At 32.4% G+C, this 144,179-nt stretch overlaps 6 protein-coding genes across 9 annotated transcripts in view; 3 read left to right on the top strand and 3 right to left on the bottom strand.

Moving 5' to 3' along the window:
- LOC124538942 overlaps positions 1-5,481 on the bottom strand; it is a 7,968-nt gene extending 2,487 nt beyond the window's left edge. Inside the window, exons 1-5 of the mRNA XM_047116215.1 lie at positions 5,207-5,481; positions 2,306-2,428; positions 1,823-1,936; positions 1,015-1,134; positions 323-486 (exon numbers count right to left, since the gene is read on the bottom strand). Of these exons, the coding sequence (XP_046972171.1) occupies positions 323-486; positions 1,015-1,134; positions 1,823-1,936; positions 2,306-2,421 (514 nt within the window). The 5' untranslated portion in view covers positions 2,422-2,428; positions 5,207-5,481. The remainder of the gene's footprint in view (positions 1-322; positions 487-1,014; positions 1,135-1,822; positions 1,937-2,305; positions 2,429-5,206) is intronic.
- A 111-nt stretch (positions 5,482-5,592) lies between these two features.
- On the bottom strand, positions 5,593-32,170 carry LOC124538810 (WAS/WASL-interacting protein family member 3). Of its 2 annotated transcripts, XM_047116017.1 has the most exons (4): positions 32,084-32,101; positions 8,512-8,554; positions 7,558-7,732; positions 5,593-7,115 (listed from the first exon to the last, which is right to left on the bottom strand). In XM_047116017.1, exons 2-4 carry the CDS (start codon positions 8,512-8,514, stop codon positions 6,826-6,828), a joined length of 468 nt encoding a protein of 155 aa, XP_046971973.1. In that variant the 5' UTR covers positions 8,515-8,554; positions 32,084-32,101; the 3' UTR covers positions 5,593-6,825. The 2 variants fall into 2 exon arrangements, with proteins under 2 accessions (XP_046971973.1, XP_046971972.1); XM_047116016.1 differs by lacking the exon at positions 8,512-8,554 and having other exon boundaries at positions 32,084-32,170.
- A 945-nt stretch (positions 32,171-33,115) lies between these two features.
- LOC124538852 (gamma-taxilin-like) lies at positions 33,116-39,536 on the top strand. The gene is made up of 7 exons (XM_047116083.1): positions 33,116-33,318; positions 33,883-34,224; positions 34,572-34,769; positions 36,390-36,674; positions 36,831-37,004; positions 38,141-38,263; positions 38,696-39,536. Exons 1-7 carry the CDS (start codon positions 33,250-33,252, stop codon positions 39,323-39,325), a joined length of 1,821 nt encoding a protein of 606 aa, XP_046972039.1. The 5' UTR covers positions 33,116-33,249; the 3' UTR covers positions 39,326-39,536.
- Positions 39,537-50,781: 11,245 nt separating this feature from the next.
- On the top strand, positions 50,782-58,277 carry LOC124539046 (tol-Pal system protein TolA-like). Its single transcript, XM_047116369.1, has 5 exons — positions 50,782-50,914; positions 50,995-51,041; positions 53,944-54,446; positions 56,471-56,674; positions 57,507-58,277. Exons 1-5 carry the CDS (start codon positions 50,811-50,813, stop codon positions 57,675-57,677), a joined length of 1,029 nt encoding a protein of 342 aa, XP_046972325.1. The 5' UTR covers positions 50,782-50,810; the 3' UTR covers positions 57,678-58,277.
- Positions 58,278-61,325: 3,048 nt separating this feature from the next.
- On the top strand, positions 61,326-65,596 carry LOC124538922 (ribosome biogenesis protein NOP53). The gene is made up of 8 exons (XM_047116184.1): positions 61,326-61,545; positions 61,676-61,853; positions 62,329-62,542; positions 63,035-63,216; positions 63,716-63,835; positions 64,111-64,337; positions 64,706-64,902; positions 65,386-65,596. The coding sequence occupies exons 1-8, from the start codon at positions 61,424-61,426 to the stop codon at positions 65,553-65,555; spliced, it is 1,410 nt and encodes a 469-aa protein (XP_046972140.1). The 5' UTR covers positions 61,326-61,423; the 3' UTR covers positions 65,556-65,596.
- Positions 65,597-66,308: 712 nt separating this feature from the next.
- Positions 66,309-130,473, bottom strand: LOC124538952 (mucin-3A). 3 transcript variants are annotated; one of them, XM_047116233.1, is made up of 7 exons: positions 130,355-130,473; positions 129,639-129,721; positions 80,814-80,896; positions 71,523-71,572; positions 70,817-70,982; positions 70,351-70,466; positions 66,309-70,185 (listed from the first exon to the last, which is right to left on the bottom strand). In XM_047116233.1, exons 3-7 carry the CDS (start codon positions 80,887-80,889, stop codon positions 66,595-66,597), a joined length of 3,999 nt encoding a protein of 1,332 aa, XP_046972189.1. In that variant the 5' UTR covers positions 80,890-80,896; positions 129,639-129,721; positions 130,355-130,473; the 3' UTR covers positions 66,309-66,594. The 3 variants fall into 3 exon arrangements, with proteins under 3 accessions (XP_046972189.1, XP_046972191.1, XP_046972190.1); XM_047116235.1 differs by having other exon boundaries at positions 129,639-129,785; positions 130,355-130,424; XM_047116234.1 differs by having other exon boundaries at positions 129,639-129,775; positions 130,355-130,401.
- Positions 130,474-144,179: the final 13,706 nt, after the last annotated feature.

Genomic DNA, 144,179 nt, shown 5'->3' with positions numbered 1-144,179 from the left:
CGGCTTGAATCCGAAAAAACCCCAGGGTTTGGCACTCAAATTATAATACCTACATATAAAGAGCGGACAGCATGTATATTGTATAAAGAGCATTTGAAATATTTTTGATTAGGCCAAATTCACCACTTCCATAGACAGAGAGTTTCCACTCTTCTTCTGAGCTATTAAGATTGGCCACTGTACCGAAATCGGTAAGAACGGTATAATAATTAACTTAACTTTATACTGTATTAAACAGAACCAACGTTATAAACACTTATCAACTTAACATAGTTTATAAAAACATCAATATAATAACAAAAAAATAACACACTGTCTTTACCAGCCTCCCTCAGCTTTGCGAGATGAGCGATCATCTGCGCGCGCTGAGAACGCAACGCTCGTCGCTGCAAGCGCGTCCGCGACGCGGAGTCTCGTGCGTTGCGCACTTCGCGAGCGAGCGCGACCACCTCGCGAGCTTCACACTCTAAACGACGCTCGAGCTCGCTAAGGAAACCAACAGTAATTACAACACTACATTACTAGGGTTAACAGTACCTAATACACTTCCCACACTTAAAAAAAATGAAATAACTTGTTGCTTGTTTCGGTTCTTCTTTTAAATAACCTAGTGGTGTTTCCTACTAAAATGGCTATTAAGGAGGTAGAATTACCTTTATTTGAAATTCGTATATAATAATAATAACAGCCTGCAAATTTCCCACTGCAGGACGAAGGCTTCGTCTCCCTTTGAGAAGAAGGTTAGGAGCATATTCTACCACGCTGCTCCAATGCGGGTTTTCAGTGATTCACGAGTGGCAGAATTTCGTTGAAATTAGACCCATGCAGGTTTACAATCACAATATTTTCCTTCGCCGTTGAGCTCAAATTCAGTGGCGCTTGCTTGAATGCGGGTTTGAACCCGCATTCATCGGTTAAGATGTACGTTTTAACTTCTAACCACTGGGCTGTCTTGGTTTTTTATCTCTCGGAAAGTTGTTTATTAGGTGTATTATAAAAAAAAGTACTACCAACCTTGGATACTCGTCGGTGACTTTAGCATAAGATTGTATATTTCTAATAACTTCAACTAAATGGTGAAGCTGGTTGCAAAATTCGGGCAACTGTTCTGGAGTCAAATACTGGCCGCCATACCTTGAAGTATTATTCGTATTAAATATATGTATGTATGATACAATTATATCGTTTTTTATAAGTTATTTTTATCAATCAATTGATTTTTTTTCCGAAACTTATTTGTAAATTCACAAGTGTGTCAAAGTAAAAAGGTAACATATATAAATTAAACCTAAGCTATCTTTATCCTATCTAGGTATATTTATCCACTATTGTGGCGATTGCACACATTCTGTCGAAGCAACTGTACTCAGTGGCGTAGAATGGGGGGGGGGAGGTGCGGTCCGCACCTGGCGCCACTTTCTATGCATGGGTGATACAAGCGCAAGGTTTCTCAATAACTTAAAAAAAAAACAGTTAAAAAGCAAATTATTTAGGATTATTTTAATCTTTCAGGTCAGTTGAGGAGTTGAGCTTAGAATGATACTCGTGCGCAAAAGACCGATCGTGAAGTAGGCGATTTCTCAATTATTCTATTACATTTTCTCTGTAATTTTTCTAAGTGGTATTCTACCTTCCATTCTATGTCACAAAATGTTAATTTCACTTTTTAATTCAATAAATCATTCAATAAAACTGATAAAAGTACTCTTTTTACCATCCTAAATTTTTTTTATAATGGGTTTCAAAAATAACAGGATGTGACCTATGCCACGCCACTAACTGTACTATTATTATGGAGGTTACAGGTAATAAATTAACAAACCTGAGGTCAATATTAGCAGCAAACTGTGCATCGTCAATGGTACCGCTGGATACGTCGGCTTGCTGTGCAGTATCATGATCTTCGTTGCTCCCACAACCTATACTTTCACTCATTCTATAAAATCGAAAAATAATATTTTAAATAGTCATTACAAGTATCGATTAACAATAACAATTATTTAATAGATCTTTATTAATATTACAAATGTAAAAGTAACTCTGCCTGTCTGTTGCTCTTTCACGACCAAACCGCGAAACCGACTTTGATAAAATCTGGTATGAAGCAAACATGAACTCCAATGGCCAAGGACATAGGCTACTTTTTTGCCTAAACTGCCTAAGCCGCGGACGATTACTAGTTTCTCATAATATAAAAGCAATTTCTCATGAAATCCAGCATTTATTGTGAATATGATGATTTAATAATTAATCCTAATTATTAAATAGATGATTAATGAGATCCACAAATATTCATATGAATTACCCAGTTGATGTAAATGAAAAGTTCTTATCGAGAGTCGAGTATCGATGCTCGCCGCGCAGTTTACCGAGCAACCTTCCCAACAGCCGCGATTGCCGGCCGGAACTTCCGCTTTCCATACTTGGGCTAATCGAAGGATCCATAATTTATCACAATATTACATTGACAATAATTATAGCATGATTTGACCAAGTCGTTTAGCATCAGAGAGCTGAGATGGCCCAGTGCCCGGAACGCGTGCATCTTAACCGATGAATGCGTGTTCATACCCAGGCAAGCACTACCATATATATGTGCTTAATTTATGTTCATAATTCATCTCGTGCTGAAGGATAACATCGTGAGGAAATCTGCATGTGTCTAATTTCATCGAAATTCTGCCACACGGTTGGTGGAATTCATACATTCCACCAACCCGCATTGGAACAGCTTGGTGGAGTATGTTCCAAACCTTCTTCTTAATGGGAGAGGAGCCCAGCCGTGGGAAATTTACAGACTGTTACTTTTTAACATTACCTTTAATAAGTCTGAATAGGGCACACTTATCATATATTCCATCGCTAAGGAGTAGGTAATACTTAGTATTGCTATGTTCTGTTTTGGTCGGAATTATAGTTCCCAAGGTTTTTGGCTCATTGTTAATATAAGGAATAGTTAATATTTTTTAAAGAGGAAATATGCCCACGCACCATTAGATACATAGCATCATGTAAACTTTATTCTAAAGTAGTACATGATTAAACAGAAACAAATATTTAAATAAGTATTTTAAATAAATGGTACACTAACCAGCACCGAGTATACAACATTTTAAAATAATTAATTTATTAAATACCCTGTCCCGGCTTCACACAGGTACAATACATCTACATACAACTTTTATATTAAAAAAACAACGAATACGAAGAAAATTCGATATTCTCTACAATAGTGATTGTATTATCCATATATACACTTATTTTATTGATAAAAGCCACATTAATATCCGTTGGGTAGTTTAAGATCCAAACGCAAAGACCGCGAAAAGCGACTTTACTTACTGTGTAAACATGATAACTGTGTCTTCCTCGATAATATACAATCCATTTTATTACTATAGATTACTCATTTTAGAAGTTTATAAAATTAGACGAACAAGAAATTAGTCTAAGCGTCTTACGAACTTTAACACGTTCAGTGCCAGCGACACGCCTAGCGTGTTCATGCGAATTTCTATAGCCACGCCGCGAACACGCTAGGCGTGTTCTAAGAATTTCAGTGATATCTTAAAAACTAGGCTAAATTATTCATTCAAACTAATTGTGTGCAATCTTCAAGCGATAAGCTACTGAGTTTTTAAGTGGGCCGTTAAAAATAATATTTTTTTTTTATTTAACAAAAAAATGTCTTTCGTAATGCCGGCGACACGCTAGGCTTGTTCACTTATTAAGGATAATCATAGATTGTCAAACTGTTTTTTCAACAAACCACATTTTATTTATGGCTTATTACCAATTTGTTGAAAATTGAACTAATTTTGTTATTGTTTTCTCAAATTTGCGGAACTTTGTTACATTTTTTTTTTGTACAAATATCTATTATTATAAAAATTTATACACCTTTGTAGTATAAATAAAAATTTTAACAAAAAGAAAAACCGACTTCAAACAAAACACTATTTTAAAACAAATTAATATGCACGAAAAAGTAATAAAAATAATTGCGTATTCAACATATTTTTTAGAGTCTTCCTAAGTTAAATGAAATGAAAAATATTAGACTACTTAAAAGTCGATTTACGATTATATAATGTAGTTATAGTTATTGAATCGAATTGATAACCTCCTCCTTTTGGAAGTCGGTTGAAAACTATATAAGCCGTAATTCTGCCATTCCTATTTAATGACAAAGTTTATACTAAATTGTCTTACTTTGTGTTATGTTGATACTGATTATGTATTACAAGTACCTATATGTTAGTTCGATTAATCATTAACTACCACATACATACACCAAATATATAAAATTAAACACTAAATAAGGCTGATTTACCTTAAAAATGTAAACTCATGTCAACTTCAAATTCGTGTTACAAGAATTGAAGTAATGAAACAATAAAACGAGTTTAGCTTACAAGAAGCTTGATTATTTTTTAATTATTTGTTTATTAATTATTACTTATTTAATTGTTCTTTATTATTATATCAAGACATGTGCACCGAATCGATATCCTATGACCTTTGAACATTTCTAGCAACTAATAAGAAAGTGAACGAAACAAGTGAGATAAAAATTGATTTTAGAAATTAATAAGTATGTATTTGAGAAAACAAAAAAAGAAGGTGGATTTTTATGGACACTTTATGAAGCGAAATTTAAACTCTGTTTTAATTTGTATTGAAAGTTCTATTTTATTTTATTTGATTATACCTTGCTACTTTCAAACTGACCCGCGTCCTTTGCAGGGATACAACAGTAGATAACAGGTAACAGTATATATCATGAACAATTTTTTTATTGAAATACGAACTAAATCATAACGCGATAAAAAGTATATATCAAATTCGACACCAATATAAATATGATATGTGGGAATTTATTAAAAAGTTTTACAACCACTGATTACATTATGATGTTTACTTACCATAAAAGCGGTTTTTTGTCATAATTCCAGGATAAAACACTGACAACATTATTCTAAACACCTTAATTATTGCATAACACAAGAAATATTAACTAACAAAGACCGTTTTAACAAAAAAATTATCATTTTTTTGTTCCTGTGCCAGTGGACACGCTACGCTTGTCCATACAATTTATCTAGCGATGCCGGGGACACGCCTAGCGTGTTCGCGGCTTTATGTATGGCGGCATCGCTATGAGCATAGGAAAAATTTAGGTGGCAGTGAACGTGTTAATACTCACCTACTTTTATAATGAAGACGACTTCAAGGTTTGATAGTTAGATTTGCTATATTACCATTTATTTTAAATTTTATGAATTGATGATATTAAGAACCATTTTATTGATATTTTTAATTATTTTGTATGTGCATTGTTGGTTATGGTGGTTTAGACATAAACGTAATAATTCCATTGTCTATGGCTTCAGCTGTCATATTTTTAGTGACTAATATCTATGGATGTTAGATATGACTAAAGAGTATACCATACATATGAAATAAAAATACAATATATAACTAAACTTTTTTGACCATACCACACCATAAATTTTAAGCAGATTTTTATTAACTTCTATCAACAGAACTACTACTTTCTCTCCATGTTAAGTATGTAAATAAAACAAAACATACATTTTTATTGCATTTTAATTCATATAAAAATACAATTATCATTATTAATATACATAATCGCATTTGCCAGCGAGGCATACAAAACCTATGTTTAATAATAAAAAACGCTACGGCGACATTGCTACTAATCATTTTTAAGTACAACTTGAGGCACATGTCAGTCTGAGTCCAACACAGTATAAAAATGCCACATAACTTAATTTTTAAGCCGAATAAAGACATATTCCTTTTAGTAACATAAACATATTCGATCAAATCGTTTTAGTGCAAACATAATAAGGCTACTCTTTCACAAAAGAGTATTCAATAGCACAATACAATCACATCAATACAGCAACCACTCATATTTCCTGTGTCAAGGCAGCCAGCCTCCGTGGCTGAAGGCAAGCCAAGCTCCCCGACATCGTCACTACTAAAAGGAACATATCAAATGTCATGTATATTATGCCAAAATTTTAACCAAACAAATGACACGATCAAATCTCCAAAGCCTATCTAGTGAAATTCTAAAATCTACCAATTTGTGACCATAGATTCTAAGTCTATATATATTTGGCTAGCAAGAGTTGCCACTTTGACACAAAAGCTAAACCGTGAGAGAGTACCAGATATGTTAAAAAATATAATTCTCCATTTAAAAAAAAATGCGTAAATAATCCGATATACTGAAGAAATACATTGAGTAAATAAAATACCTTTGCGAGGGATTAAAACAAGTACCATCTTTGGCTGGATCGAGCAAACCCAGCTAAGATTCTAAGCAAGGGACCAGTTTGCGACAAACATCTACATTAATATGTGTACAGATAAATACATCTATACCAATATTTTACAGACTATTTTTAGTTCAAAGATATGAATGATTTTTTATATTACAAAATAAGACTAATGCTTAAATAATTTAATATCTGCCTCATATTCTGATTCGGATCTAAACTAAATCAATTCCATAGACTAGATTATCTGTAAAAAATATTAATCACTCATTTGTTTGCACAGGTTGACATATAAATCGGACTCATTACAAATACACAGTTTAAAAACATAAATAATTAAATCACTGAACAAGATAATAATTTAATAAGTTTTTAATATATATAGAATGTCAGGCAAAAGTATTCAAGAGATATGCCCATTTTTCTGTATACACATTAATGCATAGCCAATAATCAACCAACCCTAAATAAAATCCTGGTCCCAAAGATTCTTAACAATAGGCAGGAGCTGGTTTTACCATAGTCCGGATGAAAATCCACCGGGAGGCACACGGACGCGCTTAGGCGCCTCGTTCCTGGGTTCCGTGGGCGTGACCGCTTTGGGGCTCATGGATTTGGGCTCAGGGGGTGTTGTGGGTGTTGGGGCCGCATTAGGTGTTGATGCAGCTTGGGGTATGGGGGCTTCTTGTGCGGGCTCTGGGACTGGGGCGGGAGGCGCTGGGGCTTCGTGGGGTTCGCTCGCTTGACCGTTCTGGCTAGGGGTTACTGCGCCGTTTGTAGGCTTCGCTGGCTCGTCGCCATAACCTGAAATTCACGAAAAGAAAGTGTTTCAAAAATGAATACTGAATTCTCTACTGACTTCTGTAGTCAAAACAAGAAAGATTGCGATACTGTGTTTTTTTTTTTCTTGACCATTTTTAGAGCTAACAACATTTACAATTTCAATGCGGTAATTCGTGATTCGATTTCATTTCGTACAAAAGATTTAGTATTAGCTTACTTTAAGAGAGTTTTATAGTTCACGATAACTTGCAGTTAATGACGATTTTCTCTCTCATGGCTCTTAAGACCTTTTAGTAATTGACGCACTAGAGTAGTATAATTACAAATATTTTTGCGGAAAACATACAATTAGACACGCACATGTGCACGTAATGTTTTATTTACATTTTTAATACTTTTAGTTATTGTACAATGTGCAGAGTATTTTAGAAAAAAAAAAAAATTGTGTAATGTAATATATTACCTTGGATTAGACTAGCTGCGGTGGCAGGGGCGGGACGGCGGCCTCGGGTGGGTTCGGGCTCCCCACCAAAGATGTCTGTGTGACCGCCACCAGGGGGGCGAAGCACTCGGCTCGACGAACGGGATCCATCTCCGAGGCCAACGTTAAAAGATGTAGAAGTCATTTTAGATGTATTCTGAAATAGAAAACTACTTTTAATATCATAATTTAATGGTCCCTTAAACATATTAAAGCAAAGGTTATGTTTGTTCTATATATGTCGTGATAAACACAGCATATGTTCCTTTACCTAACTTAACCGCAAGGATTAAATTATAAACACATAAAACCTCAAACAGTGATGTTTTCTCGGATGTGAAACCGCCACTTTAGAAAATCTACGATTTACCCACTGGTACAAACAGGCTCTTCAAAATAAACGACCTATTGTTTTTTTTTTATTCACAACTTTCATAATAATTTAGTGAAAGCAAGTATGCCTAAAATACCAACTGCCTACACTCAATCCTAAATGGTTTTATGACCATTCTTTTTTGGTAAAGTTATACAGAGATCTAGTTGTAAAATATGAGGCACATTAAACGTTGCGAAATTTAAGTAAACATTAGAAATCTTTCCAAATATGAACACGTTTTCATCACATCTTAATTTAGCATCAATGAATAATTAGATAATCTTTTGACGTCTACGAATGTCACTTTAAAATAGAAAAAATATATACATATAAACAGTGGCAACCTCATTTAAGTAAAATGTAGATAAAAGAATATATTGTATACCCAATTTCAGCACATTTTGATAACTGTAACAACTAGTTAAGAGCATTTTTATTGAAAAATGTAGTAACATCATTTGTGATTAGTCTATTTCGACCATAAGAGGACAAAACATAGATAGATTTTAAATTAACATGGTTATTTTTATTATTAAAGTTATTAATTTCGGGATATTTACCATGTTTTTTATTTTTGTTCGATGGAGCTCCACCGGAAATATCCTGAAATGAATAACTTTAATAATAAAACATAAATAAGTCGAGAGCTTAAATAATCTACGATATTCTTTATGGACTAGCGAAAAAAAGTTACGTTCGAACTTTGAAAAACTATACATATGACATAGTATTGAAGAACGTTTTGTAGCGTCAAATTGACGAATATATTAGGTCATATGATATTACAAGTTATTACATTTATGCAAAGATCATTCGCATGAGAAATAAATATTGATAATTTGGGATAGCGTACTTAATTCGGATGTGATCGGTTTTACGAATTTTGCCGATGCGACATCTAAGTTGTGTCGTACTATAGTTTAGTAGTGTAGCTGAGCTAATATGAAATGGCATGGAATACGTTAATCTAAGGTTTACTTATCTTTGATTGGAATAGACTATAGCTATTTATATTATTTGACGGTAGAAGGCTATTCGCTATTATTATTATACAGTAGGATCTATATCTGATTCCTCAATCGAGAATGTCTTAAGACATAAACAAGAAGAAGTGATAATAATAGAATTAGCTGCAGATAATATTATACTGCATATGTCTGACTGTGGATTTGCGCTTTTTATTCCGACGCTCTTATACTGGAAAGGCAATCTGATAAATGACTATTTCTTTCCGTTGCACCGGGATGTAACACCGGGCTACTACTGAAAATTTAATTGCACAATATTAACCTAAATCTATTGGCCCGGAAGCTGCATCTGCAGCTATAAGCCACTTGACCCAAGAGCATTTCAATTACTTTATAGCAGTTCACTAATGTAAAATTAATTAATAAAATCTGCTGAAATTTGTAGACAAAACATTGTAAAATCAAGGGAAGTAATATACTTTCACCTCAATTTACGTTTCGTCTATTTTATGTTCGTATAACTTAGAAATCGATTATAATTTGGGCTTACCAAGGCTGCGGTTTAAACGAGTAACGACCTCAGGAATCAGTAATCCAGCGGGCATTAATCATATTATTCTGTTACCACAATAGTTCAGCGGTATCATTATTTATACCACACGATAGGCTATTTAGGTTATGTCGAAGATTTATTCGTTGTCAATCATACATACAAATTTTGAATACGTTTAAATAATATTCATAGAATTCAATTGAATTTTTTTTTACTTTTATAATTATTATCTCCGTAACAGTTTCTAATTTAGTTACTGTCGACGTATAATAAATAGATGGCGCAAGTTGTATATCGAATAAAACAAAAAATATTTACGATACATCGTTATTACTAGTCAGTAATATGTATTTAGTTACTTTAATATGTTTTCTAAGCTTTCCTGAGTTCAAATCTAAATGCGAAAAATACTATTTTGTATTTTTCCTTCAAGCGTCAGATCTTATAAGCGTCAGATTACTATCTTACCCGTGCCAAGACGACACGGCTTTTTTCTTCTTTTACCAAACAAAACCAGCAAATAAGCTGTTGGTTAGTATTCACACCTGCCCGTAAACATTGTAAGAAATAGTACCTACACCTTACATCGCCAATGCGCCGCTGACCTTGGAAAAGATAGGTCCCTAGTGCCTGTGACACTGTCTCACTCAATCCCTAAAACCGGTACCTCGACATCACTACTTAGTCGGACTCATACGCATTAGCAATATATATCAAAAAAAAATAAGTAAAACAATACCATTTATTATATAATTAATAATAATAATCAAGTTACCGGATGTTTTTCCATAACAGTGGTATTGTTTGAACTTAACAATTGTTTAAGTTTCTTAATTATAATAAACATTGATCGCGTTATCTCACTCTCGTTTATCAATACTTAAATTGCTTATAAATGTCAGATCGGATAAGAATATCAGCTTAATTGAAAATATATATACCTACATGTCGGAGGAGCAGGATGCCTAACAGGTGGGTTTGGTGGCTGATCCGACATTTGGTAAACTATGAGAGAAAAATTTCCAAGTCACCTCGCAATCGAGACGCTTGTCCAATAACAACGGCTCGCGCTGCCATGACACTTACAATCCAATCTACGTCCTCGTTTTTTCAAAAACAGCCATCAAATATTATTGGCAATTACTCTAATCATTAATTATGACATACACAACCAAAAAAGCGGCAGCCGTTATACAGTACAGTACAATAACAGTAACAGCCTGTAAATTTCCCACTGCTGAGATAAGGCCTCCTCTTCCATTAAGGAGAAGGTTTGGAACATATTTCACCACGCTGTTCCAATGCGGGTTGGTGGAAGTTATAGATATATTTATAATTATACTAATTCGACGCTCAATATACACAAATACTCCATAGCAATGCAAAATTATTAAATTATAGTTAGAAAATATACGGTACTTAAAATTTAATCGATATGAACGAACCCTTACAACGTAATTGCTTTTTTTTTAACAGCTACACGTTTGGCTTGTAAATGATACGTATGACGAACAAAGGATTCATATTGATCCATTTTTAATTAGCTCGTTCCGGAGGGTCGCACCTGCTTCCTAGTATCGGTGCATCGCGACAGGTGCACGCAAACCACAAAACCCTACAGGACTGATTAGTGTTATTTGCAACGCTTCGATTACTAAGGGTTGACAAAGTACCAATATGGTACGCTATCGGAACTTTATTATACGTACGTACCTAATATTATCGTGAATATTTTAGTGATGTCGTCGAATACAGTATTTAAATTAATCTATGGGAATTATCTAGTATAATTTTTAGTGCCATTAAAATCGAAATATACTTTGAATGAACATTCTATGGATCTATATTAAATGTAAAGAAGGTTCTGAATGCAGATGATACCGAGAAATAAAGACAGTAGTTCGGTTATCTTATCAAACATTCTTGATACAAAATTATGTCAGTTAAATAGAATTATTTATATTTGCTGCCTGAAAGCTGCCTTACTGTCGACACGTATTAGTGCCACGGTTTTTTATATAATATTGTGTTGAATAATATGCCTTATTTATTAATGCTTTCTTTTAAATATTATAATATCAATTATCAGTATCGTTAGTGCTGAAATTGTAAATGAAAGTATACATGCCGATTCGTAGTATCTGATGATACAAATATTAACATCGGTGTTTATCCCACGCTTATAAATTACATTACAGTGTGAAACTTAGCATAAAATTTTGTGAGTAATTTAGTTACATTAATGTTAGAAATATAAATAAAGTATTTAGGCCCATGTTTATGCGAATTCAAGTTTGTCAATGTTTTATCAAAGTCTTTAATAAATTTATCAGTTAATTCAGACACTTACTAATACCTAAAATATTATTCCAAATTTCGCATGAATATGGAACGCGGACGGTACCACACTCTCATCAGTAGACAATCAAACGCATGGCGAAAGTGACAACCTACACGGACATACGTCACAACAATTATCATAACAATAGTTCATTCAACGTTCTAATTAAGACGTGCTCATTATTATTATCGCTACAATAAAACGCGCATTTCCTTTACAATAACGATAGCGATATATATTGTTCAATATGAATTAATTTTAAGTTGCAACGAATCTTAATGTAAGATAACATATTCTATATTCTAATAAAATAACAAGATACGATAATTCGTAATTCACTTTAATATTCCAAAAATATCAAGATCAAAAACCTTTTATAGAGATTGCTATCGGACTTTTTCCCGTGCAAAAGACGAGACGAGTAGCTATTATAAAAGTATTACGCGATGATTACTACTAGCTTACACTGAAATATAGACATTTACAATAAAATTGTCGAAGCGACTTTGATCTTCGTTGTCGCCCAAAATAATACGACTGTGTCTAGACTCGTAGAACGCTATACTTTATCGACTTATACTATAAATAGTCATAATTACCCATCGAGTTATAAAATAGTTAGGAAATAGAAGAGGGCTGTAAAGAGCATACTTTATTACTGTTACGAGTACATCCTTAATAGAATCAAGTACTAATAAATATAAGTCCCAAGATACAACACTCGTGCCACATAGAGATCTAATAAAATATACCAATTGATATTCAACATTTCTAATACAAACGACTCCGACTTATTGGCTCCACTGATGTCAGATGGTTTTCAATTAGACCAGAAAATCGGTATTTCGATTCAAAGAGAAAATGCTGTTAGCATTCTTACAATTATACGAGGTTATATCCTGGTACGATAGCTATTTTATTTTATTAAGTAAAATAAGAGAAATGTTCTCTTAACGATCCACATGACAAAGGCTTCACTTTTGAGGAGAGCATTTATACAGGTTGATGAAAACGCGTGGCTTTTTTTTTAAATTCTCATCCAAGTGCAGGTTTCCTCACAATGTTTTCCTTTTCAGCACAAGATGCATTATAAACGGGTATGAACTTAGAATCATCTGTTAAGATCTTGTAACCTTTGGGCCAAAACGACTGATTTTTTATCACTACAATACTTTTTTTATCAATGAGTTCCCAAGTAAAATCAATAGATATTATAAATACTAGTCATAAAGGCTAATATTACTAATATTACTGTTCTCCCTCCCACAACGTGTTGGGTTTTTGCAAGGAACGGGTACGATAACCCCAAGGAGGCACCATTGAGAAATAGAGGTTTGAAGATACGCCTACGCGATTAGTGCAATAGTTCCTTCATGTTTAATGCATTTCATATTGCAAAAATCGATACAAAATATATTTTTTATTGTGTAATTAAAAAAGTAGTAAATAATTACAGATCTATTTATAATAATTAGCCGATTTTTTTCTATAGCAACACTGTAATATCACTATAGTAAAAAGTACCAAGTTTCTTAGTGGTTCATCAAAGACAAAAACTATAATACAAAATAGTAGAAGCTTTACTAAAATATTACGCTTCGATTTAACAATGTGTGTAAATTCCTGCTTTAGTGAATATATATTAGTTTTTGAATCATAATCAATATTATTCCTACTATTGTTTATTTGACTTTGGCCAATGTTAAAAACAAAACAAATATCAATTTCGATGTATTGAAAACAAATATCGATTACACAAAATCATCGAACCATTCGAGCATTATTAACTAAACTTAAAAATAAGATACGTACATAATATCGAAACAAAAAATTCAAACACACATCGCCAATTTCATTTCTTACAAGAAACGTAATTTTTAAACATATATGACTATCATGGCATTTAACATAACGTGATATAATAAAGGCATATGATGTGACTGTAAAGTTATAGTTGAATTTTTACTTTACTACATACCAATGCTTCGTGACGACAATTTTTATGGTCGCCGTTCCTGTCAGAGATTCGTCATTGGTTTTCCTGCTCATAAATTAGTACTAAACCATAACCGATACCTTGTTTACTGTATATGCAAATGTAACGCATTTTTATACACACACTAGCGGACGGTCCCGGGGCTTCGCTTCGTACATAAGCATTTTTTTAATATGTTTACCTTTTGTTTATTTCAACTTATTTATACAAAACCTGAATCAATTATACACCAAAACTTTCCGTATGAATGGCTATTAGTGAAAACCGAATAAAAAAACCGTTCAGTAATTTAGCAGTTTATCGCAATCATACAGACAGACACAGCCGGGGTAATTTGTTTTATAATATGTACTTACATATACCTAAACAATTAAATCTTGCCTTGCAATTACAATATCACTAGTGAAATAATATCATCACTTTTAACATTACACATAGGAAAACACTAAACGTAACCTTAAATTCTAACTTTTAAAATCAGTGTTGAAATAACCCGTTCACGAACGTAAGTGCAATTATATTTTGTTTATAAACGTAAAAAAAAAAACAAAATAAATTGTAACACCATACGTATAATTGAAATGGAATGTTTAGAGAACATATTATATATCAGACAAAAACACAACAGTTGTGAAGCATTAGGTGTATGTAAGCAGATGTTTTTTATCTATCGGACAGTCGGAGGCGATAACCTCACAGTGAAAACAGTTTCGCTCTTAGAAATTAATTAGCCGCATTGATGGTCACATCCGGCTGTGTAGACATTCTTTATGAATACTTTAATAAGACAATTTCAATTTACACATGCAAGTATCCTCACGATGTTTTCTTTCATCGGCGAGAACGTGATGAGTTAGAATGTTATCTAACAGCAATTCTGTTTATCTCTTAACATATCCTATAACCGATCGTATTAAAATTGACCTATAGCCTTGAACTCGTATAAGAACGAAGTCATATTATCTGGAATTTACAGAGGTTCTTAGAAATGTCTCACGAAAATTAATTGCGTCACGATTGGAATCCTTAATAGCAAGCTAATTATGATACAAATTGCTATGCGATTTTCTCTTCCAATTGTTTTATCAACTGAGTCATTACTATCCTGTCATAAAGATAATCTATGCACGAATACATTTTAGCATAGAGTATGATTCATGTCGTCTTTATTTATTTTCGGGAAACATTCAGTACAATAGAACAGTAATATGAAAAAATCAATAAAATAATACATAGATCAATCAAGTTTCCATTGATATCTATTACAAATTAGAACCTGGAAGTAATATAGAGTAGAACAGTTATTTGAAGAATTAAAACAAAATAATAATTACCATATTTTAATTAAATTTAGTGATTAAATATGAACATTAAAAATTAATAATCTAGATAAATATCTAAGATAAATTCTTATTCAGGGAGGAGAATCAGGAGATTTGGCGCACCTCGGGAGAGGCCTACGTCCAGTTGTGACAGATGACTCATATCTCTTGAAAGTAACTGAATCATTATCTTGGTTCAAACGTCACGGATCATCAGCTTCCGGTTGTTCCGTAACATGAATCAGTGTCTATTTGCTTCTTTGTTTGGTGAAACGTCATTTTTCTCGGACGCGTTCGGTCGGTTCGAGGAAGTAATGCGATATTAATGATTATGATCGCTGGAAACAGAGCCGTGCTTACATATAGTTTACGAAGTAATTTATTTCGCGAAAAATTACACGCAACAAATTCCTTGCTTTTATCTTCGATTGTATCTAGTTTCCAAAATGGCTGTAACTTTAAATATAAATTAATCCTCTAACATTATTCAAAAGACCCTATTTTTTCTACTGTAATCTGTCTCATCTGTCTGTCTATCTATATGATGCTCTTTCACGGCCAGACGACTGAACTGAATTTTGAAACTGAATTTGATGAATTTTGCTTGAAATAAAGCTTTAACTCGAAGAAAAGACGCTTTCTTTTGATAGGTAACAACTGTCGATCAATCTCTAAAAAAACGAGCTAATTCGCGGGCGACAACAATTTAATAAATACTTACAACTTTCGATGAACTAAAATATCACAAGGGGAAACCAAAGAAAAATCCAACGAACAAGAAATCTAATAAAAACCATATAAATTCAGTCTGTTCATTACGTGCGTTAAGTTGAAAAGAGTAACTTATCAAAGTGCCAAATTATGTTATCGCGAAAGTCGACGAGAATACAAATAAAGGCTGAGCAATAAAAAATAAATAAAAGTGAATCACGTCTGACCAATCACGTTCTTGTAAATCCATCTGTATTTAATGTTCGTCGATTAATTTCGTAGAAATCGAAATTTAATCTACAAAACCACCGTTATACGTGTACGGTAATCTTATATTGAGCTGTGCCGACTCTAACTTTGTTCACATTGAAGAATAACACGATTTACAAGCTTCCAACATCACCAGCAGAGATTTGTGAGAACACTTAAAACTCATCATAGAATATGATCGTCAAATGGCTGACCAGTATAACATTAAAATGATACACGTATCAAATTAGGGTATCACTGTAATCACTTTTAATATTTATTTTTATTTGGCCTTAGAAAGAAAGGAAAGAAGGGGCACTAGTGCCCAAAAGTGCCCATTCCTTACAACAACCTTGTGAACTAAGATGTCCTCGAACTGGATTACAACAACACCAAGTATGAGATAATTGGCGGAAGAGAATATCATGAGTTGATTGACTACCCTATTTGACGAATGAGATATGAAGCGAGTTCTTACAGAATAGCACGGCGGTTAGTATTTGTGGGTCAAATCTTGCAACTTAATTTTAAACCACTCCCACTCATCTGATTCACTCAGCTGAAATTTTGCACAACTTTTCGTTGACAAAACATTATAGAATACAAAATATTACTTTCGATCTGATGATTGATCATTGGTTGTCCATAGCGACAACGACTGTCACGGACCAATGATCGTTTAGATTACGCTTAATTAATTAGTTAAATTGATTTGTGATTGGTGTTGATGCCATGAGCCTAATTTTTTAAATTATATCTAGACTATTAGCCTTTAATTTAGTTTTCATATCTATGTAATAGAAAAAAAAGTTAAAAGAAAGGCATTAAAGGGTAGTTAGTTCCCATAGTAGATAATTTTATATATTAACACGTTCAGTGCCAGCGACAAGCCTAGCGTGTTCATGCGAATTTCTATAACCACGCCGCGAACACGCTAGGCTTGTTCTAAAAATTTCAGTGATATCTTAAAAACTAGGTTAAATTATTCATTCAAACTAATTGTGTGCAATCTTCAAGCGATAAGCTACTGAGTTTTTAAGTGGCCCGTTAAAAATAATATTTTTTTTTTTTTTATTTTAGAAAAAAATGTCTTTTGTAATGCCGGCGACACGCTAGGCTTGTTCACTTATTAAGGATAATCATTGATTGTCAAACTGTTTTTTCAACAAACGACATTTTATTAATGGCTTATTACCAATTTGTTGACAATTGAACTAATTTTGTTATTGTTTTCTCAAATTTGAGGAACTTTGTTACATTTTTTTTTTTTTTGTACAAATATCTATTATTATAAAAATTTATACACCTTTGTAGTAAAACTATATAAGCCGTAATTCTGCCATTCCTATTTAATGACAAAGTTTATACTAAATTGTTTTACTTTGTGTTATGTTGATACTGATACTGATAATGTATTACAAGTACCTATATGTTAGTTCGATTAATCATTAACTACCACATACATACACCAAATATATAAAATCAAACACTAAATAAGGCTGATTTACCTTAAAAATGTAAACACATGTCAACTTCAAATTCGTGTTACAAGAATTGAAGTAATGAAAGTTTTTTCGCTTGCGTTAGTGTTGGTTAACACACGTGTTAAGAGATTTTGAGTGTTTACGTTTAGTTTTGTAGTGTATTTTACTGTTAATAGTACTATTAGTTGATATTTGGGTTAGTGGTGTTACTAACATTTATACATATTGTGAGTATTTGCTGTATTTTAATATTCTGTAGTTTTTAAGTTTTATAATGGAGGTTGATACTCCTCCCGAACCCCCTGATCCAGGTGGCTCAGTAGATTTAGTTCCCGACAATTGTTCTTCTCCTTCTATACCTTCTCGTAAACGACAAAGTACTAATGATTCGATTAATTCCGACTCCAACACAAAGAAAACGGTAATTCATCCCACAACCGCAACTCCCTCCATCCAAACGATTTATACCCATCCTTCCTACTCTGAAGGCCCTAAAAGTTATTTAGACAGTGACAAAGGCCCTTTCATTGTTCATGTGTCCCGGGAAGTCTCTGATCCTGCTTCAGGAACTACTATACGGGCTATCAAATTTGGGCAATTTCTACATACTCACAAAATTAGTGGTATTATTAACGATGGTCTTAAAAATGTAGGACGCAATAAAATATCTGTTGAGTTTTCAACAAGCAAGGCAGCAAACTCCTTTCTAGCAAACCCTGTTATTGAAATGTGTAAATACAAAGCTATTGTACCGACTTTCAATATTACTAGAATGGGTTTGATTAAGGGTATTCCCGTGGACTGGACAATGGATGAATTAGCATCATCACTCGAACTTCCCTCTGGATGTGGTGAAGTTTTAAAAATCAGACGCCTTAACAGGAAAACTTTTACTGATGGTGTTATCACATGGGTCCCAACCCAATCTGTGGTTATCACATTTAGGGGGCAAATGCTTCCCAATAAAGTGTTTTCCTATCATACTTCCCTACCTGTAGAAATGTATAAACTTCCTACGATCCAATGCCTGAACTGCTGCCGTTATGGACACATAAAAACTCAGTGCCGATCACAACCTAGATGTTTTAAGTGCTCCAAATCCCACACAGGTGAGTCTTGTGATGTAAGTAAGGATAACGCCACTTGCTTACATTGCTCAGGTGTTCATTTTACTACGGATAAGGACTGTCCTGAATTTTCACGCCAACAATCCATAAAAATTGTTATGTCCCAAGACAATGTGTCATATATAGAAGCATCCTCACGGTTCCCTCCTGTTCGTAGATCCTATGCAGAGATTGCAAAAGAGATGTTCACCCCTCCTATATATTCTCCAACTATCCCAAACAAATCTATCCCTTCACCTATCAGATCCTATCGTAAGACTGTTTTAAGTACTCCTCGCCCAAGATCACCGCTTGGAAAAGGATACGATAAACAGGCTCACCAATCCATTGTTAGCAATTGTCCCTCTACTACTCCCAATGGTTGTGCTCTCAACCAAAATACTTCTCTCCCCGTAAATAACAATCCCAACTTCTTGGAAATGTTAACGAAGATTCTTCTAAGCATTATTTCAACCTGTAATGATATCCCCTTACCGTCCAACGTTGCTCAAGACTTAGGTCAACTATTCTCAATCCTTAAAAATGGCCCCAATCAGCTTCCTTCAATGGAACTGCAAGAGCGTCCGGCCTAAAAAACATGAACTCCTCTCTCTAATTAATCTCCATAAACCTGTCATTATTGCCATCTCTGAAACTTGGTTGATCCCTGGATCCCGATTTCGGGTACCGGGCTTCTCCTGTTTGAGAGATGACAGGAGTGATGGTTATGCCGGGAGTGCCATTTTTATCCGGCACTCCCTTCCCTTTTCCCAAATCCCTCTATCCCTGTCCAGCCAGCATATTAATGCTGTTGCTGTCAGAGCCCTCAACATCTCTTTTCTCTCCCTGTATATCCCTCACCCTAATCCCGCTTTAATTCCCGATTTATCCGCCATCTTCTCTAGTCTCCCTCATCCTATCCTTGTCATGGGTGATTTTAATGCCCACCATACCTCCTGGGGTTCACATTTTTCTGATTCGTTTGCTCTCTTGTTGATGGACATATTTGATGATGCAAACCTCTGCATCCTCAATAATGGCTCACCAACACGTAGAGTATACCCCAACCAAAACCCTAAATCCGTTGTTGACCTATCCCTAACCTCTCCTGCCCTTGCTTCTCAATTATCCTGGAATGTCCTATCATCCTCTTTTGGTAGTGACCACTTCCCTATCCTCCTTTCTTTAAATAACCGATCCATCCCATACTCCAACCCAAATCCTTTATTAAAATATAAATTAAAACATGTTAATTGGTCTGCATATGCTGAATCTGTTGACGACATGATTGACTCCCTCTTTGCGTCGCAAGACTATCGAAATGTAATCCTTTGCTACGACCTTTTCGTTAATGGTATTTTAACTGCAGCTGATCTCCATTTTCCCAAAAAACACATCTCAAAAAATCATTTGCTTTCCACCCCCTGGTGGGATGAGGAATGCAAACGATTAACTGAACAGAGACTAGAGGCTGAAGAAACATACACTATGTGTATGTCTATGGATAATTTTTACAAGTATCAGAGAATCGACGCCAAATTAAAACGACTGATTTCTAAAAAGAAAAAAGTCAGTTGGATTCAATTTTGTGAATCCCTGAGCCCTCGTTCCTCTTCCTCTGCAGTCTGGTCCCAACTTAAAAAATTCCGCCGTTGCCTTAACTCTGACAACCCTACCTCAAATACTCCTTCTGAGTGGCTTAACAATTTTGCTGATAAGCTTGCCCCCCCTTTTGTCCCATATGAGGACAGTTTTCTAATTTCTACGCCAGCATCTACTTTGGATGAAATGGATGCCCCCTTCTCTTTTTCCGAACTTCAATGTGCATTAAATGGTTTATCCGATTCGACACCTGGGGAAGATGGCGTTCCTTACTCTTTTATTTCCAAATTGAATGATAAAGCTAAACATTGTTTTTTAAATATTATAAACTCGGTTTTTATCAAAGGAATCATCCCGCAATCTTGGAAGTCACAAATTGTTATTCCCATTCTTAAACCGGGTAAGAACCCTTCCGATTTCAATTCTTATAGACCTATAGCTTTATCATCTACTTTGGCAAAGATCACTGAACATCTCTTGAAGAATCGCCTGGAATGGTTAATGGAAAGCAGAAACATACTTGCTCCCTCTCAATTTGGCTTTCGGAAGGGGTCGAGCACTATTGATAGTCTAAGCATACTTACAACAGACATTCGAATTGCCTTCGCTAAAGGAGAGTACCTTGTGGGAATCTTTCTTGATATATCTTCTGCATATGATAATGTCCTTCTTCCGTTACTCAGGCAGAAAATGCAACAGCTGAGTATTCCTCCGAGGATAGTTCATTTCATATGTAATCTGTTAACTTGCAGATCAATAACGGTAAGACACCAACATCTCTCACTTCCCCCCAGATTCGTCTGGAAAGGTCTTCCTCAAGGCTCTGTACTCAGTCCTCTGCTTTATAGCATATACACTCATGACCTCGATTTGTCTGTTAACAACTTTTGTAACATCCTCCAGTATGCTGATGACATAGTTTTATATCATAGATCAAGTTCCGTTGAAAATTTATCATTTCGATTAAACTCTGCTTTGCATTACCTATCCCAATGGCTCTGTGACCATGGCTTGTCGCTGTCGATAGCCAAAAGTCAAGCAGTGATTTTTACGAAAAAAAGACGTATTCCTGCCTTTGATCTGTTTTATGAGGGTCAATGCATTAACTTTGTAGACAAAACAAAATTTCTTGGTATAATTCTCGATTACAAACTGAACGGAATTTCTCACTCCGATTACATAGCCAAGAAATGTGAAAAATCTATTAATGCCCTTAGAGCAGTGTCTGGAGTCTGGTGGGGAGCTCACCCTTATACATTAAAATTGATCTATAACGCAATAGTTCGTAGTCATTTGGACTATGGACTGTTCGTTCTAGATCCTTTTAATAAATCAGCTTCAGAAAAATTAAATAAAATACAATATAAATGTCTCCGTATTATATTGGGTGCGATGAAATCCACCCCTACTAATGCTCTGCAGGTTGAGTGTGTTGACCCTCCTCTACAGATAAGGAGGCAATATCTTTGTGACCGCTTTATCATCAGATTGTTACAGCTACCCTCCCATCCTCTACTGATTAGATTAAACAAACTATCCCACCTTTGTAACCCAGATAATCCGGCATCCCCATTCCTATTAAACAGTTTCCTCAAGTATACCAAACTCCCCCATCCACTTACCACTTTTCCCTCTAATCCTCTTTTTTCCACCTCCTTTAAAGCACTTATTTATAATCCTCCGGTAATAACAAATCTTGGACTCGTAAAAGGTTCCCCTGATGCTAATATCCAATTTCAAACAATTTTTCATCAAAATTGACCTAATCATCTCCCTATATATACTGATGCCTCTAAGCTCTCGCCGACCGGCTGCGTTGGTGCAGCTTGTTGGATTCCTAAATTTAAAATAGCACTATTATTTAAATGTCCCCCCGAAACCTCTGTATTCTCCGGTGAGGCCATCGCTTTACTGGAAGCCGTAAAGTATGCCCTGTCACACAATATTCAGCAAACAATTATTTTATGTGACTCACTAAGCTGTCTGTTAGCCATTAAAGAGAATCCTTTTCGTAGCAGATCAAGACTTTCAATCGTTTTTAAGATCAGAGAGGCCCTGTTGTCCTGTCATCAACAAGGGCTACAAGTCCTGCTGGTCTGGATTCCTAGCCATTCAGCTATATCTGGTAATGAGATGGCAGACTCATATGCTAAGATTGCTATCCAATCTGGTACATCTGAGCATTTTGCCAACACATCTCAGGATTTGCTTTCTCTTGCCAAAGCTGAAATGATTAAATCCTGGAATTCTTTTTGGGTTTCATCAAAATTGGTCAAGGGTAAATATTATTCGGCGTTACAACCTGAAATTCCGAGGCGACCTTGGTTTTCATCTCACAGGCACGCTGACCGTTGGGTCACCTCCACCATCTGTCGGTTACGCCTCGGCCATTCATGCACACCTACTCATCTAGCAAAAATCAGAGTTCGTGATCACTCGCTGTGTGAATGTGGCCTAGACGAAGGCTCTGCAACCCATATCCTGTTCCTTTGCCCTAAACTTCTTCGTCCCATTTATGACATCCTCCCTCCTAAAGTCCCTCGCCCTATAAATGTTGAATGTTTGTTGACGTTTGTGTTTAGTCCATTTTGTTCAATCTTATGTAAATATATCAAATTAAATAAAATTAAGTTGTGAATAGTCCAATTTTTCATATTTTATTACATATATAGTTTAGAATACTAACAACTATTTTTTTTTTTAATTATCTTATTATTAACTCTTAATGTTTGTGTTGTTCTAGGTTAAGGATTAACAAGGAAATTAATACTACTATTCTTGACTTTAAAATTCAATTGAGTTTAGTGTCTCAACCGTACCGATCAATCTCATTCGTGTCTTCTCCATCCTACGTGACATTGGCGAAATAATCTGTGCCCTGCCGGCACAACTACAAGCCATTAAACTAAGAATTGAATTGAATTGAAGTAATGAAACAATAAAACGAGTTTAGCTTACAAGAAGCTTGATTATTTTTTAATTATTTGTTTATTAATTATTACTTATTTAATTTTTCTTTATTATTATATCAAGACATGTGCACCGAATCGATATCCTATGACCTTTGAACATTTCTAGCAACTAAAAAGAAAGTGAACGAAACAAGTGAGATAAAAATTGATTTTAGAAATTAATAAGTATGTATTTGAGAAAAAAAAGAAGGTGGATTTTTATGGACACTTTATGAAGCGAAATTTAAACTCTGTTTTAATTTGTACATATTGAAAGTTCTATTTTATTTTATTTGATTATACCTTACTAATTTCAAACTGACCCGCGTCCTTTGCAGGGATACAACAGTAGATAACAGATAACAGTATATATCATGAACAATTTTTTTATTGAAATACGAACTAAATCATAACGCGATAAAAAGTATATATCAAATTCGACACCAATGTAAATATGATATGAGGGAATTTATTAAAAAGTTTTACAACCACTGATTCATTATGATGTTTAGTTACCATAAAAGCGGTTTTTTGTCATAGTTCCGGGATAAAACACTGACAACATCATTCTAAACACCTTAATTATTGCATAACACAAGAAATATTAACTAAAAAAGACCGTTTTAACAAAAAAATAATATTTTTTTTGTTCCTGTGCCAGTGGACACGCTACGCTTGTCCATACAATTTATCTTGCGATGCCGGGGACACGCTTAGCGTGTTCGCGGCATTATGTATGCCGGCATCGCTATAAGCATAGGAAAAATTTAGGTGGCAGTGAACGTGTTAATAGGGACGAAAAATAGCAGCACGTAGAAGATCTGTTATGATCTTATTTTGAAGAGCCCCAACCGTAGATGAGCAGAAAATTAAAGAGGATTCTTAATTGCAATTTACTAAATTGTAACGATTTAACAAATAATTAAGTATGGAGAGCGTAAAAAAGTTACTGGCCTCGTAGAGAGCGGCGCTGTAGCTGTATGAAAAAATATAAATGTAAAACGTGCGAACAGATATCGTCAGCGAACAATTAAATTAAACCAAAACAAAACTTATCATTAGTTTCGAAATTTCTAAAATTCTGCTAAACAAACGCAAGTTTTGAGTTTTGAGTGAGCCAGTGTAACTACAGGCACAAGGGACATAACATCTTAGTTCCCAAGGTTGGTGGCGCATTGACGATGTAAGGAATAGTTAATATTTCTCACAGCGTCATTGTCTATGGGCAATGGTGACCAGAAAAAAGTTTCGTAGCGAACATCTAGTATTAGTAAAAGTCCGTTTGATAACATCCTTGTAACTGATATACGAGTATTATGACAAGCGTTAGGGTGCAATTTGAAATACAACTGCGCCGCCCCAAATAAAAACTGATAACTAGATAAAAGGTGATAACAGAACCCTATGTCCTTTATACATCATTGATTATAATGATAAAAGCACGACTAATCAACAGTCACCACTCACCATAAGCATTCGCAATGGAAATATTAATTTACTATTGACAATGAACGTTTATCTTTGAAATCTAAGTTGTAACGTTTGCAATTACCGACTCGCCGATCACATTGACCCTTCGTACCGGAAAACATCAATATCAAGCGTTGCTGTTTGGAGCTAGAATAGCTAGCTAACAAACGGTATCTAGTTTTAAGCGTATCGAGAGACGTGTCTGGGCTAGACTTTCGTAGAATATTTTAGATGCATTTTTGCAGTATCATTATTTATTTCTGTACAATATTTTGACATTTAATTTAATATTTTGTCTAAGTTTCTTTTTGTTTGTTGTTTTTAGATTCAATTAATAACATAAACACATATATGTAGCATTACAACTACCTGCCTATTATATGGATAGGATTAACTTTGAAGCTGGTCGAAACACAACCTATTGGGTCTAATCGAAGCCAAACAGAGACCCACACCAACACACAAATAAAAATCACCAAAATAGTACGTTTGGAGGAAGTTCAGTGACACATCACACAAACACTTGCAATATTTATAATAGCCATAATTTAAGACTTCTGACCTATGTACCTAAGTTTTGTTTTTTTTTTTAATAATGGTAGACAACGATCTATATAGAAAGTAGATATTCCATCACGAAAGACGAGAATAATAGAAATTCAATTGTAAATTTGTCCGTTGACCGCAACGGGCATTCACTTGTTGCAAAATTGAACACTCCTACGTTACAAGTAGGTTAAATATTGCATACAAAGTGCATTACTTGGTACCTTGTATAGTGATGATTTCACTGAATTTCTAAATATAAAAAAAAAGTTTTATTTCTACTACAAAAACCTTTAAATGCGAAATGACGTTGATTTTAAATGGAGTCATGATGAATTGTTATTATTTATCAATTTAAATTTTAATATACCTCGTGTATGTAAATAGTTCATGTAATTACGTACGTATGTACTATAGGTAGTGTTTAGTTCTGACTAATGACATATTATGATTCTACTGCGTACTAAAAAGAAACTAACCACACATTCATCCATAAATTCAGACATTTCAATATTTTATTAAATATTGTTAATTTTTTACTGAATATTCTGTAATTAGGTAGCCATTTAACTGAACAATTTAAGATCAATTTTGATTAAATAGATATACATATTGCTCAATTTTCGTTCTCCTTTATTTGAAGTCGATTTGAAAAACATTTAATTTTTATCGTACACCATTAAAATAATTACATCCATAGTTATTACCGTCACGATGATAGCTAAACTAAACAAACAAAATATATGATAAAAATATCGATAAAATCAAATAACTCATCAGACAATTAAAACTTTTCCAATCACGATAATCGATACACGATTACATCCCTACAACAGTAATCGATTCGTCTGTCGAGCGAAGCGGAAACATCTCTTATACGGACATCGTAGCAATGTTAAAATAATCAGAATAACGTTTATGGCGTATTATTATTCAACAAGGTCGGCCAGTTAAGAGACCGTATAGAGAAACAGCAAGTTGATTTACTTTGTATTTCAATTAGAAAAGTGTATCTGCTGAGATTCTTTGCGATTCTCAGAGTTCTCTTAGAATCTACATTGCTAACCGGTAATTTTACGTTTAGTAAAACTGTACAAACAAACTATTCAAAACAGATTGTTTAGTCTAATTGAAAGAGATAAAGAATATTTTAATTTATATTAATACTAGTAGTAGACCGCAGCTTCGTTCCCTTTTTAGGGTGTTTGTTGTCATGTGTTAGGCAAAAAAGTAACCTTGCTTGCTAACCTTAAGTTTACTTAATACCAAATTTCATCAAAATTAATACAGCGGTTTGGTCGTGAAAGAGCGACAAACAGACAGACAGAGTGACTTTTACATTTATAATATTAATATAGAAATATACATAAATTTATTCTCTATACTGCTTGGTTCAACATTGAATCTTATACGTTGAGATCAGGAAGAAGCAAAAGGCTTATCGCCAAGTCAACGACGCTATCCGTGCAACCTCACGATATATAAACAAACGATAAAGGTGTTAGTTTATGGCATATGCATTATCTTAATAGGTGGTAAGGCTTTTTGCAGATCCGCCTGGATAGTTACCACAACCTCATCAGATATTCTACCGCCACACAGTACATTAAAAATTACACTCCTACCTGCTACTACAATGAAAATGACATTTTATTTACAACATTCATTGGCACGCCTTGAGGGTATAGGATATAGATAGTAGTAATTATAAAAATATTCAAAAATATGTTTTATTTTGTGTTCCAATTTTAAGGGTGATTGAACCAGTGCAACTATAGGCAGTAGGGACGTAACATCTTAGTTTCCAAGGTTGGTGGCGCATTGCTGAGGTAAGAACGGTTACTTTATTTTAATGTCTATGAGCGAGAGTAAGCACTTACCAACAGGCGGTACGTCCGCCTACTTCTACTATAAAAAAAACTGTACGGTTATAAATTAAACCTTTTTTTTTAACGATTAACTGTAGAAAATACTTAACCAATTCACATAAAACTTACAACATACAGGAACCGGGTTTCTGCGGAGACCGCAGGTTTAGTATATAATCTTATAATGTAAGTAGATGCGTTATAAAGTTTCTTCCGCTTTATAGATATTTGGACAATAGTTATATGATTAACATTTTATAGTATTTATTCGGTAAATTACATAAATTTAAATGTTCACAAAATATTTGTGAATAAAATATGTATAGTATGTAAATACAAGTAAAGCAAAAAAGAGAGAAACATATTGTTATAGATGAATGCGTCGTTATGCCTCTTTAAATCCGACACGACTCTCACGCCACTTATTATACGTTAGTGGTACCACGCCAGAAATCTTTACAAGTGCAAACAAGAACTGTAGTTTCAACTCGATCGGATGCATAATGCACGAACGCATAAGCCACGATCAATTCAGAGTCGAAAGATTTCAATAGATTTTTATACATAAGAACATCAAAATATATTGAAAAATTTCAGAACGTTTGTGTAATCAGAAATGGAATCTCTAACACTTCTATGACTTATTTTAGGAAAACCAATTAATTGTTTAATTAAATAGAAGAAGTCCTCTCAATTTTCAACATGTTCAGAACTATTTATCTCAGACGCAACTGTAATATAATAATATCTCTGAAATGCTTATAAGATATTTAATTATATCAAAATATTTTGTGAAAGTAACTATGCATGTATATTACTTCATGTCTAAAGCACTGAAGCGATCGTAATGATATTTAACAAACGAGATACTAATTACAAGATCTATGAACTACTTATCAATTGAATATTTCTTTGAAAATTAAGAATTTGATCGCATATTTACAAACTTGCCTTATAAGTGAATCAGAACGTGATTAAAATGATATCAATATCTAAGTCTGAACAAGTATTAATTTTAAGCACTTTTGGACTAACAGGATTAGGTATATACAATATTCCACTATACAGTCTTTTTTAATCTGTATTATAACTATTGTCATGTCAAAATAAAACATTCATAAATAAGGCATATTACTCAATACAAGATTATAATTATTTATAAAAAATGTGGACTTATTTTTTGTTGAATTCTAAGCGGGATATTTTAAATTTAATTACACTATATTTATGCACTCAGTAATTGGAATGATGAAATAGAGTAACTTCTGAGTTTCCTGTCTCTTCTCAGTGTAATCTACTATCCGAACCGGTGTTAGGCTTAAATTCAATATTGTATGGCTCAAAAATTCTTGTAGGGGCCATTTTTATTATTAAAATAAATAAATAATATTTCGATTTTTTTTACCAAACCAACTAATACGGAAGGGATCAACAACCGAGAACCGACAACCAACGTACGTTAATTAAATAAAATTATATATCCTGCCTGAATATATACAAACATATAACGTATACATATAGAATAATCTGTGTTTACAGTACAGTAACCCGATACTGATTAGCGTAATCGTGTAATAGATATATCGCGTTTCTGCTAAGGCGACCGCGAGGAAATGTGGTAGAGTCGGCGAATATGGTGCAACCAAGGGTAATCCGCGAACACTGTATTCCGTATACGTATTACACCACTTAAAGGCACAATGTTTAACGTAACGTAAATTATGGGTACTGTGAAGTAGGTGAGTGGGTGGTAGTCATTTATTTTGGCTTTTTTATGAGCAGATTCTCATTAAATGGACACCAATTATGTTTACGAGAATAAATTATCTTCTATGTTATATATTCATGTATTAAAAAAAAATAATGTAAACCTTTTGGGCAAAACATTCATGAAAATATTTTATACAAAAATACTGCAGTATTTTTTATCAGTCATTTTGACATTATGTTTGCGATTTTGAGACTATAATCTAACTGTACACATAACAAAATAATTATATATGCTTCATTAGTCTAAGAAAACAAAACATAATTTTCATCTACTTTTTGTAAACAATCATACTTTCTAAATATATTAATAAAGTTATTTTCAAATCGTTCAATCATTTCGAAATTTAAACCAATATAAAATTAATCGAAATCGAAAAAAAAAACGAATAATTACCTGTTAGTAATATAAAAATAAAAGTATCCATCCTTAGATCAAATTACCTAATTCGTGTATGGCAATAATTGTTATTGTCTCAATACTCAAGACATTTGTTGTTTATAGAGCCAATAAATAAAACACTATTAAAACCCTATATGCTTTGTCTTCAAAACATTACTCTAATTTATTATGTCTGAGTTAACTCTAAGAATTCTTTGTTTTAGGGACTTTACAAAACCACCTGGGGAACTACCAACCACTTGTCTAAGTATAATTCTTGTCAATACTTATATTATTATTGTACATCACAATGTGATGTGATGTACATAATCAGTCCGTTTTTGTCCACTGCTGGACATAGGCCTCTCCAAGTGGACACCACTGTGGTCTATATTGGTAGGTGTTATGTTTGCAACATAAGGGGATGGTAAATATTTGTCACGGTTACATTGCCCTAGGGTGATGGTAATCCCTCACCAACATGATATATTTTAGACTATCTGACTAAATATAAATAAAAAAAAATTATTCCTTCAATGAACATAAAATCCTATGATAAAAATAAATAACAGATTAAGCATATTACTCAATATCAGATTATTTATATATAGGTATTAAAAAAGGATTTAATTGTAATTGTCAATTTCCGAGCAGTATAAATACATTCAATTACTTAGGTATGATATTAACCTATATATATTATTTTAATCTCTTGCTAACATCTTATCCACATTCCGAATAGTGGGTAACTTTATAATATTCAATTTAATATTATAAAATGACAATTCAAAAGTGCTTGTATAAGTCTACTTGAAATAGGTATATTTTGATTTAGTATTTGTAGATTTTTACAATAATAATGTTGTCAAACAACATATCATATTATTTTTACTGTATTCAAATTAACTTTTATTTTAAATGTAAACAAAACAAATACAAAAATACCTTTTCTATTTCTGGTTAAAAAAAATAAAGTACATTTAAAATGGAATTCCATCGAGCTATTAAATAGACTATATTACAAATTAGCTACACTATACACTTGATAATCTAGTAATCAACATATCTTAAATTGTATTTATTTTATTGATTGATCCATACGGAATTGAACATATTTTCCTATACTTATAGAATAGTTTGTATTGACTATCAACACACGCTCAAAACTAGAAAAATATTAACACAAGTTTATTCTGTGACATACATAAGTATCTTATAAGATTTTTCTGAAAATGGGGAACATGCGAGGGATAGCTTAGTATGAATATCACCCATAAATGAGACAAGAATCTGTATCTGAATTTGCAGTCAAGCCACGACACAAACTTTATGATATCAACCTATTGCTAAGGTAAACATCAAATCTTATACAGTGCGATTTAAGTAGATTTAAAATTAAATAATCTAGATTAGATTTACTAACAACTATGTTTCTTAGTTAAAAGTAATGCTCATTGCCGAGGTTGATGGTGCATTGGTGTATGGAATGGTAAAAATTTTATAGAACGAAAATGTCTATGGGTGGTAGTGACCACTAACCATTAGGTGACCAATTTGTCTGCCCACTTACCTATTGTAAAAAAAATACTAGCCACCAATCATAAAAAAAGCAGAAAAAATTAAAAGTTTTAACATCCTAATCACAGCACCACCTAAGAGGTCCAATTAAACAATCCACGAAAACACTCAAATAAACAAAAGTTTCATCAAAATCTGCCATACCATGTATGTGCAAAATGGTGGTAGTATTTAAATATCAACAATTCAAAAAAGCTTTTGTGAAGTTTACTTAAATAAAATTAATTGATTGATTTGATTTGTTATGAGTTCAATTGAATAAAAATAACAGAAGATTTAATACAATGATAAACACATATTAGCAAATTTTCATTAATATACCATTATTGGTAACAAACTTAATTTGAATGATTGAAGCGCAAATATTGCACACCTTTTGATGCCTGTGATAAAATTAACATAGTAATTTGATGTTGTTTTTTTAGTATCTTTTTATTTATGCTAGTATAAGCTGTTTATTTGGATCATATTATAAGATAAATTCTTGATAATTTATAGAAATAATCATCAATGTAAAACTTTAAATAAATAATATTAATTTTAATTAGTCATTTTCCTATAACATACCAATCATAGATAAGATATAAAAATGACATTATTTCCCTTTTAGTGGTAAATAAAACAAACTTTATCTTGATTTACTTATCTATCATTAGGCAATTCATTTTTAAAATCATATTAATTGTCATTTTTTTTTAGGATCAAAATCTAAGATCAATTTATCAAATTATTTTATTCATACTTCAATAAAAAAAGTACACAATATTGTTGACACAAATCCCAATAATCCAATATAAATAAAGATGAATATATTTCGATCTTGGTCAATAAGCAGAAAAAGCATAACAAAGAGCGGTTGAAAGCCTGCAATTATGATATGACTAACTGTACTTTCAGAACGTCGAGCAACGGTCGAATCGGCGTGTGACAGACGGCACATCTAACGGCTTAAATATTGAAAGCGATCAAGAATCCGCATATTAGCTGTTTATACGCAAATATGTAAAAAATCTGCCCATCCCAAGACTCAGACATACAGAGCACATTGACCTTATAATCTTGAAAAATAACGGCTCACTGAACTAAGCGCAGCCGGCGAAAATTAGAAACAACGATACAATATTAAGAGATCTTAACTAAAGTTAAACTCAAGACCAAAATAACGTCAATTTTTTTATTTATGTTTTTTCAAAGAGTAATATTTTAAATATATTTATTAAAGTAAAAAGATTACTCACCTCCAATCGGTTTCCTCCTTTTTGATAGAATGAAGTTAAATTCATGTGGGACAGAGACAGTGATATATTTGACATTCCTGTGTTGCAAATTTATTCATACAGATTGTACCAAAATAAAAAGCCAAACAACATGGTTGCTTTTTGAAATTATTGTGTCGGTATTTATTATTATTATATCCACTATCTACACTGAAATTACTATATATTTAAATTACTTAACTTTATATTGAAATAGTAAATAAATAAGATTAAAGTTTTCGATATACACATAAGTATTAAAAAAATTAAGAACATAAAACAAACGCTAAATGAATAACATAGATAGAAATAAAAACTTTAAGTACATGGTAAAATATTGAATAAAATTTCCTCAACAGTAGGACATAATGTTATTAGGCAACATTAAAAATTATTTCCACATAAAACTAGTTTTCAGCAGTTTATAAGATTTACATATTATGTCTAGATAAAATGAAACTCTTAGTTATTCATTTTTATTTTCAAGTTTTTTGTTAAAATCAATGAAAATGAATATACAGAATAATAGATTTTATAAACTTTAAGAAAAATTGTAAAATATTATTTAACGCTATTTATATTTAAAAAAAGTAGTGATGTGTATTGTAGCATTGACGTAATCGATCATTTTAAAGTGTGAGTAATACAGTTATAGTTAAAATAAAATTCAAATAAATAAACAATATTTAGCAAAGAGTTTATGCTATTTCATTTTGAAATTTCCAAATAAAATCCTTTTTTGTGTATATTGTTAATTACGCTAAAATTTATCACAAAGATAATTGTATTTGTTATAGGTTCATTAAAATTGCAAGAAATATTATATTGAGTAATAAGTGAAATTACAAAAAAAATCTGAAATTATATAATAACATATGGCACAATGACTAAAATAATTCTAATAGCAATGTTATTTTTTACGTAAATACGATATCGATATTTGACAATATTTATTTTTAAGCCAAAACGGCCTTATTTTATGACAATTGACACTAGTGCTATGTTACCATAGAGTTTAAGTTTATGAACGACAGCTTACAGCCCGCACTAGTGATTATTAGTGCTACTAATATTTTAGATTGGCATTTGGCATTCGCCTATTTTAGTTTTGTTTAGCTAGCTAAAATTCATAAGAATAATTTTTGATAATGGAAGCCACACAAAACGAAGTACTAAAGGAAAGTTCAGATAATGTTTCACCGGAAAGTAATAAAGAAGTAAGTATTAAGTTATATTTACCTTGTTTTATAAATAGAAATAAAACAATATCAGGTGACGGTGGATTTTTAAAAAATCTACTGTGAAATTAGTATTTATCTCTCCTTATACTGTTTATGCGGTTTAATATGTGTATAGGATCCGTCGCTAGGGCGCTTCGTACGTGTTAACTTCTTATATTTGAATTATTTTACCAATAGGCAACCTGTAAGGTATTGGCGTTATGCCAAATTTAAAATGTTTACGATATTTTCGTTCTGAAGCACGTTTTATTCTTTTATGGTTAAAGAGAACCTGATGCCGCATATTATTTAATACTTTTTGTGATAGTAATAACACATTTTGATACTAATTGTTGCTATGGTTGTTGTAAGCAACTATATAATTTAAATATCCGATATATAGTTTTACTTTTCAATAATCAATTGAGATTACTTAACAAATATGAGATTAATACTTTACATTTCTTTTGGTAAAATGTTATTTGTTTTTAAATACTCTATATAAAAAATATCTTAAAAAAAAATCAGTAAAATTCAATATTCTTTTTAATAACCTTACAGGAAAAACCACCCACACAAAAACCAGCCATTCAAGATCCACCAAAGAAATCAAAAAAAGATGATCGGTCCAAAAAAGACGACAAAAATGTAGAACAATTTATGAAATCACTGAACTCAGTACCAACTGTTGACGAAAAACTATCTTTGGTGTGTAAGAAATATGTACAAGCCACTGAAGACAATAAAAAATTACAATTCTACATTAAACAGTCAGATAAACGTTATGCATTGCTATCCAAAGAGAAGGAGCAATTACAACTTGAATACAATAAAACTATATTAGTTAAATCTAAGTTGGAGAATCTCTGTCGAGAGTTGCAGAAACAGAATAAGGCTATTAAGGTATATTTTTAAATTTAATAGAAATATTAATTCTTTATACAACTATAATAATTTCAGGACAAGTGTGTACATCCTTACTGGACGTGGGCAATGAGATACTAATAATTTTTTTTTGTATTTTTCATTGACCTAAATTAAAAACTTTTGAAACAATATAGGTGAAATTTACGTGATGTGAATACATTTTACGTCCTTGCATAATATAAAATATTGAAATGACTATTTCGAGTTATGCCGATTGCTTGAAAGATTTTACATACATTTTGAAAATTTTATTGAATGTTGTGTACCTTAAAATTAACAAAATTACAAAATAAGAGAATTTAATAAATAATAAACCATTGCAGGAAGAATCTCTTCTCAAAATTCGAGAGGAAGAAGAGAGACGTAAGGAAACACAAACCAAGTTCCAGAACACCCTGTCTGAAATAACAACACTATTGCAACAAAACAATGAGAAAAATGCTAAATTGAGAGATGACAATATTAGTATGACGGAAAAGTTTAAAAGTGTTGTACAACAGTATCAGCTGAGGGAGCAACAGGTAATCTTAGTTTTTTTCATTTCATGACTCTAATAAAATATGACAGACGGTAATGTAGCACATCAACTTTTAGGTGACATGCATATTATTAACCCAGCTAATTGTATATTTATTCATTATTTATAATATCAAATATGAAAGTGTAGAGTCCAATAAGACAAAGAGTAAGCTTTAGGTGAACTTTGTGACTTATCCGAGGCTTTTATTCCAGCTCTTTGAAATTTTATGAACTATATATATCAAAGAATCCAGCAAGTTTTCATTAATGGAATAAAGTCTTCTAGATCTATGTTAAAAATGGGTATTCCACAAGGTTCAATTTTGGGTCCCTTTCTATTTCTAGTATATATTAATGATCTTCCTTTCTATGTTAAAAGTATTTGTGATGTAGTATTGTTTGCTCATGATACTTTACAGATTTTTAATGTCGGCAGGAAAAAAACTGACTATGATGATGTGAATGGTGCATTATCACAGATACACAATTGGTTTAACGTAAATAATTTGGTTTTGAATGCTCAAAAAACAAAGTGTGTAGTATTTACCCTACCCAATGTTAGGTAGCAAAATTATAATATATCTTTGAGCGGTTGCCGGCTTGGTGTAGTCGATATTACTACGGTGTTCTTGGACATAGAATTCCATTCTAGACTTCAGTGAAGTCCCTATTTATCATCCATAACAGGAAGAGTCAGCTCTGCAGAATATGCGGTTAGAAAAGTTAGACAACTAACTGATATTTATACTGCTCATTTAGTTTATTTTGATTATTTTCACAGTATGTCATATGGCATATTACTTTGGGGTAACGCTGCAGATATTGAATCTGTCTTTATTTTACAAAAGAGAGAAATCCGGTTTATTTATAATCTTGGAGCTGAAGACTCTCTTTGGGATGTTTATTAACAAAGTAGGAATACTCACTATTGTGTCGCAATATATTTACAACAATATTATGTATATTCACAGTAACATTGATAACTTTGATAAAATCAGTGATAATCATTGTATATGCACTAGAAGTAAGGATAAGCTTAAAACGCTAAGTTGTAGATTCCAGTGAGAAGAACCAGCAAGAAACTCAGTAGTTATTATTTTCTACTATTTTATTTACAGAGTATGTCAATAAATACTAAGTCCAAGCCTTTAGCCTTTTATCTCTTCCTCATGTCTTGCGGAACTGAGTCTCCCTGTAAAGTATAATAAATGTTGAGGCTTTTGAGTCTTAAGTAATTCCTAAAAATAATGTTTTGTTTAAAGGTACATAACAGTATGCACCATCAGCAAACAATAAATGATCACAATCTTTAAATATCGAAAGGGAGATCATTTATATATAACAAAAATTAAAAAAGACCCAGAATTGACCTTTGTGGAACGCCTAAAACAATTTTTATTACAAATTTTATCATTAATAGTCTTCTGTTGAAAAATGAATTCTTATTTGTCTTTGTCACGCCATATTACTTGCGAATGACTTTACCGATTTCGATTTCAGTTCAGTAAAAGCACATGTACAATTATGTGAACCATCGAAGCGATTCCCTAAAACTTGTAAAAATAGAAATATATATATCGTATGTAATGATAGTGTCTTCATCATTGTAATTGTTATTTTAGGTGGACAAAATGGCTAAACAAATGACTTTAGAAACTCAATTATCTGATGCGAAATTACAAAAAGCGTCACTAGAGCATCAAGCAGAGAGAGAACGTATTCTAGCCGAGATGGAACAGATGAAGGTGACCCTAGCACAGTACAGGGCGAAGATCATCGAACTACAGGGTACGGAGACATCTCTGAAGGGCCAGCTCTCAATTTACATGGAGAAGTATGATGAGTTCCAGAACGCTTTGGTGAAGAGTAATCAAGTGTTTGGTGGTTTTAAAGAACAAATGGAAAAGGTAAGAAGTTTTGGTATTTTTAGGAAATTGGAGTAAATTTTATTAAGTGAATTTGTCAGATGAATGACAAATTGTACACTTTAGATCATGTTATAAATTCGATTTTATTACATAAGCTTTTAGATAGGACTACAAAATACTGTGTTACAATTTCAGATGTCAAAAAAAATTCAAAAGCTTGAAAAGGAATCGCTTTCATGGAAGAAACGTTGGGAGACCTCACAGACTGCTCTCTTGGATATGTGTGGAGAGAGGCAGGCTAGCGAGGAGCGAGCAGCTGCCTCAGCAAAACATCTCTTGCAGATGCAGAGTTTGTGTCGAACTCTTCAGGTAAGATGCAACAACAGAATTTTTCTATTTTTATTTCGCCTCGGCTTCGCATGGTTGCGTGCGCTGGGTTGCTGATACTAAATGTGGGATTTGGAGTTGAAAGAAACCACGAAATATCAACAACTTCTATTATTAGTTTCCAATTTACAAATTAGTATGTTACACTTATATATATATTTGTTTATATAATACATGAGACAAAAAAAAACGCGCTGATTTTCTTTTACCGGTTCTTCTCAGGTCAGGGTGTTTTCTTTACCGAACCGGTGGTAGTGTTTCAATTGACCGTCAGTAAGAAAGTGTAATATATATATATTGAATAAAGCAATTTGAGTTTGAGTTTGATACGTCGTGCCGCCATCGTGCCTCTTTCCCCTTCGTCTCGCTTACACCTCCATAGATCTCTCTCGTGCTGTCCTTGTCATCACTACACTGTCATAACCTCACTCTTACATTCTCGCTCGCTCGCTCCCTCGCTCGTTCATTCACTTGCAATCACACCTAACATTCCCACATAAATATACTATAGAATGTCTTACAATGTTCACAGCTTTCCAGTATTATACATATGTATAAAAAAAGTATGTATGTATTACAGATATAACCCTCTTAAATTAATCTATCTATTAAAAATGTGTTTCAAAATTCATTTTAAAGATCTAAGCAAGCATAGGGACAGACAGTGGACATTCCAATATAATGTCATCAAATTAAGCCCAAAAATTGAAATTAAGTTGAAATCAAGTTATAAGTCCTTAATGTTTATTCAAATGAAAGACTTAAAATAGTGTAATAAACAACAGCCTGTAAATTCCCACTGCTGGGCTAAAGGCCTCCTCTCCGTTTGAGGAGAAGGTTTGGAACATATTCCACCACGCTGTTCCAATGCGGGTTGGTGGAATGCACATGTGGCTGAATTTCTATTAAATTTGTCACATGCAGGTTTCCTCACGATGTTTTCCTTCACCGCTGAGCACGAGATGAATTATAAAGATAAATTAAGCACATGAATCAGCGGTGCCTGCCTGGGTTTGAACCCGCAACCATTTCGGTTAAGATGCACGCGTTCTAACCACTGGGCCATCTCGACTCAAATAGTGTAATGTAATGTGAATATTTAAATGTGGTGTCGGCAGGCGGAGCGCACGGTGCTGCTGGGCACGCTGAAGGAGCACAACATCGAGCGCCCCGCGCTGCCCGCGCCGCCGCCCGCGCCGCCCGCGCCGCCCGCGCCGCCCGCGCCCGCCAGCGACGCCAAGGTCGGCCGCACTGACATCAAAGATTGATGTTTGATGTTTCAAATCAGCTGCTACATCACCCTACCCTTGTAAAGGCCTGACAACTTTTGATAATGGCTTCACGGCGATATCTTTACATTTAGTTAACACTATATGTTAGTGTTAACTACGTTATAACGTAGCACTTATATAGGTTTTATGAAAATCTTTCAATAAATGATATTTTGATTTCGTGACTTATCTAAAGCTTTCGATTGTGTACAATACGTTGATCAGAATTATATTTCGTTACGGCGTTTAATATACCGCTCTTAGTCTTCTGATTTCTGATTTTATAATAACCAAAATAAAAATCAGATAATCATAATAATCAAATAAACATAACCTAACCTAACCTAAAAAAAATTAGGAACATAAATCATTATCAAATAATTGTATTTATTGTTTTACCAGGTTGATGCAATGGCAGCAAACTGTGCACAACTAAGGCAGAGTCTTGCACATCTACAAACTCAACTAAACGTCCTAACTAATAAAAATAATACTAAAGAAGAATCTCCAAAACCAGAGAAACCGAAAAAGTCAAAATCTAAAAAGAATAAATCTGAAAAACAAGCCCAAAAAGCAAGTCAAGAAAGTAGTAAAACGAAAGAAGCGGAGAGTGAATCAATAGTTAAAGATGTGCCCAAGGAAATTACACCTAATGTTGAAGAAAATAAAGTTAAAAATGAACAAGAAACAGACGAGAAAATAGATAGTAAAACAATGGAAAGTCTCATACAAGCAATTAACATGGCTAATATAAATATTTGCGATCTAGAAGTTGTTAGTGATGATATTGATAAACCAAATGGTGAAGTTAATGAAGAAAAGGCAGTATTAATAGAAGAAATAGTCGAACCACAGAACAATGAACCAAGTAATAAAGTTGTTTCAAATGAAAATGAAACAAGTAACGAAAACGAAGTTGGTACAACTGACGTTGCACCAAAAGAAGTCGTAGTTACGAATGCTGAACCAATTAAAGAGCCTGTTGATGTCGAAAAGGAAAAAATTGCTGAAGAAACACCAGTCAGTACATAAGCCGAGGATTTAAGTGAATCCTATGTAAATAGACTTTTGTGACATATTTTTAATTAGTGTCAGATTAAATCGTAATGCGATATTGTTATAAATGACTAGGAATTTATTGTTCTTTATAAACATGGGTTTTTCAACAGTATTAGGATGAACGAACATATTTGTTATGTTTTGTTACATTATGAAACGATTCAAATAAAGTGCATCAACCTGATTATGTTTACTTAATTATTATTAGCTTGAAATCTTATGGATGGTACAATTTTATTTTTTAGAATTAGTAAAGTATTTTTCTAGTGAATAACTTGTCGTAAAACTATTCTTAGATATTCATAAATCAAGTAATTTATTTCGGTTAGACTATTTTATTTATCTATGTCATTCTACTATTCAATCACTAAATTGAGTGATTGATTTAAAAAAATGCATATTGAGACAATAGGGAATCCATTTTCACTAAAAAAAATTTTATGTTAGTTCTAGGTGGAGTGGCATATCTGATGGGAAGTGGTCACCACCACCTATAAACACTGGCGCTGTAAGAAATATGATCCATTCGTTACATCGTCAATGGACTGCCAAATTTTTGAATGAGAGTGTATGAGTCAGATTAACTACAAGTCAACCAATGTCTTGTAGTTAATCTGACTCATTCACTCTTTAAATCGCAGTATAACTATACTAAGTATTGCTGTTTATCGTAAGAGTTATTTATGATAAGTGGGTGGTACCTTAGTGAGTTGTAACTGTCAAGTTTAATGATAAAAATCTCTGTTGCGATTAAAATCAAAGGCTCGAAATATGATACCAAATTGTATGGTTTAATAATTATGATTTGTGAGATTTAATTAGTACTACAATTTGTTGACTGCTGCCAAGTACCAAAATGGTGCAGTTATACAACTATAATGTCTAATCCTGAGAGGAATTCGGTAGTTAAACTGCCCAAATGAGGTAGGCAAGTCTGCCTGTCACAATTCTCGCACATCAATCGATAAATAACAAGAGAAACCGCAATACTTAGGTATGATCAGTAAAGATTAAATTAGTTGTAAAATCTCATGATAATAGCTGTATGGTGCTAAATATTGATTCTATAAATCTCGCGTTACGATTTAAAGGATCGCAAACCAACTTTTCAGCGTTGTTTTATAGATTAAAATAATCGTTGAAAAGTTGAAAGTAATGTTTTATATGTGCTATTTTATTATGATAACGACTGGTTGCTTTTTGTGTGATTATTTTTGTTTTTCATTCAGCGTGTCTAGTCAAAAATGACATTTAGTGTATAACGTGCTTCGTTCGTTCAGGAATGGTTTTATTGAAACAGGTTGTGTTAAATACTCTGTTTAAAATGCCTCAATTGATGGTAACAACTAACAAGCGTACCATAATATGTCAACGATATCGTAGCTTCTGATCTGATTTTTTTTTTAATAAAATAAATCTGTTTTATTTTTTTTTATTGTTAGTACGTGTGGATCAAACTTTATAGTAAATTTTAAAACCAGTTCCACACAAGTGGAAAGTCCTCACATGGAGGATTGTGATCACAGCAAATACAATCTGCCTTGACTGCTGGCGATTGCTCAATAAAAGTTAAATTGTTACAATGCAAATGAGTGCTTCTACTCAAAAGGGGAGGCATTAGCGGTTAGAGTGCTGCCGGTAAGGGGTAAACCTTACACATACTTTTGGTGCTGCTGACAGTACTAAATTAATATTTCAGTGATTTTAATTTGTGTGTTAACCATCATTACCATAAATGACAGCTATTTTTTTAAACAGATTTGTTCGACTCTTTTTCTAAGAAAATACTTTGTTTATGATTTTTACACATCTACTGTTTTTCGATTATGTACGCTTTTGCATTTATCAAACGGAAAAGTTATTGAAGATTGAAATGATTTTTACGTAACGTTCAAGTTGTCTGATTAAAATTTTTTTTTAAATATTTTTCTGTTTTTATTACACAAATACCTAGTATTCTATGTCCTTTCTTGGAATTCAAGTTTGCTTGATACCAAATTTCATCAAATTCGGTTTTGCGGTCTGGTCGTGAAAGAGCGACAGACAGACGGACACTGACTGACTGACTGGACACACGACACAACAATACGACTGAGTGACTCTTGATTAAATTAAAAATACATGGTTTTAAAAACTGAAGAAATCAGAACAAATTGTGTGTTTGTTTGTAATGCTTCCAGTTCTAACTAATCAAACGATCGTGGTAAAGTTTTGCATACAAGTCAGTAAACGTCCAGCACTTAACGTACCCCCCCCCCCCCTCCTACGTGCGTGTGAAGCCGGATCGGATCGGAAACTATTACGTATTACAACTAAGTGATTTTTAATTAAAAAAAAACTTATTAAGAATCCAATGATTATTGTGTTATGTTAATAAAAAAAAGTTTTTATTGCAACTACAAAAAGTACAATCTTTAAATATTGACGTTCGAATTGCCTATTTAAACACCGAAATAGACGGTCATTAATCAAAAAAATGCGCTGAAAAATGTCCAGTGCACCAGCGAAGTAAATCCAACCACTAAGCACTTATGTAACTCGATTCTAAGCCGATCAGGGATTACAGAATGATTATCCAATATCGGTAAATAATTGAAGGGGCAAAGAGACAAGTTTTGCGCAGCCGCCAGACCGGAGAAAATTAATCACTATTGTGTTCTGTCTGGTTACGTCTAGGTGTCATCGATCCTTTTTCTCTAATTTTTTTCAGGCGTTGATAACTGCTATTCTGTAAGAGCTGGGCGATTCTACTAATAAATTATCTTTTTCGCAATCGAATCGAAGCGCTATCGTTGTACATAGGTAATTGTATTTAACTAACATGACTTTATATTTTTAAATGTTAAAAATGAGTAACTACTGAGTTCCTTACCGGTTCTTTTCGTAGAATCTACATTCTCTCCTTTACAGCCTACTCCTTTTTGAAAGGCCGGCAACGCACCTGCAAGTCCCCTGGTGTTGCAGGTGTCCGTGGGCGGTGGTAGTCACTTTCCATCAGGTGAGCCTCCTGCTCGTTTGCCTCCTATGCCATAAAAAAAAAAAAAAAAAAATTCTGAACTTGTGGTAGCTTCACTGAATACAGTTGTTAAATGACGATTTAAAAGGATTTATAAAAGCCTACTTGAATAAAGTATATTTTACTTTGATTTGATTTGTAGATCCATTTGCTCACTTCCATAGAAGTTGGAATAAGTATAATTTAAATATAATTAACATGGTGGCAGGGCTTTGCTGTATCATCCACTTATCAACAGTAATACTCGTTGTGTTTTGGTTTAAAGGGTGAGGAAGCCAGTGTAATTACAGACACAAGGGGCATAACATCTTAGCTCCCAAGATTGGTGGCGCATTGCTGCAACGTGGACTGGTATTATATCTTACAGCGTCAATGTCTATGGGGGTAGTTACCCCCTAAAAACAGAATTTACCATCAGACAGCCCATTGGCCCGTCCAGCTAACTATGACATAAAAAAAAAGAAATAGCATTGAAGTTAAAACGGAATAGGACCGTTAAATCGTAACTGTTATGTTTTACTAGAATTAATTCCCTTGTCTTAGTAGTTATAGAGAACGACTTAAGGCTACTTTAAAGCGTGTAATTTTTAATGCGCCATATATCAATTTAGGTCATATTAAATGTTTGTCCTAATATTTGGACTTACTCGTCTTTTAAGTTAGAACACAATTATACGAATCATTGCTGCTTGGTGAATTTGACAAAAGTTTATATATTACTAAATATTAAATATTATATCATTGTTCGATCCAATTGGCAGACCAGTCTAAAATTATAATCGCTTATTCAATAAATTAACTGGAGAAAAAGAACATCGAAACTCTTGTTTTTATTTTGTTTCAATAATTTATTGCAAAACAAATCGTATCTATTTTTGACCAAACATAATTGTGTAGATATAATAGAATAAAAGAATTTTACTTGGAGGTTTTCACCATTCAGGCAACATTTAATAAGGATCTAATTTTACTTGGTGGTAGGGCTTTGCGCAAGCCCGCCTGGGTAGGTACCACCTACTCATCAGATATTCTACCGCTAAACAATAGAACGCAGTATTGTTGTGTTCCGGTCTGAAGGGTGAGTGAGCCAGTGTAACTACAGGCACAGGAGACATAACATCTTAGTTCCTAAGGTTGGTGGCGCACTGACGATGTAAGGAATAGTTAATATTTCTTACAGCGTCATTGTCTATGAGTGTTGGTGGCCACTTACCATCAGGTGGCCGATATGCCTGTCCGTCAAGCTATTCCATAAAAAAATGTTTATAAATGAAGTAAGTCATATGGTCTGAGATTCCTTCCTTAAAGGCCAGCAATACACCTGTAAGTACCCCGATGTTGGAGGCTCATCTGATGGAAAGTGATTTTGATTACCATCACCAATGGACATCTGCAACACTTAAATCCAAATGTTAAATTTATTTTTAAATATTGGTGTGCAATAAAGAATAAATGAGTAAATGTGTTAAAGTTTGTTTACGTGTCGAAACTGTGATGTTTTTTATTACATTAGAAATCTATTTTATATATTATAAGCCTCACTGTAGTCACGAGACTTCTGAATCCCAAAATCTTGGTCAGATGAAGCTCTAAGCCCCTTACTTAAGAGAATCAATAAGAAATAATTGCTATTCTACTAAAAGTTCCGTCTGATTCCGTTCTATTGTTAACCTCATCTCATTTTCTCAGTGTATCTATTGTTTACGAACTTGAATCATTTCATTGTGTCGCTAATATTTTGCAAATCTTTAAGGACTGTACTCGCAATGTAACTTACGGAACATCCAGTTACTTAAACAGCGGCGATCAATTGCCTAATAAGACTTTGCACGTGATACAATTGCAAACGGTTTCCTCGGCCGTGACGATTTATCTGTCATCGAATTATATTTAACAATTTTATTGATCGCTAGTTGTAAGAGCCCGCAAATATACTACTGTTGGGCTAAGGCCTCATATCTTTTTTTAAGAAATGGCTTAGAGTTTACCAACGATGCTTCTATCGTAGACACACATGGCTGATTTCAACGCGACTGCAGGTTTCCTCACGATGTTTGCCATCACCGCTGAGCACGAATTGAAATTACAGTGGTTCTTAAGCGGTTTTGCACGCAGAACCACTGAACCATCGCGGCTTATATTAAACTTTATATATCAATAATTTATTTCCGCTTCTAATTTCATGTTGATGTATGTTATAAGCAAATTCCTCAATGAAGTAAGTAATGCGATTTTATGGCGAGATTGTGACTGTTCCTATAATTTTATAATAATGGATGATAAGGTCATGGCATTCAATCTCAAGGGAGACCAGCGACCTACGCAGGACATATTATAGGGCAGAAGTGCGTCCGCAGACGGTCAGATGTCAGGTGCACTCGGCGTGCTCTCACAGTCAAATCCTATGGGGCAGCAAATCCGAATGCAACAAAAATACAAAAAAAAAACATTTAGTATTAAAATCAATATATATAAAGCTTCTAAAGGTACCGGTACGTACTTTAAATTAAAGATTTATTAGGTCTATGTCTATATCTATACCTTTGAATTTTTTATAAAATTGTTTGCAAATATTACATATACCTTCAAAATATCAATATGGTCTTTCGTTTTCATTATTAGGATGTTTTTAAGTTTTTTGTGGTTACCAACCGGAGTTGACAGGTTTGGAAAAGCGGCTTTTAATTTGTGAGCTTTCCGACTACTGACTAAGGCTTAGACTTGAGTAAAAATAGAAGGTTAATTTAAGCTTTATATTTGAAATATGTCTGCGCCTATATTTAGTTTTCCGAATGAATGATTAAGTTGTATCAATGACTTCAATTTCTTGACTATATTTTTTAAGCCTATATTTATTTATCTCAAATATTTTGGCCTCTAATCCAAGGTTTCTACTAAGTGTGCTACTTTCCTCAATTGCTAGTTTTGTATATTTAACGGCCAAGCAATACACATACAATAAAATACAATTCAATAAAAACAGTTATTTTGTTAAAACGACAAAAGTTTACTACCCCGTAAGAAATCATTCATAGCCTATCAGTAAAAAGTAGTCAGCTCAGTCCAATAACTTTAATTAAATATTAGTCTTAGTCATTATTTGCTTATGATAGTCAAAAATTTTAATATCGTTTCGGAAATAAGCACCGCGCGCCTGAGAAGAACTAGCAAAAGAAACAGAGTGGGTGTGAGTTTAATGTCATATTTTACAATTATTGTTTATTTATGATCATATCATTTCCACTAATGAGTTCTTGATTTGAATATTTTTGTACGTTTTGATAAAAGTTTAAGTAAAAGTCTATGTCTAGATCTTTGTCTTAATTAGATATGTTCGAGAAGGGTCTTTGTTGGGTAGAAATAATCCGTATGTTAAGAAAAAATAACTGAACAAGATCAAGAACACAATAATAGTCCTAAACTTCTTTCTGTGAAAAACAACAATTCAGTCGTTTCATCAGTTTTATTTGTTAAAGATTTTATTATTGATCATATTGGTAGTTAGACTGGCAAATGGGCCACTTTAAGGTCATCGTCATCACTGACAGACATGGACATGGTATTGCTATTTTCCGGTAACGCACCTGCACCTTACATCTGCAAGCTTTTCGTGTTGCAGATCTTCATGGGCGGCTACCCAAATTCCATATACAAATAGAAAAAAATCTCATGTACCCTGAGTGCTACTAATATTGGGAGCTAAGATGTTATGTCCCTTGTATCTGTATTTACAATAACTCACTCTTCAACTGCAACTAGTACACATCGTGAAAGTTCAATATCTATTTTTAAATATTAATGGAATAGAAAGGTGAAGTTTCAGGTTTTATTTATAACAATTTTACGACAAATACAATGCTGTCTATGGTCAAAAACGTTGTTTCCATAGCGCACGATCAACCTTTTCGATTCATTTTCACAGTCATGATAGTTTTCACAACACGACATCATTCAATAATACTTTCAAATCGTTTGATAACAATTTTAAAATATTTGTCGTAATATTGAATTTACGCAGAACATAAAATGTAATGACTTCTTGCTTTTAGCGGTGTAAGATTACTTATTTATTATTAAATGGTTATTGTTCACAAACTAAATTGGAACTTAAAAATTATTCTGATAAAAAGTACGTTGTAAAAATATAACAATATATGTAGAGTTGAGACTTGAGAGAGTTGAGATAATCATAGTGAATTTGTAATTTTTTTTTATGATATAGATTGGCGCACGAGCATATGGGCCACCTGATGGTAAATGGTCACCATCACCCATAGACAATGACGCTGTAAGAAATATTAACTATTCCTTACATCGTCAATGTGCCACCAAACTTGGGAACTAAGATGTTACGTCTCTTGTGCTTGTAGTTACACTGGCTCACTCACCCTTCAAACCGGAACACAACAATACTGAGTACTGTTATTTGGCGGTAGAATAACTGATGAGTGGGTGGTACCTACCCAGACGGGCTTGCACAAAGCCCTACCACCAAGTGAATTAACAAATACACAATATCGACAGTTTTGTCTCATCGTAGTCCAGCATCCAGCACTATATCAAATATCAATAACTCAACACAATAACGTTTCCACCAAAACAAGATACTCTTCTTTGGATAGCTGCCAAATTTAACACACACTGTGGAAAGTGTTTCCAATGTAATAAAATTCAGACTCTCTATCACCATTTATAGAATTTCCCTGTACTAGGATAAGAGCTTGTAGAAAAACGTAATTTGCTCGCACAAGTTAACGTTTACGTTACGCTTAGTTACGCTTTTCATGTGAGTGAATAATAGCGGACTTCTTAATAGCCATCCATTAGCAAATGTTAAGGAAATAGGCTCATGGTATGGCCAATATACCAAGATTAAAATTTAATGCCACTATAATGCCGTTTACGTAGCATTTGTACTGCATGTGGTCCTTTGATGGGATGGCTGTCTTTAGTGTGATGTCGGTCTTTAGTGTCTTCTTTAGTTATACTTAGTAACGCTGTATGCCTTGGTATTTTTGAGCCTAAAAGTGAAATAAGTAACATAGAAAAACGTCCAAAGCCTGTATATGTCTTACTACTAGCGTAATCCGCGTGAGGAGAAGTTTTAGAGTTAATTTCACTATAGGCACACCGGCACACATATGTGACAATATCATTCAAATTAGATACGTGCATGTTTCCTCCCGATTTTTTCCTTCGCCACCGAGCGCAAGATTAATTACAGCACGTAGATACTCACCACTGGGCTATGAATGAATTCGATGTCAATACTAGGAAAAAAAATTATTATTTAAGGTTTTGAAGTTGACATATTTTCAATTGTTTAATTAACATTACCGATTAAAATAAACGATAAAACGCATTCGTTATGTTTATTGCAACACACACAAATAATTTCAATAGCTTATAATACGTCGGCGATATTTAACTGATTGTAATTAATGAATTATTCTTATGACACAAAAGATCGTTTAAATTAACTTTCATGAGTTTATTTCATAGTTCAATTAAACTAATATCTAATAGGCATATTGATAAGAAGTTCAATTTGCGAAACAAATTAATTTATTTTATTCTTTTATGTTTTTGTTTTTTCTATTCACATTTACTGTATTATTAATAATTATGTACATTACATAATAATTGTATCAGATTTCCAAATAATTGGTGATTTTATAGTTATTTAATATTAGTTTGACAAATAAATGGATTTATAGTGTATTCCTTTCGCAAGATAAGTAGAACAAATTAAAAAAAATTAAAAAGATTTGAAAATTCGAAATTAGAAAAAAATTATAATACTCTTGAATGTTTAATTTGTGGATATAAAATATGTACTTACGTGGAATAGTTTTGTATACACAGCAAAGATATAAGCAAAAAGCACACATATAAATAATATGTAAACTTAAGGTTCTTTTAACTCTAAATATACCATAGAGTTATTTATTATAATGTGGGGACATACCGTGCGGTGAAATCTACTAGAGTTGCTAGTTAATTCATAGATATATGTATGTATGTGTACTTTATTTCAACAGTAACACGAAAAAAGTCAAATAAACACTGTTTGACACAAACAGTTGATTAATCTATGATATTCACTATGGATTTGCGAAAATGGTGTTTGAACGTCGATGAACTGTAATCGGTAATTTGGAAGTAAAATTAAAGTGGAAATAATTAAAGGATTAATTAGTCTATGTTAATATATTGGAAGAGTAGCAAAAGGAATGTATATGTTTGCGATTACAGCGCTAAGCAAATCATTTGGCACAGAGTTGTATTAATAATAATTGTGCCACAAGCTTTTTTCTCATTTAAATTCGAAGTACGTATAAGTAAGCCAGTGTAGTAATAACGAAAAGAAAAGTCCTTGAATTGAGACCAAGATACGGAATAAGTTTTTACAGCTCTTATATATCTAGGTAAAGCATTAAAGTTGATGGAGTTAGATAAGATTTCACAATTCGCGTAAAAAATGTTAAATGATTTCACGAATGTTAATTTTTACGATTGTAATTTAAAACAACTTCCGATTTTCCGTAATGTTTCAGATAAATTATTAACAAGGAAAACGGTTTTCCCACGACATTGTTCGATTATGTATTCTGCGTTATGTTGTTTTCCAATACATATACATAAAAGAAAACATGCTATGATACCTTCAGACCTTGAAAGCTTTTTTGTTTATTTCTGTAACACCATTAACAAATAGACAGCTATAGTATGATACAACTTATATGTGGCATCGGCAAAATTCGTAAAACCGAACACATCCGAATGAAGTACGCTATCCTAAATTATCAATATTCTCATTTGAATATGATCTTTACACAAACGTAATAACTTGTAATATCATATGACCTAATATATTCGTCAATTTGACACGTCGATTTGCATGCACTTGCTTTCACTGGTTGAGCTGACGCGAGAATCTATAGCGACGAATAGCGTTGAATGGCGCGATATGGAGCTATTTCTATTGGTTGTATAAATCTTCAGTAATCAGATTTATTGAATTTGCCGATGCTACATTTATGTTGTGTCGTATTGAATATTATAATATTTAATCTAACAGGGTTGAATATGGCATCTGTATCTAAAATAGATGAATAAATATCTGTATTTTAGACATCTGCGCCCTTCTTCAGAATCCACACAGTTATAGTTCACAAGATTTCTTGCAATCCAGTGTTTAAATAGTGCTTCTTTAGTTAAAGAAGACATTGACCAAAGACAAATTATAAGTATATCAAACGTCGGCCCTTGCCTTTTACTCCGTTCTGTATATGAAAGAAAAAACAATAATAAAAATGGCTGCAAGGCTTATAAAAACATTTATAGCGATGCAATTTTCGTGTGTATTTCTAATTACAATCGACTAGTGATATAAGTTTTTACATTACAATACACCCTTCATAAAATCCAAGATCTGGATCATGTCGAGCTGCTATTACCACCGCAGAATGGTTTACCTTAACCTAAAATAGTTACCCTTGGAACATTACTACTCATATGATATCAAATATATCACTATGACTGCTCTAAAGATTAAAACTGTTATCAGTTACATATCTAAAATAACTAATCGAGATAGCTCAGTAGGACACAAAAATCATAGCCGATGATTACGGGTTCAAGTCCGGGTCAGAATCACTGAATTTTCGTGTGCTTAATTTGTATTTGTACCTACTGTGTATGTGTTTTTTATTTCGTGTTCAGCGGTGAAGAACGCAATCTTAAATATGTTCGATGAAACTCTTCCAATTTTGCAAATACCAATCCACTTACGAGTAGCTAGGTAGAATAAGGACCGAAACTTCTCCTTAAAAAAAGAAATGGAGGTCCAAAATTTACAGGCTAGTTCTAATACTTATTACGTACTAAAAGATTACAGCTCTTTAATAAATAAATACATATTTAATTAATATTTATTGCAATTTGATCGATAATCGATATAATACGAGTATATATCATTAATAATATTCTTAGAAAATATACATTCGTAATTGACATATGTATATGTATCACGTTCTGAGAGAATATGAACGGTACTTAGCCGAGAGACAATACGTTTTACCGAGATTCTCCTCTATCAGAGAGAGCCAGGGTGATTTATAGAATATTTAAATAATCTACAACAATTCGATGCACTTGTAATCTAGTCTAATTATATAATTAAAGCATAATATTACGGGAGTGACATAGACACTGAGTGACAAAACTCCGTCTAATAAAATAGAATAAAAAAAAAACATTCGTAATTAAAAAAGTAATTGCAGTTTTATCAATTTAGTATAATTCTATTGTAAAGTTTTCAGCGAAAGGATTGAAGTCTTAAGAAAAAAATAAACGTGACGCAAAGAACAAAAGCAGCTCTATAGAATTATCTAACACTTTCAGCGTCCGCGGTCAATACAACACTCTCTATAAATACTAATGCTCAGGTTCCGTCTGTACATTGCTCCACAAGTCGAGCTAGGGGCACTTTCGACCCCGCTCCTAAAACCAAACATATTAAACTTCTGTGAAAGTACTGGAAGGTAGATTGTGATTCGTGATCTCTATTTATTTAGTTTAATTTATTTTTCCTTAAAATAATAGTGTCACTTTGTGTTTTCAGTACGACTGGAAATATGAGGGCTTTCAGCGTTGTCTTATTATGCATTGGTAAGTATTATAATAAATAAAGTAACTTAAATATAAAACGTTAACTCGCGAAGTCGTTATACGGTCTCTAAAGCTCCAACTTAAAAAATATTGTAACAATTTTAATGAAAAGACTAAGAGAATCAATATCAAACTAAACCTTATCTAAATTTGTGTTTTCCTTAAACTCTTAAAGGTAAACGAATTTAATATTAACAAATTCAAAAATAACGAAAACCCTTTTGATATAATGTGTATTTAAATCTTCGTTATTTGATGTGACTAATAAGTTGATTTTAATTGAATCATTCACTCTCTCGAGTCCTAATCGGGACCGAAGGTGAAAAGCTCTTTAAAGCTTTCATGATATGCTAGTAGACAACTTCTAACTTGCCCTGGATTTAGGCAATTCAATTAATCTCTGCTCGTAAGTACGATAGCGCTCATACGTTTATAGGCAATGGGCCAAGCATAGGGTCCCGAGAAAAATATGTAAAAGTAACTTCAATTTGATGTTTTTTGTTTTTTCTATGGTTTCAATTTTACATAAAATACTTTATTGTCGAAGTATTGTTATTATTATAAATGAAGTGTGATATTTATTCTTTAATCGAGCTCTCCTTCTTTATCTAGCGTTCCTCGTACATAAGTAGAGACACAAATTTGCATTTCAATTAATTTGTGACAAATTTAAACACAAAATATGTGAAATCACACATTTTTTACAATAATAACAAGCATATTAAAAAAAATCATGATAAATAGGTTTACTAATAATACAGTGCATTTCCTTCACGAGTATTATTTAATATTAATATTAACAGTAGTTTCTTCCAAAAGTTTTTTATTGCGATTTTCTTCAAAAAGATAATTTATTGTAGGTATATTTAAAAGAAATAACGAAAGAATCTGATATAATCTGTAGTTGTATCAACTTTATCGTAAAATAAGTAATTTTTAATTAAATAAAAACATAAAATATATTAAGACAATATCCATGAAAGATAAAAAAAAATTATAGCTGAATACATATACAAAAAAAAAAAACACGGTATCCAAACGAATTTCCAATGGCATTGTTGTCAACTATATGTATAATATACCTAAGGTATTTTGGTTCGGTATTATTTCACTTTCCCTTTGAAACCCGAGTTCAAGTTTATGGGTGCATAAAAACCACAACTTGAGGTTAGGTTTACATTAAGGGCAAATGCACTTAGCCATTTCTTTTAGGATAGATAGTAAATTTTGTTGGTATAACCTTATTTTCACCAAGAGATCTTAGAAATGCTTGCTTACCAATACCAATCAAAATCATAATAAACTTTATTCGAGTAGGCTTTATGTATAAATAAATGACGATTCAAAAGTGCTTGTACACTTTTGAATCGTCATTTATTAATTAAGTGAAGCTACCACATGGAACAATACCAATATAATATAAAATCAAAACTAATTAAAATATATTTTTGGAAACGAAAACACTTGCAAAAGTTTGACACAGATTTAAAATTATACATGTTATATTTTCCTTATTCTGATTATGAGCTCATTTAACCTATTTAAAAAGAGTCAAATCGTCAAGTCAATAATAATCCAGGCTAAATAATATTGTCGAAGGAAATTAATTTAAGGTATTGCACCCTTCGAAGCGAAGTGGTAACGAAGCGAAATTATTCCTCCAATATCGCTTGAGAAAAAAAAATTGATCAGTTTATTTTTGCTTCCATTGATTGACTGATTGAATACCACCGACGCAGACGGGATCATTTTTGCAAAATTGTACAAAACATACAATTTGATAGAAATATATAAAATAAAAAATCATCACGTAAAAAAAAATCTTTACTGATACTTTAAAATCCTGTTAGTAAAAAAACAAATATATTTATTTTTTTCTCAACTGCAATTATTTAAACTGAAATATGTCGATAGATGATACAGATATTGATTTCAATAGAAAGTAGAATGATATGACGAAAAATAGAATAAAAGTGCTTTTATAAACTTCCTGTTATAAGTTTAAGCTGATTTTTTTATTCTTATTTAGTATTATCTCGAAATATAATTATGTATAGCAAGTTTTTTGTTACGTTATTGTTCATGCAGATATAACTTAAGTAGTCAATTTACCTTTACTTTACTTTTACTTTCATCTCAATATATTAAAATCTAACATTATGAATCAAATAGTAATCAAATACTTAATAAACACTTTCGGAATCTATATGTAACAATAATTAACACGTAATAATAACACGCGATCTTACACACGTTAAACAAATGGAGCAAAACAAATTGTAAATGTTACCTAAGATTCAGTCAGGAAATCCTTCCTTCCGAATCTAACGTGATTCAAACCATTGTAATGCTCGGCCGATTCGGATAATCATCCGTGTAATTGTATTTATGTAAATGTATCATAACATTAATTTACTTAGGCCTTAATTATATACGAATGTGAATTAAAATAGGTGTGTACGAATTGCGACCGCGTAGACTGCTGGTAAGGATGGTCATATTTTCCTGTTGTGTCTGTATTCTGATATTCTGGGCGAGAAATATACCAGCCTTTGTCAATAATGAAGGCCATAAAATAGAAATTTAAACTGAATTCTATTGTGGTACAGATTTCAGGATTTAGTTTAGGCAAGACAAAATAATCGAGTTTTTTTTCTAATTTGGAAATCGGAGTAAAAATTTTCAAAACTTACAAAAACATATAGTAATTTCAATAATATTAATATAATTATAAATTTCACCATAGTTATAATTTATGGTCGTCTCACAGAATGAGTATCAAAGTACTCAAAGAGTATGTTCTAAAACTTTTCCGTCATATATGTATATTGTAGCTTAAATTAAGTTCATGCCTAAATTGCCTTGAAGAACGATAGCAATTGAAAATTGTCTTTTTTCACAGGGTCGCTCTCCCTTGCATCTTCAGCGCCTGTCAACCAAAAGAATTCACAACAAAGAGTCGAATACGATTACGAATATGATAACTCAAAGCCCAGTCAGGCGAGGGACCCAGCGGAGGCCGCAAGCCATTACGATGCTTACATCCAGGACGTCCAGTCTGCTGCATCTGGTGGCGGTAACAATGCAAAGAAAGGTTTCAGTCAGGGCAGTGGCTTGAGGACGATAGCTGTCGGTTCGGCTAATCAAGCGAAGACAGCGCTTGGCAATCAACAAGCTGCAGCATATCAAGCGGCGTACGTGGCTAAGAATACGTTGGCGCAATCCGCGGCTCAGTCTAGTGCGACTGCGCAGGCGGCGCTAGCAGGAAAGCAAGTGATCCTCTCGGGATTGGAGCAGCAAGTGCGTGATGCGAAGGTGTCGCTGCAGGGCGAGGAAATGCAGCTGCAACAGGCTAAGAGAGCAGCCCAGTCGGCGGCACAATCTGCACAACAAGCTATGCATCAGGTATGATACAAAAAGCCATTACATGGAAAATTAAATAGAGGTCATTCATAGGTTTTATCGTTTTATAAAAAGTAACCAAATATTTAATTCAATGCCATTAATTTGACGTTTGTGCTTTTCATTTCGATTACAAAATCGTTTAAATCTTAAAGTTTTACCAAAATACAATTTAAAAACTGAAAACGGTTACGTTAAGCACAAAGTTGCGTAAAGATATACAAAAAAACGAACAAAAAGACTAAACGTAAAGATATCGAAAAGTAACGTTTAATTTACTGTCGTTCCAATTTCGTTATCGAATTTACTTTAAAAATAAAATAGCAAAACTAGATATTTCGTGACGTAAACATTAGGTCGGTACTCAAATTGTTACATACAACACTTTTGTTTGATTTGATGGAATTTTAAAGAGGTCTATTGTTAAATGTATTTGTAATACGATTGATTATGAAATTTTATAAAGCTTAATTAAATAGACGACGATGATGGCAAGACTATTTGCGATGAAAAAATAAATACTTAGCTTAAGATCAAATCAAATCAAGACACCATTAAGGTAACTTTATAAATTTATTGTTGCAAATATAAACAAGCTCTTCTTCAATAAATAATTAGAATGATTGTACAAAATATACTAAATTAAATGATAAGAAAATAACCTAACCTAACCCAATAAAGATTAGTCTTGCTTTTTTGTTCTTAAGCCCAATTGTATCTGTAGTTTAAATTTCAATAATCTCTGAATCCATTGTTTTTCAAATTAACGAAACAAATTAATTTTATTTCAAAACCGAATCGTAAACAACTTATTTGAAAATAAAAACTTTATAATGACTTTTAAAGAAATAATTGTAGCAACGGATCGTTTCTTACAGCCGATTGCATATCGTTGCTACAAAGATGCAAAAAGTTTTGATTTATTTTGCGAAATTATTGATTACAAGCCCGTTGTTAAACTGTGGTGAAATAAAATCAACAACAAATTGATTTACGTGCATGCTAATGATATTGAAAAAACCGCTTGTCCCATTTAACAATTGCCAATCTTTAAATCACTGTCATTGTCAGCAATGACCACAGCTTATTAATTAATAGTTTGTATTTACATAAAGCTTTATAAATTGACAAAAAAGGCAATTATTATTTGACGACCTTACTTCTTCTTTTTACATCTGACGTAAATGCAAGATCACGGCTACCAGCCGTATACTTAATGTACATACATTTATAGATTTTTTTTCTTGGTACATAACCTATATAAGTCATCCTATGTTTTTGTTGCAAATCAACACATTCTTTCGTCATGTAGGCTTTTAAATGCACTTTTGAATAGTAATGTTACCGTATTGGTTGGTCATGTAGCCTACATAGCCTATGTCATACACCGTTAAAGCTATAATGGACCAATTTCTTTGATCGTGACGTAATCTCGTCAAGAAATTGACACGCTCCAATAATCAACCATGACACAGAAATGTATCTAGATAGCTTTTTTAATTATATTCTTGAATTGTTTTTTTATATTTTTTGAATGCTTTTTTATAATAGGATCTTAACTTATGAAATATGCTTAAGGTTGCGCTATATTTTCATTAAGTTTTATCTACTATAATGCCGATACTTGGTCTTATATTATAGTAATATTATGGTTTATCCGCTTCCATATATATTATGACTATGGCTATCGTGTAAGCTTCACTTTAAAGGTGGATGCTGATAGACCGGATATCGTGGTGATCTTTCCGGCTGAGATAATGATGACGATGATAAATATTATAATATCACTATATATATACATATTTAAAAACATTAAAACAAATCAATAACTTGCGTACAATATATATTTTTTAATATTTTTGATTAAAATTAAATTATATTTCATAAATGACACCACTATTGGAACAGCCAAAAAACCTAATCCTCACAGGAAGGGGAGGCCAGCAGTGGGATATTTATAGGCTGTTGTTGTTGTTATTCACAATTGAAGTGTACAAATAGAATATAAAAATGTATTTAAAAAATAGGTGAACGTGATCCAAGCTGCTCTAAACGCCGCGCAAGCGACATCGGAGAACGCGAATGAGGCGGCTTCGCAAGCGGCCGGTGAGTTGGGAGCTCAGACTGCCATGGTGGGCGCGGCGCGACAGAGGTTGCAAACCCTGCAGGAACAACTCAAGGGCGTCAGGATTGACTTCGAGGCCACGCAGTCGGCGGCGAGAAAGGCTCAGGTGAGGTCCAAGACTAAACACAGATTTCCCTACCATCGGGAACCACGCACCAGAGCATTAGAATACAACAAATTAGATAAGCTACAATAACTTAAGTTTAGTTAAGCGAATATGTCAATGCCATATTAACAATACACAATAAATCATTATTAAAATGATCTCATATAATGTAATGCATATAATTGAATATGATGAAACATCAACAATCAAGATAAAATTAGATTTACTGGATAAAACCTAAACTTCTTTTTTAATTTAAGTATATTTTTTTTCACAAATAAAGCCGAGTATTGATATAAGCTGAATTTGAAGATCCAATTTTTTGAAGCTTTAAATTAGTAGTATAATTAATCGGTATATATAAATTCGTAAAGCTCGAATATTAATTCTTGTCGTTTCGTAACAGGAAACGCGCAACGCCAAGATCTACTTTATAGAGGACATAACTATATCGGTGTTCTTCTAAACGATTCGACTGATAAAAAATATTTATTTTATTTAATTTTAATAAATCTGTTACTTATTATTTCATCTTTATTTTCTTTACAAACATTATTTTTCTTTATTAATTTTATAGTCTGTTGTTTAAAATTAAAATTACCACTGTTAAATTAAAAAACATTCTTATCATTAGATACGATAGTTTTATGGTCTTGTTGTTAAATACCATAAGAGTAATAATAATTTTACAAACAAAAATTCATATAAGGAAAGTATAATAATTATTTTAGCAGATGCTTCACTGTTCCAGTTTTAAAGAGTATCCGGTTGAAACCGGTTCTCAGGATGTCTAACTACAGTTTAACCATTTTGTTTTCTTTTTTAATTTCAGGCGGCGGCCCAGCAGGCTCAAGCTAATGCAGCGGAGGCAGCAGCGAAGGCCGCAGCCGCCGGACTCGGCCAGCATCGGGATAACTCTCACGAAGGTACGAGCTACGAGGAGTACCAAGCGGCCCCGGAACAGAGCCAGGAATATTACCAGTCGGACTTCCAAAACCAGTAACGTTAAGGGTCTAGGTGCTGATATTCCAAATCCTCGGGTCGGTTCAAGGACAATGTGATTTTCATAGGTCCAATTCAACCAGTCCAATAACATAAAATTATTTAAAATCATTATTAAATGTTAATAATTTTGATTCGACTATATGAGGCTTTTTGGAATAATCGGTAATTTTTGTATTTATTGGAATATGGTAAAAAAAATGTTCGGATTATTTATATAAATTTCCGTCTTACACGTTTCCGTATAACTTTTACTGTTTTATTTAATTTTTATTTTCATTATCAATCGTTTATTCTACACAAAAATTAAGTCGATTTCATATTCCAATAATCACAAAATTTTAATGTAAATATATCCCTCGATAAGATAGGTAGGGCTAGGTTAATATGTGATAGAATTTTTTATGTACTTTTTTTACATCGATTTTAAGCAATATTTATGATGTCATACTTTCATTTTTGTATTCATAATGACATTTATGTATTCTACAAAAATTGAAAGTACTCATTTGTAACAATACTAACTCCGAAGATAAGTGCGATGTCCAAGAAAGTGAAAATGGATCAACAATTTATTTAATAAATAATCTGTTTTCTTAAATAGTATTTCAATATTTAAATGACTCTACTTGACAAGTGACTCGACTCATGACTGACATCTCACTTATACTTACTGACTATTGACTAACCCTTGCCTTGATTAATATTAATTTAACATGAGTAGCGGCTACGAAAGTGCCGACAATGTTGACCAGCTAACAGTCAATAAAACCACTTACAACTGGCAATAACAATAACTCTAAGGCACACCTAACTTTCCTAACCGACGACCTAACCCGGGCAACCTAACCAGTAACCCAAATCCCGTCCTCGGACGAATCTAGCAGATTCGTTAACCGAGCGCTTTCCCTTTCAGAGCCCGGTCCAATCCAGATTCCAGCCAACAAACCATTTCACACAAACCAGAAACAAGGAAATGCAAAAATCATAACATATAACAACGCTCCAGTACAAAAACAACTAGCTTTTAATCTGTCATACCATCCTGAGAACCGGTTTCAACCGGATAATACCCATCCGGTCCAGTATAAATCGCTTTCAACCACGAACCAGAATGAGCCTTTTAATATTTCCACCGAAACAAAAACCATTCCATTGCTTGATTCGGAATCTTATGAAAAATTTCCAACTTTTTCGGATAGTGGTTACGTTTTCAATTCCGATCATGGAAATTTCGGTGCAAAATGGTAGATCAGCGACTGAATCGGTGAAGTAAAAGGTAGGTAAGTTAAAATTCATAGTTTAACTTAAATTATCATTTTAGTTTAGTATTATAGCACCTTAAAGACTAACCTCTCTAAGTATAGAAATTTGTATTATTGTCAATAATAACACTAGCATTAGAAATTGCAGTTTTAACCGTTTAATTGTCATACTAAATACAAAAGGTATTCCTATAAGACAATATGACTTTTCAATTTCATGGTATTCAATAACAAAGGAAAAAAAGCAAAATTCTAACCTTAAATTTTCCAGAAAAAGCAAAAGAAGAGCTAGTGGATGGAGAGGTAGAGGAAGAAGAGGAGGAGGAAGGAGAAGAAGATTGCGAAGAGTAAATAAGCCGCCTAGCTAGTTCAATGCCATTGTCGATAGAGTTTTTGACTATTTTGAACTAAAAATACTTAAATATTTGTTAAAGTCACATATTCCAGTTTCATTTTCGGTAACATAAATTGTATATCTTAAGTTTATAGAGTTCCTAGTTAGTTGATTAATTTAACAAGAAATTGCATATTGGTAATTAACATTAATTAAGATGACAAGTCGTAGGATCGATAATTAAATGTTAAAAATAGTATTTCATCAAAGATCATTCAATGTGTCTATTTAAGATAGTAGCATTTAACGTGCATCAAGGTTACACTACAAAATCACTTCCTGTAATATTTTTCGCTCACACATCACCAATATTTATTTACGTATAAAATAAAAAAGATTTTTTACGCTAATTAATTTCCAAAAATGTAAACATCATATAATGATTCCACGCAAACTGAAATGCGAAAATAAAGTCATCTATAAGTTTTTGCACCTTCACCAAATTAAAATCGAAACCGAATAAAAAAATATAACCGTATGAATACCGAAAATAAACAAAAACATTGAACTACTACTTTAGAACGAAAATATAATTCGAAAGACAATCTGACGGATAGGGTAGTAAAAAAAATTATGTATAAAATAGTCAAAAATTGTATTTACTTCCATAGTTTTTAATTTTGTTGTTTAATTTTAAGTGTTAATAATGTGTTGAATAAACACAAGACGCAACGTGTATACCAGCGATATTATTAATAATAATGATGAAAAAAAATTGTTTGTCTTCATTTCGATTACCGTTTAATGAAAACCTTCTACTATGAAACCTCTGAAATTTGAAATTGACAAATACACGATTTGCAAAGAAAAAGAATAAAAATCAGGCCAATAAATCAAAATATAGATTTGACTCAACCGAATTGGTATGGAGCAATGATATTCTAATAAACAGATATGTTATATCCATACTAAACAACAGAAAAAAGTGTGCCGCGCCGGGGACCGTTTATTTTAGTTTTTTTTTTTACATTTCGTTAAAAGTAAAAAGGATAGATTGATAAAAACAATAAGTAAAAGGGATAACTAGATGTTTTTATTTACGCAAAACGTATTACTACGTAATTATGATGTATTATAACGTATTACTACGTAAAACAACTAAAGGCAAACGTCCCAATTAGGACGTTTTCTAGTCTTCACTTTTTGGGCGTTAATAACATATTTGTTTACTACAACATCATTGGTATGGAGTATAAAAATATCAAAGCTTAAAAGAGAAAATACATACTAAATAGTTACACTCAAATGTAATTTTTCATGCTATACTATTGTAAAACGTGTATTATTTTAATGGAAATAAATCTCATAAATAATGATTTAACGTTATCTTTACTCTGTGACAAGAGACAACATTTATTAAATATCTTTTTAAATCATTCATTGTATGTTATTTGTAGTTAATCATAAAATCTTTGTGTTCTAATGCAAAGTTATCGTTTCATCTGTTTTCCTATTCTAATGTGTTTGAGTATTATAAAGAGCCAAGTCTATATCTTAAGGATACTAATCATTTTAAATCATCTTATATTTTGTTTTTGTTTAATCTGAAAATCCTTCCTTGATATCATGTGAAGAGTTCTATAATTTAGTACTGATGAAAGTTTTCACTTTGTTGCCTCAAATTTGGTACATAATTTTCTCCATCTATTAAAGAAATGAAATAATTACTAATAGCTCTATTTTTGGATTTACTTAAAATTATTTCTAACCCAGTTATTTTCATGCAAAGATATTTTTCTTTTCCTCACCGATTCCGACCATGGCGCATATTTTAATAGAGAACAAGTCAACTGAACATTTCTATAATTTATAAAATAAAGTATATTTTATTGGCACGTAATTGTAGTATCTTTATTTTACATTTTATATCGGTTTTTCCAATTTGGTTAAAATATATATTTATTTTATGAATTCAACCAGCAATATAATCTGTGCAAACCGAAATTTTTGACAATTGCACGTGCCATGCGATGGTCTCATTTGACGTTGACAAAACAACAATTGAATCGCTCTTTTTAATCTGTGTTTGATGTTGTGTGGATGTGACTGGTGATATCCATGTGATTGTTCAGAAAAAATAATTAAAAAATGACTGTGATAAAGAAAAAGAAGCGTGTTTCGAAGAAAAATAAAGCAGCGTGGCGTAAACATTGCGATATTAATGATGTTGAAGAGTTTCTCGAAGACCAGAGATTAGAAGAGCGACTTGGGTAAGGTTATGTTTTTAATAACATTTAAAAAAATATATACTTTCACTTGAAATTAATGATTAAAAGCAATGTTAAGCTCTTAGTTTTGAGCGAAATTGTAGAAAATATAAAATATTATTTTTATTCGTAGGAAATTTGACACAAAACCAGATGAAGAACTGTTTGTGTTGGACACACATGGAAATGATGTACCAGAAGAGAAACCAGACATTAAACCTGATATAAAGCCACAGACTGCCAAGCAGAGAAAACGAGCGTTGTTGCCAGTAACACCAAAATGTTTTGAAGTGCTCTTACCCACATCTAAGGTACCACCAGATATGTTTAACAGTAAAAAGAATATAATTAGATTTTGTCACCTCTTATTAACATTGAACATGATCTTTATAATTATAATAATTTATAAAAAGTAAAGTAATAGCCCGTAAGTTTCCCACTGCTGGGTTAAGACCTCCTCTCCTACTAAGGAGAGGGTTTGGAACGTATTCCACCATGCTGTTCCAATGCGGGTGGAATGCACATGTGACACAATTTCTATGAAGTTTTCTTGCAGGTTTCCTCACAATATTTTACTTCACCGCTGAGCATGAGATGAATTATATATACAAATTAGCACTTATACATAGTGGTGCTTGCATACCTAATATTATCGGTTAAGATGCCCTCATTCTAACTAACAACTTTTTTTAAATATGAGGGATTAAAAATTATTATAAAGAAATATAATATACGGGAAACAGATATAAGACTTTATATAATAGAAAACTCTGTTATTATTTACAGGTACAAGATCCGAATGCAAAAAGAAATCATGTGAAACCAGTGGGTTCAAAACAATCTGATTTATCAAAACTTACTCAACAACGGCAACTGGTGAAAGGGGTGCTTGCAAAGAAATTAGAAACCACAAAAGCAAACAAGAGGTTAGCCGCAGAAAAAAGGAGAAAGTCAAAATCATTTAGAAAAACATATGATAAAAATATTTGGGGGGATGAGTGTAAGAACTTGTTTTTAATTTTAATATAATAGTAATGTCTATTTCTACATACAATAGAGTATAAGAAATAGAACTCTTGCATCAAACTTTAACCTATACTTATTAAAGCCACCATACTTTTTTCTTTATCCTCTTATGTTATTTTTCTCAAAAAAACAAGATTAAAGAAATAAATAAAAATCATTAGGTTATATAGGAAACATCAGACAAAAATACTATTTGATGGTTAAAAAGATATGAAGCCACAACATGAAATTTCTGTTTTTTTTTAAATTGTAATAATTTATTAGTTTAACATCATTGATGCCATATGTAAATCCTACTTATAGCTTACTGGGGGGGCTTTTATATATATATATTATAGCAAGATTTTTTAGTTTAGACTTATGTTGTTTATTGAAAACATTTTCCTTTATCATTTAAACTATATCAATTTGTTTTATTCAGTATCATAAGAGAAATTAAATTTTAATTTAACAAAATGATTTGCAGCTCTCGAAGCAAAGGGTGTACCGGAGACACTTGTAGATGATTTTATATCAACGGAAGCACAACTACACAATGTCCCAACAACAAAGAGGCTAAGAGCAAAGCCTCCACCACCAAAGACTGTGTTGAAGAGGAAGGCTGTTGATATTCCACATCCCGGAGTCAGCTACAACCCATCATTCCAGGTTAAAATTTATTTTATTCTTTCAAAGAGATATGGTCCTAACTTAGTTTGTATTGTGTCAATTAAAGTTTAAAGTATGATTAGTATGGTTTATTAATACTTATTGACTAATTACTGATCATAACCGTCTGTGATAATGGAAGCAGTAGGACTTTGTGCAGATCCACCTTTCCCGTTGAAAGACCAATACTTTGTATTCCTGTGTTTCTGTGCACCTTTTTGATAAGTGATTGAGCTAGTGTAAATACAGGCAGATCGGACCAAAATCTTAGTTCATGTTAGCTTGAATTTCTTAATGAGTTTCAGTTTGTGCACAAAGTCTCCAGTTGACCTATATCATAGTAAATTAAATTTAAAAGGATACAATTTAAATAGATACTATATCTTTTCAATATATAAGTGACTAAACAATAAATTTTTGTTGTCACTCCCTAAGAATATTTTTGATAATTTTTAGCTTAGTTTGTAGTATGCTAATTATATATTTTTTTAAATTAAAGGAACATCAAGAACTCCTGCAAGAAGTGGTGCAGCATGAACAAAAAATGATGAAACGAGAGGCTCACTTGTATAGAGTGACCACTGGGTTATTCAGTAAAGTCACACCCAAGGAGAAAGAGGTATTGTTAGCAATAATTATTAAGATGATGTTTTCCTGACCAACTTTTTTCTTGTGTTAAATATGTGTATTAGGTAAAAGATTTATATTAAAACCTAAAATGAATATAAATGTAAAACTATTTTATCTATTCTTCTTGGGGAAACTAACCCCAAGAGCAGGCAAGCATCGAGGATATGCAAAATTATTCCTTGAAATAGCCGTCTTTGGTATAGATCAGATATGGGATTGTTTCAGTATACTGCCTTGTTAATCCCGTGCTTTGTATATTTCTAGAATCAATGGCGAGAGGAGATGAGTGTCGGCTTACCTCAACCTCACGACCCAACAAATGATCCTGAACCCGAGCAGGCTAGTGACAATGAATACAAAGCAATCAATCCCCCTGTTAAGAATAAGAAGAAGGACCACAAAGCTCGACGAAAGCAGAAAGAGAGGATTTTAGAGAAGGAGAGATTGAAGAGGGAAAAGATTGATAAAAAGAAGATTACTGATATTTACAAGTATGTTGAAAATAAAATACAAAATGCAAAATTATACATAGTTCAAATTTGTATTAATCCACAAAATAAGTATATATTTACAATTAAAATACAATACAAAATGCAAAATTAAACATTTCAAATTTGTGTCCATTCACAAAATAAGTATTTGCAGTGTGGATTTAAAAAGTTTCCATTAAATTACGATACAACTGCTAGCCTCATTGATCCATATTTACACATTAATAGACCAGCTTTTCTAACCCCGTTGGAGGCAACACATTGTTTTCAATATCTATTAAGACTAGCAAATTAATTCAACTCAGATTTTATAAAATCAACTTAGCAGAGTAAACTTTTGTATAATTAGTGTCACCTTAACTTTTTAGGCTACGTAAGATCCAAGCGTCTCTGAAGAACAAGGAGAGCCGAGACGCAGAAGAGCGAACCAAGCGCCTCACTAAACGCAAGGAGTTGGAGGAGACGGCGCTCCCCGCGCTCAACGCCCGCAAGCCGCCGGCCAAGGAACCCGAGTTCATTGACCCCAAACAGCTGACTGGTGACTTGAGGAATTTGCCGATGACGGGTAAGTTAATTTGATGTTGTCATGTATAAAATGATTTGGTTAATTTTTAAGTTTATGTAATATATCAAAAATCTTCTACTACATCATGATGTAGCTACAATTTCTTCGTTTTAATAGGAATAATTAAGCATCCATTTTCATATTCACTAGTTTTATTATTTGAAATAGTTTAATACTAGTAGTCGCTTCACTCATGTTTTAGGGTGTTAGTTGTCATGCATTGAGCAAAAAAAGCCTATGTCCTATCTTGGAGTTCAAGTTTGCTTCCTACCAAATTTCACCAAATTCAGTTCAGTGGTTTAGTTGTGAAAGAGTGATAGACAGATAGAGTTACTTTCACATTTATAATATTCATTTTTTACATATATTTGTCAACCAATCGTTCCTTACAATGATAACTAACCATAGCTAACCAACTTCATTGTATTCTTAAATTACTGTAAACTATGATTGATTTAACATAAACAATCACTTTATTTCCAGCTAATCTCCTTAAAGATCGGTTTGAGTCATTCCAACGTCGAGGCGCTCTCGCTGCCACCAAGATTATGATGAAGAAGAAGAGGAAACTGAAGAGCTACTTCAAGTCTGGACACAAGGTCACTGACCAGGATATCGACAGATATATTAAACGGTCTGCAGGCAAGAAGTGATATTTGAACCTGCTATATGGAAATAAAGTTGATTATATTTATCAAAGTTTTATTATTCTGCAAATAATATTTCCTTCAAAATCATAAATTTTTCATTTCAATTCATAAATTAACTCGGTTTGTATCAAACTATCAAAAGTTATATATAAACAAGTAATAAAATAAACCACATACATTTTATATTAAATTTTATTGTATAAAATGTCTTAAATTATCTCTTAAAATAGTTCTTTACAATATTTAGATTGGCAGCTAACAAACGCCAAATAGTAATTCGTAGGTAACTCGATATTAACCTATTTCTTATTTCTAATTAAAATACTAATCGGCAAGTAATAATTAAAACATACAAAACAATAAATTAATTAGTGTATAAAACATTTTTGATTAATTTTCACAATCTCTGATCAATAATATTAAAGAGAAAATGGCCTAACTGTTCGGTGTTATCTACAAAAAATTAGATATGTATGTATAGTACGACACAACTTAGATGTCGCATCGGCAAAATTCGTTAAACCGATCACATCCGAATTGAGTACGCTATCCCAAACTATCAATATTTATTTCTCATGCGAATATGATCTTTACACAAACGTAATAACTTATAATATCATATGACCTAATATATGACGCGTCGGTTTACATGCACATGCTTTCTCTGACGCGTGAATCTATAGCGACGAATAGCGTCGAATGGCGCGATAGGGAGCTATTTCTATTGGTTGTGTAAATCGGCAGTAATCGGTTTTATTTTCATTCCATTGCATTTTCCGATGCTACATCTAATTTGTGTCGTACTATAATATTATACTTAGGGTTCGCTGGTGGAACAAAATTGAGCATCCTAGGATTGAATACCTTTAACATATTCACCTAAAAAAATTTCCACTCGTATACCTTAAATTACTTTTATGAATTATTTATATAAACTAATTAACTATCTTTACATTTTGTTCAAGAGTTGAGTCTTTATAGTTTTGTCGTACAACATAATCTAACGAACCCTAATTATAAATAAATAATGCATTGCGTCAATTTATCCCCATCGCGCCGCGATAGTGTATAAGGACCTTAATAGTTCTAACGCTCTTGTGTCTGATTGCACTTTCAAATCACCCTGTGGAGCGACTCTCGCTTCTGCGATCGGTCGATCAGTAACCGTCGTTCTGAATTGATCTGATGCTGTTGTTTTTGCAATAAATTTCCTACCGCCTCTGCGACTGGGTGCTGTCGTCCTTACTGAACTGACTGTTGTAAATTCTGTCGTTTCCTCAGTCTTCAAGCTCTCCGTTGTCGATGGATTTGATAGAGAATTTATGGCTTCAGCTTCGATATTTAATTTTTTTCCTCGTCTTAGCACTGGCATTCGGTCCATTCGGCGATGGATTTCTGTTGTTTCAACAAAATCTACATCCGAAACAGTTGACGGTGCTTCAGTCAAATCTTCTTCTTTAGCGATTTCTTCCATGTCCTTTTGAGAGACAGCCATGAGAGCTTCTAATAGAGCCCTCTTGGAGGCTTCAGCGGTCGAGTTGTGATCGTCATCGCACGTCTGTACCAATAGAAGTATTAGTCGTTTTACAGTTTTAGATTTGGTTTTCTTCATAACGTTCATCAGTTTTTGCGTAGTGGTTGCATTCATTCCTTCCATTATTTCTTTAGCCTTTTCTACGATTGTGTCTGTCACCGTTGACAAATCTAGCGCGGGTTCAGTGGACGTCGGATCTCGAAGGAATTTACCGAAACGTTCATTTTGGTCATTGCTAGGTGTTGTTACTTCTGCATTTACCGTTGATGAATAAATAGGTTCGTTTGTCGTAGATACTGCCGATGGAGTTGTAGCAGTGTTTGAAGCCCATTCAGTAGTTTGTTGGGTCTTTTCCGAGACACTCTCTTCAGGGCCTGTGGGGCTAAGGCCATCGTTTAGTGTCATAGGATCAAGAATAGTGCTTTGCCAATTTCCAAATGTAGTCTGCCATTGGAAATCATTAGTTGACTTATCACTATCAGGTGAGGTAAATATACTACTGGATAGAGGAGCCACTGTAGTCAATGCTTCTGTTTGATCTTTAAGAGTCGTTGTTGCTTGTGTTGTGATTTGAACTGTTGCAGTGGTAGTATCTATAGTAGTTTGCGTAGGTGCCTCTAAATCTTCAGAAGGCTTTTTCACCGCTTTCTTAATATCTTGTTTAAGTTGTTTTCCTTGTCGTAGATTATTATTTTGAGGTGATACAAATGATTGACTGTGAGCCCTTTGTAGTTCTTCTTCATTTTCTAATTCAATGCTATCACTTTCAGTGAAATATAGTGGTGTATTTTCAGGTACAATAGTCGTTGCTCTAAGTTTTTTACTCTCAAACATTTGATGCGAGTTTGTTATTGGAGATAATGTAGAATCAACACTGTCGACTCCCCAAGCTGTAGGAACAGTAGTCACTTCTGAGTAGTCATTAAAAGGTGTTACCTCAGTAGTGCTAAGGGTCTTTCCGAATAAAGATATAATATTGCTATTTGGTATCCCTCCTTGTCTAAATAACGTAATGCTGTCTGCAGTGGGAGTTGCTTCATTGTTGTTGTTTACCAATGAATTTACGTTTGCCGCTCCTGTGTTAGTAAATGGATACAAAGTGGAATAAACATCTCTAGGTGTTGGGGCGGTGGTATACGAAGCAGATATTCTTCCACAGCATCTGAAAGGATTTCTTTGCGTCGTAGTTGAATAAGTGGAAAACGCTTCTGTCGTCGGTTTAGCCGTGGTAGTTGTTACCTCTGTTGTAGTGGGATAATCGGTTTGACGATTGAGAGCTTTACCTCCTCGGACAGAGTTTTCGGATTCATGTAATTTATGGTCATCAGAAAATCCTAATATCTCATCGTCTTCTTCGTTGACTGTAGTTGTTGGTTCGGTATGAGAAAACTCATCACTGGTTGTTAACATATCTGTGAATGAAGGATGTGTTGGTCTTATGTCTGAAAGAACTTTTCTAAATTGTACTGGATCTTGAAGATAAGCGGAAAGAGCATGGGTAAACACTTGAGCTAGTTCTCTAATTTGTGGAGACGTAGCCAAAGGACCTTGACTCATTTGTACTGATAGATCTTCGGCTAGTTCGTTAAAAGTACCATTTGGATCAAGTTTAATTTCTTCCAAGAGTTCAGCATTACTAGAACCATGTCCAAAAAGATTGCCATATTTGGTGATTGTCTGATGACTGAATAATGCTGGTAAACTTTGTTCGATTGACTCGTATTCATCGAATGCTGGTGTAGTCGTTTCGCCTTCTTCAGAAGGAGTTGTTGTTGATAAATTGTCTAAGGCTGTAGCGTAGTAAATGGCCAATGAATGTAAAGTTTTGGGTGTCAATGAAGGCGGCACGAATAGCCCAGCTCTCGTAGGTTGATCTCCGAAATATTTGTCAGTGGGTGTAGTGACTACACCAGGTTCGGTAGTTTCAGATGTTTCAAAGTTAAGTTTTCTCATAAGCCTATCTCGGCGTTCTTTGTAAGATGCATCAGTTGTTTCTTGAGTTGTTGGATTTAGGCTTGAATATGTTTCGCTGTCCGAGGATGCCGTTTCAGTTTTATCGTTTCTTGTTGTTTGCGGAATCTTGGTTGCAGATTCAAAATTATTTTTGGTTTCAATTGTCACTTTTCTTTCAGGATAAGTTTGGCTCTCATATTTATCACTACGAGCTGTTGCTTCAACAATCTTTTCAGTTGTAGCTGATATTGACTTGTTTTTTTCCTTTTCCAAAAAATCTCTTAGTAACGATACTCCTGGCCTTGTGTATGGCTCGTTTCTTTCGTTAATGTTGCTGGCGTAACTTTTGGTATATGGAACTAACGTTTGCCGCTTTGTAGTTGCTTCCTGTAGGTACTGGGTTACATGTTTTGCTTGAATATCATAAAGAGTAGTTAAAGAAGGATTGTTCTTAGATTTTGCGGGTTTAGGTGTAATGTTTGGAGTATAAACTGGGTACGGTCTAAAGTTTTTAGTATTATATTCTTGAAGGAACTGTCTGTTTTGATTTTGGGCAAACGAAGCAGTTTCTGCTGCTTCTTGCATTTCTTTTAAGCTGTTGTGATCATAAGCGGGTATAGTACTTTTGAGAGTAGAACTATCGTAGACCGGCAACGTCGTCTTTAATGGAATCCCATCAAAATTGTTCGTAATTAATTGCACTAGATTTTTCCTTCTTTTTTCAAAAGCAGTAGCAGCTTGGGTTCTCTGAGTCGGATTTACTTCAAACAGTGTTTGGAAGCTTCTTGCGGTGGCCTTAGCGTTCGGTGCACTCGACGTTACAGTATCAGTTTGAAGTTTCTGACGATGTCTTAATAACCTTTCTGTAGTGCTAGGAACATTAAGAGGTGCTCTCCTGGATTCTGAACGAAGATGACTGTCAGCTCCAATTTGTTGCAGATCAGGATTCTTGCTGAGAGTATGGCTGACTTTCTGTGACTTCTTTTGTTCGTTAGAATAATACTCTACACTGGACTCGTAGAGGGCAGGGGCCGAGGCACAATCCACCTTGAACCACCAGTCACAGATGAGATGCGACTGGCTGAAGATGGTGCCATTTGGACATAGGAAGGATATTTTTCGGGACGTGTCACAGATATGGAACACCTGAAAGATAAAAAATATTCATTATTAAAATACATGTCAGGTATGTTAAGCCTAAATAAATTGCAATTAATAAAAATGTCAAAATATGTAAAATTTAATATTTTAGAGATCTGATAAGTTACTTTACATCCAATTAAATTGAAAATATTTCACTATTATAGGTACCTGGCAATCAGTTTCCAGATCGGCGTAATATCCGGTAGGCACGTTCTTGCAATTAAAACCAGTGATTGGGATATTGGGTAGAGCAGGAAAATCGACACCAACTTTGCCGATAACTCCTGTAGAAAACAAAATTTTCGATATGAGACAAAAACCAAACTGCAAAACAAGATAGGCCGTAATTGAATTTGAATACTAATCGTAGAAAGTCCACTATTGTATTTAAAGTAACTAAATACGGTACCAAGCTCCTTCCTTACTTTCACTAGAGGACGAAAGTATACTAGAATATATGTCTTTAGGATACAACTAGACTTATAGTACACTAAACTTGTATTGGTCTTTAATTTTTTTGGTTCACTCTATTTTACTAATCAAAGGAAGTAATTAAAAATGGCCAGTTATCAAAAGAATACATTATCTTTAAGTTAAATTTAGTTTATTAGTCTTATAAGGATATGCAATATACCCAAATGTTCAACGACGTCCAAATCAGGCTGGCTGTCAGCGGGTATCAGTCGTTTGACGAGCGCCTTTCCTTCGGTGTAATCTTCAAAGCCGGCCGCGCCCATCGCCTGGGCGATTGCCGTCAGTGATTCCGCGCTTGGAGCTGGTAGATAAAGGTCTGAAGCATCCTTGAAAAGAAATTATGATACATTACGAAACGGAATAAAAGACAAGAGATTCAATATTGTACAATTGTATGCGCAGTACAGAAACACTCTACTCCTTGACATTTATTTTAGTTTTTAATTCGTCCGACGCGGGGTCTGAATCCAGTACCTCCATATATTTTATTGAGTACAATTAGTGCTAAGGTTCCAATATGATATCCATTCATATTCGAACGCCCAGCAATGTATAAAATTTTTGAAAAAACGTTCTACTTTTTTGTAGAACCGTATCCAACACACCACAAAAGAGTTACTGACTCCATGCAGTCGAGTAACAGGAGTAAGTTTGTGTTTGTTCCTTGTACCAATACTATGAATACAACATTTTATCCTAAAATAATTATTTTTCCGAAGAAAAATAACATTACAGGGTATATATTGAGAATCAACAGTTAATATATTGATAAATATAAATTTATACAATAATTATTCTTTTTTAGATATAAATACAGCTTATAAAGAATAATTTATAATATTTATAATTTATATCATTTTACTTACTCGTCTTCGATGCGCTGTTCTTCTAGCTCCTTGACATGTTTGGAACGAATCTGAAAATTGAAGAAAAAATATTATTAATAAAATATACCTATATGTTCAAATCAACAAATTACATCCAACGTTTCGTGAATGAATAGTTTGTGGGGTATTTATTTCTTAAGAAATAACAATTACGAATTACAAGTAAGAGGAGGAAAACCTGTGTTAAATATACGACTATAATTCTTATGCGCTAAAGTAATCATTATTAAGTATTACATGCATATATCAAATTTGCTTTGCATTGTAATTAACTATTTTGTTATAGTAATTATAATAGTAAGCACACACTCAATTGAGCCAAATCGGTCAAATGAAATCAAATCAAAATATGTTAATTAAATGTTAAGCTAACACCGGTTCTATGGTAAATTCTAGTCAGAAGCATTTTCAAGGAACTCATATCTTATTCTTTTCCACAACTTTAATTACATAGTATATATGTAAAGTAAAATATATTTTTTATATATTCTCCATGATTTGTTATCAATATTTTTTTAAGTGAGCTTTAATTTGCTTAATATAAAAAAATGAAATTTTAAGATTGAGACGATTATCTCGCACCACGGAGGTTTTAGTGTATAAATATACATTGCTCATCAACAATTCATACATTTAATTGAATACAGTTGTAATAACATAAGCTTGCTCAGACACAAGTTTGTGTTTACAAATAAATTAACAAAAGTCAGTAAAACGTCACAAATTTACGTGTATACTCTAGGAAATGTTACTATATTACTTTTAGAGTATACGCGTATCGCATATCGCCGGAAGCCTTCGAATGATCAAGAATGTTACACAAGTTCACACAGGACGTATTGTAGATTCGTTAAAGCTTTCATTGCCTAACCCAATACAATATGATTTAAATCCGGCTTAAATTCTGGTTATACAAATAATAGCAACATTAAATCATCTCATTATAACACAATGCGATCAATACAAATAAATACATAAACTAAATACTAAAGTACAAAGAGTAAAGATTATACCACCATTTACAATGAATTGGATTTATACGTAGCTTTCTAATTGTCGATTCTGATATTCAGATGCGTGTACATCACCATCTCTAAGTAAGCTTTCATGTTTGTTCGTGTCAATAATTACCATATATTTCGCATACAAATGAAAACAAGAGAACATTTATAGTTATTTAAGGTTTTAAATCTGTCAATTGTTATAATTGCGCATGTATGTGATTGTGATCGGAATGTAATTTGACACGGAGATAGTTAAACATATACATATCATAAACCTGTGTGCTATCCATTGTATAGCGCAAAGGTAAAAAAGGTAAAGTAACAGCCTGTACATTTCCTACTGCTGAGATAAGGCCTCCTCTTCGATTAAGGAGAGGGTTTGGAACATATTCCATCACGCTGTTCCAATGCGGGTAGATGGAATGCACATGTGGCAGAATTTCGATAAAATTAGACACATGCAGGTTTCCTCACGATGTTTTCCTTCACCGCTGAGCACGAGATGAATTATAAACACAAATTAAGCACATATATACAGTGGTGCTTGCCTGAGTTTGAACCCGCAATCATCGGTTAAGATGCACGCGTTCTAACCACTGAACCTACTTAACTCAACCATGATTTTAAAAAAATCAACTAACTACTGATATTAAATATCCGAACACAAAAAGTTTTGTACATTTTTCATTAGTCAATCTGAGTACTTTAATAAGCCGAGTGCCGCCCAAAAGCTTGACTAGTCAATAAGTCTTGCTTTACGAGTAGGTACAACCTGAGTCATCGACGTGCACTTTCACCGCGCACTATCTCCGTGACCCGAGTTCACTTGTTATCCTTATTGTCACGTCTTCACGTGGGTGGGAATCGAAAACGAAAGTCATATTGCTTGTGGTTTTTTATGTAATTGTTTTATTGGATTTTTTGGCTTCCATAATCGTAACTTAATAGAAAAATTTCAAGCTTATTCAACAATTTATGTTATGATTGTTGTTGTTAGATATTCATTGTCAGTCTATATCAATCGAAGAAGCAATGAACACAAAAAAGCCTTAGATTTTTCATATATTGTACGCTAGTAATACTTCTTGATTAATATGTCTTTATTTATAAAACAACACTATTCGATTTAACTACTTATAATCACTATATTTTCTTTTACAACGTTTTGATATTCAATCCGGAATTTTATCAAAAAACCACAATTAAATTCATAGATAATGGATGTCAATTCCATGTCAAATATTGTTTACTTCGCTTTTATACTCCTGTGATTGTATCTTCTACAAATTACACAACAAAAAAAAATCAATGCGTTGCTTTTTTTGCTATAATACGACTTTAGATAGTATATTTATAGATGATAGACGTGTATCCGTCTGATGATAAGAGTATGCTGTCTGTGAGATTGTGTTACTATGCTTTGATACTATATATAGTTCTAAACATACAGAACGTGAGCACAAACGAACGTATACGGCAAAGTTTAATTTATCGTAAGTCATGGTTGATAGGAACTACACTAGTCTCGCAAGCATTACTTATTCTTACATAATAAATTAATGGACCCTTAAGGTTTTGTTAAGTCAATTCTAATGAACGATGAAAAGTGGTCAGTTTTTTCATAAATATTTCTAAATTATTATATTTACCAAATAACTATAGTAGCGCCACGCTATGATGGCCGTTTCGTATTTCGCAGTTTCGTATTTAATAAATAATTACATCAAAGGAGCAAATTGTTGTTCTTTATTGTCAATAGTGACGTGCAGTTAGTCATAAAATTTATCGAATGTGATTTCTAAACTACAAATATTAGGGTACCGCGAAGATAACTTTTTTTTTGCGTAAACGTGTACGTCACACTCGACCTCGTTAGTCGGTGTTATATTTGTGTTGACAGTAAATATTTAATCTATTTTATAAATTATTTATTTTATTTAAATTAATTTCGTTCGAATATATTACTTAAACTTATTTTATATATTTTTTTATTAATCCTTTTTAATCAGATACTACTTGCAACAAAAACTTGAATTAAATTACTTGCAAAAAACAAAGATTTGAATATATTATATCGATAATAAATTTACATTTCACATCACTTTCTTAATGTGTCAAAACGGCCATCGTATCTTGCCGCTAGTATAAAGTTCAATTTAAAATAGTCATTTTTAATACAAAGATTACATATGTCATATATAATACCACGATCGACTATCACAATGAAATAAATACAAAATGTACATACAATGGTCGAAAATTGGACAGAAAGTATAAATAATTATAACTTTCTTTGTATTAAAATTTCAACCCTTTTTGTTTAGTGCCAAATTAGTTAACAAAAAATAAAATTTTTTGAATAACAGAGGTAAAAACTTGTTAAAAAGGGTTGAAATGTTTATAGAAAGTTGTTAACAAGTAATTAGCTGAAGTGGGGAATTTACAGGAAATTTACAGAAGGGGGAAATTTACAGGCTGTTGATGATGATGATCGTGAAATCTATAACAAGCTTAATTATTTTATACAACAAGATTCGTTATTTGGATTATTCAAAGAGGCTTTATCTACAATGTCAATTAATTAATTCTTTGTGGGTTATTGAAAGTTTACGCATAACATTTCAAAGGCCGATCACAATTCGTTTATAATGTTTTGATATTAAAAACAAAAATGTTTCTTTATCTAATACACGCTCACATTATCAAACAATTATCTCCGTATACGATACAAATCAATAATAATAGTCTTCACAGTTTACGCTTTCATTGTCTTATGATTTAAACTTTTTGATTTCGCAAAATAACCCTTATGAATTTGTAATAAGATATACAATTATTTTAATACAATAACTCATATTTTATCATCGATTCTCTATCAATAAAACCCAAGAGATTGAAGTATTATTTATTTGGCAGCCAAGCTAATTTGACCTTTGAATAGATATAATCTTTTAAAAGATGATTTATCGATATGAAGATGATCTACCTATATATATGTATTTACATACAACCTGGTATTTACATATAAAATAATGTTAATTTTATCGTCACTTAAAAATCCTGAAAGTATCTATATGAGACTAAAAACCGTCCGGTCGTCGTAGGGATCAACTTTTCTCACCTTTTATTTTATTTATTTATTTATGTACCCACAGAGTATACAGAAAATTATGTAAATGAAAAATGTGTACAAAGGGATAACTTATCTCTAACAAGAGATCTCTTCCAGAAACCCTGAATCTAGTGGAGATTATTTGTAATACATATTTATGGTGTAGGTACAATATCATTATGTTAAGTACACCGAAGCAGTCGGGAACGAGTAATTTATAAAGAAAAAGATTCGCAGTTTAAATGACAAAACCCTGAGTTACAAAAACTGCGGGTTAGTGTGCGTAGATACCTATAGATACCTACCGCGGTAGGTACCTAAAGCAGTGAAAAGAAAGGAAAAAGTTTCATATTAAAAATATCATATCGATAAATCCATTTAATTATATTAATATGGAGCTATATTCTAAATTTCTTTATCTATATTTATGTTTTAAATAATATTTATACATATAAGATGAATATACAATGCTCAGTGACATAAATTAATTTTATTTAACGATTTCCTGATACTCACAATTAAAATAACTTTGGTATTATAGTGACAACAGAATTTTTATTACCGGATTTACATTATTCCCGCAACAGATATGTACCTACATTAATAACAGCCACTGTGAACACAATAAGTACAGTGTTTGAAGCCTTATATTCGGTCAACCTGCAACTATTTTTTATCTGATTCATCTCTGTTGTAACGATCTAATTTTCCAAATGACACACAAGCCTGACATTTCCGGAGTTCAGAGAGTGCTCTTCTATTTGACTATTGACTCATCAGAGCTGCAATCGAAGGGTATTGTACAAATTATGGGGTTATTTCGGATCGAAGATTGTGGGTTTAGAGAACTCTAAGATAAGTTGTTGTTTTTAATCTGTGGGAATTGTCAAGATGTTGCCTTTGTCACGTTATTGTTATTGTCTGATGAAATCGTAACGATTTGTGTGAAGTGATATAATAGACTGAAACAGCTCGATGATTTTCAAACTTAATGATGACGATTTGATTCCTTCTATTATATATTAATATAGTACATTTTAAACGACGCAATAATTTTACTATTTGTCGACAATGACTTATTTTTTCTTTTCAATAGAACAGATATTTTTTTACTAACTATTACATCCCTTATTTATAAAAATATAAGTGCTGTGGAGGATATGTTAAAGCTCTCATTGCCCTTCCCTACCCTAGAATTGCAAGATTGTACTTTGTAATCATATGGATTGAATTTTAATTCATAATTTGATAATTATGTAAAAAACAAATTTTAAGAGCAATTCAATAAATTATTATAAATAAGTTTGTCTTTACTTGCTATCGTACGTTATATATTTTTTATTAATACTATTTTCATATATTATATGTACTTATCAAGATCAAAAGTTTTCTTTATTGAAATATGTCAAAGTACTTTCAACAGTTTGAGCCAGCCATGACGTAATGAAATTTAAAACTATCGCCTATAAACGGTTCAGAATAAAATTCTACCAAGAAAAACCAGCATAAAACTTAGTAGATACTTTTTATCAAATAAAACATAATATAAAGATTTAATAATAAGCTCAAAGTTGAATGGCGAACAGTCTGATCGCCATTCACTATAGAAATATATCTTTGAAAAGACCCTTGCAAAATAAGTACATCATTATGGTAACCTTTATAAGATTCCCTGGTCAATTATCGACCTTATAAATAGCGGTCATAGAACGTTTCAACACTGACGGTTGCTGATTTTCTTTGTACCAATTTTCTGTTATGATCAATGGAGCGAAATCTGTTAGAACAAATAAAGCAGGCTGGACGCGTGCGACACGTCTTATAAAATTACATATTATATAGCGTGTATGTGTATATTTTGTATTTATTGTTAATATGTGAAGGTTAATAACTTTATTATGTTATATATTCTAATTATTAGTTAAATATAACTTAAAATATGAAGCAAAATCTAACTTACTTATGACATCTGTTACCTACTCACAGCGGAAAGACTAAATATAACATAATTGTTTAAGTATTTTGTCAACTGCTTAATACCCGGTGAACCAACGGTTAAATCATTATAAACTTTGTATGAAATTCACTATTTGCCTTTATTAGTACATCCTCACAACGTGTTTTTTAACTGAGAAATAGCTATTTTCACATATTAAGGTGTACTGGTATTTCAAGACGAAAAGATTGAGGCGGTAGTCACGCCTTCCGGTTAGGAAAGCCCTTTGAGACCCGTTTTAGGCCTTTTAGATTAGTCGGGAAGAAACCTTACCTACCTATATTTTCCTTTACTACAAAAAGAAATAAGGTAAGCAAAAGATAATCATCGCAATATCTTATTTATTTATTTGTTATTGAGTATTATATAAAAAAGTTGTCATAATAAACGTATGTGTGTGCGCGCCCTTAAACATAATAATATGTTGCGAGACGCTTTTGTTAGCGGAGGACGTAAATAAGCTATTACTTAACGGTTTTATAGATTCATCTTCATAATATATATGTTCATAATAAACTCTTCTATACTTTATACAATTTGCGCTACGTTACTTCGTTCTCATTTACATTTGATGGTTTTTTTATGATAGGTAGACGTAGGCGGACGAACAAATGATCTGATGGTAAGTGGTCACCGCCGCTCATATTCCTTATACTACTTATGAGCCATTAACTTAGGGAACCAAGATGCTATGTTTCTCGTGCCTCGTTATATTAAAATCAAAATATGCTTTATTCAAGCAGGCTTTTACAAGAACTTTTGAATCATTTAACAACTATATTAAGCGAAGGTACCACCGGTTCGGAAATTAGATTCTACCCAGAAGAACCGGCAAGAAAGTCAGTAGTTACTCTCTTTGGCTCACGTACCCTTTTAATTGAAACACAATACTGGGTACTACTTTTGGGGGATGATATATGTTTAAATAAAAGTATTAAAAGTAAAAAAATAACAGTCTGTAAATTTCCCACTGCTGAGATAAGGCTTCTTCCATCAAGGAGAGGGTTTGGAACATATTCGACCACTCTGTTCCAATGCAGGTTGGTGGAATGGACATGTGGCAGAATTTCAATGAAATTAGACACATGCAGGTTTCCTTACGATGTTTTCCTTCACCACCGAGTACGAAATTAATTATAAACACAAATTATGTTTCAATATTTGATCTAAATATAGTTTATAGAAAATTATTTAGCTGTATATGTTCATTAAGCGACTTCGATCAAAACAAATTATATAATTTTATATAGGTACATCAGAATATGACCATTACGAGTATATTTTATAAACATAATGATTATTCCCATAAGTATTTCGAAGTCGATTAAAGATGGACATCATTTGGAACGGAAATAATGATGGCTCAACTAACAAACATCAACATTAACAGTCTGAAAATTTCCCATTGCTGGGCTAAGGCCTCTTATAGGAGAAGATTTATGGAGCATACTCCGCTACGCTGCTCCAATACGTGTTGGATACGCATGTGGCAGAATTTCGTTGAAATTGGTCTCACGATGTTTTTCTTCAACTAGATGAATTATAAAACAGATTAAGCATATGAAAATTCAGTGGTGCCTGGATTTGAATTCGCAATCATCGGATATGCTGCGTCAGAAGTGGGACTGCGCGAGTCGAGATGGCCCAGTGGTTAGAACGCGTGCATCTTAACCGATGATTGCGGGTTCAAACCCAGGCAAGCACCGCTGATTAATGTGCTTAATTTGTCTTTATAATTCATCTCGTGCTCAGCGGTGAAGGAAAACACCGTGAGGAAACCTGCATGTGACAAATTTCATAGAAATATTATTCCACCAACCCGCATTGGAACAGCGTGGTGGAATATGTTCCAAACCTTCTCCTCAAAGGGAGAGGAGGCCTTTAGTCCAGCAGTGGGAATTTACAGGCTGTTGTTGTTGTTGTTGGATATGCTGCACGAGCTCTAACCACTGAGCCATCTCACTATTATAGTTCTGCTAAGCTAAGAGCTAATTTAAATTAAGCTAATTAGATCGCACACTGGTAATAGTAGAATGTAATCGCGTTGGAGGATAATGTAACTTAAAGTAAAAACACGATGTCCAATAGATTGTCCTGTGACATTAATGTATCTGAGTCGTTTGTTGCCTATCTAAATGTCATGCCGTCGTTGCAGCCTGCACTATATAAAGGCCGACCAGGTCATCAGAATGTGCAGAAACATGGCCGGTATGAAAACATCTCTTAAAAGTCTTGAGTTGAATTATGTATTGTATTTATTTACTTGCGGTTAATATATAATTAAACCAAATTGTATACTATAAATTCTATTTTACTTGACTATATGTTAAAAATGTAGAGTAACAGTCTTTAAAAGTCCCACTGCTGGGCTTAGGCCTTTTTCCTTTTGAGGAGGATCGAGATCAATTTTAAACAAGAATTAAGTATTTAAATAAAACGAATTATAACGGATTTGAATCGCGTATATTAATTATTTTTAAACATCCCGACGTTTCGAGCACTTTACAGCGTTCGTGGTCACGGGTATTATTATAAGAATTAAGTACATGAAAAGTCAGTGGTTTGAACTCACGACCATCGGTTGGGTTTCACGTGTTCTAACCACTGGACCACTTAGATTCAATCGTCTCATATCTGATTGTAAGTGTACCTTGTTTGATTAGTTTTCTTGAGTATTTTTTTTTTATTGATTTATTTATATATTTCTGTTTATATTGACGACGATATAACACAAATACCACTGGAGTTATCCGTAAATCTATCTTTTTTAATTATCTTACGCATGATAACGTTTTAAATAAAACTTTTTAATATATTAAGACTAAATGTTATATGTTTGTTAGTTGGGTTAGGTTAGTCTAACGATGTTAAAATGTCTATTTTTCAATTAATTCCTCTGATAATTATATTTTGAAGTAAGCATGTTTTGATTCTATACACAAGATCCAGGGAAAATGATTATTTTCAATATGAAGTGAGGATACATAAGAAAAATCGTAGATGAAAACTTATTTTATTAAAGCATATTTTATAATCAATGATATTATTAATTATTAAAAATAGTACAGTCCTTTTACCTGCCCATATAATAGGGTTATTTAATACTAGTATGAGCGTCATTCTGTCCGTATGTCGTTAGTAAATAATAAAATACTCACTAAAAGCCAGTAAAACGAGGACGATTACAGTTTTCGGAGACATTATTATATTCATGTCTTCTCGCCTCCACCGCATACTTAATCTGTAAAAGAGAAATGGTTACATTTAAAACGTGCGTATAAAGTTGTAACATACGACTAAAATGTCTAACTTGGTGGTAGGGCTTTGTGCAAGCCCGCTCGGGTAGGTACCACCCACTTATCAGATATTCTACCGCTTAACAACAGTACGCAGTATTGTTGTGTTCCAGTTTGAAGGGTGAGTGAGCCAGTGTAACTACAAGGGACATAGCATCTTAGTTCCCAAAGTTGGTGGCGCATTGACGATGTAAGGAATACCTAATATTTCTTACAGCGTCATTGTTTGTGGGTGATGGTGACCACTTACCACCGGGTGGTCCATATGCTCGTCCGCCAACCTATTCGATAAAAAAAATAACTGTTTTTGTATCATTGTCGCATATTACATTGTAACAGTAAATTTTATTAAAAAGTTGAACTGATTTTGTATCATTGTCTGGTAGTCTGGTAGTCATTTAATAGTCATTAGTGCCTTCTCCGTGTAAACATTTATCCATTTCTAACATCGCCATCAACCATGGGAACAAAGATTTTATATCCCATATATTACACTGGGTTATTTATACGTTAAAACGGAACTAAATAATACTAAGTATTTCTGTTTGGCGTTAGAATATCTGCCAAGTAGGCTGTGCCGACCCAGACGGGCTTGCCCAAAGTCCTACCATCAAAATTACTGATGTACTCACTAAGTTTCGTATTAAGTTGAATATTTTCAATAAGATGTAATTTAAAATGCGATAATACAACAAGGAAAGAAGTCGGACTTTTAAATTGCTTTTAGTTTAAACGTGAGTTTTCGGTTTACTGGAATTTAAATTATTTTATTTTGGAGACGACGACGGCACGTTGGTTCCACTAGCTTAGCGGTCGAAGAATATATGTTGCTTGGTTAGTAGGTACCCCCAGGTAGACTTATGATACCCATCAAGTAAATTTATGATCGTAGGTACCTGCCCCGAGGTAGGAACTCTCAAACTTTCGCCTCGAAATGTTACGAATTGTAATTGTAGTTGCAGTTTCAACCTTCAATTTTCTCTCGATAAAATATCAATAAGCAGTTTTAGTATAAACACGAGTTCATATAGATTCTTGAATTAAATAGTTTTACTTTGCATCTTTTGTTTCATAGTTAATTGTATATTTGCCAGTCGTTATAGATAAATTATTAGTTTATATAAGAAAATCAAGATAAATATATGTTCACACGGTGTTTGTCACGAAACGCGTGAGCTTGAATAGCGTCAACGACCTGCTTGTTATCGATATACACATATTATAACTATGTTATATATGTTGCATTGGTCTAATGGCCAGCTAGTATTAATTCCAAAATTCTCGGTTTAGTTTAGCCTTCCTTATTTACATATATATTATATGGGACAAAAAAGCAGGAGACTCATCTGATGGAAAGTGACTAGCAATGCCGTTGTACATCTGCAACATCGAGGCTTGCAGGGGCGTTCTCTTCTCAAAAGTACTCGAAGATGTCATGGTGGATTTACCACCACATGAGATTAAGATAATAAGAAAATAGTAAGTTCACATATTTGCGACCACTTTTGAATCCAAAATTGATAAGGATAATATCAATCCCAAGTCAGAATTAGATGTCGTATATATTTTTTAAGTTAATGTAATATGATAGAATGTTTTTTATTTTTGCGTATCCATATTTTTTTTCGATTCTACCTTATAATCCTGGTTTTACTAAGGCCTCTTATCAAATATATTGCTTTAAATAAAATTGCATAGCTGATTTACCGCTGAGTTCGTCGAATAGAATTAACATTCTAATACGAAACAATATCATAAATTAATAATCATCTAATACATTTTTTGCATCGAAACGTGCAGTTCTTATACACTCTATCTTTCCGCATTATATAACACGATCTGTTGCTGAAGTCGTCCATCGCTTAGATTGGAAATTGTACACAATTATAGATCGTAAGATATTTACATAACGGCGAAAGTGCCGTGAACTGTCGAAAGAGTCAAATGTCAAGAGTTGAAACCACTGGGTGAGGAGTCTTCAGGTAATAAAACCGCTACCAGATAATTACACAGTCGGGATAATGGAACGAGTTTTGAGCACCGAGCTTCAACATAGTATTAAACTAGATTTATGATTTAACTTTTACTTGAAACACGATCGTATATAATTAACTTGTTAGCTGAACATATACTTGGTCGATTCGATAAATAAAATGGTGTTATAATGTGTCATATTGAAAGATTATATATATGGCTGTTGTCGTCAAATTCGACCTTTAAATACTTAAAAACATAATAAGCGTATTGCATTAAAAAAAATCTTTTATTCTCTTAGATTTGTGGAAAGCTGAAGATCCCAGTTTCTTTAGATCCAATCCAATTCCAAACGGGAATCCGTAATGACGGAGATTCAGGCGCATGCGCATGTCTTTACTCGGCATGCCAACAGTATCAGTACCAAACATAAGAGTGCAAAATTTGCATATAACCAAAATTCCAGGCTATTACCGAGAATATATTGACAGGAATACTTAATTACTTTTGATTCTTATCCTAGATTTGACGACGGAACCTCGAGATCAGTCTTATCAAAGTTCGATAACCTTCTCATCAAAAAGGAGTATTAGTCATGTGGGATGTGAAACAGTCACAGACGAACGAGGCAGGAAATAACTTTGTGCAACTACGAGTTGAAATAAATGCTTATTAACAATTACTATTTAACTGTGGTCATTTCCAATCTTTTAATGCGAATATAATTAAACGGATTTGTTTTATAAGAATACGGTTTGCGCAAGATGCGCTGTGGAGAACAATAGCCTCTCCGATATACTGTTTACATCGGTAAATAGTTCAAGGTTACATTGAGGTCGTTAAGCAGAAAACAAGGGCGTTATAAAAAGAAAATGATCTTCGAATTTCGATGATTAGATTAAAGATAACGTGTATTATAACTAATATAGGTCCTATGTCTGAAGGTCGTAGGTTTAAGTTTGCACGTTAATTATGTTTTTCAAGTGCTGAATTTACATTTATTGGATTTTAACGAACTTATAATTCTATATAACAGTTCTTTGCTATGATTGAATGATGCGCTTTTGTTTAAACCTTTTTTTATTGCCTTTGTTATGATCGTATGTATGTTTATATTCAAACTAGTAGTCGCCCGCGGGTTCGCTTGCATTTTAGGATGTTGATTGTCATATGTTAGGCAAAAAAGCAGTCTATGTCCTTTCTTGGAGTTTAAGTTTATTTACAACAAATTTCATCAAATACGGTTCAGCGGTTTGGTCGTGAAAGAGCGACAGACAGACGGACGGACAGACTTTCACACTTATAATATTCATATAGATTTTATAAGACTATTAATGTACCTATTTTATATATATCTGTTGGCCTTACTAGATACTATTATTTAATTTGATATAGCAATAAAGTTATGTAACGGGTCAAAGTTTAAACAACTTGTCAGCGCCGTATCCGCTGTCTCAGGTGAGCCATACAATTGAGAAAGTGTGATGAATGTCCGTTGTTAATTATATGTTGATATTTGATTAATCGGTGACGGAAACATTGAGAAACAATTGAAATATTTCTTTAATGAAACGATATATACAATGAAACCTGGTTAAGTGAGACTTCAGGGGACCTGCAATGTTGTTTCACTTATTGAGGTATTCCACTAATCCCGTGTCTCAGATACTCAGGCATAAATAAATATCTGTTTCAGTTATAGAAGTGAAAATATAGAAAAATAATAAGTAAGCAAACAAACAAAACGATGTTATCTCAGTTACAGAGGTTTATGCATTTAAAAATCAATCGCTGTCTCATTTATAGAGGTAACTGTGATGATAAAACAAAATAACGAATTCCAGTTATAGAGGTTTGCTTCATCCCACTAAAAAGGTAATTCAATGTCAAAGTGATGGGACCGCAGCATGAGTCCCAGTTATGGAGGTATTTCACTTACCCAGGTCCCACTTAGTTTCACTGTATTTGTTGAAGATCTTCATTTCATTATACTTGGTAATGCTTTATCAACCGTTACGCATCATTGTTGTATTCCTGTGTGAAGGATGCTATAACTATAAATGATGGCACAAGGGGCGTAACATCTTAGTTCCCATGGTTGGTTGCGTATTGGCGATGTATAATAAATCGTTAATATTTCTTAATCCATTGCCTTATGGTGGTGACCACTTACCACCAGGTGGTCCATTTATTATAAAAAAGAAGATCTTCTTACTTTAAAAACACTAAGCTTTCCCGTTTATGGCGTCTCCGATCAATGTAGTAGCTCTATGGTAGTAGAGTTCAGAATTCAGAAACATTTCTTATATAAACACAAACAAAATCAGTAGCATTTTTTCTTTGACGTTAAGCGGAATTAAAGATAATAATAACAATAAAACATACATACAATTCCACGTCATAAAGGATCGCATCAAAAAACGATTCAAATCATACAAATTCCAATGTTTCAAGTAATTTCTCAATGAGGAATATTTATACATTAAGTACAAACTTACGAGTCTATGTTTAGTTAAGTATAAAAGTGTTCACAGTGTACGCAATAATATAAAACCGATTTTCATTGCAAAGTATAAATAGGTTTAATTCAAACTGCGAACACTTGGCCTAGACACACTCGGCGTAAATTGTCTGGAAATTACTAAAATGGTTCTATTGCCGACATCTTCATTGTTCGTTGCAGTTTCACGCGCCAAGGAAGATGCAACACGGAGACTGATTGATTGCTATATTCCTACCGTAATGCAGGCCAATTTAACAACTCTTATATTTTACATAACCTTTGGTCATTCTATAGCCTATTACATTAACATTATACTAGCTACCCGCTCCGACTTCTCACTGGTCTTTATATGTATATATTATGACCAGTTTACATGAAATCAAACTGTAGCCTATATGTTATCTGATGTATAGCCTATATTATTGTAAAATCAGTTCATCAGTTTTTTGTGCCTTTAATGATACTGGCTCATTCAGGGTTACAAAAATGGTAATTACTGTTTATTGGCGATAAAATATCTGATAAGTTGGGTGGTACCTCCCTAGAGGTGCTTGCGTAAAGCCGTACCACAAAGACAAGAGTAAAAGACTATAAGATTTAAAGATTTTTTTCAAATATTTCAAAAAAGTAGAAAAGTAACATTCATATTGAATAGCTTATAATGGACCTGGCAACACTGCTCCCACGTTCCACATATAAAGCAGTATTTCATATCATAACATATATGTATGTAATCTTTAATTACCTTTTCAAGAAATTTATCTCTGAATACTGTTGAGAGCAAATTTGAATTATTTCAATATGGCAATCACAAAAACTAACATTATACATTTATTATGTAGGTTAATATCAACTTATAAAGTACGTTCTGATGATAAATTCAATCAGTATCAAAGCTTATTGTATTTACATAAAAAATCTATTAAGATATAAATTGAATTTTCAAAATTTATTTGCAAACTCATAGAGGTCACTGACCTCATATTAAGTCAGAGATGCAACATTGTTGGCCATTAAGAATAATGATCACACTTGTTTACATATTTGGCTTAACCTTAATTACTAATGGTTCAAGGTGGGAATAATATAATAAATATTTATTCATTATTTGTTCTATTTTATAAATGTTATTGTTCTAAAATTAAAAAAACTAATTAACAAAAATCTCCGTTTGTCGTTCCATGCGCGACTCTCTTTTGCGCGGGAAAGCAGTTTATTATTTTTTATCTATTTTTTAAAGCCTTACGAATGACGTTCTAAAATCGATTGCAGTTTTATGAAATCGGATACAATAACATAATATGAGTTTGTCAAATATGTTATTATAATACAAACTCTTAACTGTTAATACAAAAAACTTTTTAAAATTCAATGATTGGGCGACAATTGGAATTCATAAAAGTAGGCAACGAATGTATGAGCTTTACAGTGAAAGGACGTACAATCATAGTGCCACTTTTGCCAATACTTATAAATACTTACATATAAGTAACTATTCAAAATTATGTAAAAAAGTGTGCTTTTTGGCAAAATCTTTAACTATAAAAAATAAAATTAAGAATGCACATGACAAGATAAAAATGACCTGGAAAATTATTAATTGTGAAACTGGTAGAGTTGGCAGTTGCAACTCCGAATTGAGCCTGAATTATAATAGTAAAGTAGTAAATAGTCAAAAGAGCAGAGATGGCCCAGTGGTTAGAACGCGTGCATCTTAACCGATGATTGCGGGTTCAAACCCAGGCAAGCACCGCTGATTCATGTGCTTAATTTGTCTTTATAATTCATCTCGTGCTCAGCGGCGAAGGAAAACATCGTGAGGAAACCTGCATGTGACAAATTTCATACAAATTCTGCCACATGTGTATTCCACCAACCCGCATTGGAACAGCGTGGTGGAATATGTTCCAAACCTTCCCCTTAAAAAAAGGGAGAGGAGGCCTTTAGCCCAGCAGTGGGAATTTACAGGCTGTTACTTTACTTTACTTTTTTAAATAGTCAAAAGGAAGTTGCTACAGTTTTTGAAAAATTTTTTGCTGACATACCAGTTTTCACGACTAAGTTACTTATTTCTTCTCCTGATGTTGCCGAGTCATTGATGAAAGAAAATGTAAGAGCTTGCAAATCTAACTTTAATTTTACCCTTGTAAACCCCAACGACATAATACGCGCCTTTAAGTCACTAGACATCAAGAAAACGGCTGATTTATGGGGTATTTCTCTAAAGGTGATAAATTCGATTATTGATGTGATTGCACCTTATCTTGCTTCAATATTTAATAGTTGTGTCCAACGTGGTATATTTCCTGACCTGATGAAACATAGTAAAGTTATTCCAATATTTAAATATGAAAGTTCTTCAGACCCCAACAACTATAGGCCAATTTCAATTCTACCTACCCTGAGCAAAATATTTGAGAAAATAATTCTAAATCAATTTTTAGAACACTTTAACAAACATAATCTGCTTCATAGTAAACAATTTGGCTTCACGAGGGGTCGCTCGACTACAGACGCTGGTATCGAGCGTATTAAGAATATCTATGAAGCCTGGGAAGAGTCACGGGATGCCTTAGGGATTTTCTGTGACTTATCCAAAACCTTTGATTGTGTTCAACATGAGACTCTGGTCAGGAAACTTTATCACTATGGAATTAGAGAAAGTGCGCTCGACCTTCTGACTTCCTATCTTAACAATAGAATTCAGAGGTCAACCCTCTGAAGGTTAAAGGAAAAAGGTCTCCTGGGGTCTCAGTTGGTATGGGGGTCCCTCAGGGATCAATTCTTGGACCTTTTCTGTTTCTCACATATATAAATGAATTGCCCTGCCTTGTTGGGAACAAACATGATATAGTATTGTTTACTGATGACACCTCCTTAGTTTTTAAAATTAATAGAAAACAGGTACAGTACGACGACGAAAACAATGCTATAGCTGATATAGTACATTGGTTTAGCGTAAATAATCTTAGACTAAATAATAATAAAACTAAAATTGTGAAATTTAGTACACCAAATGTACAAAATGTAAAGGCCGATGTACTCATCAACGGGGAATCGATGGATCCTATTGATTCTGCGGAGTTTCTTGGCCTTACTGTTGATGCCAAGTTGCAATGGGGCCCCCATATTAACGGATTGACGAGTAGACTGAGTTCTGCGGCATTCGCGGTCAAAAAAATTAGAATATGTATAGATGTTGATACGGCTCGCTTAGTATATTTCAGCTACTTTCATAGTATAATGTCATACGGTATTGTGCTGTGGGGCAATGCAGCCGCTATCCATACCATATTTGTGCTACAGAAGAGGGCTTTTCGCGCAATTTATAACCTAGGAGCTAAAGAATCGTTAAGGAATAAATTTAAAGAAATCAAGATATTGACTGTTGCTTCTCAATATATATTCTCTAATGTTATGTATGTACGAAAAAATATTAATGATTTCATGAGAAAATGTGATACTCATAACATTGGTACAAGGAACAAACACAAACTTGTTACTCCTGTTACTCGACTGCGTAGAGTCAGTAACTCCTTTGTGGGGCAATGTATACGGTTTTACAACAGGATCCCAGAAAGCGTTTAAAATGCCTCTGTTGCCAAATTAAAAAAAAAATATATATTAAGGAACGCTTGTGTGCAAAAGGTTATTATACAATTAATGAGTTTATGATCGATAGCACACCTTGGGAATGAAACGATCGCCTCCTGGCTATTTCATCTCATATTAAATTGTTTATTTATATAATACATAAGACAAACAAAAAAAAAAAACCGGTCTCAGGTCAGGGTATTTTCTTTCCGAACCGGTGGTAGTGTTTCAATTGACCATCAATAAGAAAGTGTAATGCTTCTATATTGAATAAAATTATTTGAGTTTGAGTTTTTGAGTTTGAATATAAATGTAACTCCATAAAGAAGTGTTTCTAACACTCGTTACAATGTACAAATGTCCACATGTAATACATCCACAGTCGAATTTGAAATCGTTTACATGGTTTGAAATATTTTGGATAATGCCAACTATTTTTGCAGATTGTTATCGCAGTCGTATTCTGTAAAATGAAACTAGAAACTCATCGCTGAATCGATTTCAGATCGTGAAATGTCAAAATGTGACATAGGTCTTATCGAAATGGCGTATCATCGTAAGTCTGTTGTCAACATCATATAAATATACTTGGTGGTAGGGATTGGAGTCTATTTGAGTAGGTTTCACCCACGTTTCAGATATTCTACCGCCAAACAGCAGTACACAGTATTGTCGTATTCCTGTTTGAAGGGCGATTGAGCCTTTGAGCCTTGGAAACCGAGATATGATATATATTCTGCTTGTATTTACACTGGCTCATTCATCCTTCAAACTGGAACACAGCAATCATATGTACTCCTGCATGGTGGAAGAATATAATGGGTTTTACTTATCAAGACAGGATTATTCAAAACCCTACCACCAAGGAAAGAGAAAGAGTTAGGTTGACCCTGAGAACAATGCAGGCAAAGCCCCGCGTAACTACTAAAGATAAAATAGTGCTAAATTACACGTTAACCCACAGGGAAAGTCGTAAGACCTAGCGCGTGACCTCAAACTTTCCTAAGTAAAGATTTATTTGAGACACGAATAACATTTGCAATGAAAATAACTTTCGTTGTATCCTATATGATTCAATGTAATGATAAAACACAATTAACAAGTCCGATGATTAAACTATTCCGCTATTTTATCATACATACATCATATAATATTACAATATAGGCCGACTTTATTTTGTTGGAGGCCCTGGGCATATTAGGATTATTGGGCCCCTATGACTTTGTCAGAACACTATTTTGTTAGAATAGATAAAACCGATAAACAAGGTTTTTGATTTATTTTTACTAACAGTCACATATTTTTTTATACTTATTTATTTGATCTGAGGCCCCCATCTATCACGGGGCCCGAGGCACTTGTCCAAATTACCCAATGGGAAAGATAGGTCTAATTACAATTTACATTTCATATGATTATACTTATTTACTTGTTATCTTTATAATGTGTAAGATTAACTAAAAAATATTTAACACAAATTTAATTACATATCAAATACATAGGTAAATACATATTATACATTGTGAAATATTCTACGAACAAATAACAATTTCCAAGAATATTAATATTGTGTTTAATGTAATATATTACGTCAATGAGTTGAAAAAGCTCGTAAAATACGAGCCTCGGAGCACTAATGCTTCTGTTACGTGTCAAAAGTGACAATCATATTATGTAAAGTGACAGCATTAGTGACCATTATATATACGTTGACATGTTGAAGACATAATTATGCTGTGAAGTTTAAATGAGCTTTTAGTTTGAAGCTTTTATTGACGTGTAACATTTTTCCTCTCGCTTTTTAGTGGGTGATTCATGTTTTGTTTAAAAGGTGCTTTGGAAGTGAGAAAGCCAGTGCAGTTCTATGTAGCTCTTTATTCTCAAACCGCATTGCCGATGTTTAAAATTTCTTACAAATCAAATCAAATCAATTTTATTCAAGTAAACTTCACAAGGAAGCGTTTTTAATCGTCAATAATTGAATATTACCACCGTTTCCGATAGCAGCATCTAGTGAGAAGAAACGGCAAGAAACTAGTATAGTTGCTCTTTTCATATAAACAGATTTATATGATGGAATCCGGGCCTAACTCCAGGCTTTTCTTTCTAAAAAGTACTCTTTTAAAGAATAATTTATTTATTTATTTATTTATTTAAGGAAAACAACAGCATATAATACAAAATATAAACATTAAAATACAGTGTACAGAGAATAGAGCCAATTACAGTTTTCCATTGAAATTATACAAACTTAATATTAGTTAATAGAAATAGCAACACACAGTTATGATAGATAACATGTAAAGGTAATAACAAAACAAATGATATGATTAACATAATATATGATTTATTTATTATTGTAGTCTTAATTTGTCATTCATCAAAGTCTATATGAAAGGATATTAGTAAACACTTATTTACCTAACTAGGTAATAGAAGAAAATCATATTGATTACGAAATGCTTCTGGTGTTCCATCTTCTGTAAACGATCTGTGTCAGCGAAGTATTATTGGAGCATTATGTCAGATTACAGCACAAAGACGTGATCAATTATTTATAACAGTCGAGTACTGATCGAGCACCGCGCATCTTTGTTAAGCAGTGAAAGTGAAATCACACAAGGGACAAACTTCGAGCGTTTTTGGAATCGACACTAAACAAAACAGACAACAATAACAACTACAGTCTCTAAAGTTCCCACTGCTCCCTTCGAGGAGAAGGTTCGGAACATACTCCACCACGTTGTTCCACTGCGGGTTGGTGGAATGCACATGTGGCGGAATTTCTATGAAATTAGACACATGTAGGTTTCCTCACGATTTTTCCTATACCGCCAAGCACAAGATTAATTATAAATATAAACTAAGCTTTTGGATATTCAGTGTTGCTTGCCTGAGTTTGAACCCACAATCATCGCTAACGATGTATGTTCTAACCACTGGGCCATCTCGGCTCATACGGGCGACATACGAACTTGACCAAAGATGTACAACTAATAAATTAGATTATTAATTTTTAAGTTGAAGAATTGTCACTTTTTTATACTATATTAATCGCGTATCTCAGTAGATTAAACAGTAAAAAACAGACAAAAAATAATTACCTTCACCAATGTATTTCCGAATACATGTCGTGAATTAAAATCTTTATAAAATGTAAGAAACAATGTCAACTTAATTTTTAAAGACATCTTTAATATTTATTCTATTCATATACTGTTGATCTTTTATTGTTTCGTTGGTGTATCTAGTTTCGTTGGACTAACTAACTAGTTAGTGTAGTTAACTAAACAGACTGGGTTTATATATACTTATATACATATAGTTCTTTCATGATAGTGATTAACATAAGCTTAATAATAAGACATAATGTTGCTTTGATTATTTACAAGATATATAAATAGTAGTTACAAAAATATTATAAATATATTTGTATAAAACGCTTATTACTTGGACCTTTATCAATAACGACACGCGATAAACAACTATGGTATGAGTAGGTACTATTAACAATTGCCAACTCTATTATACGATTATATTTCTTAAATTTATAACTATAATGATAATTTTAGCTTGAACTGTTTCAAACACGCGAATAAGTGACTGATGATCGGAATACAAAAAAATGATTAGATGTAATTGATTAATGATTTGTAAGATTTCGAATGATATCAAATTAATTGTCTTCATATTGATTTCATCAGCTTGACATTATGACATGGTCCTATCAATTATCTACCTTTCTATTGCTCTCCTATGTATTAATAAGACGTATTTCTCTTTGCTTTAAGGATAAACCTCAAATAAAATTAAGAAGGTAACAATGTAAATATGGGTTATATCGAAAAGAATCTGGAAGATAGTATGTTTTAGGTTAAGGAAATTTTATATTTAATAACCTTAAATCTAACATTTATGACCAAATAAAAGCATATTTTTGATACAATTGTTAAAAAATGATTTAAAAGTCTATCACCAGTTCGCAAAGAACACCTCATACCAGAAGAGTTTTAGTGGAAAGAAACACGAGATATTTTTTTCCTAAATTTAAAACTGACGTTCTCTTTTGAAACTCAAACTATTGTAAAGCATATTTACTGCAGTTGAATTACATATTAAATACCACATAAACATACAAATGAATGCATAAAGGGTAGGTGTGCTACATAAATGAAAACCAGTCTTTAAAATCGAGTGATTTTCAAAGATGTTTACATGTGGGATATTTTCGGCTCTTTAAGTAAATTAAATTAAAGATGTTACTGTTGAAATTGGAATTATTTAAATATGTTTTACATAAAAATGTACTACATTTTACTACTTATTTAAAAACCAAATAATTATAATGTATAAAATTACTATCAAAAGCATCTTTAGATTGAAACAATGATTAAAATTAAAACCAGTATTACAGGTAAATGAAGACAATTTCGATATTGTGTTGCAAGGTAGCCATTTTTATCGTTTGTTAATTCGTTTTTGCTTTCATACATTAAGTATGATACAAAAAGAAATTTCACAAATGAAAGCACGTGTCGAAGAAATCTCTCAAAAACTAAAGAAACAACTCCATGACGTTGTAATCAGTATGAGATTAAGATACGAGCAAGGAAGGCACGATTGGAGCTCAGTAAAAACGTGAACGTGTGAACTTTTATTATTTATGTGCTATGGGTAAGAAAAGGTTCGTCACCTTAAGATCTATTATCGCGTGCTCAGTATGAGCGATAATCTGTTTTACCGATTGAGAATGACATACTGCGTCGCAATGAGTTGATGTTTAGATTCAAAAGGTACTAAGAGTTTAAGACGTCATAAAGGAATAAATTTGAAAACTGACGAAGGTTTTCTTTCTCTGACTGTACTATGTACGCGCGGTCTAAAAGATAGATAGCAAGAGATAACGAGAGAAGGTAATAGAATATGTGAACTGAACTATGCGTAGCTATGAGGGCTCAGTCGATGGAAACAATCGGAGGCTCTATTCTGAGAAAAAAGTACTTATTTATTAATTTGTATTTATATTTTAAATTTGCATTTTCAGAAAACTCAAAAATCTTCATACCGTTTCAGCAATCAATGTTTTTTTTAAATTATTATTTCCAGTTCGAATTAAATATTACAATTAATATTATATTTGTACAATTAACTCTCATGCCTAGGAGCAAAAATAGCATAATTCCTTACGATTCAGCTCTATACTAATCCTCCCAAACATTTTGTATCTGAACAATATGATTAAATGAACATCAAATCTTAACAGAAGAGAAAAAATATCCCTGTAGCAGGAAGTTTTGGAGTCGGTATATTTTACTTAACTATTGTATTATGTATACTATCATATGTATTTATTGTATTACGCTATGATCATTCACATAATTATGTATCAATTAAATAATCAGTCAGTGTCTGTCCGTCCATTGCGATATTCATAGATCACTTTCTTAATTACATAAAAACAACATCAAAATCCGATGTTTTTGAAGTAAATCGTAGATAGTCACGCTTGGATTACGTTGATTTATTATTTACCGTCATTATGATTCAATTATCATTACATCAGATTATTACTCGATAATTATTGAATCGATTTAATTAATGTGATATCATTCGAGTCTGATTGAGTGATTTATTGCATGTTCAAAACGTCACATGTAAAAGTAAACAAAATGTAACGATGTCAAAGGATTTTATTGTCGTACTAACTTATTCGAGACCATTTTTAGTCCAGGAATTTTAGCACCGGTTTTATACTTAGGAGGCACCCTCTGATATAATCCAATCGAAAAATCACGTAGAAGGATTTTATGCAGAGCGGATATCTAAAAATCTTGGACTATCTAGAATAGAAGTTAACTGTGTCAAACGATAAATAACAAAAATCTATATAGCCAGTAAACATTATTGAAGATCCAATTATTATTTAATGTCCTTTTGAAATACTTCATGTTTTATGACATTGTTTATGTTAGACAGCTCTAATAACATGGCTACAAAAATGTGAGCTTGTAGCTTATCGATTGTTTTATTAGATTTTTTATTTTATTATACATCAAATGTGACCGTCATATGTAGATAATAGGATGAAAATACAAACATATGAATTAGCCAATTTTATAAAGGCACAAGGGATGTAACATCTTTGTTTCTAAGGTTGGTAGGCATTGGTGATGTGAGAAATGGTTAATAATTCTTACAGTACCAATGTCTAGAAACAGTGGTCACCAGTTACCATTAGGTGGTGCATTTGCGAGACTACCTCCTACTTCTATAACGAACAAAAAACCTTAGTTCCTTTTGTTTATAATTCTTACAATATGTCTACGGACAGTGGTCACGACTTACCATCAGATGGCCCATATGTCAGTTCACCAAATTATTTGACAGAAACAACTTAAACCATATATTGTAGTATATTATCAAGATTTTTCATTTTTACTACGCATATATCCCGAGATTCCCATTCATCCTTTATACAAAGAAATTTGACGCCCTTAATTAAGTGAAAAATGAACTGTTACTTGTACTTACGTACAAAATAACGTGCTGGGTTTTTTCGTACGTAAAGAAACTGAGCAAATATGATTTATGGTTACATTTATTATAGTTTATCACGATATAACAATGTTGATCGCAAGTTATTTAACAGATTAACGCAATCGTCATAGAATTTAATCGTTAGCGCTAACGAGTTAACCGTAATGCTAGTTTTTTGCTCTCTATTACATAAAAAAAGTAAAGTTAATAAAGAATTAACTCAATCTGTTTCCTTAACTTCGTGTCAAAACGTGTCAGAAGCCTCATTTGACATTGATGGTGCTATTTTAGAGTAACAAGTTGGCATGGGCATAATTTTTTTTATTTCCACTGCGGTACGGGGCTTATTAGACCTCGTAATTATTAAGTAACTACTACTATCTATTCTAAACTAATCGATGTCATGTACGAATTTTTTTTCTTCATCGCAGTACGGTCAAAGAGACCCCGAAGCGAGGTCTAATACACCTCGTATGTGTTTCTTTTGCGGTACGGCAGAAAAACACAGATTTCTCTGTCTTGCGGAGGCCGTAACGTCTATTTGACATGTGTAGGAAAGTGATAAATATATGTATATGATACCTATTAAAACAATACTAGGGTGTACCTATTTTAATACGAGGTCTCTTTGACTATCTATCGCACTGAAGAAATAATATTCGATCACAACACATCACATCACATTGAGTATTAGTTTCTCAAACGTCACGGGGTCTAATAAGCCCCGTTCCGGTAGTATTACACTTTTTATACTATAGGAAAAACTAAAAAAAATGCCGCTGCCAACGTGATATAACACTACCGCGGTGATTTATTCGCATCTCAAAGGTCTGATAACATATTGTAGTTAAATTTTAGGCGGTTAAAAATCGACCTTCGTCCCACAGAAAGCTGACCACAGTCAAACAATGAAAGGCCACACTCATTTTCATCTCGTTCAAGCCGCAGATACGATCATCCGCTGTTCCACAGAAATAGTGCGTAACGTTAATTAAATTGTCTGCTGAAGTTTATTGGATTAAGTGTTTTGTTTTATTGTTTTCGTAATCCAGGATTCCTTTGATGTATCATGCAAACAATTTAATTTAAATGTTTTTAAATAAAAATCTAATCATTCCATCTGTGCTTACTTAAGATATTTTACGAAGGATGCTCAATACTTCCATCGTTATAGAAGATATTGTCATGTTATGGTGTACTTGGTAGTAAAGAATCTAGCAGTGATTTTAGGCCAACACTTGGTGCAGCAATGTCTTCAAACTAGTCTCAGATAAGTAATAGGAGTTATATTCATCAATATGGAGAATTGATTTTTCTGGTACACCAGGTTACTGCCGTTGAAATCGTTATAAATACAGGAAAATACATTTAAAATCATATACAGTGGATTAATCAATGGCTTACTATAGCTTGGTCTATTAGCTCAATATACCATAAATATACAATAAAACCTGTAGTTGAAATTATCAAGATAAAATTGACAGTGTAACTAATTTTGTTTGGTGTAATTCTTCAATAAATTGATAACACCTCGCCTCATTGCCTCCACTGGTGACAGGAGGGCTTGTTCGTTTTTTGGCAAGAGGATCGGAATTGCGAATCAACGGGGAAATGCTTTATCTTATCTTATCTTAAATGCTGCTAGCATTCTTGCCACCATTCCACGCGGTCAAGATTTAGACAGTAACTAGTTTAATAAAAAAAAAAAGATTGTTTTCATTATAATACACTATCAGATCAATGGGCGACCTTTATAAAAATCTTTATGAAAATAACAAAGAACAATTCTGCAAATACCTCTGATCGGAGAGGTCACCACAATCTTACATTCGCCAACATATAAAACGTGTATGTAAATAGAATAGTATGTACAAAATAATTGACGGGCTTCAATTAATAAAAATTCAATAACAATTTGCATGCACGATTATTTCAAATACATATTTTAAAAGCAGCATAAAAATCAATGTACATAGACTTGTTAAATATAGATTTCATACCAGACCTTTGGGTTCGTGTAATGAATTGTCGGTGTTTATAGTTTAACTTATTTGACCTTGTTCGTGGCCATTGTTTCGAGGTCTATATCGTTAATAATAAGATGCTATCGGTAATGGGCTTATATTATTTTGTGATATTGTAATGTTACTAGATTAATAATCTTTTGTTAGTAGGTATATATAGGAGGGGAACATTATTTTTTATGTCGAGGAGTTATATTCGTATTTTACATAGGTCAGTTTTACTATTGGTCTTCTAAAACTATATGTATATGATGCATGAAATCTCGAAATATTAGTGTTTTTTTTTTTTTTTTTTTTTTTTCTACTTTATTGTTAAGGGTTTTTTATCCATCTGGCATGTCAAACCCATCATAACTTAAGCTATATACACATCAACTTATATTTAAGTAATTAATTTCCAGAATAAAATTATTGATGAATAGACAACATCTTGCATATTGCTCTAGCCACGTCAGACGTGGGATCAGTCAAGGCGCTTTGCATTATTCCGACGTTGATTTTATTTAAGTTAAAACTATTCATCAATATATCTCTGGCGTTTTTATATTTATGACATTCTACTAGGACATGATATATGTCATCTATTTTATCACATAAGTTACAATTATATGAATCAACTTTCTTCATAAGATAAAGGAAATGCTTACATGGATAATGACCTGACCGAAGTCTACATAATATGGTAGTGTAAAATCTATTTATTTTAATTAATTCAAACCAAGGTATTCGAGGAGGCTGACAAACGATCGTTTTGTACCAAATGCCTTTGTCTCTAGACCGTTGATCAAAATATTCCTGCCATAAACGCCAATTTGCGACCTTAAACTTTGATAAAATCTCTGTAAAACTAGGTTGAATACGAAAGACCCTTCCTTGAATGCATGCGATTTTAGCTCGTTTGTCAGCCTCCTCGTAGCCCAATATGAGACGGAACCCATTGCAATTTCAGCTGTCGTCCCTGTTCGAGAATATCATGTATTTTGTTAATGACATCATAGGCTATCGGTACACCTCTGCACCCAGAGGCGCATCGAGCCAAGTGTTGTAAGGCACTCTTACTATCAGATAATATAACTATTTTATCGTTATTAACATTGATTAAGGCGTGTGTCAAAGCTTCTGAAATTGCAATGAGTTCCAACGTCATTATAGAAACATTCTCCAGTATTTTAAAAATGCCGTCACAATTTAAATTAGGGTCATAATATGCAGCTCCCGAAAGATTACTGGATCTAGATCCATCGGTAAAAATTTTATGCCAGCCACTATATATTTTGTTTAAGCTCGAAAGAGTATTCTGTTTCAAAGAATTAATCTCATACATATTTTTAGAACCCTTAACATCATCAAGATCGATTTTAACAACATTTTTAATTCCAATCGAAGAGATCCAAAATTGTAGGGAGAACATTTCCAACGGCTCTGATAAATGTACGCGATAAGTTTTAGCATCATCGTAGGCTTTTATTAGGAGGGGCTTATTTTTATTTGACCAGTATTTACTATTTTGCAGAGTACTAATTGATTGTAATATTTCCAGTGAGACATTATTTGCAAAAGAAAAACTCTTAAGAACAAATTTTTGAGCTAAATAAATTCGTCTGACATGTAAAGGTGGTAAACTTATCTCGCTTTCCATAACATGGATTGGTGTACTTCTTAAAAATCCACCTATAATACGAAGTGCCTGATTTTGTATTTTATCAAGCTTAGAGAGGTTTGTATTACAAGAGCTTCCTATCAAAAAACTAGCAAAATCTATTTTACTTCTAATAATAGATAAATAAATTCGTCGTAGATGCTTAGGATGAATTCCCCAGCTAGGTCCTGTCAAAACTTTAATAATGTTGAGGAACTTAGAGCACTTTTTGACAATTTCGTCTATATGGATTTTCCAACGCAAACTTCGGTCTAACCACACCCCTAAATACTTAATACAAGTTGATGAAGGTATTGGAACACCGTTAATTTTAAGACAAGGTAAAATTCTTCTTGCACCTCTACTAAAATAACAAAAGTAACTTTTGTTATTAGAAACCTGCAACCCCAAAGAATTCAGTTTTATTACAACAGAATTTAGAGCTGATTGAATTTTTAATTCACACCTGTGCAAATCTTTATCACTTATATACAAGACAAAGTCATCAGCGTATTGAGCAATATATACTTCCTCAGAAAGACATATTTGGTGGGTAGCAATATTAAATAATAAAGGAGACAGAGGATCTCCTTGAGCTAGACCTCTATCAGTATTGCGGGAAATCTTTTTTCCGTCCTTGGACTCAATAAATAACTGGCGATTGCAAAGAAAATTCCATAAATATTGACAAAATTTGCTACCCACTCCTAAATCATCAATAGTTTTGAGGACTTTTTCAACGAGGATATTGTTGTAAGCATTTTCGATATCTAGAAAACATGCTAATGTTGGAATGTTCTTGACAAAACCTATTTGAATATAAGTTATCAGTCGTGATAACGAATCTAAACAGGAATAACATTTTCTAAACCCAACCATATATGGTGAAAAGACGAGCCTTTTCTCAAGAGACCATTCTAATCGTTTCGCCATCATTGAGTGAAACAGTTTGCAAACACACGATATTAGCGAGATGGGTCGCAGTTTTAAATCGCTACTGTTAGAGCTAGTTTTAGGGATTGATAGTATTCGAAATTTAAGCCATTGCTCTGGGACACAACCTGACGTAAAAATTAAATTAAATATATGGAGTAAGAACTTTTTACCATTCTGTGGTAGATTGTATAACATCGAATAAGTTATTTTATCTTCTCCAGGAGATGTGTCTTTTTTCTTAAGACAATTTTCAAATTCTTCTAGTGTAAATTCTGCCTCCAAAAGAGTATTTGATGATAAGAAACTAGGACTACAATTCGTTACAGAAGTAGGAGTTAAAGATTTCAATAAAGTTTCTTGTTTATCCATGGGTACTGTAATGCGACTCCTTTTGAATCCTTTAATCCAACCCATTCGACGCCACATTTCTGTACTCGTCATGGTTTCACCAATAGAATCACAAAATGTATGACGATTATTAATTTTAGCTGCGTCGATTGCCAACTTAACTTCCTCTGACTTTTGTTCCAATTTATCTAAATTATCAGGCGTCGGATTGCGTCGAAAAATACTTAGAGCCAGTCTTCGCTGAGCTACTGCTAGCGATAAAAATGAAGTCCAATAGCTGCGAGGCTTAAACCGCGATTCTGGGTCCGTGCATATTTTAATTAAGGGGACACTTACATTAATAGCTTTAAAAATTTGTTCTAAGAAAAAGTTATACATCATCTGAATATCATTACTAAAAGTACTTGTATCAAGATCAAGAAAAGATTGCTGAAGAGAATCTATATATCTTGCCCAATTAATCTTTTTAAAATTACGTTTTTCTAAAAATGTCCGAGTCATTAAACTACAATGCGTTATTTTGATCATAAGGTGGTCACTCCCTAAATTTTCACTTAGCACATTAATTGCTATATCAGAAGATAAAAAAGTGATATCAGGTGCAGATTGTTGTAACTGAGTGTTTACTAATTTAATACGGGTAGCCGAGCCGTTATTGAGAGCAATGAAGCCATATTCAAGTGCTGAATCTTTAACCTGTATTCCTCTACTGTCAGTTTTATTCGACCAATCACTATGATGTGCATTGAAGTCACCAGCTATAACTGTCTTTTTACTAAAACACGAAAACAATTCGTCCCAATCGTTCCTGTTAGTATTTACTGAAGAAGGACAATAAATTGAAACTATATTTTCAAAAATTTTACAATTATAAAGCTTTACATATAGTACTTCAATGCCTCTGTTGGAAATGTTCACCTTTTCAACTGTACATTTAACAGACTTATGTACCATTATTGAGACCCCCCCGTAAGAATCAGTCCTATCTTTTCGATAAACATTATAATCTTTAATAAATAACTCTTTATCAGAATTCAACCATGTTTCACTAATTAATGCAATGTGGACTTTCTCATGTATTAAAAGTGCATCAAAAGAACTAAGTTTTGGCAGTATACTCTGGGCATTCCATTGTAAAATATTAATTTTTAATTCTTTTAAACTATCCATGATTAAGTAGATTTAAAATACCTTCAAAACATTTTCCCCCTAAAAATATCTTATATAAAAATTGTTTACATTCTTCAAAAATAGCTAAAATTACACCAACTATTTTCTCTTCTATTTTAGTGTTTGAAATAACTATAGTTTTAATTTTATTCAATAACTTTTTTAATTCAAAACTCTTCTCTGATTTTTCTTCTGTATCTGAATTTTCACGTAAATTTCTGATCGATGAGACTTGTTCTTTATTTTGATCTACTTTAGACTTCACTAACTTCTTCTTTCTTGTGGCAACTTTTTTAGTTTGTCTTAATGTAGCTGTTTTTATTACTTCTGAATCATTGCTGTCCTGACTAATATCCACATGTATATCAGCTGCAGTAGTTATTTTTCTATAAGAAGGAACAGAATTAATAGACTTTTCATTTGTTACTATGTTAATGTTTTGTGAGTCATTATTTAAACTTATTTCAGATCTTTTATCTTTTTCAGATAGTTTGGTGTTATCTAAGACTTGTAATGCTTTTTTGTATGTTATATTTTCTTTACTCATTATCCATCTTAACTCTTTTTCTTTAATGAATAATGGACAGGTTTTATCCAATACAAAATGTGGCCCTTTACAGTTGAGGCATTTTAAATTTGTCATTTCGCAATTTGAATGTGCCGTACTTCCACATTTAGGACATAACATCTTTTTAATAGGACAAAATTTTAAAATATGTCCAAACTTCCAACACCCTGAACATTGGGTTACAGGGAAAACAAAAGGAAATACTTGCATTCTACAACCATAAGCTATAACATATTGAGGTAGAGAAGAACTGTTAAAACACACTCTTACACTTTCACTATCAGTCCATTTTCCATGTTCAGACATGCGTTTCAACCTTTTGACTGATAAAATCGTATATTCACATTCCAAAGTCTCAAACAACTCTTTTTCATTCATGTCTAGGTCCACTCCTTTAATAAGCCCATATGAAATTCTTTTCTCCAAAGTTTTTTGACACCGATAATCCAATTCTTTAAACTTCTTACACTTCAATAAATTCTCCGCATCTTGTTCTGACATAAATCTAATAAAAAAATTATATGGTGACCTGTACTTTATTTTCTCAATACCCGTAATATTTTCACTTCTTAGCAGTCTAGCCATAGCCATTTGTTTGGGTAATTCGCTCAAAGAAGTCACACAAATTTCATGTACATTTTCAACCTTATCCGATGTCATGTCGTTTGACACATTATTAATATTGGCAGAGTCACTCCTTACAAAGCGTTTCGGTTTCCTTCTTGTGACAGTAATAAAACCATCATCGCTATTATAATCTTCTTCTCGCTCTTTTCTTTTTTCCACCGCCTTAGTCTGACCACCTTCACATTCTCTCATATTTAATAACGTGCGTTCACATTCTTTTATAATCTCAGAATCACTTTTATCACTCAAATTAAATGAATTATCTTCTTCACATATGTTATCTTCCATTTTTTACATATGTGGGTAGATGTAAAAAAGGTATAAAAAACTAATGTATAGTTGGAACGGAATAAGCGCGTGCACACCGAACGCAAGCTCGCGTAACACTGAAATATTAGTGGTTATTTATACTGATTATTCAAATGTGTGATTTATGTAGTATAAGTTGAAATTTCATGGATTCTGAATTAAAAGTGATCAATTGTAGGTCCTTTTTTATATTCAATATATAGAAATGACTTCATAAATATATTATAGTTAACATGGAATAACAATTACTGGCTTACAAAAAATAGTGTGAGCAGAAATCTTGAAAAACAAAACGTGTTATGCTTACTTTGCGGAACTTTTTATTATTTTTTTTTAATTTGTAGGTTTGATTGATACAAATTTTTATTAGAAAATTCTTTAGATCCTAAGTTTCTCATCAGGTTTGCAGCATGATCACCTAGAAGTGATAGATTAATTAGCCATGATATTCTTGAATAATATATATTTCTATTAGATAATTGCATAATAATTATCGTGCACTTTTAGTCTTCCTTTTTTCATGTTTTTCCATCTCTGAATTGACATTTTATTTTGTTTCTTTGTTTAAGGTAATTTCAATTTAATTGATACAAATAACTCAGGAAAGCTAAGCTTTCGTTGCAGAGATCATTTATATTCCTTGAAGAGACAACGAACCTTCGCTCACGACGTTACAATTAAGATATAGCCCAAGTCACAAGATAATAGTATACATGACTCCTAGCATAAAGCATAACAATATCGGATAGTAAATCACGCGTAACAGATAAATACGCATTATTATTTTAATGTATGGTAATAATGTGTCAACGTATGTATCTGCTATATGAATTTGTATGCAAATAGGATCTTTCTAATTCCTCATTCTGATAATACATACATAAATAAAAACAGAACTCATGCATAGGAGTTCTAAGGGCTTGACGTGTTTACCGAAGTACAAAAAAATACTTGGTGGTAGGGCTTTGTCTATCTGGGTACCACCCACTCGTCATATTTTCTACTACTAAACAATAATATTATTGTATTTAAGGTTAAGTGTGTTACTACAGGCACATGTAACATCTTAGTTCCCAAGTTAGAAAAAAATTGCAGTGCTTGTATCTATGGGCAATAGTGAAAACTTACTAATAAGTAGCCCATTGTCCCGTCAGACATATTACATTAATATATTTTTAATGAGATCGATTCGAAATTCGAATAGGAACTTTTTATTCGGATGTTTTAGTTATTATTATAAGAATTCCTAAAATGCATTCATAAGAGGCGAGATCTTAACCGATAATTACAGGTTCAAACCCAGACAAGCACCACTGAATATTACCACTTAATATGTGCTTAATTTGTGTTTATAATTCATCTCTTGATGTTTTCCTCGGTGATGTTTTCCTTCACCGCCGAGCGGTGAAGGAAAACATCGCGTGGAAACCTGCATGTATAAAATTTCATAAAAAATCTGCCACATGTGTATTCCACAAACCCGCATTGGAAAAGCGTGGATGAATATGTTCCAATACCCACTTAGCTCAGCAGTGGGAAATTTACAGGCTGTTACTTTACTTTACTACTTTATTCATAACGGTGTAGGTTTTCATCAGTCAGTCACGAGTTTGAGCTTTTTTTTATAAGGTAACTGTTTAAACAGAAATAACGTTAGAAATTATTTAGTATATGTATATTATCATTGTTTCACAATCACTTATAACTTACATACTTCGTATTGATGAGTCGTTTTGTATCCTTTCTATTTTGAAAGTAAAGTACGACTTTACATAACGCAGTCCGTCAAAGCCCACTTATAAAATAACGGACAAATTGTATTAGAGGCATTATGATTCTATTGTTGCGATGCTTTGTTTCGAGATGAATTATAATCGTCAATTGACATCTATTACGGTTGCGTCAGAGTATATGTTACGGTTTTGAAAACGTTTGTCACTTATTGATGGTGATATTTTATGTTTTATGTCGGCGGTTTTATGATGTGTCAGATTATGTTATGGCTGTTTTTTAGTTGTGACTTGGTTTCACATCACATCATCAGCCCGTTTTTGTCCACCGCTGGACAGTGGCCAAGTGTATGACACTGTGGTCTTCATCCAGCTACTCGCATCCAGCTCCTGCCTGCCGCCTTGCGTATATCGTCAATCCACCGTGCCTGAGGACGTCCTACACTACGTTTTCCGAGACGTGGTCTCCACTATAAAGTCTAAGTCTAACTGTCGCTTGGTTTAGTGGCTTATAAAATTGCAGATGTCAGCGAATCTAGCAATTACGTTATTAGTTTTTACAGTTGAGCAATTCTTATCAGGCCAGTGCTTAGCAGTTGTAAGTTTACACTCTTTATTTAACTGCATGGATATTGTAATCGGTCATTGACCTGTTACAAACTTACGATTTATATAGTTAATTTTGCATTTTATCAACAACTACTACACTTGAAATTGATATGTATTACGTTTTTTTGGTTGTCACTAATGTCATGTTTATATATTTAGTATTTAGTTGTTGTAGTTTATATATTTAGTTTTGCCTCAATTGAGAGTCGGCGCTATAATCTGCTAGAGATGATTTCTCTGAATGCTGATTCAGATAAATCAATTAAATGGTCAATTTTTGACAATAAATAAGTGTAACTCTTCTACATTGAATGATTATTGTCGAGTAGCTTTTGTTTCTTAATACATTCAATAATATTGACAAGGTATTGAATGCATGTGAACAGCACAATATCTTACGTTAAGATCGAAATTTTGTCACTGTTGATGTAAAACTATTTGAGACACAACGACATTCAATATTGAAAATCAAAGGTTTTTTAACCAAAATTCCTTTACCCTTTTCTAAAGTTACGTCAGTTCTAAAAATAAATTATAAATAAAAAGTATAAAAATAATATCATTTAGTAATAAATTGTTATATTGCAAAACGTGTGAAAAAATTACTGACAAAAAAGAAATTTATCTGACATATAACCTACATATGTTTTTTTCGAACGCAAACGCGCTACTTTATACGCATTCGTGCTGATCAAGAATAAAAAAATAATTATATATATAATAGAATAAAAAAATAATTATATATTCCATGCGTTTATGTTTTGATTTAATACATATATGTAGTTGATACAAAGTAATAATTCATAAGTAAATAATTATAAATATTATTTTTTTATCTAGCAACTTTATGCATTTGCATTTTGCACGTTAGTCGTAACAAAACGCAATAGTCCGTCGTTTAACAACAAAAATTACAATAATTAACAATAATAATCAAATAATCATACATTCACTGCGTAATTTTTGTTTAAGTTTTATTAACGATTTTCATAATCGTGAAACCACAGACTTTTATGGTGACTATAGCTTTCAATACCTTCAGCCGACTTTTTGCTACTAACTCTAATTGTTTGCGATTCGCCTAATGATATTTAGGTGCATAAATTGTCCCCTGTAAACCGAGACAGTGCTGAAATATGTTGTGTCTTCACTAGAATGTACAATGCGAACTCTTCTTGCAACATATATATTGTTGCGACATAAGTATGTACTGTTAATTAGTCGGTATAGTAATTAGACACGAGCGTTTAATTAAAAAACATATACTAAACTTTTATTTGTATAAACAAACACTTATGTTTGTTGTTGTTTATTTTTGATATCGTTATTTACTCTATTCCAAATTTAAAATCACTGACATACGCTTACCAAATTTTAGTCAGAGCTAACTAGACAAATGCATCTCTGGTAAACGAACCTAGATGTCATTATCGTTCCTAGTTTTTTTCAGACCCCTCAAGTTCTAAAGGCATTTGTACTTAGTTTTAGTTTTCAGTAATAAAATAGCGATAAAATAATACATTTAGCATACCTGTTAAGTGTTATTTTGGGATTGTTATACGGAGCAGTGATTTATAGAGGCTACGGTTGTTCTTACTTAGAGACAAAATAGCTTAGCATATTATTATAGTGTACAAACACAAGCGCACTCTCTTTTCTTTCATATTCTTATGGTACGGTTAACGCAAAAATAATAACTGGATTGACAGCTTTACTTGTTTTCGAAGCCATTTTAAACTCTGCCAATTTTCAGACTCCATGTTTCTATTGTGCATTTCTTGAGAGCGAATATAAAAAACGTTTTTGATTGTATTTCAAATATCATATTTCTATTTGTATTTCAATCTGAACAATCTTCATATCACAATGACACATTAGTTCCATGTATCGTTCTTGACCGAAAAAAATCAGCATGCCGTCGTGTAATTAACGGTAATTAGAGAAGAAAATCCATTGTGCGCCGGCGCAGAGGTCGCCGTGCTGGGAAAACAAGCAATACGCCTGTGAATTGAGATATTATAATTTAACTTTAAACTATTTCATAGATAAATATTTACTTTCAGACCTTGTGATGTTATGAATGCATTTATTGGACGAAAAGTTATATTATTCACATGAATGAACATATTGTTTTTAGTGCAAACGTTTATTTCTATGTTTGATTAAAATAAGATTAAAATAATTTAATTAATTAAACGGTATTTAGGTCATTGCTAGAAGTTTAGTAGTTAAAATGAAATAGCTTATTTATTTTCGATTCAATGATAACAGGGGCAATTTTATAGCAGATGTGTTAGTGTCGTGAAGAATCATTGAAACATTGTAACTTAACCTTTTTAGAGTACCAGTAGATAAAACTCTTGAACCTTAATGGAAAGTGGTATATTTAATCCGATAAGGCATTATTGTCTTATTATATACTACTCAGGTTTCTACTACGAAAATCGTGAAGAAATTTGAACTATGCAGAGAATGATAGGTCGAAAATCTTCTCTCTGTGGGAAGACATTTTTAAGTATGGCAACATTAACTAGCTCACTGATATTAATTTCACATTGTTGCATTACATAACAGCTGAGTTTAATCACGTACAAGCCGATGGTAAAAATGACAATTAAAAATGGTGATGTGATGTAAGTGATGTCAAATGTCAGCGGCGTCTATCTTATAAAGATCGGAATATCTGATCGCCATTTGTTCGCTTTTCAAACACAAAATATTATGAAACGCGCAACTTTTGTTACAGAGGACAATGAAATTTTGGTCAAAAGAATCCGATTAGTTCGTGTGCCGTGTTATGGAGAGTCATCTTTCGACTTTGTGTGTATGTCGTAATATTGACAGGTATTGCAAATAATAAAAGAAAACAAAAGAGTGAGGCTTAAAGTTACAAGACAGAACATTCGATTAAGCAGAGAATATGTTACATGTTGAGACATGCTCTTCGATTTAGTAGATTAAAAACAAATTCTTTAGTCCGATTTCACTTAGTTGTGTATATATTGAAATTTGTGAGTCCGAAACGGCATGCTGCTCCAATGCGGGTTGGCGTATACACATGAGACAGAATTTCGTTGGAATTAGTCACATGAAGGTTTCCTCACGATGTTTTCTACTATCTAAATGAAAATCATTTGTGTACTTTAGTTGTTGTTTGATTAAACAAGAAAGAATTATTAGTTTACTTTATATATATGTATATAACTTATCCAAGTAGATACAACGTGTTTGGTCGAAAGATAAAGGTACGGTATAAACTCGTATCACTTTAAAATTGTACATATAGATTGTAGATTATAATCTCGCGCAATTAAACTCTCGAAAGATTGTGATCGTTTATTTAACAATAAAACAAACACAATTTTGATAGTTCATAATATTTGGTTAGAGTTTTTATAATTTAATTGAAATTTACTTCGACACTTTCTAACGGTATTTACAAATTTCCTATTATATTTATATAAATGTGTATTGCAGTTTCATTCGCAACAAATTCAGTCTTTTCACATATTAAGCAACCTTTATATTCTTGTCTCAGATAATTATAAACTAATGTTATTTGTTTAAACAGTTGATCTTGTTTGTGCATTAAAGTACAGTCTTTAAAGGACAAATTTACATCCTTGATGAGAGTGAAATACGATCGATTTCAATAACATATTTAAAACTAAGTCACACGATTCTGACCTTTAATGATCAACGGATGCTCCAATTCAAACGTTTAAATGAAGGCCGAACTTTGGTTGTGTGTTAATTTATGTATTTAGGATTATCTCAAGCTAATCACATAAACATATTCAATTACATACATTGTTTCATAATGTTTTATTAAATATCGTTAAAAACCAATGAAATGGAAATATAATTTTATTTCGATAAAAAAGCAAGAGATAATCTTTGGTTTTGCCACATAATAAAATGAACTGTCATTTTTAATATCCCCTATATATAATGTTGTATTTCAAAAGAAGCCAAATCGATATAAAATACGAATATGTTATATATTTAAAATTACTTCAAAAAACATGACTAAAATTTGTCACTGTGTGGTAGAGCTTTTTCTCAGTTAAAGTCAAAAATCTTTATTGAAAATAGAGCGAAAACTCTTTCTTATTGATAGTCAAAAATCTACCACCGGCAAAAGAAACTCAGCGGGATTAATTTACCACCCACCACGTACTCTTACTCTTACTCTGACTTATTGTTAGTATTGTGATGTTCTGGTTTGATCGGTGAACGAGCCAAACTAACATTGGGGATATCCAAAAATCAATTGCATGTTTTTTTTTCATACTAACTAATACTAGGACAAAAATATGTTGAAATGTCACATATAAATATGTCAATTATATAATGATGAGTATATTACATAACAAGTATGTAATGTATCTGTTATACCAGACCAAATTGTTCTTTTAAACTATTATATTACAGAGATTGCGTGTAAAATATTACTTGAGAGTTAGAACAACTACACCGAAGTTACGTGCTTTCGTTCATATTTATGTGTCATGACATAATTGTTTTGACCATACATTATTGTACACAGACTTGTCTTCTTCGAGAAAGGCTGCTGTGGACGAAATTGGTAAGAAGACATCACTAAATGTTGTTACCTTTTTTATGGTATAGGTTGGCGGACGAGCATATAGGCCGCTTGATGGTAAATGGTCACCATCACCCATAGACAATGACGCTGTCAGAAATATTAACTATTCCTTACATCGTCAATGTGCCACCAACCTTGGGAACTAAGATGTTATGTCCCTTGTGCCTGTAGTTACACTGGCTCACTTGCCCTTCAAACCGGAACACAACAATACTGAGTACCGTTATTTGGCGGTAGAATAACTGATGAGTGAGTAACCCACCCAGACGGACTTGCATAAAGCCCTATTAGATTCTAATAATGTTGAATATAAATAAATATTAAATGACTGACATATTTTTTCTAAATTCATTAAAATCTGCTACGTCTACAAACCAGCACTGGAAAAACGTAGTGCGTTAAGCTTAAGATATTTTCCTTAAAAGAAGAGTTACAACATCCAGATATCTACTAACTGTCGCTTTCATTTTTTTAATTCTTAAATCACATTGGTAAACATAATACCGCAAAGGTCTATCAAAGGTTAAAAAACAATATTTTATATTTTCACCTTGATATACTAAATAAATATAATTGGTTACATAAAACGCGTTACGGTACACGATATGGGAAGATGGCATTTACATTGTATAATTGTTCGCAGCGAGCTTAACGCTTAACTCTAGTACCGTCAGCATAACAATCCACTCATATAACCGTTCATTTTTCTAAACGGAGGTTGCTACATTTGATTTAAACATTTAATTGTATTCAAGTGTGTCTGTAAAATGAAAAGTGAAAATATATTTATGATTTTATATCCTTGTTTTTATATGCGTATTATTAAAACTATATTCCTTACAAAAGATCAAAGTAATATTTTAAATAAAAAAACACGCGTATTTTTTCAATTTTGTGTTACCATTTATTTATAGTTGCTTTGTATACTAATAATAATCGAGTAAGTAAGTTAAATGATGCTCTCGAAAAAAATACTAAAACATGTTTTTGCAACGCTACTTTTTGAATTTGGAACACTTCTTATTTGTCCAACCTTGAACTTTGAGAATGTTATTTATGAGTTCGATACATCAGGAAGGCTTAGTAAAAATATTACATACATACTTTTTACGTTAAGTGTTAAATTAGAAAAGATGGACTGCGTGGAACAACACAAATAGAAAAACCGACTTTTGTTACAATATTAAATAATTAATAATAAAGTGGTAACACTTGAATATTGGAACTTTACTTAATTATTTACGATTATATCAATTATTTATAGTCCATCTTATTGCACGCACTCAAATTGATATCAATTTTAAGTGTCAATCAAACTTGAATGTATCTGTTATAATATAATAACCATATTTTAAAAGCTTTCAAAGTATAAATCGTGTCATCATGTCAGTTATCTGAAATTATTTAATTTTAAATATTTATTAGTAGTTTGTTATAATTCAATCATAGTTCAATGAAATAAATAAGATTAACGACAACCGTTCCGCATTTCACTATAAAATGTCAGATTGGTTTTAGCTGATGATTAATTTATTGAAATATCAATCATTTACCATTCGGAAACATTATAACGTAACTGTCATTTCGTATTTTTTTTATTTCGTATAATAATAATAGAGTCCTATGTCAATTATTTTAATACGTACATCGCCAGAGCTTTGTCGAATATACTACAAAACACAACAACTTTCGAATTTATTATGTTATTCTGAAAGGATATGAGTTGTCTACAAGTTATATCAATAGATAACTCTTTATACTCACAAAGACTTGTTATTACTTACAATTCTAATTAAAATACCTTAACATGTATTATGCTAAAATATGATACGATACAATAACTTATTATGTGCAAAGTAAATCAAACATTTTCACAGTTCATCATCATCAACAGTCTGTTAATTTCACACAAGGCTAAAGCCTCCTCACCCTTTGAGGAGAAGGTGTGGAGCTTAATCCACCAAGCTTCTCCAATGCGTTTTGATGGATTCAATTATGGCAGAATTTCGTTGAAATAAGACACACGCAGTTTACCTCAAGATGTTTTCTTTAACCGAGTTTGAGATGAATTATAAATACAAATTAAAGACATGAAAATTCAGACTTCAGTGTTACCTGTCTGGGTTTGAACCCGCAATTATCGCTTAAGATGTACGCGTTCTAACCACTGGGCCATCTCGGCTCTTAAATCGATGTCATTACATCAGATTATATGCGAGTGTGGAGAGCTCTCATTAAATAAGTGTAAAGTATTGAAGTAGCAACGAGCGACCGTGACACAGATCTCGTACGGGCTTTGTACTGACGGCTCGCTCTGGATAACTCGATGTTATTCCTACCTCGTTAATTGATGTTTAATGTCATTGACCAATTTGTTTTTAATTTAATACCGCGTCTAGACTGATTGACATTTACGCTAGCTTTAAGTTGATTCGTCGATATTATGTGTTGCGAAACTGTATTTGAATTAAATTAGACAAGTTTTTTTTTATAGTATTCACTTAATTGTAATTGAATTTTAACGTTTCGTAATATTTATTTAATAATCTATATTAATATTATAAATGTGAAAACCACTCTATCTGTCGCTCTATCACGATCAAACCGCTCAACCGAATTTGATGAATTTTTGGTGTGAAGCACACACAACTTGTACTCCAAGAAAGAACTTAGGCTACTTTTTTGCCTTATATATAAAAACGAAACTCGAGCGAAGCCATGGGCTACTACTACTAAACTGCTTGTCTGTATATAAATGAGGCGATGTATTTTTTGTAATGTTTAACTGTAAGGCTACTAAAGTAATGCATAAAAAGGTATCGCTCCTTTTATCGATGGGGATAATATATGACCGTAGTAGCTATATAAGAAACACAGATTCCCTAGCTTTAAAATTTAAATGCCTGACGCTTATGGATATGTTGAAGTTGATATCCTCTTGATGGATTTCAGACATTACGACCGTTTTGACGGTTGGTAAGGTCGAAGATTGACTGCGCAGGGGCTTTTATCAAAAGTGTATGTGAAGATTTTACTTTATATTCCGTCACTCTCAAATGAGAGTGACGTTGTGTGGGAGAGGAAGGTAGATATTAACGACTGGATCAAGTAATTACTAGCTTTTCAAGATTGGTGCAAAGTAATATCAGGTTGCTCGTTTAACATTGCTGTTACTTACATGCCGACATAACGATCACTGAAAGACATATATTATTTAAGTATGCTCTTTCAATAACCTTTCAATCACTTCATCACACATCAGATTACTCTAATTACAGATACATTTAATTAATATTTTAAATTAAATCCATAAAATAGTTTAAGTAATATTAAACATTTTTTTTTTTAATTTTTGCAATCGAATGAATAGCGTTCCGAAGACAAAAAAAACATCAACTTTCTTTATTAACAAAAGTAATCGGGAAAGAAAACATACATATATAAACATAACGTTCGTGTTTATAGCAGTCTTCTTGATTTATTGTAATTGTTTTTTATTGATTCGTAAAAAACAACTACGTAATATCGATAATTTGAATCGATTATGTATCGATTTGAAGGTAATCTGTCAGCGTCGTTATCCCTAATGGGTACATCTCTATGACTTATTGTACATGACGAAACCTAACTATTATAACAGTTAACTGTTTCGGTAATTCGCGTTGTTAAATTGATTATTAGATTAACCGCATTACGGTTATGTTTAAATGTGTGTAACTATAATAGTTTTGATGAATGTCGTTTAGTATCTTTTATTTGTGTTTTAGCCATTATTATTTTATATTAATCAAAATCAAAATATATTTTATTCAAGTACACTGTGAATAGTCATTTAACAAACTGTATTAAGTGAAGTTACCACCGGTTCGGAATAAAGATTCTACCGAGAAAAACAGGCATGAAACTTAGTAGTTACTCTTTTAATATATGAAATTATATTTGTATATAACTTATTGTTCCCTACGACTCCATCAGTGTGCAATTATATATTGCTATGTCCATAACCAGGTCCCAGGCAACCTCTATCATTACGATCGGTTTAGTCGTGATGAGATAACGAACAGACAGAGTTACTTTCACATTTTTATTATTAGTCAGGTAAGCACGATGAATTACAAAAGTTCACAAATTAAGAATATAAAATTAGAGGATCGTTCTCTGGGTTTGAACCCTCAATTTCTGTTCGCGCTTTCGTAAATTCGCCTGTTGTAACCGCTGGGCTATCTCACATTTTATGGTTATGTTATAAAATTATATATAATTTTAATTGCGTTACAATGTCACATATTTAACGTAATGAGTCCCAGCGCGGTGGATATTAGACAATTATTTTGATGACTTAACGCGTGAAATGTTTGAAACATTCCATTGTTCCACCAATTATGACATCGTAAAAATTTACATTTCACAAACAGTAGTTAGAATTATCCACGAAAGTAGCTTAAGTATCTATGTTATGGGAACGTACGGACAATCGAAGTTACAATTAGTATGATGCGAAACGATAAGTATCTTTTGTAGTTAACAAGATAAAAAAGCGTATTTTTTAGAAATTAAATAAATATCGTAATTGTTATATATAGCTAAATGCTTAAAAATTATTTTTTTTTCTAATCTAGTTTAACATATGCTTTATAATATAGTACCTTTATTATTATGTTTAATATCTAATTATTTTATAGCCCAGTAGAGTAGTGCATATGATGATTACAACTCCTGACTTTTGAGAGGTTGCCCATACGTGGAACCCTAACTTTATTTTATATATTCTAACTTCAGAAAGTGTAATAGCGATACATATGATTTGATAGCTACATGCCTATATTTATATTTTTACGTTAAGAAATATTTCACAACAATTATTTATTGCATTTATTGCATATTTAATAATTATCTTTGGCGAAAAACCGATCGCCTTCAGGCTGTTAAAATATAAATAATTTATCATTGTTAACAATAATTTCTAAAAAAAATCCGCTGAGTTTCTTTATTCGATTCTTCTTAGGTCTGAGGTTTGTCTTACCAAATTATTGGTCGAATTTTTTCAATTTATAAGGATGTGTAATACTTTTATGTTTCATAAAATATATGAATTTAAACTTTATGAATGATGGTTTTTATAGATAAAGGTTAGACTGACACAACTCTTTCACACTTTAGAATAAAAAAATGTGACCTAATAATTTACGCGCTTCTATATAGTTGTTACAGTATTGCGAATGAAATGATTGATATGTACACGTACAGTATAAACTTGAACTAATAGAGAGATCAGACGTTCTATCGCCATGAAAATAAAGATACGTCAATGTACATATTAGATTAATTGTGTTTTTCCCAATTATATATTTTAAAACTAAACTAAAAATGCCTTAACCAAATAAAAATGGTAGCTCTGATGTAGTATATTTAAATAAACAATATAAATACATATTTATAAATATTGGTTATCCATACTTTTCTCTGATCCTAATGTTAGCTAAAGCACTTTTGTTAAGACCCAAGAAAACAACATAGAAAACTAATGAACTTTTTCTACATTGACTCGGCCGCCATACCCATGAAAACTGGTGTACACAATACTCGATCACGGAGGGCGTCGAATATATAGTTAACCTAATTTAATAATTACCAGAACTAAAAGAAGGTGCATAAATATTTAGTCAGAACTGATCCAAAAATACAGTTCTAAGATTCGAACAAAATATTGCATGTGACAAAGTTAAATAAATAAAAATCACCTTTATTCCAAAGATCCTTAACTTTATTTTCAATTGTGAAATGAGAACACTTATACACATTCTATCGCAATCACGGCACGAACGTGTCATCAGATCTGATAAGGGATAAAGGTCGTAAAAGGTTCCAAGTGTTGAAACAATTGATGTCTAATTTTAAGAGCTATCACGACTCTCGCTTTACGTATAACACTGCAGATTTTAGGAGTTATTTTTTGAATAGTCAGTATATGTATTAATGGGTTTTTGTTTTTAGGCACTTGTCCATTTGAAATTTTTTCGGAAGCGGTGCCTTATAGTGAAGCAGTTCTATGCCGGAAGGATTTAGCTGACACATATGGCTTACTGAGATTGATGGGTTGCTTTCTCGCAGCTGTGTGGATGATTGAAGCACTCACATGCTGGATTAGCTTCTTACGGTTACCATAGGTACGATATTTAGGAATGGTACATTTTAGTCTTCTGATATCAAACGAATTAAAAATATATCGTATCTGTAGATACGCTGTCTACTCATGGAATATAATTCCGTTTAAAGTTATAATGTTTAAACCTTTAGTTTGATTCTGTACCGATATAAAAAAAAAAAAACGTTTTATTTTGAGGATGGAAACGGTGATGCTAATTGTTGAATTCTCATTTTGTCCAACGAAATAATTCATTTATCCATGCAAAATCTAAGGCAGTACTAACAAACCTATGTTTATGTGTCTTAAAATTACCTTTTAAACACATTCAATCTTCTTTGCGATGAATGATTTGTATTTAAAATTTGAACAATATAAACCACAATATAAACATTGTATGAAATCAAATGACCTTATTTTCACGTCGCATTTTCCAACAAAAGCCTAATCTTCTGTTTTACCGTCCCGTTTTTATGGCGCTTTGTTGAGTTGCGATTTGTTTGATATTGAGGTCAATCAAATAACCGTTTACGGCAATAAATATCAAATACTCTTGTTATTTATTGTTATGTTAAAGAAGAATTGTCTTCTCCGTCTTTCATTACGTAGTTGTAACAGCCAATGTCCCATTGCTGGCCTAAGGCCTCCTTTCCTTTTGAGGATCAAATAATATACTCAAATTTAAATAAATTATCGAAATCGCTCCAACGCCTCAATTTCGTTAGATATACGCGAATGATATACAAGATTATTGGTAATTAGACGTATTCCCGTCAAGAGTTGGTAATTGTAACCATTTGCGACAATTTTAACTTCCACATACAAAAGTGAACCATTTAAAATAAGTCAAAAATGCAACTTAAACGAAAGGATTTTAAAAAGAATGTATTAATTTAAATCAGTTTTTTTTCTTCTTATTTATAAAAAATATAGGAATTTTAATATAACAATTATCGATCAAAATTAAATCATGCGAGACGGAAAACGATATCACTTCACAATTTTTTGAGTATGTTTCCAAAAAGTGCCTTAAAACGAAACATAAATGAAACGTTTCGAAACTCGTTTTGTAGACCATTTCAAAAACTTTCGTTTTCTTAACTCTGCATAGGTATATAAGAACTAGGAACTTATATCAAAGAAATTGAAAAAAAAATGACCGCAAATTCGTATTCAGCTTAAAAACACATAATAAATTTCATCAAAATCGGTCGAACCGTTTAGAAGGAGATAGGCGATAGATAGTTCAAAATATAGATTCATATAAACGTAATAAACTGTTTCATATATATATGACATAAAACTATGAATAGCTAACCAATCTAATAAACAGCATCCATTCTAAAACACATCTCCGCGAACATCTCTTGTTATGTCACTCGGGGTTACGTCATCGTTGTTACGCCAAAGCCATCAGCGGCCGTACCGGCGATTCCCATGAGATACCATCAATTCAGTTTCTGACGGAGATTCCAAATCGATACGGCGCTAAGCACGGTTCACACTATGATACTTAAATAATATCATTTATTGTTTACATGTGTTAAATGTGTTACAATATGTTAATAGATATATTTCACATTATAATCGAATTATCATAATTTTTCTATGTATGGGTCTGTGTTTGTGGTACCGTCGTTACTTCTTATTTTCCATAACACAAGTGCCTTAGCATTAGCATTGGGATCAGAGTAATGTATGTGATGTTGTCTCATATTATAGTAAGTATGTATACAGAAAATGAAGTCTAATATTTCTTTTTTTTATTTACTTGTATAGGTGTACAAATATATGTTCATCTGTACCGTAAATACCCATATAAGACCATAAACGTAAGAAGTATAATCCAATCTGCGTTATCTGTGCATTACGTACCATGGTACATAAGTTTTTATATGCGTTATACCTGGCTGGTATATTGGTTCACTCGACATTAAAATCGAAAAACAATACAAAGCATCTTTCTGCAAGTTAATGAATCGATATCTAGACTAACCGGATTCAATTCAAATGTTATTGTTTTGCCAATGTTGAAGTACGCAGGCGCAGTATACCAGCAAACTGTCCCCCGTCTGAACCAGCCTGAAGAGTTTCCAATGAATTTATCATGTTGCATAAGGTGATGGGAAACAGTACTTGGCTATTATATTGCAATGATGTTATTGTATTTAGTTTTAACTCATTAATATTGGTTAATTGGTAAAATGTATACGTTGAATAACAATACAAAGGGAAGTCGAAAACATGGCGGCTTAATCGCTAAAAAGCTATCTTCTTCAGAAAATTACACGAGTTTGAAACAATTATAAATGATTGATGAATGAATAGTTAAAAGAAATACTTTAAAAAATCATATGCTTTTGATAATATGTAGAACGCTGTAGATTGTTTTTATAAAATATACGTAGGTGGATGGACTTATGGGCTACCTGACCGTAAGACAACAGCACCATTCCTTACACCAAAGTGCTACAACCTGGCAACTAAGATCTTATGTCCCTTGTACCTGTATTTGCTCTAACTACTAACAATTGCTGCTAGTAGGATGTTTGATGTGTGGTTGGTACCTACCCATATGTACCCTACCCTGGAATATGTTTCAAACCTTCTCTTAAAAGGAAAAAGAGGTCTTAGCCCAGCAGTGGGAAAGTTACAGGCTGTTATTGTTGGTACCTACACAGATGGGCTATTAGAGCAATGAACTTAAGATATATATGAAGGAAAACGATGTTTCTAATAATAAATCTCGGTAGTCCACGATCAGCGATCGCGCGGGAGTGTGGGTGAAAGCCCGTGCGTGCGGTTACGCTGCGCGCGCATGCCGTGCGATGAAAGTTGAATCATATCGTGTAATACAGTCATATTTAAACAAATAAATGTCTCGGCTCTTGTCCGATTACCTAATATAATTATTGCTCTGTTTGTTAATACACGAATGATTTGTCACTAATATTCATTTAAATCTATAATCAATAACAGTTCAACGTACTATTTTAAGTTCCGCACAAAAGTCATGGAATAAATAAATATTGGACAACATTACTTACATTACTCTGATCCCAATGTAAGTAGCTAAAGCACTTGTGTTATGGAAAATCGTAATGACGGCACCACAACACCCAGACTCAAGACTAGAAAGCTAATGTACCTATGAATCGAACCCGGGACCTCGGAGTTTCGTACCCATGAAAACCGGTGTACACACTACTCGACCACGGAGGTCGTCGTCATAGAAACACTAAACAACCCTATGTGTCTGATATATATCATTCCCTCATCACATATTTTGCCGCCAAACAACAATAATGCTGTGTTACGGATTGAAGCCACAAATAATACCTTCAGACTTTGACATCCTCAGATTATAAGCATAAGACACTCGGGGAGCGTAAAATATTATGGCGCAGCACAAAAACGAATATAAATATCGTACAACCGGAAATTTATGATCGCTTTTGATTGTTTTTATCGCTTTGTTAAGACCTCACTTCGAATCTCACTCATTAAAATATTGAAAACCGAATATGGTTATAAACATATCCTTTGAATAATCACTTTCTACCTTTGCACAATAGTATTATACGGTGAGATACAATATTCTTTTATTTTTATAGCTGGTCCTGTTAATATAACACATATAGGTTTAAGTTTTAAAAAGTCAATTTTGCTAGATTTTCACTAAGTTATTACCTTCTGTAAGGAGCCTGGTTCCATACACTATGCCATTTTGGGTATATGTTAAAAGAGTTACTCAATAAAAGTGAAACATCTCAAATATTAATATTTTTGTCAACGTAACGAGCTAAGTTTCGTCATTAAAATAAGTATTTAGAACACATTTCGCAACAGGTATTTAGTTTAATTGATGTAATTTTACACGTGCGAATGTTGCTCACGTTATTTAAGTTCACTGTAATAAGAATGTTTAAGTATTTATCTTATTAAATCGCTACAAGGGTCGTGGTTTCAAATAGGAATATATATTTACGAGAAATTTCAGCAAAACGTCGCTTGTATATAGACAATAAGAGCGGAGGTATTGTTTTTGTATTTTGAGACTTTTGTCCTTCTTCCTTTTGTTTTAACATAATTTATTATTAATAGCCATTAAATATAATTCCAGGAGCATCCTAGCAGATTCTGACAGATGATGTGATAAAAAACACTGAACAAATCCAACATCGAACAAACATGATTTCCTTAAAAGTAACCTTCTCTGATTCTTAGTCTTGTCATATTCCATTAATATGACATAGATCCTCAAAACTTCCACACTTATCACAATTAGTAGAATCTATTTTTTTCATATGAAACCTAAAACTTTTTGATATTGATATGATGTAAGAGAGGAGATTAAGCATTTAGGATATTATTTAAATTAAGAGTTTAATTAACATATGTGGCCTTCATCATCACTCCACCATCATCAGCCTACTGCTGTTCACTGCTGAACATAGGCCTCATCAGAGCGCGCCACGTTATTTAGTTTCTGATAAGAAGTAAGTTTTTACTTTGTAGTTTCGTCACTGAAAATTACCTCTCAGAGCGTTTCCAAATAAAATTATAACAATTTTATAACTATGCTAGTAAATAAACTGTAATAGGTATTATTTTGAGTCGGTCGGATGTCTTAGGACATTACATAACTTTAATCATACACAAAAGGTTCGTCTTCGAAATGTTCACAGGAAAATTCGGAACGCAATCATAGATTAAATACGGTAAATATTTTTTTAATTTGACAGATGATTTTCTCATAACTAGCTTGATATACGCTTTATGAATGATACCTATACTAGTGAACAAAATAAAAAATGGGAATCTGATGTTAGCGATTACCACTGATGATGCAAAAGTCTACCTATGTCATTTGCGCGGTAAGATTAACCATTTCTTAGATCGCCAGTACACGGCCAACCTTGGCAACTTAGATGTTGTCCCTTGAATCTAAAGTTACTCTAACTCACTCGCCCTTCTAACAATACTGAGTATTGCTAATAAGCGGTACAATACGAGTATGTGAGAGTTGATAAAGAACTTCTTGGTAAAGAATTACTAAAATATATCTGTAGTATAAAATATAGATGTATTTTAAATAATTTTAAAAACTTTAAATAGTAATTAAATTTAATCAGATAAAATTAATGGCGCATATATATTTTTTATATGCGTCTCAAAGTTAACATTGGACAGCGTAACATTCATTATTCTAATCCAGTAGCAAGCTAAAGCACCTGTGTTATGGAAAATCAGAAGAAACAAGATAACATAGAGAACTAATAAACTTTTTTTTGCATCGATTCGGCCAACATACCCATGAAAACTGTTGTAAACACTACTCGATCACGGAGGTCGATTAATAAATAAAAGAACACGATTAATAAATGTCAACTTGATTTACTACCATATACAACTTACTTTAAATCAATTTTGACATTTAATTTCAAAAAACAACCCTTAATACTGCATTCAGAATTCAATATAAGCATCGGAGTCGCGACAAAAATATTTTTTGAAAGCAATATGTTGACCGTGACTTTTGAGAGAGAATGTTTGAAGGTGCACAGAAGGCGCTTATAGTATTGAATATCGGCTTCATTTAACATTTAATTACATTATAAGCGTTATTTTAATTGGAATAAAAGTCATTTTCCCTGGCAGTTTATTGTAGCAAAATGATAGGCCTTTAGGGTGACATATGGCGGATAAAGATATCTCTTAAAATTATATTATATTTCATTTATTTTAAGAAATTAATTTTAATTAAAAATGTATTTTTATATTAAATATTTTATTTTTATTGTGATATTTAATCATGTTATTTTTATTTATAATAAAAGTGTATTAAGAATATAATATATTTCTTGTATAATCTTATAATATATTTTTTTAGTATAAATAATAATTTTAGATGGAAGATATTTTGTTGTTACTTAATAAATGCATTATTTTGCCCACGAAGCTTGCTAATCTAGTGAATAGCCCGAATAGCTGACTATCCATTTTATTATTATTATTATTTTTTTCATTTTATTTTAAGCTACATCTACGGACTCACAGTTGCCTGTGCCTTTTTTATACTTTAATTTAATATTTTTGTGACAATTTTTAGCGTACAGAGATTTATAGTAGTTACTATTCTAACATTATCAGCTCAATAACTAGTTAACTATTTAACTAGTTTTTATTCTAGTAACATTTTTTTCCGAAGTATTCTTTGTTTACCTATAAGTAGCATAGATTACGTTTAAAAACGTATAATGGTAAGTTATGTGGAACACTCCAAAAGATCCCAAATAAACATTCAAACACATAGAATAACAATAAAAAAAGACTATGTATAGTATTACCATAATATCAATACAATTGATCAAACATAACATTTTATACACTTTACAAAGCTTTCTTTAAGAAGAACAGGTTGTAAATATGTATACAAGCGGATCTGACACATCAATCATTGCGCCGGCGCATTCGTAAGTGTCACTAATCGATTTTAAATTTCATGTTTAAATGATTCTTGCAAAATATTCGCTTCGCACTTTGACCTGCGCCGGACTCTAATATAGAAACAGATGTTCTGTGTGAATACACTTGGTTTAAATTGTTTCCATTAACATTATGAATTTTAAATAAAAAGTACAGATTGTTTACATTATTTGTCTTTTTTGAGCCGTGATGGTCAAGTGGTTAGAAGACGTGACATATTCTTTGAACCTGATATCAGCTCACTTAGTTTTCTTAATTTGTGATTATTTCATTACGTGCTCATCGCTGAAGAATATCATGTCTAAAATGCATGCGATGAATGTATTCCTAAGACAGTTGTCCATTAACCCCGATCGAAACATAATAGGATAAATATAATAAAGTAAATAAATACAAATCGCAGCAGTAGGATATTTTTAGGTTGTTACATCTCATATATAAAACTACCAACACCCATTATAGTACAATGTCTTTCACCACGCTGTTCCAATGCGGGTTGGTGGAATGCACATGTGGCAGAATTTCCTTTACCGCCGAGCACGAGATGAATCATAAACATAAATTAAGCACATGTATATAGTGGTGCTTGCCTGGGTTTGAACCCGCAATCATCGGTTAAGATGCACGCGTTCTAACAACTGGGCCATCTCAGCTCTCAACTTTACTTAGATTTCTGATAATCGATACGAAAGTAACCCTTCTGCATTGAATAAAGATTTTGACTTGATCTCTAGAGTCTAGAATTTTTTTTTCAAATCAAATCAAGTTCCGTGTTATAAAGACATCTTGACAACTTATTTGTATTTTTTTTAATATTATTTTTTTCGAAAAACAATATACTTATTAGTTTTATGTTTCATGTGCCAAAAATGGTATAATATTGATTATTAACAATACAATACAAATATCTATATATACGACTGTAACTAAAGATACACACGAAATGCTAATAAAATCCAGCTACGATTACTTTCAACGTTATTAAACATTTTATGTGAATATCGGTACATCTGTATACTCGTGTAAATTGTTTATCCGATACAATTAGTCACGCCGTGCGGTCGAAAGCTGCACAAATCTCTCTCTTATATTTATTTGTGAAATTAACGTATTGTTTAAGGTCTACACTATGTCGAGTTACATCGGCATGTTTGTAATTACTAAATATATCGCTTCAATACATGTAGATAGATAAATTTTAAGTATTGAAGTGAAGCTAAAATTTTCTTTTAAATTTGCAAATAATCACTTGTCGGAAACAACTAGTTCTTAATTTAATTTATTAAAGTAACTTATTGACTTTCAGACAAGATAATATACTGTAAATATAAAAAAAAATCAAAATAAACTTTATTCAAGTGGGCTTTTACAAGCACTTTTGAATCGACATTTAACAATTAGGTGAAGCTACCACCGGTTCGGAAAGTAGATTCTACCGAGAAAAACCGGCAAGAATGAGTTTCTTGCCGGTAGTTACTCTTTTTCAACATTTAAAAAAATGTTAATTGTCTAGAATTTACATTCCAAATCAGTAGTAGCTTCACTTAATATAGTTTTGTAACATTCAAAAAGTAAAATAATAATAAATAAGTTCTTATAAAAGCGTACTCGAATAAAGCCTTTTACTATTTTCATTTAACAGTACTCTGTATTTATATATTATATCTTAAATTGTTATTTTAGAGATGATAATAAATTATGAAAACATATTTCTAACACTTTTAAATAATAAAACTGTAACACTGATTGACTGACTTAGCCTGAGTCAATAGGTCCAAAACGTAAAATTTGTCAAAAATCTCTTGAATGACATGAGATCTAAGAAAGGTTTTCATATTATTTATAATATTATATTATTTATTAAGCTCCAAACCTTTTTCTCCTCTGAGAAGAAGCTAATTAATATCAATTAATGGAGTTAAATATTATCACACACTCATACATATTACAAACATTCAAATATAAAAAGATTAAAATTAGTTCATGAAAGTTTATTTATTAGTATATTCAAGAATATAAAGCGGATCTTCAAATGAAGTAATAATCTTTTTGGAGACGGCAAGTGTGTGAAGGGACGGCCCACTTGATTCCCCAAAGGCCGACTCGTTATAATCGCAGAGGTTGCAAAACGGAGGCTGCATCGTGAGGTCTAATCGATAAACGCCGTATGTTACAATCAGAAATTTCAAAACTAAAAACACAGATTAACGAAGTTTATTGGAAAAAAATAAAACTGACTGAAGTGACTCTTTTTCAAGAAAAGAGCCTACTCCTTTCTCAAAGGCCGGCAACGCACCTGCAAGCCCCCTGGTGTTGCAGATGTCCATGGGCGGTGGTAGTCACTTTCCATCAGGTGAGCCTCCTGCTCGTTTGCCACCTATTCCAAAAAAAAAAAAAAAAAAAAAAAAAAAAACTCAAAAATCACGAATGAGTGCTATAAATATTTTTAGTATAGTACTATTTAATTATTATTTTTTTTTAGATTTTTTTTTTTATATTTAAAATATTCAGCACAAGATAAGATTTTAGTATCGATAGGGGTAATTAAAAATTAAAAAAAATACGTCATTGAAATTGTATTTCACAAACATTTTGAATTTTAATAAAATATAGAGTAACCGTCGACTCAAAATGTCAACGTTACCAAAAACACCAATAAAAATGCTTAATACTTACTCGTATCTGTGGGTAACATTTTATAATGTATTACAATTAAATCTATTATAATAAATACTAATATAGATCTAATCTCTATAATAATAATGAACTAATATAACGCTAAGCGCGTGACTTGCGCCGAATGCGAATTAGATCGTACGTGTAGCAATTCTCATCTCTGTTCACATGACTGTGTCGAATCTTATTCAATATCTCCGGTTTATTCAGAAGACAAACATATTACGACACAGTAAATAAATGATATATCGTTTGATTACATATTTTAATTTTATTACGAAATATAATTTAAGTACGATTTACTTTCATAGTAAAAAAATACTTCTTAACTGTGTTTGACGAATCTCTTATCTTGGATGTGGTCATAACTGCCTCAGTCATAATCCTGATTCACAGAACGCAGAACTGTACGAGTACTTTATTATTTCCGAGTACTATGAGTACTACTAGTAGTAAGAAGTATTATAGTACTGCTACTAGTCGGTCAAGAGGATACCTAGAAATGCCAGGCGTAATGGTAAAATGTTCATTATTCGATTATGTTTTTATCGCATAACGCCTTTAGAGTGGATATCATCATTAGCTCACAGCAACAACAAAACAACATAGTTTCATACATGCGTATGTGTACACGTCTATCATGAATGTACAAACAGAAATACATAGTTCTACGAAATCGAACTCCGGAGTCATGAAAACTGGTAGGTTAGAAATGTTACATTTGTAGGATACACAATACTAGTAGTCAAGCGCGGCTCCTTTCGCGATTTAGGGTGATAGATAAATAGATAAATAAGTATGAGACAACATCACATACATTACTTTGATCCCAATGTAAGTAGCTAAAGCACTTGTGTTATGGAAATCAGAAGTAACGACGGTACCACAAACACCCAGACCCAAGACAACATAGAAAACTAATGATAATCTACATTGACTCGGCCGGGAATTGAACCCGGGACCTCGGAGCGGCGTACCCATGAAAACCGGTGTACACACCACTCGACCACGGAGGGCGTCATATGGGTGATGGCTGTCATATGTTGGCAAAAAGTAGCCTATGTCCTATCTTGGAGTTCAAGTTGGCTTCGTACCAAATTTCATCAATTTCGATTCAGCGGTTTGGCCGTGAAAGAGTGACAAATACACACACAGTTACTTTCACATTTATAACATTAAATATACATAGATTAGACATCCGAAATCTGACTGATTATTATGTTTCAAAATGGTAAGCTAATAATGTATTTTTCCCCGCGACTAGGTCTGTGTATCTCGTTTGATTCGCCGTCATTACGCGGAATATTCCGTGATGTAAGCATAAGAGTTCACTAACGATAACAACCGTAAGTGATTATTACTTTTTCTGCAGCAGATTGAAAAAAATAAGCTATGTGTTACATCTCAATCCGTTCACTCGTTAAGGTGTATGTTACATCGATATCTTTATTTTTTACAAATAAACAGTAAAGTATATTAAATTCATATAATATTAGTAAAGTTTTCTCTTTAAAGTTTATGTTAATCGGCACATTATTTGTTTAACTTTGACTACCCACAAAAACTAGTCTAAAATTGTTGGTTTATGGGCAGGATATATATATACCTAATAATTTGTACTTTATTAACATAATTTGTAAATAGCAGTGTCCCGCTGTTTGGTCGCGTTGTTGATGCTGGTTGTCATGTGTTAGGTTAAAAACTAAAAGTGGCAGTAAATTAGGAACAAGTTTTTCACGACGCAACTCCAATTCGTGATGGTAGTATTGCATACAATTATCTAAATATCAAAAAATTATTATTATCTCATAAAAAATGTTGATAAATTTGATTTTAAAATTATTATTTGAAATAAAGCTAGCCATATAGATTTTTCAATTAACACTAAACAATAGAACAAAAATCCTGCCAAGAATTTGTGCAGAAATGAATTCAAGATATCTATTTTTAAATAAAAAATAGTATAGTGCGTAAGGTGGAATAAATATTATGTACTCTACATATTTGGCTGCGTTTACTTAAACATTATGCAAATCTCTTTGTATTTTCCTTCAACATGTAGAAATAACAAGTATCGATAATTAACGAGATAGGAAGGTCACGCCTATATACAGAGAAATTGATAAAGCCTTCCGCAGTGTCATGAATCTTAACATTATAAACATAATTTACTACTATTTCGATATTATATCATATTAATTAATATTTATATAATATACATTATACACATATTAAGTGGTTGTAAAGAATGTTCGCTTATAACTCGGGCGATTTAAGAAGTACACAATTTATACTAATATTATAAATGCGAAAGTGACTCTTTTATGTGACACATAAACTAATTTAGTTGAAATATGTAGTATTGATAGTGTGAGTCCGCGGAAAGGATATGGTAAACTTTTTGAATTTTCTTCTCTAGGGGTAACATTGGGGGAATGTGTGTGTTAAGAGATAAAGATTTATAAGCTGCAGGTCCAACTAGTATATGTTATATATTATATATTATGAGGCTGAGGGCTTTTGGAACATCTGCATAGAATATCAAACTTATAAAAAAGAAATGTTTTGGCTAAGAACGTTCTCAAGTGTACCAAAAACTACTTTTTTACAACATATAGATCAACAGGTTAGGAATGCACATGACATACATACATGTTTGCGTTCATTTTTATTTTTAGGTTACTTCATAAATGACTTGAGATATCGCAGTGGTTATTATCGCAGACCTTAAACAAAGGTCATGGATTCAAACCCAGCCAGACCTTACAAAGATTTTATTCAACTCGTTCTCCACGGTAAGTATAACTTCCCGGGAAACCTATCTCAGCCCGTTAACACGCATTGAAACAGAGTCAAAAGAGCTCTGTCAAAATAGCTCTTCAATATAAGGTTTGAAACCTTATATTTTTATGAAGAGATAAATTCGAATAGTGTATTAATTACACAATAGAATGCTAAACATCAAATGTTTTTCATTATTTTTATATTTCTTTACAATGTAAATATTAATCAATAAACTTACAACTTTAGAATTGAAATATTCATATTTTATAACTCTCAATTAAATATTAAATTAATTCTATATACAACTGTTTTATTTCATTTAATATTTATTAAACGTTACGAGTTGAGTACGAGTGATCGTTGAAGTCTTTTATACGTAAAGGATAATAACTCGCGTCATTTTTAGTAGTTCGCGTTCATTTTTGGTAATGTAAAAATTTATTTGTTTACAAAAAAAATAAATGATGTAAAAAGTAAGCTTATTTCCGTCACTACCGCATTTCTCAAGTAAAACCACAGTATTACAGCTTATTATGGAGTTGTAAAAGTTCAATCAAAGTAAACACTATCAAGGCTAAATTTGTTTTGTTAATTCGTTACAAGTATTCATTAGTTTTATTTAAGGATTTTTTTTTTATTTAGGATACTTAACACCAATGGTACAAGTGAATAAGCAATGTGAAAGTCGTAGGTTCAATTCTGATTGTTAAGGCATTTGTCGTTGCTACTTCTAACAGTAATTTAAGTAAGACACGCAATACTTATATTCTTTAAAAACGAATTCATCAGTCTGACTTTGATAAATATATTTATAATGATTTTAATATATTAGTCCAATGCAGAATATACATAAATTACAATATATGAGTATATAATATAATTGTATAAGTTATAAAAATATAGAATATAATGATCGTAAAATAAAAAATCATGAAATCATTTCGATATAAGATGTGTCTTCATAAGATATATTAAATGTTATGTAGATTTTACACATCATTATAGTATTTAAATTTTATATTAAAATTTATAAAATAATTTATCATTTTAGTTAACAGTGTCTCACACATGTGGGTATCTAATATTATTAAAATTATAAAATTATTAATACAATACTAATTTATTATCTCGATTATGATAGTGTTTAAATTTAATAACGAAATTAATTAAATGCCAAAATAATCACACACTTTATAATTTGTAAAAAATCTAAAAGTATACTAAACGGTTTCAATTTATGTAAAAAAATATATATTTTATATAGCATATAAAATTTGACTTCAAACATTTTATATTAATAATAAATAAAATCAAATGGACGATTGATTAAGTTCTTAAGGATCAAATTTGATTACTATATATCAACATCAAAAATAAGTATTCTCGCATACACAAATAATATACAATGGAACTCACCAGAATGGAGACGTTTCTTCACAGTTCACAAGATTCAAATCACTTCACAAGCAAAGTCAGATCACTTAGTATGTGCTTACGAGCTGTGAAAGAGCAGTTAATTTAACTGACGTTAATTTATAACAATATAAATTTATCTGTAAAACGCTTTAATCCAAACAAACTAGGACTTCAAAATCGAAAAACGTTACAAGCGGAATTTCGTTCAGATAAAATTCAATGAAAATGCATCTTAATCATTGTACATACGGCATTAATTACATTGTAGAAGACATATATTTCCTATATTGTATAAGAGTAAAGTAACAGAACGAACAAAAAGCGCGGCGGCTCTAACAATGATTCTCACGGCTGATTACGCAAAAATTGCGCTTAATTAAACCTATTTAAAAAAACGATTTGGACAATGTCTAGATTTTTGACAATGATAAGCGATAACTATATAGCTCATTGTTTAAACGAACACGATAACTTTTGAGGTCAGTCAAAACATTTTGCGAATTTGACTAAGTTTAATTTAATTTATTCTATATTGATTTTTTTTAAATATTAAGCATAATATATTTATATATTTTATTCAAACCTCTTTAAAACAAAATAAACTAAAAAAATAAAATAGAATAAAATAATATAAAAAATAAATTCACAAATCGAAAGCACATAAATGAAACGTAAAGCTCGACACTTAAAACCGAATAATAAAATATTTCGCTTACAAAATTTATTATATTGGTACCGCTGAGGCGAGGAGATGAGACGCGCGTTCGTCGGAGACTGCGATGTTACCCGCGCTGCGCCGGCGCATCGCGTCGCGTCGAAAGGATGCGGTGTTGCGATACCGGAATGTCTCGTGAAAGCGAGGGTGGCGTGTCAAGGTCGGGATGTTTTTTTTTATAATTAAGTAAAATTACATCTTAAGGTTTGAAAGGCTGAGATTGTCCAGGGTCCAGATATTTACTCCCACAGCTGGGCTAAGACCTCCTCTACCTTTCAGAAGGTTTGGAACATGTTCCACCACGATGTTCCATTCGGCTTGGTGGAATACGCATGTGTTAGAATTTCTGTGAAATTAGACACATGCAGGTTTCCTCACGATGTTTTTAACTACGTTCTAACCGCTGGGCCATCTCGGCTCATGGCATATAAGTAATTGGGCCATAAACATATTTCTTTAACGTCACACTGCGTAACACAAATATAGAGATACTTGATGTCTGCTGGCTACTTTGTTTCTTGGATATTTCTCATATACAATATTTATATGTCACGAATTATAAATATTAAAAAAGCTTACGAGGGTCACCATCAATATACATGATATAGCATAGTTTCCAAGTTAAACTCATGGAATAAAACGTGATTTATTTACTCTTAGGTAAAAAAGTTTGGAGAGTATGTGTTGAGTGAGTGAATGAGTATTACGTCACCAGCGATCACAAATCTGAAAAATAAGGCACATCAATACTATCTTGTAATAATCCGGCTTTAAAACTTCAAACAATATTAAACAGTAACAATGTTTAAATTCCCACTTTTGGGCTAAGACGTCCTCTCCTTTTGAGGCTTGGAGCTTTTTCCGCCATACTTCAATGCGGCTTAAATTCACATGCGAAAGAATTTGAAGAAAATTAGACACATGCAGTTTTCTTCCTTCACCGCGGAGCAAAAGGTGCATTATAAACACAAATAAGCTCATGGAAATTCAGTAGTGCTTATCTAGTTTCGAATTCGTAGCCATCAGTTGAGATGCACGCATTCTAACCACTAGGCCATCTCGGATCTCTAAACGAGTGGTCTTAATTTAATTAAAATGTAATTAATGTAAAGTTACACGTAATAACATTATAATATTAAGTAATCAGTACAAAGCCGTGATTTCTTAAATCATTGTTGAGATAATCTGATAAGCCACAGATTACAGCATCCGTATATTATTTTAATCAAATATGTAGATGTTAAACCGAAAAGATTCGCAGAGGTCAGATGGCAACTGGGTAAAAATTATTAAGTTATTAAAATACCAGAAAGATATATAAAGATAATAATGTTGTATGTATATATGTTCTGCTATATTGTCACGACAAACCTAAGGTCGATAACCTCGATGTATCTATTAAACCGATTTTGTAAATATTTCTAGCCGGTTCTTTTCGGTAGAATCTACATTCCGAACCGTTGGTGGTTTCATATAGTTGTTAAATGACGATTCAAAACTGCTTTTATGGAGTTATTAATTACGGGATATTTACCAGATTTACCATATTCACGTCTCGTGAACAAGATATTCGTAGATAATGTCGAAATATCTAGCTACTTGGTGGCAGGGTTTTGTGCAAGCCCGTCTGGGTAGGTACCACCCACTCACCAGATATTCTACCGCCTAATAACAGTACTCAGTATTGTTGTGTTCCGGTTTTAATGGTGAGTGAGCCAGTGTAACTACAGGCACAAGTGACATAACATTAGAACCTTAGTTCCAAAGGTTGGTGGCACATTGACGATGTAAGGAATAGTTAATATTTCTTACAGCGTCATTGTCTATGGGTGATGGTGACCACTTTGGCTCATTTGCTCGCTCCGCCAACCCATACCGTAAAAAAAACAAGTAAATATTCCGAAATTAATAACTTTAATAATAAAAATAACTATGTTAATTTAAAATGTACTTGAATGAAGTTTATTTTGATTTTAATTTCGATATACTTATAGTATTAAATGGTTTTTGGGAGTATCTGGAATAATCGTAATCTTTAAAATAGCTTTTTCGACCAGACTATGTATTTGGATATGGTGAACGGCGTGAAACTTAATCGGGGTGCAATTCTTATAATGAGTTCCGACGTTGTTTAAAATTGAAGGCCTCGAAATTTCCACATCAATTTTTAAGATGTTCAAAGTGAAGGTGTTATGTGTTATTTTATTTGAACAATTTTTGCAAGACTTAGCGATAAAGGTTCTCTCTACCAACTTTAAGTTGAACCGAAACTACACGATTCAAATGATGATAACAAAAGTAAAGAAATATAACACTAAATCAAGCCAATATGGGTAGGTAGCTATCTTTTTGTTCCGGATTGAAGGATGAGTTAGTCAGTGTAAATCCCTAGGTAAAAAGTACAAGGGTCATAAAATGTCAGTTCCCAAAATTGGTGGTGACTTGATGTTATGAGAAATTATTAATATTTTTGATTATAACAGTACTAATATCTATGGATAGATGAACAGTTATCATCAGGTTGCCCATTTTCAGTCAGTCTAGCATTAATATTATAAAAAAGTTGACTGATAGATTAAGTAAAGATTAAGTAAAGTAACGTAAATTACTTTACCTCTGTTTATGTCTATTTCGTGTAAACCAATATTTACGTATTGATTAGGTAGATACAAAATAATTCATCAACTAAGCGAAACTTGTATGTTTGTATGTAAATTTAGGTAGAGTAAAAGAACAGTGTTAACAAAATAATAGTTATTATAAGGTATTTGTCTAATTGTTTTCTTTTATTATTATTTTTTGAAATCACACGATAGAATTTCGATATGATATTTTTTTTAAATATTTCAATGGCGACCAACAGACATTTTCTTTTCTTGACAGCCCAATCGCTAGCTAATCTGACAGCTCAGCGGATGGACGATTATCGTCAACCGATTTTTATTTTCTTCTAATAACATATGTATTATATAAAAATAAGAAAGAAGAATAAAAAATATTCTCCAAATGACTTGATAAGGGTACCAGTATTTAAAATCAAATTACTTATAAGTATAACTAACAGCCCTTCAAGGACATATTCCGAATGTCCGCCTGGAATCTACGATTGATTTTGAGATACATTTCGCTCGCCTATGTACCTCTACGCAACAAACAACAACAGACTGTAAAATCCCATTGCTGGGCTTAAGGCCTCCTCTCCCTTTGAGGAGAAGGTTTGGAACATATTCCACCACGCTGTTCCAGTGCGGGTTGGCGGAATACACATGTGGCAGAATTTCTATGAAATTTGTCACATGCAGGTTTCCTCACGATGTTTTCCTTCACCGCTGAGCACGAGATGAATTATAAAGACAAATTAAGCACACGAATCAGCGGTGCTTGCCTGGGTTTGAACCCGCAATCATCGGTTAAGATGCACGCGTTCTAACCACTGGGCCATCTCGGCTCTAATGTTGTAATGTCTAATGTTAAATGTACCTCTAATCCATAAAAAGAAAGAAAAATAAAAACTCACCCTCAAACTTCAATTGAGATGCAACTTGCTTGTAAAATATGCAGACAGAAAATTAAAAATATAAAAATAAATCAGAAATAGATAAAACAATACGGGCAATATGTACGAGGTATAATTGTTTTTATTCCATATTTTTAATGCAATAAGTTTTTTATAAATTAACGTTCTATACACAAATTATTCCATTATATCCAACTGAATTTGAAAGTCAGTGAAGTTTAATCCAAATATTACTATAAAGTATTATGTTCAAAAAGAAATTAAGAAAATCAGCTCAATCGCCTTTGTGAAACAAATTTCAAATGCGTTTGCAGGATTTGAATAAAGCATTCGTGTGAACTTAAAGAAAAGCTTGTAAATGATTTTACTAATTTTCCTTCGTTGATTATATACATCGGTTCCTAAAACCGTTTGAATAAAGTCTTGACAAACAATAACTTTAGCAATATTTTGTATATTTATTGATTTATTAATTATACATGAATTGTATGTGATAATCGAAGGCTATAGTTTTTATATCACAATTACTTTATTACAGTATTAGTGGTATATATTAAATATTCTCATAAATAATGATAACATTATTAGTCGCGATTAGCTCACAACCTTGCGCCTAACAACATGCTGTAGTCATAATAAATAAAATTTTAACAAAAAGAAAAACCGACTTCAAACATAACATTATTTTAAAACAAATAAAAATGCCCTAAAAAGTAATAAAAATAATAGCATATTTAACATATTTTTGAGAGTCCTCCTAGGTAAAATGAAATGAAAAATATTAGACTACTTAAAAGTCGATTTACGATTATATAACGTAGTTATAGTTATTGTTATATTTGGAGCCGGTGTCATACGTATTATGTCATACGGCATAAACTACAAGGTGTGGTACCTTACCCTCGAATGAGCTGTAATCGACCTCAGTAAAAAAACTTTGCAAAAGAGCTATTCGTATGCTATGTCGTACATCATATGACATCATGTCATATACACAAAATTTGATTAATGACAGTAAGAAATTCTGTCCCAAATCGCACCCTAACTGTAAGCCGTTTAGGAGTTCCGTGAATACAAAGTATAAAACAAAGTCGCTTTCTCTGTCCCTAACATTATATATCTTTAAAAATACGCAACGGATTTTGATGCGGTTTTTTTTTAATAGATAGTGTAAATCAAGGGGAAGGTTTGTGTATATAATACATGAACAATATAGTAAAGAAACACTGACAATTTTAGAAGTTTGCAATGTGATGTCGTAAAAATTTTTTAGTATATTTAGTATCAGTATTGCACCCGTGAGAAGTCGGGGCAGGTCGCTAGTTAATTATAATATTCGATTATGATAATTACATGAACATAACCACGTTCCGGAAGGTGATTCAAATATCCAACTAACCCAGTAATAAAAGATTCGACCGAGTATTGCTAACGTGCTCCTCAGAATTGTTCCGTTCCCTCCCGTTCCCTTAATTTGTCATGGATCCTATGCTCAGAACCTTACCAAATTTTCACCAAACTACCTTTAAAGTATATCCTTTATAATAAAAAAAGAATCATCAAAATGGTGCCCACCAATTTTGAGTTATTCAGCTATTTGTCGCGCACATACATAATGCAAATTTAAGACTTATGTCGTTTTCATACGGATACCATCATCGGAAAAAAATAAAATTAAAATGGGACCCCACGGGAAGCACTACCTTTCAAACAAAAAAAAAATATCAAAATCGGTCCACCCAGTAAAAAGTTATGAGGTAACAAACATAAAAGAAAAAATACAGACGAATTGATAACCTCCTCCTTTTTGAAGTCGGTTGAAAAAAAAACCATGATAAATTTGAAACACCATTTATGGACAGTAGGTATACAAGACGCAATGACTGTGATTGTTACGATGTCCATGTGTGTTATTAACCTTCCTAGCTCATAAATTATTAAATTAATCCCTATTTACAATATTATGTTATTATTTAAACAAGTCATTTTATTTGCTACTAAAGATTAAGTTACTTCTTAATTTCTTCATTGTGTAATAATTTATTTTTAACATATCTTAACGTCATCAAAAATATATAACGAAGAAAAAGATAAATATGTTTAAGGTATTTTTAAATGTTGAAAAAAGTAAGTACTGATCTAATTTCCGATAGGACCGGTTGTAGCTTCACTTAATGTAGTTGTTTAATGACGATTCAATAGTGCTTGAAAAACCCGAATTCAATAAACTGTATTTTAATTTTGAATAATGCAGGCAGCATTGATGAGTGTTGAAAGCTCGAAAGCCTCTTCGCCAAAAGAGAAGAGTCCAACAGTGGGATATTCGCAGGCTGTTTGTTGTATATCAGTTAATATATTTATCAACAATAATTATGTTGACTATGAGACTGCAACTGCGTATATACATTAAATACAATACAAAACAACACAAAATTGTTTTAGTTTAAATGAAAAATAATTTTCTTATCATAATCATATACGATATAAATATATTAATAAAAACAAATTTAAGAAGTTAAATTTATCATTTTTTTTTGTTGAACGATAACTAAGTGAAGTGGTCAAAGTGACTTTACGGAACAGATGAAGAGAAAGAAAGGAATCCATCTTGTGGGGTTAATTTGTGTTCTTTATAAATTGTTCTTGGGGAAAACGCATTCTAGAGTGGAGACCGCGTCTCGGCAAACGTAGTGTAGGACGTCCTCAGGCACGGTGGAGTGACGATTTACGCAAGGCGGCAGGCAGGAGCTGGATGCGAGTAGCCGGAGAAAGACCACAGTGGCGTGCACTGGGAGAGGCCTATGTCCAGCAGTTGACGGGTACAGGCTGAAGATGATGATGATAAATTGTTCTGTATAAATGTTTAGCAAATGGATGATTCTAATATTAATGAAACATATTAATAAAGTAGACCTTTAAGAATGTGACCAATGTTATACAATTGCCTGCAACGCGTTAAGTAGACACTCCAATACACTTAATTCATTGAGATACTTCAAGCCGGAGATGACGACCTTAGCGATAATAAGTATTTTTGTTTGTTGTTAGGGTACTAATGATGGATTCACGACTTGGGTTCTGTAGAAATTAAAGCTTTTTAAGTTTAAAATTGTTATTAAAAAACCAATTGTTAAGACACAAAAATTTAATCTGTATCTAGTTGTACAAAAATTTATATAATTTTTTTACTAACTTATGTTCGTGTATAAATTTTACTAATTTATAATTCGATTTTGATTATAATTTTTGCGTTGGCATTAATATAAATTTAAGATGATCCCCATTGCTGTTTTTATAATAGGATTATATTTAGACCAAGATTATGAATTCAGTAATATGAGTCTAGAAAATCCATTTGCCGGAAAATGGCTTATATATCACAGAATATAAATATTAAGTACTCATAAGTATACTTAGTTTTTTAACCGACTTCAAAAAAAGGAGGAGGTTCTCAATTCGTCGGGGCCTTTTTTTTTTTTTTTTTTTTTATTTTTTATGTATGTTACCGAATTACTCGAAGATGGCTGGGCCGATTTTGACAATTCTGTTTTTGTTTGAAAGGGCATGTTTTACAGGTGGTCCCATTGTTAGGAGATCAGGATCTGATGATGGGATCCTGGAGAAATCGAGGGAACTCCTCAAATTTTATAGGCACACCTATAGTGATTTCGGTTTTATTCAAAGTGCCTTGGTTATATGCTCACGAAAAGTGACATTTGATGAAGTGGAACTGATGATGAAGACCACAACTAGTAATCAGAACCTATTAGTAAGTAACTATTTTACGGGCTTAGTTCTATTTCTTTAAGATAGTCGTCAAGCAATTGATGTTAGTAAACATGCCTATGATGAAGTCTAGCTGATGGTGGACTACCAGGAGAACTCCTCAATGATTAACGGCATTAAAGTGAAAATTAAAATGCATTAAAATGGCACCGACTTTGAGAGGTGATTAAAAAATCGTAAATTGGATATGGATGTAACTGATTATTTTTTTCTTTTTAGTTAATTTTTGAAGGCGGTTTTTTTTTATTTATAAAAATTTATTACACTGTATATATAGATGAGATAATTTAATGAAATCATTTTTAAAGGAAGACGTGTAGTGCAGTTTAGTGTTTTACACATTTCTATTGACCTCTTTAGCGCACGTAACGAAGATACGAGATACACTTGTTTTATTGCTCCGGTGTAACAATGGGGAGGAAAGCGTCGTGTACGGACGGACGGTAATGAGGCTGTTACTGTATATATGGACGATATGCGGCGGATTTTATGTAAGTTTTTTGATGATACATTGTGTCTTTCAATTTAAAAAAAGAATATATCAATATATTGTATGTAAAACACATGTTTTGTTGCTACACGATCTGCGATTCGCTCGGGGTAGATAATCGCTGCTGTTTCGTTAAAAGTTCCTTTTTTTCCAAAATATTTTATAGAAAAGAGGTGGCCACATATGCCACCTGTTGCTAAGTAACTTAGAGACTTTGAAATCGTAAGTAACATTAGTCATTCTCTACACCGCCAACGCGCCACTAATTTAAAAAATTAAGAGGGCCCTATTCAAACTGAAACGACAGTTTCAATTTGGTAATACAATATTATACGGTACCAAATTGAAACAAAATATATTTCATTCAAGAAGGCTTTTACAAGCACTTTTGGATCCTCACACTATATTAAGTGAAGCTACCACCTTGTCGGAATTCAGATTCTCTCAAAAAAACTGATTGGAAACTGAGTTACTTTTTTCAACATACAAAGTCGTTCGTGTTCGTTAAATAAAATTCTATATACCATGTCTGGAAGTCAATATTTTTATCATCTTTATACACCTACCCTGATGTACTTGCTAGAAGCTTATCCTACCTAGTAATTTTCTGCCCACGTAAATTATAGTTGTATGTGCTGTGAAAAACATCTTTCAACATTCTTAGTTTCATTCGCCATTTTATCTCGATAGATCTTCAGTAAACAATGTACCCATTTCGAAATATTTTAAGTCTTATGAAGGACTTTCCAAGGGAAACTTATGTGACCCGAATATATAAGTTATAGCTGTATACAAAACAACTACTCGGAGAAAGTTTCGTGAACAGTAACATTTCCAAAACGATTTATGTATTACGCAGACTTCGTTTAAATTTGGCATATCATACAGTAGTTGATGAAAAGCTTTTAAAAACCTATTTGAATAAACTTCTAATTTGATTTGCTAACGTTTATAATACAAAACTAAGTACTTAGACATCATTATTTTTTTAAATATTATTAATAATTGTCAAAAGTAATTATAAGGATGTTAGTTTTTAATATGAATGCGAGTTTCTTGCCGTTTCTGCTCGCTAGAGTCTGCTTTACGAATAGTATTTAAATATTGACGATTCAAAAACACCGATTTGTGAAGTTTACTTGAATAAAATAGAATTGATTTGATTTGTTACGTTTCAAATTATATACTACTTTCTTGTAAGAAATAATGTAACAAAATTTCAAATTATTGATTATTATTAAGTCTTTCAGATTCTAACAAATAAATAGTTTACATGGTGTAAATGCCTACATTTTAGAAGAGGTAATTGTTACACTTAAATAATTAAAAAAATATTTTTGACGGTTGACATTAATTTTAAATAGTCGTTACTGCATTATGATATACATAAATATATCACTTACATTATCTACTGAATATAATACATTTCATCGTCAAAAGTATTGTTATATATGCAATCCTAAACAAGTTTTTGATAATATTATTGTGACATACGTCACCAAAAATCTTTTGTATCTTTTTGTATTTGGCAAACGTAGATATGAGTCTGAAAACCTTCAACTAATCAGTGTCACTGTCCATCTGTCAGTCACGCTGTTCAAAAATAATTACTAAATTCAAGAAACAACTTATGACATCAACATCAATAAAATAAGGTTTTTTTCATATATAAAAGGTATATTTAAATTATTTCCGTAAATATTAAGTAATTGATTTGTTGATTGTATTAGTATTTGTTATTATATTCAAGCTATATTGTAAGGCTTTTTTTGGTTAAATTAATAAAATAAACAATGTATTTTTAATGTTACTAGGATACTTCTTTGGTAATGCTATCCGCTTTGAGTTTTTTACATAATTCTAATGTTTATATTATTAACTGACCTCTTTGGAGTGAAGATTTTAAAGATAATGAAAATTTCGTAAATTCTAGGGAATCTGATTGGTTGTACTTTCTTATGGCCATAGCATATCCATTGCTATCATGAAGAGTTTTCAACTTTTAATATTGACTGTCACTGGCCTTTTGAGCACGATATCAGATAATATACAGAGCAGTACCTAATCACACATGCACAAACGTGTGAGATGAATTGTTGCTTCTTTGGGGCACCACAGGATGGGGACCTAGTGTGTGTGCCCCGTCTAAACCCCCTGTAAAGTTGGTATTGTGGATAACGGAAACTTATGATAAAAAAACCCAAAATCGATACGAAGAATTACCTATCAACTTATAAACGTACACAAGAATTTATCTGTGGATTCAAAAAATCATTATGAAATGTTTATTTAAGCAAATGTTGTGAAACAAGCAGTTGTTGCAAAGTCTTCGTGAATGCCAAGAAATTAATTAATTTTAGCGGTTTAGTTGCAAATGAATACTCTTTCAATGTCACAAAATAGCAACTTAAATGACAGTTATTACACGAACAACGCTAACATTACAGGTCCTTGGTGACGACATCGGTGCTATCGTGACCGCAGCGATCCTATTTCTTGAAACGAACTTTTACATTATCAACCTAAACTTTAGATCAATTCAGTCATTCGTTGTGATGATTTATCCTTTGAATTAAATCAAACTCAAACTCAATAAACTTAATTCAATATAGAAGCATTACACTTTCTTATTGATGGTCAATTGAAACACTACCAACGGTTCGGAAAAGAAAATACCCTGACCTGAGAAGAACCGGCGAAATAAACTCAGCGGGTTGAATGTTCATCATTCTGACGATATACAGTAATTCATTGCGTATAAGACGGTTCAAGTTGTTTACAAAACAATCATCATCATTATCATGTTCCTCCTGCCCTTATCCCAATTTTATTTGAGGTCAGCGCAGCATGTCTTCTTCTTCCATACTTCCCTCTCTAACGTGATCTCACAAGTAATTTCCAGCCATATCAACCATTTATAATTATAATATAATAATAAATCATTTAAATAATAAAATAATTTTTAATTGTAGAAATAATATAATAAAAGATAAATAATTATAAATGCTGCTTTAAGTTTCTAGGTGATTCGTGCAATATTCTGTTATAATTATTTTACAGACGTGAAATAATTGTTATCTTTTTTACGTAAACGTATTAACTTTTCGAATTATTTATTTAGTTTCTATAACATACAGAATAATATGTGAAATATATTTTATACAGAAACCAGTTCAACTGAATAAAACTCAATATTTATTATAAGCATATTACTTTAAACATTTAAAACCAATAGTTGACATTAGGTATATACGGACATTATGTGTAGTAAACGTGTTTCTTGCCATGTCATTTCTATCGCTCTCCGCTCCGTGGATGTTCCCATACAGAACCAATTATCGCGGAAGTGAGATAAGGACGATACCTTATATAACTAGATGAGACGTGAGATTCGTAACGCTCCTAATTCGGGGCTTCGTCACTCGTCACATCCGCGTGCCAGTTTAGAGATGAAAGTTCAAAATCTAGACAATAATGCGCAGACTCCATTCAGTCTTAAGATGTATTATTTTAATGCTCATAAACAATTGGTAATCTTGGTTCAAATGGATGTTTTAAATGCAGTAATAATATCGGCTATGTTTTTTCATTGGTCTTCCATACAGCTGTCTAGAATAGATATCATAATTATATATTCAGTGTAGTCGGAAAAAGACATGTAAAACTTCTAAGATATTCAAACAGAATGCTTAAAGTCAAGTCAATTAAGAAAGATTCATTGAAGATAAGATAATATTTTATTTCCTCTAAAATGTAGTGCTATTTGCAATTTCTCGCATTTACTTTTTTAATTCAGACTTAGCAAAACAGCCGATACCTAAATATACCTGACAAGCACTTTTGGATCCTCAATTTTAAGGGCGGGTTTCAGGGTCAAATCCGTGTTGCACTGACTTTTCATATGCTTAACTTGTATTTACAATTACCATACCTACGTGTATTATTCAGTCCTCATAGGTGATTCCCAAGAGCAGTTCAGCCTTAAGTCAAGCAGTAGAACTTACAAATACGTAGTACCGGATTCAATCACAGTGCCTTCCAACCACTTCATAAAAAAATCAGTATATTAAAACTGAATAAATCTTTAATTTTTTGTTTTTGGAACATTTTCTATAACGCAAATATTTCAAAAATAATAGTTATCATTCAATTAATCTTTTAAAATAATATTATATTTTACCTACTACAATGTCTACGCCGTTTCTTGTGTTCTATCAACCGATTTTTCAGAAAGTCGTTACTTTTGCGTAGGTATTACGTATTCAACCTATCTAGATCCTCGACATCTAGAAACGAGACTTTTACTTTTCACGAATTCATATTTTCAGCTTATTAGTGTAGCACGTAATGTTACGTCAGGCGTAAACGAAAGTTTAAGGATGTGAGCACTTTTTAAAAGTGTAATTTTAAGCTGAATGGTTTTAAGTCGTAGCTCAAAAGTTTTAAAAATATAATATTAAGGTACATTAGTATTAACGTCATACGTAAATAAGTTTTAGCCTATTTCAATCAAAAAAGGAATAAAGAAAAAAAAGCCGTAGCCGAATGAAATTCCATTCGATTGAAAATTATTTAAAGCAAGTTTTGCTTAATTATATACTACAAACAGTTCTTTATTAACGAGTCTTTATTTATAATAAAAACTACGACACTTTACTAACAATGAACTTTATATCTACTTTAATTTTACCTAAAAGTTCGGATAACAGCTTCGTACATCCGTAATGAAAATCATAAATTATATTTAAACTCTAGGCCAATGGCAACACGTCTAATTCGATGTCAAAAATTGTTTACATTCGGAAAACCATACATAAAATATATATTTATTCGTACAAAATGATAACACGATGCTTTTCGTTTCATTTAAGTGTATTTTTATTTGAAATAATTAGCTATAACTTTATAATTAGTTATTTATAATATTACTTGATATGAATATTTAATTTGTACACAAAGAGTTCATGTAATAAATTAATTAAACATTTTATTATTACAAAATAAATAAAAGAATGATACTATTAATTATGTATGTATTATAACAATTTTAAATAATTCTCGTTAACTATATAAAAAATAAGAGCTGAGATGGGCCAGTGGTCAGAACGCGTGCATCTTAACCGATGATTGCGGGTTCAAACCCAGGCAAGCACCGCTATATATATGTGCTTAATTTGTGTTTATAATTCATCTCGTTCTCGTCGGTGAAGGAAAACATCGTGAGGAAACCTGCATGTGTCTAATTTCATTCGAAATTCTGCCATATGTGCATTCCACCAACCCGCATTGGAACAGCGTGGTGGAAAATGTTCCAAACCTTCTCCTTAATGGAAAAGGAGGCCTTATCTCAGCAGTGGGAAATTTACAGGCTGTTACTTTATTTTTTTTTTACTATAAAAAAATACATTTAACTTTTTCGAAGAATACTTCCAATAATTTTCTCCGTTATGTTGAAACAGTGTTCTATTCATAAATAAATGCTATAGAAATAGCAATTTTAATAAGGCGGAAACATGTAGCACTTGCCTTGTCATAACTTTAATTACTTAATATTATTTAGTAACGACCTACATGATAATAAAAGAATCTTCAGATTTGTAAAACAATGTGCTTGTGATATCGAAACAAGCTTCATCACTCATTGTTGTTCTACTTTATAATGTTCAATTAATTTATCTTGACACTTGTAAGAAAGGCTGTTACAATACATTTGATAATGTTTAATAGTGATGTACGGACATATAATTGTTGTATATATCGTACGCATATGGCAATTTTTTTAAATGGTAAACGTAGATTATTTTTGACAATTCATTTGAGAACTTTCTTTTTTTTATATAGTTATAATTTAAAAAATAAAAAGTCATTAAGAGGAATAATAGCTATATTAAAGCCAACAGATGGATAGGTATTTACATCTTAGGAAGTAATGTAAAAAGAGTGTCAAAGTCATATTTTAAAATTAATCTGAACTGACGGAAAAAAACGTTTTTTTAGGTTACCCCACTTTTCAAATCAGTTCGTACTGCGGAC

This window comes from Vanessa cardui, chromosome 21 (assembly GCF_905220365.1).
Source record: "Vanessa cardui chromosome 21, ilVanCard2.1, whole genome shotgun sequence".
Lineage (NCBI taxonomy): Eukaryota > Metazoa > Arthropoda > Insecta > Lepidoptera > Nymphalidae > Vanessa > Vanessa cardui.
The sequence above is the reverse complement of the archived record's forward strand: the minus strand, read 5'-3'. Positions and strand labels throughout refer to the sequence as shown.

Coding starts and splice junctions, on each gene's coding strand:
- LOC124538852 (XM_047116083.1), top strand. CDS start 33,250: ATGGAAGCCACACAAAACGAAGTACTAAAGGAAAGTTCAGATAATGTT. Junction 37,005..38,140: donor GTTTGTGTCGAACTCTTCAG/GTAAGATGCAAC, acceptor TGGTGTCGGCAG/GCGGAGCGCACGGTGCTGCT. Junction 38,264..38,695: donor CGCCCGCCAGCGACGCCAAG/GTCGGCCGCACT, acceptor TTGTTTTACCAG/GTTGATGCAATGGCAGCAAA.
- LOC124538952 (XM_047116233.1), bottom strand. CDS start 80,889: ATGCGGTGGAGGCGAGAAGACATGAATATAATAATGTCTCCGAAAACT. Junction 71,573..80,813: donor CCTCGTTTTACTGGCTTTTA/GTGAGTATTTTA, acceptor TTCAATTTTCAG/ATTCGTTCCAAACATGTCAA. Junction 70,467..70,816: donor GGACGTCGTTGAACATTTGG/GTATATTGCATA, acceptor TGTTTTCTACAG/GAGTTATCGGCAAAGTTGGT.
- LOC124538810 (XM_047116016.1), bottom strand. CDS start 32,158: ATGTCAAATATATCACTGTCTCTGTCCCACATGAATTTAACTTCATTC. Junction 7,733..32,083: donor AAGGAGGAAACCGATTGGAG/GTGAGTAATCTT, acceptor TTTCTATTTCAG/AATACATCTAAAATGACTTC. Junction 7,116..7,557: donor CGCAGCTAGTCTAATCCAAG/GTAATATATTAC, acceptor CGTGAATTTCAG/GTTATGGCGACGAGCCAGCG.
- LOC124538922 (XM_047116184.1), top strand. CDS start 61,424: ATGACTGTGATAAAGAAAAAGAAGCGTGTTTCGAAGAAAAATAAAGCA. Junction 63,217..63,715: donor GCTACAACCCATCATTCCAG/GTTAAAATTTAT, acceptor TTTAAATTAAAG/GAACATCAAGAACTCCTGCA. Junction 63,836..64,110: donor TCACACCCAAGGAGAAAGAG/GTATTGTTAGCA, acceptor GTATATTTCTAG/AATCAATGGCGAGAGGAGAT.
- LOC124539046 (XM_047116369.1), top strand. CDS start 50,811: ATGCTCAGGTTCCGTCTGTACATTGCTCCACAAGTCGAGCTAGGGGCA. Junction 51,042..53,943: donor CGTTGTCTTATTATGCATTG/GTAAGTATTATA, acceptor CTTTTTTCACAG/GGTCGCTCTCCCTTGCATCT. Junction 56,675..57,506: donor CGGCGGCGAGAAAGGCTCAG/GTGAGGTCCAAG, acceptor TTTTAATTTCAG/GCGGCGGCCCAGCAGGCTCA.